At 39.0% G+C, this 144,179-nt stretch overlaps 1 protein-coding gene across 6 annotated transcripts; it reads right to left on the bottom strand.

Moving 5' to 3' along the window:
- Positions 1-8,914: 8,914 nt before the first annotated feature.
- Positions 8,915-96,558, bottom strand: LOC118229274 (netrin-G1). 6 transcript variants are annotated; one of them, XM_035421115.1, is made up of 7 exons: positions 96,182-96,558; positions 86,580-87,251; positions 56,255-56,898; positions 39,135-39,307; positions 29,340-29,366; positions 25,311-25,355; positions 8,915-10,316 (listed from the first exon to the last, which is right to left on the bottom strand). In XM_035421115.1, exons 2-7 carry the CDS (start codon positions 86,823-86,825, stop codon positions 10,075-10,077), a joined length of 1,377 nt encoding a protein of 458 aa, XP_035277006.1. In that variant the 5' UTR covers positions 86,826-87,251; positions 96,182-96,558; the 3' UTR covers positions 8,915-10,074. The 6 variants fall into 6 exon arrangements, with proteins under 6 accessions (XP_035277006.1, XP_035277007.1, XP_035277005.1 ...); XM_035421116.1 differs by lacking the exon at positions 96,182-96,558 and adding an exon at positions 93,524-93,852; XM_035421114.1 differs by lacking the exon at positions 96,182-96,558 and adding an exon at positions 93,295-93,852.
- Between the last annotated feature and the right edge of the window lie 47,621 nt (positions 96,559-144,179).

Consider the following 144,179-nt stretch of genomic DNA (forward strand, 5'->3'; position numbering starts at 1 on the left):
CGTTGAGCACCTTTACTTTCCAGTCAACGTTGGTTTAAAATAATTTGGGCATTTTAAGCAGTTTTACCAGAGACATATTCAATAGCAAAGAAAAAAACCCATCATACCTTTCCAACATGCTGCTTTTAAAAAAAGGAAAGTTATGAGCAGCTGCACCCTTATAATAAAAACAGTTTAATTCAAACATCATTACAGTGACAGGAAAACTAATATAATAGACGGCAAACTGCAAATGCAACCTCAGCGGTTGTTGAGCGCATTCATTATGCAGGTGCACCTAATGTCCTTTACCTGAGGGATTTTTTTTTTTTGGTGGCACCAGTGCTGACACTAGCAGGTAGAACTTTTATGTCCAAAAATGTCAAAGTAATGGCCTGCGCTCTTGTCCTTGAAATGAAACAAATGCCAGCGGACAACATATAAACCTGCTTGCCAGCTTACACGACACCCTGGCACCTCTCCTTGCTTACCTTACGACTGTCCCTGGTTTGCACTGCATAGCAATGCACCACTGTGCAAACCCAGATCATGGGCATGGCTCCCTAAACAGACTCCATCTCTTGCCCGAACGGGTGGCTTGTGTGCACAGATTGATCTCATGTGTGCTTTGTTCACAGAGACCGGATTGATCAGAAGGTTGCCGGGGGTGTGCAGAGGGGTGGGGGGGACTAAGGAAACAGCGATCATCCACACCAGCAAGGGGTCTTGTTTGAGCTTGCGAAGTATCACAAGGTTATCATCCGTGCTTGTTTGCTGAATGATTTCTGGATTCTGGTACAAGCAATGCCCATCACCCAATGCCAAGGTTGTGTCCTTTGAGGCAGAGCAAAATACATATTGGCCCTGCATAATGTGAAATGTTTTGATACCAGCGTTACAACACAGAACATGCAGGGTGGCAATATCACATTCTTTCTATGCACAAAGTAGAGGGCTTAGGTAGGTGGAAACAAGTTAGAAGACTGGTTTTCAGACAGAAAACAATAAAATATTTAATCCAACCTCTCGTAAGGTTAGTTAGCACATGAATGTCTGTTATGTAATGTCTGTTTAAAGGAGTAACATGGTGGTTGAACGTGACACTTCCCAGTCGTCTTTAGGCAACAACAAAACAAATGTGCATAATTTTTTTATTATTCAGTCATTTCAATGTACTTTAAAACGTATTTTTCTAAGCCTAAATTTCCCACTATAAAAGTTCACCCGAACCGTCTGGGCGTGGTAATGAGAACTGTCAGTTAGCTATGATTGACAGACCGTGCCCCGTTACCATAGCTACCCCCATGATAAGCGCTCTTTTTGGGAGACTTTTCACAAGCTAGCTAGCTTAGTAGTATATCAAGTATCGATAGATAGCTAAGGTAAGGACGTTGACTTATATCCAATTATAATTTTTGCTATCTAGCTAGCAAGTTAAGATAAAAGCACAACTATAACGTCCTCATAAAAGCAAACTAGCTAGCTAACGTTATCGATAACATTGCCTTATGAAAGCAAACTACCTAGCTAGCTAACATTAGCTAGCTAGCTAGCTAAATGAATATAACCAGAAATAATCTAATAGTCCTTAAAAGGCACTCTAATTTAAGTGAACCTAACGTTAGTCAAATATTTGCATTGTCTTGCCCGTAAGCCAGCGGTGCAAACTATGGGTCTCGAGTTATCCATGAGTTTACGGGGCGTGGAAAGGGAAGTGGTTACTGTGTTCGCGAAGCATCAAGTTGACAACTTTCTCAACCGGTTGAAAATAGGACGATAAATTTAAAACACATATTTCTCCAAAAATACAGAATGGACATATTTAATACTTCACTCATTGTGTTTCTTCAATGCCTCTTGTGCAAATAGCACATAAAACCGAGAAAGTGTGAAAATCACCATGGTACTCCTTTAAGAGAAACTTCACTCCCTGTAGCTTCAATGAGATCTTCAGCTGATCTTTAGTTTAGCAAGCTAATTTTATCCTGCGCTGTGTGGTATAACCGATGAGAGTCACAGTTTGAAATTTGCCTCCATTGAGTGCACAACATTGGCACAGTTTGAATGATTTCTTTGAGTGATTAGTGATTACATCTGAAAAGTAGTTGTTGAAAATTTACCCCTCAGACTGAACAGAGATGTAGAATTTTGTTTTGAGTGAACAAATGCTTTGTCCTTGCCTGCTGAACAGTTTTTCCTAACTATCTTGTGTCTGTTTAAGCCAAGTCTTTCTGCCTTGCCTAAGTTGTCCCTCATAATGTTCTAGTCCAGAAATTGGAGTATCAGTCAGAAGGTTGAAGGGTCTAATCCTTGTGCGTGCATGACTGTCATACCACCAGCTTACCTTGATAGAATGTAAAATGTAAAATGTGCATGTGGTTCCAAATAAAGGCATTTGGCAAGCAAACAAGTGCATGTGAAGGTCGCAGTCATTGCTGGGATGATATACAGGTAACATTAGAGCTATATCCCAGGGGCGTGGCTCAGCAGTATAAATAGAAACTCCAGACAGAACAGATTCAACTGATTGGCTACAGAGGTTTAGGGTCCTCTACTAGCATTCCGGTCTATTGAGCATCCTACTTGCTTTCCTCTTTTGTTGATGAGACCACAGTACCTGTCACATCAGCCCACCCTCAAAGATTTTCCGAGGGAGGTGGATCAACTCCATATGGTCTCCTAAGAGACTCGTCAGGGTCCAGCAGCCAAGCTGAGCATCCTGTCTTTAAAGGGAAGAGGAAGAAGAAACTCATTTAATGACCCGTGCTGCTATTTTAAAACACTTTTGCCATTTGCAAATGCAAGAATAGACATACTGTAGAAAGGGCTCAGTTTGTTGTTTTAAAATAATTTACCTTTAACAAGATACTAACTTACAGACTACTTGCAGCTACATATGAAGCTCATATCTTTGATAAACATTGATGAATATCAGTAGGAAATTATTAGAAAAATGTGTAGAAAAATGATATGCCAATACTTGGTATTTTTGTGTTAGAATTTTTTAGATCAGCGTACGCCTTGAATGATGCATTTTAGCTGTTGTGTATTAAATTATGAAGGACTGTGGTGCTTATTATAGATTAACTGCAATTAATAATGTATTATCAAATTTATTCACAGTAGAAAATATACTCACATAAATGACACAAGGTTCTGTTTTGGATTAGCAGTACCTTTCCTTCACCAAACAGTAATTCATATCAGGATATAAATATAAGAACATAAGGCATACATTTATATGTGTAGGAATGCATGTGCAAATATTTTTAATTTCATTGCCATTGTCATATAATTTCATACATTGCCTTATAATTTGAGACATGGAATATGCCATGGGACATATTCTGGAATTGCACAGATGATAAACAATACTTTATGCATATTGTAATGTGTAGTATATATTGATGAATATATGACTAATATTTTTTATTTTGTATATTTTCCAAATTCATAATTGGCTCATTGCTGTCCATTATTATTTCCAACATGTACATGTTGGTACTCATTAAAATATTTTGTGTTACATCCCTGTCACAACAGAGTAATTAATATCACAGTTTGTAATCCACACTCCACAGATCACAGACTTCATACGTTGTAGGCATGTAGTTCGAAGTTCACAAATGCTGACAAAGATCCAAACTGGAAAATATTGTTTATTCCATGCTCTCTTTCAATTGACCCTTTGTTGGCCTCTTGATTGGCCAGCTGAATCACCAATCAAAGCATTCCTGTGCATAGCAATTGCAGTTAACCCCCACAGAATCCATCAAGCTTTTGTGTTGAAATCATTACCGTCTATGAGGATTGTAACTAAGATGATAAGTTGTAGCCTATCTGTACATCAAAACTAAAATAAAAAATGGTTAAATGAAGCTCACAGGGAGTAATGATTAACAAATCAATTTTCCATGCCACTTTGATTAGTTAAAGAATAAATATAAATATTATGTTCAATGAAATTGTTAGCTTGTTACTTACCCTGCTCCAGCAGTGCACAGTTCTGCCCCCTTATGAGAGTGACAATGACACTTCCACTGACAATAGATAAGGCTTCTATCATTTACGCTGTGGGCGATAACATTTTGTAGTAATATTTTCCTTATATTATACTTTATATCATGAATGTAATCCTCGATTGCATACTGGAGCCACTGCTGTCAACTTCTGGATGAGATAAGCGATCCCTGGCTCCAAAAAAATGGTCATTAATAGCTGGTGTTGTCGATTTGTCGAAATGTCCTACCGGAAGCACAGATTTATAGTCACGTCTATTGATCTTTGAGACAAGTATACTGTGCTACTTTAATAGCCAAGAAGTTGGTAGGCATTTGTACCTTATCAGAAAATGATACTAAGCTAATTACATTGCTATTTTCATTAATTCATCCAATAACAATCTCAAACTCGTTCTGGCGAGGGTTTCCCAGAGACTTCATAGCCAAAGATAGGCTATTCCTTTCCTCTAATTGCAACTGTTTTGAATGCAAGATAATAACAATAGTGCCAATATTAAACTACCATTGATGTTTTATTCAAAATTATTTCTAGTTGTAGAATATTGTTGCATGCAACTAGGCTGGTTGTTCAAACACTGGCCTAATTATTTGGTTAGAAAGGACAGCAGCTAATACATAGTAAAGTTCAAAAGACAAGTTTATATGTGTGGTTTTCTTGTCAGCTACGCACAACGCAGAACATAAACAGTATTAACCACATTCTTTGCACCAAGAGCCTGGAATGTATGCCAGGCCATAGATATTAACCAGCAAACTTGAATAGAAGCGCATCTGTGCTACAATCTTATAGGGTGCTCGTAAAGCGGCACACGCGTTAAGCAGGGAATTTATGCACAGCCGGCCCACAAATTTGCATAGTAAATTTTTTAACAAACAAAATGTCCCTGTGGAACTACTTAGAGCTATATCTCATATCCTCGGGCATTTTCGGTGATTAAATCAGTTAGACTACTGGATGAATGTATGTATTACCCTTAATGTCCACCTCAGCATCTCTTATCTTACTGTCGTCAGTCGGCGAGACCTTGGTCACCCATCCTACAGACCACAGGGCTCTAGGCAAGTGAGAGTCCAATATCAAGGCGACCTGCTCGATAGCAAGGTCCTGAGTGGAGTTCCGTCACTTCTGTTGTAGCAGGAAGTTCTATATCTGGAGAAACTGACCCCAGAAGTGTTCGGCAATCACTTGGGTTTGTCCATAGCATCGATGTCCCAGAAGGTCACTGGATCCATACACAGCCTGTGTGTGGGAGTCATCCCACTACCCCATCAGCGGTGGGGCGTCTGGTGTTTCTTGATAGCCTTACGACCTCTGAGTATCCAATAGGTTCTTCTCAGTTTGGCAAAAACTTTCAGGGTCTGGATGTAGAAGACGGTTATCAAAGTTCTGAATTAAGAGGTAAGTGGAGCAACCAGCCCATGCAGGGACTGATATGTAGTCTTAATGAGGTCATTCCATGATTTACAATAACTCAAGTCAGGAAAGGGGGTATGACAGACTGATACATTACCACAGAATATGGATCTGCGGAGCAACTTGCAATTCTCCACAATCATTGCAGGGCAGGCTGGCCAGTGACTAGAAAAAAGTAGAAAAAAGTATCCAGAAATGCAGCCAGTTCATTGTTGTTGATCAGGTGGTGCTCTGTACAGAGTCATGGCAGTGGAGGGTGGTGCACGAAGAGCTCCCCTTTGATTGCTGGATGTTGAAAAGATTCATTACTACTATTAGTACCCATCTATGAGGAAAATTTGGATTAGTGGAACCTCTACCATTAACATCAATTTCATAAAGAGTCAATGTTATCCTTGTCTATGTCAAATCATGTATGAAATCCTTGTAATCATCGCAGGTGGCCAAAGCAACTCTTGAATAGATGTTACAGTAGACTTTGCCTTTCCTCTTGCGATATTATGAATAGTCCAATGTGGAGGTGCTTCTGCACTGATGAACACGGCTGCAGCGAGACCATCCAAATCAGGCATGAAACTGGTCCTTACCATTAGCATCCTGGTTGTTCTAATTTGCTTGAGCGACAGATAGCCCTGACTTTAATTAGCCAGACAGAGGTATGTTTCAGCAGTGATAGAAAATGGCATGCTTAGCTGAATGATTGGTTTTAATGCAAGGCCTAGCCAAGAATGACTTCGCAAATTTGTAGGAGAAACATTTTTTAGACATCGTATGACCTGCTCTGCATATGGATTGGATCTGGTCGAAGAAAACACCTTGCGGGAGGTAAACCATGTTTCGATTATTTGCAAAGAGCCCAAGGCACCCTTTAATCTGTCTCAGTTTGACTTTGGCGTGTGTGTGTGTGTGTGTGTGTGTGTGTGTGTGTGTGTGTGCATGTGTGTGCGTGTGTGTGGATTCACACTGCAAGCAGGTTTAGGCTGCATCGTGACAAACATTGCCCTGGACAGAGCATCTGCAGCCAGCATGGGGGACGCCTGCATGTTGGCCATCACAGCCACACTTGCTGTATTGTAGGTCCCTTGTGTCCAGCCCGCTACAAAGAGCTGCGCGGAGCCAATTTCATTTTGAGTCTAATTAAAAACTATTAGTGTTCCTTTGGGCTGACGAGATGTCTGGCTCTACAATGTGACAGCCATTTAAAAATGTTTTTTTCTGCAATTTGGGTTTTAAATCCTGAAATAAATGAGTCAAGAAATTACATTAGTCGAGGGAAAGGTTGAATCGCAGACACTGAATATCCTGTACAATTACTCACTGGATTAAGTGGACGGGAAATCTGGTTTTTCATTTTATTCAAATAAAAAAAATAGTTTAATCCTTCCCACATGATCACTCCAACTGTGGATTATTCCACCTGCAAGGGGTGACTATTATTGTGTCCATGGGCTTTCTGTGGGTTTTAATATAATTTTCCAGCTCACGGCTGCAGTAGAGCCTCCATGGTGAGAAAAATAATTTCTCCAGCATCCGCATTGGAAACCCCAACAGCGCAAGCCCTTTCTTTTTATTCCAGCCATTCACTTTTTTACTTCAGCTGGCTGGGTTTGGCATTTTAATGCAGCTGCACATAGACCCTGCACCGCATACCTTCTTACGTTTGCTGATCTCCAACACAGTATTTATCTCACAAAACAATATCATAATCCGTGCAGCCGTAACGCTAGGAGCCAAATAAGCATATCAGCCATGTCACTGCGTGTATAAAAGGTCGCTGCACGAATGAAAGGACATAAACAATGTTGCCATGTACTGTGTTTGTCCAGCCAGCTAATTACCCATTCTTATTAGCGGGGCTGATCACAAATAGGTTTGTTTGGACAAATAAACAAACCAAACCACGATTCACATTATCCTTTACACTCTGACATGTTTCGGGGACATTTTGGTCATTCTCTGCAAAATCAGATGAGTGGAAACATGAAAAAAGCTGAAAAATGTGTAAAACAAAAACTACAGCAAAAAAAAACAGGCTACTTAAGTGTACCCTGGAAAAAAATGTTTCATTGGATAAACAGAAGTAAAAAAATTTAGGTTTATCCAATTAAACATTTTTTTCAATGTAAGAGGACAGGTCATCAAAACACAACTTTTAGCACCAGCACATTTGCAGACTTCACCCAGCCAAAGTTTTCCCTCCAGTGGTTTGCAAGGTACCGTGCCTGTGCACCAACCCACTGAAGAAGCAGTGCGGACGTTAAGAGTAATGCGAGTAATACGGCCTCCAAAGGCACTGCGCTGTGCTAAACGGACAGGGGTTAGAGGATCCCAGCTCAATGCACGATGTAGATGACAGTTATATTGAAGAGGCCACATAATTTCAGATTCATGTAACAAAAATTATTGCAACACAGGAAATGAAAGGGAAAAAAACACAAATGATATCCCGTAGTATCGAACCAATCACAAATCACAGCCTTCAGCCCACACTGTGGCCATACTCAAGTTAGCTACAACAGACAGCAGTGGATCACTACAGACAGTACATGTTCATTTCTTAGTTGCGCAGACTGGAAGATTTAATTTGTCATGTTATTGATGAAATGTCCACCATGAGATCTGCTGTATAAACTTTGAAAATGGCAGCTCGGCACGACATCAATAGCCGTTAATATTTAATTTTCCCCGATGACAACGCTTTGCTATGTAACAAATCTTTACTGGACTGAACTGAAGATAAATAGCTTATAAAGTGCAATGGAATGCTTCACATTTTTCCAGAACCTTTTTTCCCCAATTCTTACTCCTTCACATATCCAACAATTTTACGTTTAGGGGCAAGAGCTATTTGTCTTTTTTTAACATTTTTTAAAAAAAAGTTCTGCATAAAAACATAAAACTTAAAAAAAGCATAAAAACTTAGCTCATCAGCTGTGATGTGGAAGAGTGCAGATAAGCACGCTCCCTCCTCTGAAGCACGTAATGTCACCAGGTGCTTCTTTTCACACCGCAGCCACAAGCCGAGCTCGCACATGCAGTCTAGGAAGACGCTTCACGTGCAGTTTTTGCAGGCAGACTGCACAGTGATGAGATGCAGAACCCAGCCTGCCAGACCCTCCTTAAAACCGGGCGATAACACCACCAAACATGCATTGCCCTGCGGGGCAACCGGCCATAGTCAGCACTGGCACGATTGAGACTCCATCCCGAACTGTGGTGGCTATCCATGCACTGCACCACTGAAGGCTTTCACAGGGTTAGTCACCCAGCAACCCCAGGACATTTTTTTCTCTGCATTTACTTGGCACAACCAAAAACTGAATGCTGTATCTTTCAACACAGAGCCACTCTATTTCTGGAGTGGTTTCAGGCTGTGCTGGAAAAAAAGTGAATTGTCATGCAATATGCATTACAAATGGAGTGCCACCCTGAAATACCCATTATTTCAAATAACGTAGTTTAACAATCTCATGATTCATCAAGAAAACAAATGCAAAACTTATTTTCCTCTTTTATTCACTTACATTTTCCAGTGTTAAAGCAACAAGAAAACAATTAGAATGTCCTTTGGTGGAATCCTATTACACTTTAGTTTATATGCAAACTGATATTCTTTGATGCCAGCATGTTGCCAATAAGGAATAAACTGCACAGCCAAATAAGAACAAAAATTAAACATTTCTTCAATATGATGTCCTCAATCTGGATTAAATATATCAGAAGGTTGCCTTGTTACACAAACTGGCAATAATACAAAACAAAAAACTCCCCAGAGTCCCCCCATTTACGCATTCATTTTTTGCTTTGTCATGAAAATAATATATTTTTTGTACAAAAATTAAATACATGTATCTTTAAATATCAATGTTTCCTTTTTTTAGGTTAGCAGGAGCATCGTCGTGGATGCGGTGCCTTTAAGATATGACAGGAATACCGGTGATTTGGCTGGCTTTCTGGGGCAAGGATTATAACACGTGCCACTGACAACAGACGAAAAAATCTTTCAACCAACAAGGTATACAGAGGAACGTTCACAGAAGCACAGGTAAGAGTTAGGCAGGGGGAAGGGTGGTGGTGGGCGGGGCAAGGGAGGAACAGGTGAGGGGAGTAGGGTATTAAGAGGTGCGTAATGAAGCAGTGACAGGTCAACGCAGGCAGCCCGGGATGGATATCCTTTCAACCACAATGCGCTGACTGCAAAGAAAAGTTTCCGCTTTTCCATTAAGCGTTCGCCCAGGTGATCCAGACAGGTCTGTGTTGTGCTGTGTCAGACTGACCAACAGCGATCTGGCTCCCAAGTCCCCCCATCCCCAAAATGGCCTGCAGCTGATACTGTTTATTTATTCATTTATTTATTTATTCATTTATATATTTATTTATTCATTTACCGCCATACGGCTGCCGTCCTCACGTTGAGCTGGATCCCACGTTTGAAGATTCTTGTGCTCAGCTTCCGCTATTTATGATGCAAGTGCTCAGTTATTTATTTTAACACATCTGTTTTTTAATTTCAGGAATATCAAGGTCATATTCCTTTTCTTAAATACATCTGTTTTTAATTTCAGGAATATTTGAGGTCATATTCCGTTTCTGACACGTTCGCCGTAGGTCATCAGCAACGGACTCTCGTTAGTTCCGCATCTTGGGCCTCGCGTTGCCTCAAAGCGCCCGCAGGAGCAGGGAGGCGGCGATGGTCATCAGCAGCGGCAATTGGGCGACGCGTCCCGGCGGGAGGAGGGCGGCCTGGCCCGATTTGGCGCCGGGGCAGCCCCCGGCCTCGCTCTCGCACCGGGGCTTCTCGCACAGCAGCCCGGTGAAGCCGGGGGTACAGTGGCACCGCTGGTTGTTGTGACACACGCCCCCGTTCTGACAGCGCATCATCAGGTTGTCGCACACACGGGCTGCAGATTCAAGCAGAGGAAAAAGTCCCATTGTACACATGATCACCCATTTGTTTTCATATTTTGTGCAACAATATTACGTGTAAATACGCTGCCTTTTGTTTGTATATAATGTACTCTCCTTGTGGGTCTCTTCAGCAAAAATGTGCTAACAAGTCAAATAAATAGTAAATAAATAAAAACAAACAAGGCACTTAAGGTAGTTCAGCTGGACTAAATTGCCAAATAAGGCCATTCAAGTTGAAAGGTGGTTGTAAAATTATGCACTTTCCCTTGGTGCTCAAGGAAAATAAAATTTCTAGCTACTGTTTGATATACATCCACATAATGGCTAAGGATTAATGACTTGTTTTCACAGCAGATGCAGGTGCCCTTTTAATCCAAAGTAAGGTAAATGCACTGCAGTTGCCAGAGAAAAAGTACATTACGTACATTATTATGGAAGCTAAATAAAAACCCACTTCAATTAAAATAAAACAAACAAGCGTAATGCAATACACGACTCATGAAAATAAAAACATTACATTCAGGTGCTCAACAGTGCATATTTTTTGTGCTGGATTTGAAGTACCTCCCTACGTACAGGGAAGATGCTGTCATGGCTAATTCCCAAAGCCTGCTGGGAATGTACATGTATGTATAATAAGATCAATCACAATAACATGTTCAGTGGTGCACTTGCAGTAGGATATATAACTAGGAAAGTTTTAATGAAGACTGGGAAGAGGCAAGAAAACTCAAAAAACACACATAAGTGTGCCATTTCCTTTGTACACTCTGTGGCCAAAAGTATGTGGACACCTGACATCCAACATTATGGACATTCATATAGAGTTGGTACACCCTTGGCTGCTATAACAACCTCTACTCATAGGAAAGGCCTTATACTAGATGTTGGAGCATTGCTGAGGGATTTGCTTCTATTCAGCCAGAAGAGCATTAGTGAAGTTGGGAACCGATTTAGCAATTAGGCCTGGCTCACAGCTGGCTTTCCAATTGATCCCAAAGGTGTTGGATGGGGCTGAGCTCAGGCCTCTGTGCAGGCCAGTCAAGTTTTTCCACTCTGTTTGCAATAAAACCATATCTGTATGGACCTCACTGTGTGCTTGGGGGCACTGTCATGCTAAAACTGGAAAGGGCCTTCCCCAAACTGTTGGGGAAGTACAGAATCGCCTAGAATGTGATTGTATGCTGTAGCATTAAGATTGACCTTCACTGGAACTACGGGGAGAAGCCCAAACCACGAACAACAGCCCCAGACTAAGGGGTGTCCAGATTTATCACCGGTTAGTTATGTAAATGTTGTGTCTTGTTAGTCTGTGACCACTGAGCTGATAATATTGTTCAAATGAGGGTGAAAAAATATAATAACCACTTAAAACTTGCCATTTGAAGCTATGTGCAAAAATGCAGTAGGGTTACATTCTACTACTGAGCCTGTTACACAAGACAACAAGTAGGCGCACCGTAGTGAGAGAGTCTCTTCAGCTCAATGAGAATGTCAGAGTTACCCAGTCAGACACAGCATCTTCCCAGCTGCCCAGCATGCATGCAAATCATTTGACTGAGGCTGCCTCGCTGTGCTTTAATTGAAGGGCTGATTAATAGATGGTTCAATCCTCTGCCAGCAGGAAAATAAAGAATGGGCTAACGACTGCAGCAAAACAAAACTTCATGCTGAAATGCAAAGTAATAAGCACATATTAATAATTGATTTAAAAAAAAAAAAAAAATTTACACTCGGTCATGAAGGCTGCGATTAATTCCCAAGCGATGGCTTACATTTGGGGAACCGAGATGATTCCATTTCCATTGCTCTCCTTCCTTTAACGACTACAACCTTTGATTTCCATTTGTTATCCACGTCTTTTTTCACAGGAATAAATCATTTGGACACAATGCAGCAAGTGATAAATCCAGCGTCTTGAAATTCTATGTACAATGGAATTGTGTTTCAGACTTTTTATTTGTTAAGAACTGGCCCGATAAGCAGTTTATTTAGTAGCAGGCTAGTTTTATTCCCCCAAGGAGCATGCTGTTGAGTTTGCCATAGGCAAACAGGACAAAATGCAAATGAGCAAACTAAAACCTCAAATGAACTCACAGAAACAACCGATTTGGCTAGCTGTACATGATGGTGACGGACCTGGCTGAGCTATTTTTGGTTTACCATGGGAAATTGGAAGGGGGGAGGCTGGGTCTTGGGTGAGAAAAGTACATGGTCAAGGGAAGGGATACATTCTCCAGGAGAATGCCAGAGGAATAATCAGGGACAGTCCTGGGCCTCCTTCTTGAGGACTTCAAATTGAACTTCAGGCCCTGTGACAGACAGTAATTGCTTGGTAGACCGAAGGCTAAAGATTTTATGCATGCATATTCGAGAGCCAACATTCTCAATTTGCTTCCCCCAGCAAGCACTCCCTATGGTCTTCCATTTTAAAATAAAGTCAGCAAGTGCAAATCAACCTTCCATTTCCCCATAATCCACTGCACTACCTCTGACCTTGGCAGGAGTGCTTTAAACTTGCAAACACAAAACTGGCATTTGAGGTGGTTAGTGGACTATCATTTATCAAGGGAAATATTCCAAATCAGTGAAGTATGAGAGAAGCAACATATTGGGTTCAGCAGCAGTAATTTTGTACATTTCTGAGCAAAATCATGGGTAGTGAAATCTAACACTAGGGTCACATAATGGAGTTTTCTGAAACGTGGAATGTGCATAAAACTGGGCTCTCATGGACAGAAATAAACACATCTAACAATGGTGTTATGTTATGTGCCAATTAGTGGTAAACCAATAAACTGGTGGTAATTCTGTGTTTCCAAATCATTGCAAGACTCACATTCTTCCTTGCCAAGAGGCCCAATGTTCTGGCGAAATGGCGATGCCGCTTTATTTTGGAATGGAAGAGCAGTGTATGGTAACTGTGCTTGAGCCTTTTTTTACCTGTGAATATTCAAGGTCAGATCAACAGTGAATCACTTGTCAAACCAGAGACGCCAGTATATATATATAGCTTTGTAAAATATTTCTTATGAAATACAGTACATAAGCTGAGAAAGTAGGTATAAGCTATTTTTTGTACACCCACTGAAACATATCTTTACCTAGCGGCTACTTTCTAAAACCACAAAGCGTAGAGTGTGAAGGTGTGTGAAAGTTGCCAAAGTTGAAAACAAAATGAGCTAAGTTGTAATATATGTGCAAAATGCATAATGCCAGGGATGTTCAGTCAGGGTATGCAAGAAAGATGCAGGACATTGCTGTCTTCACCATGTCACCTGACTACGCTCATTTCAGCGCACAGAAAATTTTCATGCATGTACACCAGTGAAAAAACGTCCCGTGGGAAAAGCTGATGGAAAAGCACAGAATTTCTCTGCCATTAGAGGCATGTCCTGCCCAGTGGCTTCCACACAGCATAAATCGCCACACATTACTGGTATCGACCAAAAGCAGTTTATACTGTGGCTGTGAAAATAAAGGGTATTGAACAATAATGCAAAAATTGGATTATTCTTTCTTTGGTGTATTTTTACACAGTCTGTGGCTACTGTGCCTTAGCTGATAGTAAATAAAATCGCAAGGTAACCCTGAATGAATAGTTACATACAAGTATAATGTTGAATATGACTCACCATTTTTTTTTTATTGAACTGGTTTGGTGTGTGTTATATGCACAAATGTATAAAACATGTTATAGACATCACTTTATCCTGTTCAAACAATTTTCTTGGACAAAAAGGCTGTGAAACTATGTCCAAAGAATAAACTATACAATGAATAAAAATATACTGACTCCTTTGTACTGAAATTGATGGTATTACATGATTTAATTGGCTATGCTGGAATAATACTGGAATCTAATGTGGTATTGGCATGAATACATCCAATCTACCATATTCACAGTTCTTTCATATGTCAACAACCCTGACCATGAAACAGATGATGAGATTTATTAGGTTTAGCCTTTTATGGGGTGCAATATTTGTCTGGAAACCAACAGAAAAATTGATATTTGATGAGAGATTTAATTTCTAATTGCACATTCCTGCCTGCATATATAATTTCCCTCCCCTGTCTTGTAGTAGGACTTACCATAGCACAGAACACCAGACCAGTCTTCTTTTTTGGCTCTATGGCAAAACTGCCTCAGGTACAAGATTGACAGTGTAACTAAATGTTCCTTAAAACAACATGTGTTAAACATGTAGATTTTTGCTTTCTGTGAAATTTGGTTGATACATTTTTGTTTCAGTGAAAAAACTAAATCTCAAACGTTTCATGAAGTACATGAAGTACAGCACACAGGTCTTTGTTTGTGATCCCATACCGGTCCTGGTGATTATGACTTTTACATCCTATTGTCTCTCTTCATGCATCGATATCTCTATACCTATAATCAATCACAAAAGCTGTTTTAAGTGAAATGTTTGCATTTGCTGAAAGCCTCAAAAAAACAGGAAATCAGCCCTAATGCTAACACCAGCCTGCTCTTAATCAAGATGCATCAGCACAGATCTTTGACAACTGCTACAGTTCTGTATTTGTCTATTGTACTTCAAACCACAAGTACTCACTACTGAGCAGATTGCTTAAGATTCAAACCTTCTCTCAAAGAGCCTAAACCATACTCTTAGAGTAGTATTCTGTACAGTATATTGGCAATTTTGGGTATTAAAGCCAGAGGCAATATACTTTTTTTTATATGGATTTTGTATTTTTATAAAGAAAGCTGCATTTCCAACATGGCTAATAAGTGTCCTATCTGGGTTCACATATCTTTTGTAACTTTTTCAGCAGAGCTTGTCCACGAACTGTGTTGGTACGTAGCATACAGTACAACTAATGTAATTGATTGAAATATCATACATTAGAGTGTATATTATAGAGTGTAGTGTATATTGATATGATCTCTTAAGGAAATAAATCTAATTTTCAACTGTAAACTCCATGCCATTCTATCATTACATATACTGAAAAATGTATGCATCTGCTAAGAAGTTTATGTATGTATGTAATGTAAATGTAAATATCTAATATATTGTACTGTTCCAATTTATCTTTAATCTGCCCCGTTTATCAAAATAATTAATAACATGGTGTCATCTAAATACCATGCAACTAATTTGGTATAAATGAGAATACTGTCTTGTTCTGCACAAACTAAATATGAACTATTATCATTTATCGATTCCCTGTACAGGGTAAGGCCATTTCAAATGTCACCATGAGCATCATGGAAATGTTACCATTAACATTATTAACATCATTCTTAATTTTTCAAAGTGCAAACATTTATATAGTTGTCACCACACTGAAGAGTATTTATTAGGTACTTTGAGAGAACTTTTTTATCTTAAGCAATCTGCCAATACGCCGCCAAATATAAAAAGCACGCATGTCTCAAAATGTCCAATAGCATGAAGGGTCTTGTGTCAGGATCTGTTTGGTTTAAACGGAGTTATGTTTGTGCAAAAAAGTATTTCATTTTTATTTTATTTTTTAGGGGGTATCCACAACATGCCATAACGTAGAAATAGCAAAAATCGGTATTTGGCGAGTCCTACCTACGAAATGGCATTGAGATTGGTTTTGATGCCGTGATCAGTGTAATACAAGCATTTCCCATCACCCACAGCTTTCAAAAGCAAATTTAACCTACTTGCATAAGTTCTGTGTGTGTGTGTGTGTGTGTGTGTGTGTGCACGTGTGTGCTTTGTTGGGGTGTTGAGGGAATAGAAGGGGTTTTCATATGTTGTGATATTTCACATCCACTACTCTGAGGTGGGACAGCTGGGAGTACATTACACATCTTCTATATTGAGCTGTTGAATGTAAATTCTCTCAAGAGAGTGTGAGAGAACATAGTGTCTGAGTGTGAGAGTGTGAGGCATGGCCTTGAAGTGTGAGACTCATGCTCAAAATGTGAAACTTCAGGTGTCTATTTAAAATATGTAATAAACTCTAAAAAACCACTACAAAGAAATAAAAGAAAGATCAAAAAAGTTATTTTTAAGTAATAACTCGGATCTTGTTTGTTGTAATGGAATAATAGTGGAACACTGGCATCTTTTCCAAAGTTAAGGACAAACGTTAATTCAGTCCAGGCATCTGAAATCCTCTAGATCAGATCAGAGCTGTTGTTTACTTTCCCGTCACTGGTATGTGGATTCTGTGTAAATGCAGACCTGCATGTTGTCACAGTTTTTGATATTATACGGCTGATGCATTATTTTCTTGCTCCGTAATAATCAAAGGGCTAAGAGTAAGTCGATGGTGGGACACATTTTGTCCCTAGGCAGTCCTGTCACACTGTATACAGCCTTGAGTATATATGACTATAGATATGAGTCTTGTGACACCCGTCAGTCACACTGGCAGAATTCAATACAAGGAAAAACGTCTCGGTGGAGTACAGCTATTCACAAGCGCTCATTTTCAGTACAAAAGCATGCCATTTGTGTGCTGACGCATAATACTAAGGCAATAAGAGTGACCTGACCATTAAAGCCTCCTAATCTACAATAAAGAGATTTCATTCAATTCAGCAGACTGAATGATGGGTAATGGAAAAAAGGAGATCTTTCAATTTTCAAACACAGGTATTATCTTGCATCCAAGCCAGTTTTATTATTGTCCAGCTCACAGCCTCTGGTCACATGTGTGCGGGGCACATTTTCTGCTTTGTACGTGACACATTTTATGTTGATCTGATGTTGAGCACACAGGAAAATATTCAGTGTTAAATCAACTCTTACAGAGTATATTTTACTCTAATAGAGTACATGTGATCCCTAACTGGACTCATATAAACTGTGGAATTAACACTGGAAATTTTACAATGCATACAAGATCAGACCAGAATTATGATTGTGGTTCCTTGAGTTTATCTTATTGTTTTTATGATTATTATTTTTTTTTTTTACAAAATTAATTTGCCATTACTGGTCCATGTGAAATAAGCAGTCTGTACTGAGGACAGGCAGATTTCCTCCTGAACATTGGATTCCAACTTTGTGGCAATGAAGCATTTTGATTTGGCGAAAGCGAGGGAAAATTGAGGTTAACGCCACAAATTAATATTTTGTCTGCACTGTTCATTGCGAACCCTCTCACAATGATGACTTGGAAAGGAGTGTTTTGAAAGCAATAAATCGTCTACATTGTTCCAATAAAAATGCACACATTTGACTTCTCAGGACTGTAAGATTGATTTCCTTTTGAATAAATTGTGAATGGGGCAGGGATACTGAAAAATGCATGAAATTTAAATGCTACAGCATTGAGGATTAAGTGGAAAATCCACATAGGTGATTCAGGGTACATAATTTCTGATATTTAGGTCAGATAATATTTTTCAGAATGCATCAGTTAGCTTCCTGCTTTTGTATTTTCATTGGAAAAACGTGTTTTCCTAGAGAACCCAAAGTTTGAAGCTAGCAGATTAGCGTATGGAACATGCCATGCCATGTCTGATATGCAGTCCATTCCTGTGTATTGGTAAGCATATCTCTGCATTAACATTTAATTCAATGATGAAAGCAGTACTGGAGTGTTGGTTGTTTTTTGATGTTCAGCATACTGCTGACTATGTAGAAATGTTTCTAATAAAAATTCTGCAAGGATAATTGTCTGGGATACAACACAAATACACCAACTAAAACAACAAAACCCTGTCAGTTTGTTGAACCCCTAAAATGTGAAATTTTGTTAAAGAGACATGCAATAAGGTTATATCACAAAATAAGCATTTACTGAGGACAAAGACATACACACACACACACACAAACGCACACACACACATTAGGGAATCTGATTCAGAGGTTAGCTATTACAGCACTCAGAATTAATAGCCTATGCTTTTGTTTTTTAATGGCTGTTTTCTGTTCAAACAGATTGATTATTGTATTCATACAGACGTGTGGGGAGAAAGAAAGATCTGGACCACTTGTTTTACTCTCAAAACTACTGCTGTTTCAGTGAAAAAAGCTGTACTTTGGGCTTTGGGATGTGATCTGAAATGTGAAAATATCCTTTATTGCATGACATATTTTGTAGTAAAACTGCATTTTCTAATTGGCTTGTTTCTCTATGATTTTCTTGAGAATCCATACAATAGATTTAAAGTGCAGTAAAAATAAAATAAAATATATATATATATATATATTATCAGATTCATCCTCATACATAATTTCTATGAATACAGGACTCAAGCCAAGCCCCATTTGTACCAACACTTTTAGTTTTGGTGACACAACTATAGAACCATCATGTCTGAGATTGTCTATATTGTCTATATATCAAATCAATATTTATCAAATTTACGCTTTTATCTGACTTCTCAATTCACAAACCTTTTCCCAATTATTTCCAAGTTAATTCCCAAGTTCACACATGTAATGTAAGACGCGCAGCAAATCATCACCCTCCTCATTATCGCCCCACCCATGGTTTTCCTTTAGATACAAAGGTGGAATAATCTGGAACAATTATTGTAACATTGTCTCTGAATCCTCCTCTCTCTTAACATTTACAAAAATAACTATTTGGATTAACCAAGTCACAAACTATCCATTAACCTACAGTTACAGACGCACTCATTCACCTACACACATACTCACGAACACACACCATTGTTTTTTTATCTCGTTATTTGGTTCACTTTATTGTCTTTTTTGTTTGTATATTTTTATTTATTTTCTTCTTTTTTGTACTTATTATTCTTCTGTTTATTATTGATGAGGGTGAGGCACCATATAAGCCCTTCTGGGTTACTATCCCCATCCTGCACTATGTACATGTTCATATTTTATTTTTTGTTATTATGTATTTTTATATTATATTATATTATTTTTTTCTGCATTTCATGTCCTCTTTTTTCTAACAAAATAAACATTGTAACTGTCATTTATCATAAGCCGGCCATGAAATACAGTTTAGTCGTTACCACCAGCTGTTATTTTAAAACAACAGCACATCGCTGAAATATGAAGTGGAATTCACCACAAACACTTTTCAACATGGGGGTTTGAACATATGCATGATCTATCATAAAAAGAAGTGTGGTACTGCCACAGATAAACTCTTCCCTGGATCAAATCAACATTTTAACATTTATCTCACAATGAAATGCAGGTGTCGATTCGATACACCACAAAATACCTTGGAAAATTCAGCGATCACCAGAATTGGCTTTCCAAACTGTTTTTGCAAAGAACAAAATCCTGACAAAACTTGACAGTTGCATTTGTTAATCAGAATTAAAGACAGATGTTGAATAACCTTTGTCTTTCATGAAACAAAGGACCTTAAAGAGCCTTTGGCACTTCATGTATATCATAGGTGTTTTTCTGTTGGCACATTTGCAAACCTGACTCTCGTGCTCTGGCATTTTCAATAATTCCCCCTCACTTCACCTTAGCTGTGGTGGCGTGCTGAGCATTCTGGTACAAAATGGCAGCTGTGAATCACCCAGGTGAGTGCTTCACACCTGTGTGAGTTTCCCCTTGCAAGGCGCAACATAAATGAATGTATTGCATCATTATTATTATTCTTATTATTATTACTGCATCCAGTCTTTTTATGCACAATGAACTGATTTATGCACAATAATAGAAATTTTTCTTAATAAAGTTGGAAACTTGGAAGCACTGGTGAAACCATCCCACCCATCCTCTTCCTCTTCTTGCACACAACCTTGTAGCTCGTAAGCTGCACAACTAAAAACTGATTGTGCAGAATTGTGTTGTTGGTATAATGATCTGCAAAGTCACACTAAACTTTCATGGCGGTGCCATTATCGCGCAGGGACGTCAAGACCCGCGATAAGACTTGATGAAAGTTGTGCCCCTGGCCTGGCACTTTCTTACAGATATATACATGAATCACCACCTTTGTCAAAGAGTGTGAGTTTTCCCCTGGTGCTCATGGGAAAGTTGTCATGGCAGAGAGTTCTTAGGGCTAAGAGAGGCATTTGACAGCTCTATCTTTGTGCTCACAGCATGGTAGCAGGGGATCTTGTTTCGCAAGAGAACATACTGTGTTGTGACTGTTTTTAACACAGCGTTTTAATATAGAAGGTATAAGAGGTAATGCAATCTGCATTAAAAGTGAAAACTTGCTAGTGTCTGTAAGGTGTGGCCTGACATATCTGTATCACATGTTTCTACAGAACATTTAGACATGAAATGAGTATAGTTTCCCAGGTGAGATGAGAAAGGCCATACAATAAAAAAAGGTTAAGTACATAGTCCAGCAAAGGTCAAGCAGAACTATCAATAAAAATTATGGGAACATGGAAATGAGGCCATGGAACATGGACCAGTCAACGGTCAGGTGACCAGAGGGCATGAGCCATTGACGGCGTTGCCAAACCTAGGAAAATGCGCTCATCATACAACTTGGCCACAGCCTACCAGTAGAAGCTGAGTTTGCAGAACTGGCAATTGGGCCACCTAATGCAGTGCTTAAAACTGATGCAAATGTCGATGCTTTGACATACAGTAGCTGCACTGCTTTGAGTGGCTGAAGCAATCTGCAATCTTGCAATGAAGAGCAGTGGTGCATACAGGGTTCTCAGCCAAGTGGGAAAGAGGGGAGGGGGGAGGGCGGCAGGGGTGGAGGTACAGCATTACATGGGTGGTCAGAATGGAGGGATGAGGTAGTTAGCAGAAGGAAGTGAACTGTAGAAAGGCCTGTATGTTAGGCCTAGCACAAAGATGAAGCTGGCAGTGCAGCAATTCACTGGGGTTATAACTAATGTTTGATCGGAAACCGTTACTGTGACAACAACATTACTGTGACAACAGACATTATCAATAGCTTAAAGTGTCAATACCTACTCGCCTAGGTATCCTGCTAATAAGCAAGGGAAAATGCGTTCAGCTACAAAGTGTGACATTTCTGCGATATGAAATGAGCCAAATTTAATGTGGCTTTATCATATATTTATGATAAAGCCGGAAACAGATCCTTGATAGCTACATTCATAGTTAAGAAGCTACATATGAAGTTACCAAATTAACTAACATACTAGTAACTTGTAAGTATGCATGCGCAAAACAATGTGCCCAAGTACACAATCATGTGATAGCCTTGTACCCAATAAGGGGTTGATATGTTCAAATGACACCTGAACCGGAAACAGAGTGATGCCATTTTTGCAGATCCACTGTTCTTACATCGGTTGGCAAAGAGTACAGCCTCAAGCAAAGATACGCCGGCAACTTCATCAGCTTGAACACTGAAATTTTATTTTCAGTTTATTTTTAAAACCAATTTTTCCATATTTGCAATGCTTGGTCAAATTCATTGGCTTGCCAGCAATGTCCTTCATACATTTAGGATAAAGCAGACAAGCATGCCTTCCCAGTTGCTGCTGCAGTTTAATTTCCAGTCTTCTATCTGCACTGCACAGTATTGTATCAGAGGAGTACACTTTACATGCACTAGGCAATGACACACTACAGATACCCCAGTTGACCATTATGAAAATATGAGTGTATTGCTTATTATAATTATTGATTATTGCTTATCAGTACATAAGTGTCAAAGATGACATCAAGCTGATTCATTTTATTGTAATTTCTTTTTTATTTGTTGAACTGCAGTCATTAAAAAACTGTTTGCCTGATGATACCAGGAAATTCAGCACGAAGAAAAAATCAAATTATTTCAAAATCAGGAAAAATAAATCAAAATTTAGGAAAAAAAAACATGTTTCAGAGCCCTAGGCTAATTATGCACCACCCTGGAGGTACACTGCCCTAGAAGAGCTGTTGGTTCCCAGGGCAACAAAAAAGCAATGTGAAACAAGATGGATTGGCTCTTCACCTTTGACAAGTATGACTACAAAGTGCATAGTCTGAAAATTGGTAGGGAACCCTCTGTGGTTTGGTTTCTGGTTTTACCTGTTGGTGGTCTGAGTTATCAGATTCAAATTTAAAATAAGAGAGAAGAACACTAAAATATTCCCAAATCATTTATCACAGAACAAAATGATACATATTCCAGATGCACCAGTTATGGGAATTGTTTATCATTTGTCAAATCATGTACTAGACCCTTGAAATATCCTAATCTGGTGTGTGAACGGTTTCTGCATGAGACAATAATACAAGGAACTGCACATACTGGCTAAGGGACCATTATATATTGATTCATTACATTTTAATCTGAAGACAACTTTCCACAAACCTTTTTTTCTCTTTTGGAGAAATGCTGACAGATTACCGCTCAAACATGTTTGGACAGGAGCATTCGAGCAGGTGTCATATTGAATCTCAGACAGGTATGACAGTGTTTCCACAAGCAAATATCACACCTGCAAGTCCCTATACCAAATTGAGAATTTTCCATAAACACAAGGCTGGATGCCACACGTGCATCTGAGGCATTTAATCAGGCCTGTGTCTTCCTGAGGTTCAGCGATATTATTAGCCCAGCCAGGAGATTTCCTTGGTGTTTAGTTTTGAATATGGATGTTGGCTGCTCATTCCAGTAATATTACTGTCTACTATCATCTGTCAGTCTTGTTGATAACTATAAACATCTAAACTCAGCAGTTTCACTTCCATCTCGAGAGAATCTAGCACTGTCAGGTCTGCTTAGGAACGTGCTAAGCATCTCTATTTGTACTCTCCTAAAGTAACTTGCAATCGGTCCTGGCCTTAGAGTGCAACTAACTAACTGGGTACAGTATGAGTATGAGTATACAGTATGCCCACACTTCTCTCTTTAACAAAACATCTTTATTTTTATGTAGCATGCTTTTGTTTATACTATGTACACTATAATTTGCTTCTTTTATTTTTAAATGCACTTATTTTGTTTGTTTTTACAAACCTTTAACTGCTTATCCATTATTAGAGCACTTAAGGAGTAATTCAAAAAGCGATCCCAACAATGGCTGTTTTTATAGTTGAGGGTATGACCGTAATGATTAGAATTCATTTGAAATGGAGCAATTTACATTATTGTATAGTCAAAGTCTATTTTAGATGTTATTATTCCTTCAAGCCTTCACTGAATGAATCAAAACTTGTCCAAGAAATGGACAGTGAGATCGCAAATGCATGGGGTTCAGATATGTTTCTTGAACAAATGGACATGTGGTTTTGAGACTGAGGCCCAGATTCACAAATCACCTGAGCAGTGGTGTTTATGTAGGTTTTGCCTTGTTCCTCTTCCTAGTTTTTATCTTATAATGGATAGAGCAAGGATATACATGGGGAAACCTGGTCTGCTCTCCTACTCCGAGAGGCTTTGCAAATACGGACGCTAGTGCAATCCAGATTGTTTTGCGCTCAATAAGCATATTTGGACCCAAGGGAGCAATGGAGCCAGTTCTAATTTTTTGAATTTTTACTTGAGATAAAATCATGGATTTGGCAGTCATACAAAACTTAAAATTCTTCTTTGTTACAACACAGACACAATTACACTATTAATCACACACTATTAATTTCACAGCACTGAGAAAACCCATGAGGTTAAGTTAAGACTGAGACCTGCGTTTGATATAGCTTTGAAGACGAAGCACACTGCTGATAAATCTGGGCACTTCTCAAATGGCAGTAATCATTTTATGTCTTTCACGATGTATAGACTGGGATGCTAAAATCTCCAGCTTGGCCATGGCAATGCAAGTGGACATTTTATAACCCAAAAAACACAAACTTCAGGCCTCCCAAGCCAGTTCCATTTGCCACCGTGCTAAATGCCATACTGGGAGATGTGCAGTTGCTCTTTAAGCCTTTCAACATAAGCATCCATCAAAGATACGTCCAGAGTTAAGATCTTTAGATCATTGTGTGGAAAAATTAAATTTCTTCATGTTTTTGCAAAATAAGTAAAACATCCATGTCATCATATTTATCAATAATTAAAATTTAAATAGAATTGGAAAGAAGAGAAATGTGGTTAACACAATGAGACAATAAATTCAATGCATGATCACATTCATAATATGATGCAACGGAAAATAAGGTTTCAAGTCTGTATGCCGTAAAGTACTTTTAAATAGACATATGATCACTGTCATTTGCATGTTTATTACTGCTTTGACAACAATGTGGACTAACATATGGGTGCCGCTGCTCTAGTTTAGTGCCCCCATATGCTGCCGCCACCTGCAATTTCATTGCTAAGCATCCTTCATTTGAGCACATCTCCAGCCAACCATGAGAGCTGTGACGAAAGCTAACCAGCAGCCCCGCTATCGTCCGGGCAGTTTGGCACATCTGCCACCTTCAGAGCTTTTCCCACTCGAACCCCCACGGGGGGCTCTTCTCCCCGGCCCACTCGCTGAACCGCGTGATTCCGAGCAGCACTCAACGCGCTGTTGGCCCTCCCCATCAGGCTTTCAGGGTGACGCCCGATTGGCCGGAACCACGGCGGAAAACACGGGGGCCTTGTCAGCGCGCGTCCGCGTCCGCGCCCGGGGGGATTAAACTCGCGTTTGCTCAAAATCAATCCACATAACCTCCCAAAAACTCACCACCGCCCCCCCCGCCCCTTCCCCGCTGGCTACTTTTCTTCTCCTCGCAGCAGAAAGGTAGCAGAAAATCCCCCACGAGCACCGTGCCTCGCCGTAGCGCCTAATTAAAATGGAAAGGGACAGCCGAAAGCACTGAGAAATCTCAGAAAAATGCTCATCAAAAAAACCTGCTCGGTCTCCCAGAGAGAGAGAGAGAGAGAGCCGGACGCCCGCAGGGCCACACCACACACTGCCTAAACTTTGTTGTGGCTAACCCTACGAGGGCTATCCATTCTCCTCTGTGGGCATCAAAAAGACCCTTTTTACCCTTTTAAAAGTTTGTCAATTCTTGAAGTGGTTTTAAACTTTATATTTGCTTGCACAAAAAAAAAAAATCCATAGCTTTTGGCTGGTCTTTTTTGCTTCTTGGCACTATGCCAAAATTGGGATTGTTATTATGATGGTCATTACTCTTAAAAACAGTTTTCTGTTCTTATTTCAAGCAGCCTACCTTGATTTCGGTTTGCGACCCCTAGAGATGAAACATTCGGCCGGACTGCATGGAATCAGGGAAGAGATTACGAGTTATTAAATCCACTCACTATGCCAGACAGATTTGTGTGAGGATTGGCTGGTGGATGCGCAAATCTACACAGATCTCTGGGTTTGCTGGTTCATAATGCTCTTTTGTGCACATGTATGACCACCAAGCCCAAGTAAAGCAAGCAGGTGATGCACCCCAAGACCCATGACAAACCAAGCAGATTCCAACTATTCATGCGTTGATATCCTACTCCATAGGTCCACCTTTAGATATTCTGATAAACACTTGAATAAGGAACCACAGTGTCTAAAATAAGTAACCGTAATGCTTTATGGCTGCCCTTAATATAATCTACATGGGTTGTACTTCAAGTAGACAATGAACTAGACATTAGTTAATGGGAGACTGGCCTGCTTATGTTATTCCTAAGTGCTTTTTATATAGGAATTAATTATATTTTGCTAAAGTACATTTTGCTCAATATGGGTAACAATGAACTAAAAAAACAGTTAAAACAATGAAGCTGCAGCCATTATGACCTAAATGAGTCCAAATGGGCAAGCTATTTTAGTTTCGGTTCTGAATTGCAAACTAACATTGGTGGAAGGGGTTAGTAAATTAATGAGATGGTTGGTTGGTTCCAATTAATTGTATGACCATGCATTTACTCCACCTTTCAGCATTTGCACATGCATCAGCACAGTCCATGTTAAACTGCAAATTACATCAATAGCAATATCAATATTAGATATGGACTATAGAGTGGTTCCTTAGAGTGCCTACCATTGTTTGTTTTGGAAGGACACAGGAAACACCTTCCATTACATGTGTAATTTATATCAAACCAAACAGAAATTGTATGCAATGAGGTCATTTCATCACTTACTTATGCAGGCACTAAATCTGCATTTGAGATTGCCCGACATGAGCTGGTTTACCATGCAATGCGTTAAAAAAAAAGAGGCCAGAATACTTACAACACTGGGTAATGCCAACAATGGGCGGCTAAAAATATTGCATTTTTACGATGCACATATTGCTTTCAAACTCAAAGCCTTCATCTGTTTGTGATTACAGTGTATTTCTCGATCAAGAATAGCAGTAATAACAGCAGAGTCCGGAATGCAGGCCATTGCCACATAATGACATACAATATTGCATTTCGTTTATGGAAATGGGAGATGGAGCCCTCTATATCAGGCTAAATTGACAGCTACCTCAATCCCCCCTTACTTCGCCCCTAACCAGGAGCACAATAGCTTTCATTAGTCGGCATGCTGCTTCATCACTGAAATCAAAATGTCACATGATTGGTGCAGAATTTCAGTATTGCTGCCATGGCAGGCCATTTTTATTCTGGGAAAACCAGAAATGCTGCATTGTTTTTCTATCAAACATTCATGCAAAAATACCGAGCTGCTGTAATATAGATGCTCAGAATGCGCAGGTATTACTTCAGCAGAATGCCATATCCAGGACATAATGCATTCATCCTTTTGAAATTGTTTGGGGGATTTTGTGTCCTCACAGAGAGGCAGTTGTACCTTTACATAAGTACATATAATGCATGCAGCTGACTGATATGATTTTTGAAAACTGAAATAAATGTAATGTGACTTGCATTGGTCTCTGTGCTTATTATATGTCAACTTAATATTGAGTGGTATAAAGAATTCTGGAACTAATAGAAAAATATACCCTGATTTTAATTTTTGTTTAATTAAACATTCAAATATGCTGCACAGATCCTCATATTACAGTATCAGCACTAGCTATCACCTCTTTTTTGTCTTTATTCCCTATTTTTATGCGCCGTGTTTACAGTGCATTGAATGGTTCTCAGTTTAACCTCCAGCAGTTTTGTATAAAAAGTATTCACATAAATATTAGAATGACTGCATTGGTCATATGTTACTGAGTTAGAGTACAGCCACCAACTCAGTGGGAACCTGTTTCTATTTCATATTTTATGGTAGACAGAAAGGACACGTCATAATCATGCACGTTACAAGGGGAGGGAATTCAAATAACCAACAATTCAGAAAATGAGCAATGCATTCGTGTTAAAGCTGACATCAGCTTTGCTACAGTTATGATCAACTCTCAAAATTCTGGTAAAGAATAAATTTACTGTTTGATAGTTTCCAAGCAGCCTTTCAATTTTTACATATCTGGTAAATGCACCATAAATTAATTCAACTCTAACAGAGTTTATATGAGTTTATTAACTCTATCTGAACATTTTGCACTGCATCTCAATGCACTCTAACAAATGTTTGTCCTAATGGCTATTTTAATTTTCAAACAGAAACATAACAACTGTGGTGCTTTATTTTTTTTTATTGTACACCAGTCAGAGGGGTATGTTTATGGCTTCAGTGATATTGTACAGTACCCTGTGTAATTAATTTAATGCATTTTTAAATGTCATCTCATATGCATATAGCTGTGTAGATTTTATTCAATTCATTTTCCCAAGTGTCATCATCCAAAGTATCATGACACTGGATATTAGTCATCTTAATGATTTTAGATTATGATTTTTGATTCAAGGTCCTTGAAACTCACCAGATCATTCATAGTATTGCTGTTCTGCATCAACAGCAGTTTAGACTGACTGACAGCGTGTCCTTTCTGCACAAACCAAGATGAAATAGAAAGTCTTTCAGATTCCCCATTTTGAACTTAACAGCAGACATCGCTTCATGCAAAAGAAGTGTTGAAAATGAACGTGTCAGATGGAGAAGCATGCAGAGGGTCAGAAAAGCAGCAATTCATGCACACAAAGCAGCATCCACAGCTCTAAAGACCCACTTTCACATGATACTCATTTCTGACTGAATTTCTAAAAAAAATAAAAAAATAAATCTATCATGCAACCCATGTCTGGCAATACCAAGAGGCAACTTCTATTTCCTTTATTGAATGAGAGTAATAATTTCCTGATGCTTTCTGAAGATGCTGGAGGTGGTGTCAATATTTAGGACTAATTAAAAAAAGACCCATTTGAATTATATAAATTCAATGAATATTTCCACTGCACTACAATCATGCCTTCAATAGGCAGGCCAACATTGCTTGTGAAATATGACAAAATACATGTATAATGTAAACAGCCATAAAACTTCCTCGCATTTCCAATAATGCCCATGAAATAACGCTTATATGCTTTCTGATATTACCACCAAATATCAATGTATTCCTGTTCATGATAGCAAAACATCAGCTTGAGAGCACTCTGTGCTGTTGCTGTGTACATATCAATCTATGTGCTATATTATGTGGTATTATGCAACCACATAATAATTTACCATGTATTTTTACAGTGAATTTAACTATATTTATCTATATTATGAAATGTAAGGTCATATATGAAATATAACAAATGCTTGATATAGCATAGCACGATAATGCTAATGCTGATAACGGTTGTTAAATGGCAACTTACTGACATGTAAAGCAAGCATAAGTTGATGTCGGGCGGGGGGGGGGGGGGGGGGGGGGGGGGGGGGGTAGTCTGCTGTCACTGACTGAGACAGGGCTGCTGAAAAGCTGCTTCAGCTAACATTTTTCCGATGAAGCTGGGAGTAGTATTTTGGGAAATGTAAGATCTGACTTCAAATTCTCTTTTCATTTAAGTGCCTCTCTTTTGATTAAACCTCATAGCTGCAGTAACTGTACATATCTCCCCACCCCTGGGGACACTGAAAGGACATCATTATACTGGACTTCGCTGTGATTTCTATAATTACATGACCTTCCCAGCACAATGGAATTACATTACATCATAATGAGCACCAACTATTAATGTAAATATTTCATGAGTCACAAAAATTACATATTAATTCATTTTATTTTATTTTACGGATTTACATTCTTAAAAAGAACAAGAAATAACACAAATCAGAAATGAGCTTTCAATGCAAGTGGATTTTAGATGTTTTATGGCAAAGCAAAACTGGCATTTGTATTTATTTGTTTAGTTGATTTACTTACTAACAGGTCCAAGATAATTAGGGATACCTGTAAAGGAAAAAAAACAGACATTTAATGAGTAGTAGCAACACAGAAATACATTTCACTTCGTAATAAAACCATTATTTCTCCAAATTAATAAATGTTTAAACGGAAATTCAGTAACATAAAAAATACTAACTGGTGCTTGCCTTTTTAATTTTTATGTAATTTCCCACACAGGTTCAAAAAGAGAAGATTATAATTGTGATTACATATATAGTTTTTATGAAGAAAAACATGTTTTGAAACAGCTTCAGGAAAATTATGAAAATATGTCCTCTGTGCTCCTGTTACTAATAAGCTTAATAATCGAAGACCATGCAAATTAACTGAACTTGATGACAGAATTAATTTTAACAGGGATTTATTATATTGGTGCTATATGTACTATATATACTATGTGTACTATAACAGCCTGAAAAACATATACAGTAAAACAGAACTGTTGAATGTGGTTAAAAAAATAAAATAAATAATAATAATACTTTTAGATAGGTGATGAGGAAACACAGGTTACTTGAACAAATGTAGGAACACATGGGTCGCATAGTTTTGGGATATGGCTTGTGCACTTTATGAAACATACTAGTGATTTCAGTTGCAACTTGGCATCATCTTAATATAAATATTTTGGTTCACAGAACGGATTTAGAAATTGGGTTTGGTTTATGGATGTAATGAAAGCACAGTAAGCTCCGTAATGCTTGGGACTAAGATATATCTGGCCTACTTATATGAAACTTCCTAATGAATCTTGAAGTGTACAGAAGTATCTTATCTGCTCAAGTTCAAGCAAATGCTTTCAAACTCATTGGATGGCACTTCATCCTACAGCAAGACAATGATCCCAAACAAAGCAGCTTTTCAAAGCTAAAGACCTGACAATTCTTCATTGGCCAAGTCAGTCACTTGGCCTAAATCCAACTGAACATGTGTTTCATGTTTTGAAGAGACAAATTAAGGTAACTAGCCCCTGAGACAAGTTGAATATGGCTGCAGTACAGGTCAGGCAGAGCATTACTAGAGAAGATGTTCTGCACCTGGTTATGTCTGGCTTTTAACAGTCATTGCATGCAAAGGATATGCGACAAAGTACGAAACATGACTACTTTAATTTACATAATATTAATATCTGTCATGTCCCAAACTTTATGCTGCCTTGAAATTGGGAGCTATGTGTAAAACGTGCTGTAATGTCTACATGGTGGAACCAAAGTATATAAAATACCCTTAAATAAAAGCTGAGAATGTGCTCTTTAACCATATGTGAATTGTTTGATTACACTAAAAATTGTGTCTACAGAGCCAAATGTCACAAACAATATGGAGCTCACTATATATGGTTTGCGCATTTGACTGCATTTTTTACATTGAAAACATTTTTGTTCAGGATTTAATGTTTCTGTGATTGTGGAATTGTGCACACATTTCAAAATCTAAACCGCCTGCTGAAATCCACTGGTATACAGTGAATATTAATACCGTAGATCTAGTGGAACTTCACAGGACTATGATACATAGCTTCTTTTTACAATCAGGAACATATTTCCAAGGTGATTGTTTTTGCTCTGTCTGAGAACATTCTTTTTCTACCACAGAGTGCAAGACAAAAAAAACAAGGTAAATCAACCTCTATCTCATAACAACATTCATTGGGTCTATGCCTCCCAATCCATGACAGAATAACAAGGGCATACTGGTTAAGGGGAGAGTTTAACAACTTTTGCTTCAAAATGACAACCATCCAACAGTTTTCTGAGCATGGCATATTCACTATTATTTTACCACCTCTCTGCTAAGAAGCGAGGAGAGCACTCAGCTGCCAACATAATCAAGAAAGAAAGGTTTTGCGGCCATGTACTACTGTACAGTCAGTACAGGCATCAGCTGTACTTCTTCACCTGAACCTGGGCTTACAGGGAGAAGCAACATTGAAAGACTTTAGAAAGGGAAACAAATCAAGCTAGGCCAAATTTTTCAATTGGCGTTTAAAAAAAATTCTTTTACTTTTCTCCAAATTTTTTGGAATGAAGCGCATGTTGTGACCATCTACTTTTTTAATATGGTCCATCATTGCATACTGTAGATTAATGGTCCATCATTCGTAAAATATCTTGCTGGCAGGGAAAAATTATTGATGAAATAACATGCACAAAATAGCAATTAAATCCAATTTCATTAGGCATTGCTTTCAGCGATGATGTCTTTTATCACATGGCAATAATTATTCCTAGCTTGCACTGAACTCTGTCCATGTATCCTAGCAAGTTTCTTGGTCAGTAGTTTTAATTTCACTAAAATTTACATACATATATTTTTTAATAACATCTCAAAATAGATTGTAATGTTTTCTGAGTAGGTTTCCTCCGGGCACTCTGGTTTCCTCCCACAGTCCAATGACATCCATACAGGCAAATTGGAGACTCTAAATTGCAAATAGGTATGAATGTGTGAGTGAATGGTGTGTGTGCCCTGTGATAGATTGGCGGCCTATCCACGCTGTGTTCATGCCTCTCACGCAATGCACACTGGGATAGGACCCAGCATCTCCGCGACCCTGACCAGGATAAGAGGGTATAGATAGGTACAGGATGGATGGATGGATTGTAATCTAAGTATTTATCTTTCAAGCAGTGCTTTGATCATAATCATATCATGTCCACTTCAATTTTGGAACATCACAGTAATTCAGGAGCCACATCCAAAGGCACAACTGATCAGGGGCTAAGTTACCCAGGGGAAGACCGAATATCAAAATTGCACAAGAAGTATATCTTTTCACATATAATGTCTTTGCACCATTGCTAAAGAACAGAATATCAATAGTCAACAGTGTTTGATAGGAAGATCAAAATCAAACTAAAAGGGGCAAAGGTAGTGGGCCACATAAAGTAAGATGAAGGTGAAAATCAGCATTAAAATGAGCTCCACTTATCACTTGTTTGATTATTATTTATTAAATTTAAGGATTATAGTTACAGAATGAGAGTAGTTTCTCATCCCTATCCAGTTCAAGTTAACTTGGTAGCAAATACTGTGCCATTTAACAGTGTCATATCACTGCATTTCTGAAATGAATGTTCAATGATATATTATCATTATTCAGTGATGATCATAATGTGGTATGCTTGCTTAGCTTTCAGGCCACATACAAAGAGAGCGAACAAATCATTAGTTAAAACAAAGATTTGTCTGTTTAATTTGTCTGTCTGTTTAATATTATGCAGCAGAAGGCATGGCATACATTGCACAAGTACTACTTCAAACAGATGTCCAATGGTCAAATATTGTAAACACCATAATCTTGTACAGTGTGAATGTACACGACATGCAAAATGGTCTTCTTCCAGTAGCAAAGGTGTGCAAATACTGACCATTTTAACAAGGCATAGGCTATGGTACATGTATGCATGACATTCCTAAAATTCATAACTCTTTAATTACCATTAAAATATAGATCAGTGGAATATAGATTTCCTCAATTACCTGAACTATTAGCATGGTCCATTACTCTCATACTCCATAGCACATTTAATGTTATGTTCTGCTGTTAGTAGTTGAAATAGCAATTACCAAAACAAGTTAATTGCTTTATCCCTCCAATATATTATACCCTAAAATAGAACAAAATAATTCAATATTACCCCTTTCCCTTGGACTATATTGTCTTTCATTAATTTAATGAAAAACAGTAGGATTTTAAAAACAGAAACTTGACTCACTTTTCTTTAAAAAGTTTATAGACAACAGATTGTATGCCCCGTTTCCCTGGATTTTTCAGTCCTCATGTGCGTAAACTTGATCCTAATGAGCACAAGGCATTGTGAATATAAATTTGCTGTGATTGAATCTGAAAAACTTGGAAAAGAACAAAGTCATGTTTGGTCAGAGTTCACTGCTATTAAAGTAACATGAGTTAGACAGTAGAACCATGAAAATCTGACAACACTGTAGCCCTCTCAGTTTGTAAGGATCTATCAGCTCTGCTTACCTCTGAATATGGCAAGTAAAATCTTTCCTTTCAGATGATTATACCACCAAATGAAATATTTATCCTGTGTCAAGATCACTCTGCGTAATTCTCAGAGGTGGCACATTCAAATGTTTTATATTTTCTTACTGCTGTTAAACATAATATTTTGCTTCATTAGATTTGTTCATTAGATTTGTTTGTTTGCCGTCATTTAGTTCTCTACACCAACCATTTGCTTAAAAACGGCCATAATGAAAACCAAATTGTGGAAAATAACAAATAAACAGTACCCTCATTAGAGGATATCAAGCAAATAATCAATTTGTCATTGCATTTTTATCTTTGTTTTGGGCATGCCCTTATCCAACCTGACTTTCATAGCTCATCTTATACATTTTCTATTCATACAGAAGGATATTTACTTAAACAGGGTTAAGCTCCTTGCTCAAGGATACATTGGCACTATTTTCATTATCTGTTTTTCCTTATCATACACCTCTCCTGATTTCTCCTCCCGATTACAAAATTGGAAATGCAAGATTTTGGAATTCTGTCAGAATACCATAACTACTTCTGATTAGCATTTCACAGTGGCATTCTAGTGGAATTCCATTGACAGAAGTGGCTAAAACTATGCACAAATTACTGTATGTCCAGTGTGAGGAGGAAAGATTTGGCTGCAGAGGACTGAGGTCTGATATAATTTTATTCTGTGATAATTGTGGAAGAACCATTCATTTTTCTCCCCATAAGGAAATTAAGATTAGCAATTCTTAGATGAGTATACTTGCTACGCTTACAGTGCTTAACTGATTTGCACATAGATTCTCTATCTTCAAATTATGGCAACTGATTAAAAATGTTTTTGTTTCTCTATAGTCTATTTGGGGGAAAAGACTGAATATGGATGGCTCATCATCAGTTTGGCTTACCCTGGCCTCTCCTGCCAAGCAATTATTTTCGAATGAAACAGACTTAAATGTTATTATTTTATTGTTATCATAAATGTATTAAAAATGGTATTATACATGTAATCATATATTTTTTTCCAAAACTGAATATATGAAGTATGCATTAAAATGTGTTTTATGCTCATTTGAATATTGTCTGTAATGTGACAAGTATCAATAAATATAATAGGAAGGATTTATATATGCTTCATGGAGCATACTATACTCAAGCACACAGTATGAAAATCTTTTACGTCCAGATGGACTTTTTCATGTAAAAGCAGAAACACGTCTGTATGGTTTTCTGCCGTCGGTGGCATCCTGGTTCTCTCACTGTATGTCCTTGACTTTTGTCACTCACCGCTTTGTGGCTCTTTTGTTTTTTCGCCTCAATTATCCTGAACAACTGGCAGCCTCATTACAGTCAAGATCAAAGCATGACGTGACCTTCACAAGATGCTTGGCTTTCGTCCAGCTCTGCTGTCCAGGAACGGCCGGCGCGCAACGCTTCAACCTCAAGCAAAGCCGATGATTACACCGCCAGCTTTTCCTGTCCTCAAACCCTCCATTATCCAATTTCAGACAAGAGGCAGTGACAACTGGTAGCAATGAGGATTCAGCAAAAATCAAGGGGTTTGTGATCTTCATAGTAGTGAGGTGCATTATATAATATTCCATGTGAAACGGGCGCCATGTTGTTCATCTCAACCTGAATGATAGTTTTTTTTTTTTTTTCTAATGGGATGAAGAGGGGACTTGTGAGAAGGAGCTGGGGATAGATTTGTATTGTAGCTCTTTAGGTGGGATGGTTGAGTCAGAGGCATGGAACAACTGGCCAAAATGGGACTGATACTGAATGAAAGCCAGACATCCAGAGAGGGGGAAAACAACAATTATCCGAAAGAGAGATTAAAGTGGAAAGGAGCTGTGAAAAGGGAACTAGAGGGTGTGTGTGTACCTGTGGTGTGTGTGTGGATGTGTGTGTGTGTGTATGTGTGAGAGCGTGTGTACATGTGTGTGTTTGTGTGTACGCATGCGTGTATGTGGCGTGCATGCGAATGTGTGTGCGTGCATGTGTGTGTATGCATGTGTGTATGTGGCGTGTGTGCATGTACATGTGAATTTGTGTGTGTGTGTGTGTGTGTGTGTATGCAAATGCCTATGTGGTGTGTCTTGAGACAGGGCATGGGGGGTTTGAGGAGAAAAGTTAAATAGTGGGAAAATGACAGCGCCATAGGTGTTAATAAACAGTGAAGACACAAAAGCTTTTAAAAAGTCTGAATGACAAAATAAGGATATTTATTTACACCAAGCTGCAACTGAGCACACACTTAATTACATCACAAGTTTCTCTTGCTCAAGAGGATGTCGACTCTTAGCCTTAAAAAAGTTCATTAACTCTCCATCACAGACTAAGGAATTTAGAAGGAGAGATGCATTGCAAGGACCCGACAGTGTGCCATCAGCACTTAGCACCACTTAGCAAGACATTTGGGTCGAATTTGTTGTTACACTCTCCATGAAGCTAGCTAAATCCTGACAGAGAGTGTTTATTTGGGGGGGGGGGGGGGGGGGGGGGCAGACATTGTTTAGTAAGGTAAAAGCCAGTAAATGGCATGTCTGTTCTTTGACAATTATAACAAACATTAATTGACACACACTACTTGATCTCAGAACAAAAGAGAAGTGATAGAAAGAAGTGTGACAGAAAAATACAATCAATGACTTTAAGAAAAGCCCTTTTAATTTTCAGGTTTATTCCTGACAGACAGAAGTCTGGGTCGCTGATAAGTGTTATACCCTACGGGCTGTTTAATGCTATGATTACATTGTTGCCTGTGATAAGATTACGGGGGATTGTTTCTTGACATGACCGATATCCAAAGCCAGTGGCGGCTGGAATGTGGACTGTCAGGGTAACACTACCGAATCCTCTCCTCCTCCTCCTCCCCCTCTGGCCCTCGGAGAACATTCTCTGAGCACAGAGGGAATCTCGGCTCCGGTGGAGAGCAATTTCCAATTCCCTGCTTACATGTCCACTCCTCTCTCCGTCACTATGCCCCACTCGGCGAGATAGAAATTACATTTCCTCCTGAATTATTAGATGAAGGGCTCTTTTTTTTTGGTAAGTGATGCAGTCTCTGTTCTGCTTCTGTCTATTTTTCTATATGTTTGCCTGCCTTTGTCAGGGTGTTTACAGTATCATTCTTTCAATCCATACAACAAGGTCAGCATTAAAGCAGTGGGGGAGGGTGAGGTACACGCCCCCCCCCCCCAAAAAAAAAAACAAAACAAATGAATAAAATAAAAATAATTGTTCAATAAAAAGGAAAATGAGGGATCTGGCACTTTGATGTGACTGTTTTTGGGTACTAGTTGCTAGTTTGTTTGTTTACCTTAACTGTATCTAAACTGCCATCCCATGTCATTTATTTATTAGCCACAGTTACCTATCTAGCAAGCTATCACCGTTGTAAAATAATAATCATGTATTGAATAGATTAACGATAAGCAGACTAGCTGGTGAGATAATTTACCTAGCAAGTATGTGAATGGCATTAGAATTCAATGCCATGTGAATCAGCAGAATTTACAAATTATTATTACACATGGGAAGCTGTGGAATTTTAATGTTACAAGTTACCAATGTTAATTTTTATGATGCTATTGTGAATTGTTATATAGACAAACTAGCTAGCTAGTTTGCATAGATTATTAATCTCTACCATTGGAACTGGACAGTTGGGTGGTGGATCGGACAGTACGATCACAGACCAGGGAAGATTCCATATGGCGTTTCAGCCAAGATAAATGGGTCAGCCAGGATACCAGTTCGGCCACCCATGCCACACCAGTGTCTCAAAGGTTTGGAACACGTCCCTTATGAGTACAGAACACATTTTTCAATTTCCAACTACAGACGATTTCATATTTTACAGGAAGGCAGGCAACCCAACTTTCTTTCCAACCAGCCAATATACTAAATAGCAATCCAAACTACTATTTACAACTTGACAACCGCTTAAAGCCAGTCTTTACCTCTTCTACTGGTGAGTTCAGTTTCATTTCATGTGCCAACCTTGGTGCAATTTCACAATTCACAATTCAGATGGTCTTTTTAAATTCTCTACTAGTAGAACTTTTTATGGTCCAGGCTAGTCTGATGTAAAAAATGGCCTGCTTGGGCTCTGATAATGGTAAAGTGCTTGGTTTTGTTTGGTTAAGGTGTACAATATGGAAATGAGGATGAAGTAGTAGCAAGATGAGTTGTGGTGGTTGTGCTCGTACAGCATCGGCGGCTTTGTGTTTTGTATTTTGAGGCAGTAAGAGTGGTTAGCACTATTGTTCTTATGTTGTTCTGTGAGTCTCTCTCACTCACACACACTCTCTCTCTCTCACTCTCTCTCACACACACCACACACACACACTTTATAAAAGTGGACTTGATGTTGAGTTGATAAATGACTCTAATAAGCGAAGTACTTTATTTGTGCTTTAAACTAATCTGTCTTTATTTGAAGCCATATGTCTCGTATGTCTCATATGTCTTCTTCTTGGGTAATGTATGTCACAAGAGGCAGTGATTTGTTTCAGAATGACAGATCCTGTCCAGAATATTTCCCAACAAAGGCTCACATTAGCTTTATTCCCCTGATGCCAGTCATGTCAATATCTTTTTTTTTTTTGCAATATTATTACATACTATGTCTCTTCAAAACAAGTCATAATATTGCACTTCATAAGGTTCCACTGAGCCCCATCCATTGAGCTCAGATGAGCCCTGTTGCCAGGTTTTTAATAACAGGCTGTCAATCAAAAGCATAACCTCTATTTGGGTGCCTTGCAGAGACATTCATAAATACCATTCTGCCGCTAGAAGGGAAATAAGTTATTTTCCGTCAAAACAAAGCTGAAGTGTGCAGGAAATGCATTTCCTTTGGAGAAGTGGATGTTGATCCAGCAATTTCAATCTGGTTTTGTGAGAAATGGTTTTTGGTGGTTGCATCCATCCATGACCAGGGCCTTGCTTCATGGTGACGGAATGACATTTTCTCAAGGTGTTAAAATGTATGCATTTTTCCCCTAGAGCAGAAATATACCCCTCTCCCCCCACACACACAAGTAATATCTGGAACGCACATGACCAGCCTGTATTCAACTAGCAATGGTCTTACTTCTGATTAAACTTCCAAGCCAGCACAAAAAACATTTGTTTAATTGTGGATACTCAGGGAATGGTTCTCAGGATTTGTTAAACTATATTATATTTCAGAAATGCCTATTTACAAAGCTGTAAGCTAGAACCTTTTCATTTGGAGTGCTAAAACACAAGCCTTTATTCATCACAACCTTACTTCATGCTCAGGAAACTTTGCTGAATGCTAGCTTGGCTATTAGGAGGTTAATGTGTCTCCCTCCTACCATCTGAATAAACTTGAGTTTCATGCAAAGAGGCCCCCAAGCTAGAATTACAGGGGGGGTTGGAACTCTGATGTTAAATCTCAAGCTCCGTGCCTGAATCAGCGGGATTAGATAAAATATTGCCCCCACTCCTCCGCAGATTAGGGTAGGGATACATTCCGAAGCCTCCTGTCTTACAGAGGTTGTGTGAAACGGAGCAGGGAAATGGTATTATTCACAATCCCTTTTGCACACCAGGGAGCTCATCTCGTAAACCGTTTATTTTTGTATTTCTCCTCAAGAGACCAAAGCAGAAGGGAAGAAAAGGCAGAGGGAGCCTATTACCAAAATGTAAAAGCACGGTGGATTACAAGTGCCCTACCATTATTGGTGCTGTGCCCACATAGGATTTTGAGGCGGTAAAAGGTGACATGTGGTCGGGGTACTCACAGATATTGGCGGTTCCCTTGGGGATGGGCAGGTAAGAGCCCACGCTCCACGCTCGGCCCTGGTAGTTTTTCTTACATCTGCTGCAGTCGGGGCCCGTGGTATTGTGCTCACACTCACACGCCAGCTTTTCTTTGTCGAAGACGCAGCTGTTGGCGTGGAGGTTGCACTTGCACCTGTCAATCAAGGGACAATGAAAAAGAGAGAATGACTTCAGTCAGGTAGAGGCCGGGGACAAAAATGTGTTGGACATATATTTACAACAAAATTTTTGGTTGTCACTCCTTACTGGAGTGCTTAACTCTGTTACAATATGTTCATACACAGTTCTGTTCTGAAGAGGAGCAACAACTGTATTTTACAACAAAACTCACCACCTGAAAAATTCTGGTATTGACAACCAAATTTGAGATGTGGTTAGTCTGTGCAGTGAATCCCAGAACTGCAATGGACAAATGGTTGTTAAGTGACGTAAGGTGTTATGCTACAAACAAACCTAGCAAGCAAATCAAAGGTCCACTAAGTAATCATTGGTGTTAATCAACAAATACACACTAAATACCATGTGGATCGTGGTACTTGTAGTTTTTAATGTCTTACATTGCTGTCTTGGTAAGCTGGGCAACAACTTTACTTAGTTTTCTAAGCCTTTGTTACTGTTGCAGTTTGCATGAGGCTACAGTGGCAAAGTGAAGTACATCTGATGGCCGTTGGCATGGGTTATTTGGCAAACCCTTAGCCAACTATTCCTTTTGATATCTTACCTGAGGAGTGAGTGATGAGTTTGTTTCCATGGAGATGAGCTGCACAAGGACTACTTAGATAGCAAAAACAAGGAGGAAGAAGAAGGAAATGCGGAAGATGGACAATGGAAAAAAAGAAGTAGTCTCATAGTAGGTATTTAAATTTAGTTTTTTAAGTGGTTTTTATGGGAATCTGAATCCTTATTTTTATTTGGTGAATATTTCTGTACCATAGCACTATACTATAGTACCATTATTAGCAACAGAAATTACTGAGTGGGCCTGTTCTGTTTTTGCAAACAGCAATTTCATTGTGTATTCATATCATCAAGTATCATCATCTAATTGCTATTTGTATCTGCTTTTGTACCTGCCTGAAAATGCCTGCTTTTGCATTTTGTGTTCTCCAATGTGGCTAGCTATCTAGTAAGTTATCCATAGTGATGAACAAACATAACCCCCTCCTCCAGGTGTCTGATATACCAGTCAGGCTCTACTCCTTATACATTCTTCTTATAGAAGGAAAGCTCATATGTGGTTTTCCCAGTTAAGGTCACTTTTATGTCAAAAAAATATGAAAAGAACTAATTTGATTTACATTGTCAAGAAGAGTGCCAGTTTGGGAAATTGTTGGCACAGTGCTAAGCTTGTTGAGTAATTTACTATGATAAATAAAAACAGAATGAGGCTTGTGAAGAAGAGCTTAGAGGCCTTTTGCTTGGTTGACGATTATAAAATCAATTTAAAAGTTTTTTTTTCTCTTCATTTTTTCAACTGCAAGTAAGCACGTAAAGCTTTCTTACCCTTATGCGCCTCAAGTGAATAATAAAGCGATGATATGTAGGCATTTTAATAGCTTACATTTAGTAATGATCTGACTTGTTGAGCAGGCCCTTTAGTGATAAACAATTAAGACCTAGCCCTTGACACAGTATGTTGTTTCATGGATAAATAGCCTATGTGTGTTGTTGAAGTGTATTTTTATATTGTATTATTTTTTGTGCGTTTGTGATATCCTAACTTCCCCTTGGAGGCAACAGGTTGATAGTGCTGAATGTGAAACTTGTTATATGGAGGGTATGTAAATATTTCCTCAAGCACATCACTTAACACTGAAACACTGTGCATATATTTATGTTCTGGAGGCACTTCTGGATGTTCCCAAAGTCTTCCATTGGAATTCCTTTGCACTATAGAGTCACTGGTGAAATGTCATTGGAAATGGAAAGAGGAAAATGGCACCGTTAAAACTAAATAGACTTTGAAGGTTATGCTGGGATAAGAGTTCATAGAGAAGAACAATAATTACAAGTGTAAGAATAGACAAAAATGTTTTCCTATGTAACTATCCAGATTTTAGGACTAAGCATTGTAGCTGAAAAACTTAAAAGCTGAAAAAGTCCTATAAATATCTATATTTAAATAATAACACTCCAAAAGAACAATTCTATTCCTGTGGGATACACTCAACCGCAACACACTGGTTTTGAGGTTAGCCTTGATTATGAACATAAGCAATAGCTTGATGTATTGCTATTGTCCGCTAAATTCATGCAGCATGAACGTGGGTCCATTATGAATCCAGCGTACTGCGTGTAAAGTACTGCCGAAAGGATTGATGTGCTTGAGGTTTTAAAAATTCTTCCTATGACAAATGACTCTGCAGTCTGCATGGCTTTATGTGAACAGCATTAATGAAAAGACTTCCTTCAGAAGGGGGCATTTGCACATAGATTGTAACTGCAATATGACTAAAATCCATAGATCTCTGATATTTCAGCACTTATTGCTCATTTCAGCGCATGGAAAAGGTATGCTCTAATGCACATTAACCTCAAGAAAGACTTCTTTTGATGTGGAAAGCAGTATACTGGTATATGGAAAAACACATATCTCTTCAATATTTCATAAATGTACCAGTTGTTTACAACATGTTACAGCCACTCACACAGATACACACAAATCAGAAGATATTATAATTTTATAATAAAAGGACTATTCAAGAAACAGGCAATGTATGGCATTATAAAGTAAATAGACTTATTCCTCTATGAATTCTGATTGGATAATGTTCGTTAGAACTAAGAATTCACAGCTTCAGCCAGCCATGCCAGCCCTCCTCTTCCTATTTAGAATTCTATGTTCCACTGTCAGTCGCAAACATCCTTTTAATTATACATGGAAAACTCATTTCAGTATTAGACAGAGGCATTAATAAGAAAATTCCATATTTAAAAATATGAACAATTACAAGGACTAGATTAACTAAGGAAATAGTTGCAGCAGGAAACCATTTGCTATATTGTTACGCTATTTTGTGATTGCTTATTGTGATTTACTTGGACTGGTTCTAAGTACATGTTCAAAGAAATTAAACACCCTCATTGACAATGTTGTGGCAGGAGACACGCATACAAAGTGTTCAAAACAATGTGGCATGCTCACACGTCCGGATAACAAGGTGCTAAAAAATGGATATTTTGTTCAAAACGATATGGTCGAATTCAGAACAGTATTTTTCCCTGCGATTATTGTTTTGCATCATTATTTGTTGTTAACTGAAAGGGGACGCATTCTTGGATGAAAAACTCTCTGTTTTGGCTTTGTCCTCTGTGTTTTCTCCTGGCTCCGATGACTGCTGCCATGTTTGGTAGAGAGAACTTATTAACATACCTTTTATAGAACATGAACTAGGTTATATTGATGCTCAGAAAATTACTGCCTGCTTTCAGGAGTTCTTAAAATCCACACACAAAGTGTAGAACTGCAATTCAAGCATGGCTGAACAAATTGCACAGAATACTGAATTGGCCTAAATTACAAAATCTCCACACTGTTTTACCACGTTCACTCCAGGTATACATATTCATGAACAGATTTAACTATGCATGAAAAATAAAGTCACAGAGGGACATAATCACTGCAAATCACATTCTAATAGTGATTTATACCCAATGCAACAATTTAGTAAATCGGACATAGATATTGCAGCCTTGTAGGGACAGCTTTTGCGTTCAAAAAGCAGTCACAATCATTTACCAAATCTGTCCCACAGTGTTTCATATAGAACAACTGTTGGCCCTCCCAAATGGCTCAGGCAGTTCAAGCAGTTGGCCAAGAGCAATTACTGACTACAATCTTTTGAAACATGCAATAAATGTTAATTTTCCAGAAAGTAAAAACCTCTCTGAAGCCCTGGACTTGTCTACAAGTATTTGGTCTACTCCTACAACTGAGCACTGAGATTTTTATGCAACGATCTTCTGTCTCCCAAAATGCAATTTCTGAGCTGCTCAGTCATTTTGCTGAATTAGTCCTCTTTCATGCTTAGCTGGCGCAGGCAGAATGCTAGTGCCTGATTGACCAGAGGAGATTACTGGTGCATGAGGACACTGAAGGCCTCTGGGTGTCTCTGTGTCCAATTATGTGCTGACCACAGTCGCCATTGACACAGTCACATTCAACCAGAGCTTCGGGCATGTCACTGTGCTGAAAATTAACCTTGTACCGGAATGAGTCTCTTTTGAACGCCCTCTCAGGTACAATTTCCAAAACATTTCCAGATAAAATTATTTGTAGGAACTACACAATAACAGGCAAACCAAGGCCGACACCTTAAGCCCTTATTTCAAGGTTATCAACTTCAACAGAAGAGTGGATTGACAAGTAAGTTAACATTTGCAAAACACTGGGCAGTCATTTATATTGCACTCGCTGCAGCAGGGAGGGCTGAACTTTCTGAAAGTAAAACTGTCTTTAGCCTTTTTAGTTACAGGTTTCCCAAAACTAGGAAAAAAAACAGCCATTATTTGGCAGCTGGTCCATGGCAGAAGAGGGGGAAACCTTAGGGATGCTGGGTTTTTGCCGCTGGCGTTGTTAAATTGAAATAAGAAACCCATGGCTCTAATTCCACCCCTATTACCAGGGGAGACACTGCAGGGACAGAGCTTGAACTGGTAATGCAGTAAGTCTATTCAATAAAGCTTTAATGGCATCGTCCTCCGGGGTTCCCCTACAATGAGCAGTTCTCCTTATCTACTGTGTCTATGTGTGTGCTGCATTCAAATTAACACCTCTCTGTTGGAAATTAATATTTATCACCCACCAAAACTCTTTGTTTTCTGTTTGATGCTTTCAAAAGATATTGCTCCAGGCCCTGAAGATGGTGTCAATAGAGGTCAGAGCACATGACAAATTGCCCCTGTTCACATTCAAATGTTGATATAGAGGAGGTAGGGTAAACGTCCCTATTAAGCCCACGTACCATATAAGCCCACTTGCAACTTCTGAGTCAAATAAAAAAAAACTACATCATCATTTTTTGCTGTGTGATGTTTTTTCAAATGAAGCTGCTTGTTACATAAATGACACTTTTTATTGTAAGTCAATCACATTTGTTGATATTGAGTTATCGAAGCACATGTGTGGCATGTGCCTGCTGATCCCAGAAGAAGTTGCAAAAAAACTTATATAGTATATAGTATATATAGTATATACTAATAGTATATTTCTACTCCTGTTTTCGGTAAGTACTCATTTGTTATCAAAATTTAAGTGATTAGTGTTTTGAATGAGACATATGTTAGAATATTACCTGAATTAGAAATATTGTTTCTTTTGAAATCAAAATATGAGTTTTAGCACGCTAGCAAACAGACCACATGCTGCATCAATACAGTAGCTACATAGTATGGTACATTGCAATGACAAAGCATGATAAGCATGTATAGTTTATATTTTTGTATGCAGTTTATATTATTATACTGTTAAATAGACAATAAATGTGTATGTTTATTTTTTAATTAACATTTTTGCCTGGTGGGCTTAAAATCACACTGTCTGGGGTGGATGTAAATGAGTATAGCTAATTACTTCTCTGCATGATCAATTTATACTTTTCATATTATGTTAGTGCACCATATGTAGATTTATTTCACATAGTTGTTTTTTTAATGTCATGTGAGTAGAATAAAATATTCTGTCTTTTAACCATAAATTCACTGATGTTCCCTTTAAGCCCACCTGTTCCCATTAAGCCCACTTTACTGTGTTTCAATGGGGATTTTCTCCCTTTTGACCTTTGAACCAACTTTGATCCCTAATTTTGACCTCACCTGATGAATCAGCTCCATAATTCAGATAATTACTACCCATATTTAAATATCAGTGATATTGCATAGGCCAATTCATTCTGGATAGGCCTGTGTTCTATCTTAACATTATCAATAATTTTTTAATCTTTACTTTTCAGATGAGTTTTAGTTTAAGATGACTAAAACACAAAAGAATTACAGTTCATGTCCACGCATGATAGAAGCGCAAGTTCATCCTCTGCAAAGCAGGGCTGTAGGGACCTGGACCATTCTATTTGCGCAATCATGAGGTCATTGAAAATCTGTACAAAAACATTTGAAAATAAATTAAAGTTATTGTTTAATTGTAAATCCTGAAATTGACTCATTTACTATCCTTAGAACATTAGTATTGAACCTGAAATTGTTTTTCGTTCAGTCAGTCGGTCTTCAGAAATCATCCTAAAAACACCTGCACTTTCAACCAGCTGGCTGGACCAGAAATTTTGGCCAATTTCAAATGCCAACAGCACACCATAGGATAGAGATACAGACAAAATGACAACACATATTGAAAGATGAAGTATTGAAGAGCAATTTCCACTATAGTTTTGATTTTGTTCGTAAATAGTTTTTTGGCTACATTCCAAAGAAGACATGTTGTAAGTTTAGCTTTTTCTGTGTTGACAACACAGCAAAAAGGCTGGTCATGCCTATTTCAAATGCCATTTACAGGCCATAGGATAGGAGTGGAGACAAAATGAAAATTTAGCTTAGCTATTGAGAGCTAAGAGATTACAGAATAGAACAAGTTTGCATTGTTAAGATTTTTTAAATATATATTTATTTATCAACAAATAATGAAGTGGGCTTATTTGGAACACCCATGGGCTTAAAGGGTACGTTAGGTACCCATTAAGCCCATGCCAGACTTTTGACATATTTTGACAAATTAAACAATAAAAACATTAGAAATTGGTATAAATTAATTATTGACACTTCAAATGAGAGATTAGACTTTCATTTTAACTAAAATGTTCTCACTTAAATTGGGGTAGTATACATTAAAAATGTCTGAAAAGCGGATTTGGTGGGCTTAATAGGGACGTTTACCTATTCGACAGTTCTGTACAAAAATATATGACCCTGTAGACCCTTTCTGGCACAACTGCCAAAAGTTCAAACCCATTTAGTTAAGTGTGTGTGTGTGTATGTGTGTGTGTGTAGGGGGAATTTTATTTATTTTTTAATAGACAATTTATTTTCATTTGAAAGAAATATTTAGTCACAACACCACGCTAGCCTGTGGAATGGGGTCGTGACCTTCACAGTAATGGGATTCTGATTGGCTGAGTGTGCGAATGTGAAAACATTTAGGCTACACAGGTTTCTTTTTTGAGTTTGTGGAAAATGAAATCCGTGACACAAAATGGAACAAAAAGGCACAAAAAAATGTTTGCCTTGCTATTAGAATACATTTTCCTGGAAGGTGAAGGACGGCAAGTCTACACTTAAGTCTTATGTTTGTTTTTTCCCTTTTCTTTTCCTGACAGCGTTAGCACGACAGCACTGCCCATCTGTGGGAAGTTTTTTCCTCTTACTTGGCACGCCAGGCATGTCCAGCGTCCCTTACAGCCTGTAACACTCAGTTTCGAATAGGGAATTACAATCCAGGTCCTGTTTAGTGCTTCAGCAGAACCCTCACTGAACCCACCAAAGTCTTCTCTATGGGAGAAAGACGTGTACAGCGCGTGTGCTCTTTTCCATTCTCACATGCAGATATCTGCTCAGCGAGATGTCTGAAATTATTTCACGTAGGTCGCGCACTGCCCACGTAGGGTCCGTTCTGAAAAGGAAAATTAATTTCCCTCTAAAGCCAGATGCTATTTTTTTTTAATGCACCCAGACACACAAGAGAACGCAGATAAATCTATTTTGGGTGGCATTTTAATGAGATTGCTGCTTCTCCAAATCCGTGCTGGTGTTTGGTTTATTTTAAGAGTTGAGGGTGTTAAGCATCCCTCTCGAGTTGCTCTCCCTCTGAGGAGTTGAAAATGTGCACCTGTCTGTTCTTCTTCAGTAGGTTTTTCTTGAAGATTTTGTGCACTAAAGTAATATGACAGTACAGCATAATATAACACTTACTTGCTTTTCTCAGCTTACCAGTAATTCTTAAACCTTTTAACACGGGACATTTCTGTTTATATAAATATGACTACTTACATCAACACAGTTGTTTGCTCATGAGTGTAACTTCTGGGGGATTGTTAATCTAAAATTTGAACCCACAACCTCCAGGTTATATTTGCTTCAAAATCTTAAAAAAAACTGGCTGAGGAACTAGTCACAATTATCATCAAAATTAATTACTTTATTAATTTTTTTGTTTGACCATCAAATATTATGATGAATAAAGATGAAATTGATGAAAGTGAAAATGAAACAACCTATAACTCAGCTGTAGACAGGTTTCTCACAAATAACTTTCTTCCATGGCAAAGTTGCAATGTTACTGTAATGTTACACCAACGTAGAGAATGCTTTGGTAAAGCAACCAAGTAAACTGAAGGTTGAACTGAACCAATGAATTATGGGCCTTAATTGAGAAAAGACAGTGGCAATGAATTCTAATCATGTATGAATTTTAATTACTTAAGCAGGTGTTACTGCAATCAAATCTGCTACGATGAATTACTGTTTGTCATCCAAATGGAAGGTGTCAGCACCAAACTCATAGCTAATAAAGAAGACTAGTGTTATCCGAGACAACATTTTAATGCAATTATAAATCCAAATTTTAATTAGTCTTAGGCAGAAGCTCACAGATGATTGGTTGCATGGCTATTAGGGTGGGCACAGGGCAGTGCCGAAAAGCAGTGATCTTGTATTTGTCGTTTCTTCACAGGCAAACAATATTTTCCTCAGTGGGCTAGCTTGTTGACACCTTGTTGCATAGGGGAGTTTACACAGTGAGACTCATATTGCATTTATCTCCCCATCAATAGTGACTCTTAATCACTGCCTGAAAAGCCCTTCTGTGGACACTGCAGTCTAGGACCAGAGAATGCACTATGCACTGGTTTTAATATAACAACATAACAATGGCTCTAAGTGCTACTGAAGCATCGCACAGTATATTGGGTAAATAAACTGGATTTTTTACACGTATGTATTTAATTTACTCCTGTTTGTGTGCCAATTTGATATTGATAGAAAAATTAAGAAGCCATCTAATGTTAAAATGCTGTTAAATAGCAAGCAGCAACCTAGATACTGTTGCAAATAGGGTAATTAGCAGACCTGGGTCAAATACGTATTTGTTTTGGATTCAAATACTTTTCTGTGCTCTATTGATCTTGCCTGGTGTAATAGAGCCTGCTAATATGACCAGAAGGCGGGGTTTGCACTTTTTGAGAGTATTTCATTGGCTCCAATACACCAGACAAGATCAGTAAAGCACAGACAAGTATTTGAATCCAAAACAAATACGTATTTGACCCAGGTCTGGTAGTTAGCGAGCTAGTTAGCTGGCCACTTAAGAGGCTAGTCTAACTTCAAAAGCAGGTCCAGTGTGTTATTTTATTCTATAATTCTGTTATTTTCTTTTTGCTATTAAAATTTTGTTGTGAATTTTATGTGTTGGTATTATGTTTAACAGAATGTAATGTGTGTGCGACTTGAATCATTGATAACCATAGCCTTCCCAAAACCCTAGTAACAAAAACTACAGTATTCTATCTAAGATTATCTAGTCCTAGAATGGTTATGGGAACTAGGTCTTGGTCAATTTTATTTCTCTTCCAATACATAGTGTTGTTTCATAACAGTTGGGAAATTTGTACTTTTAGCCCATTCCATGTACAAGTTTTACAAAACTTGGAATGGCATACGGTGGGTTAGTGATGTGCTGTTCAGAGCCAATCTAGCTAATCAAGTAGCTTCTATTTCCAGCATCAGATAATCTCTGTTTAATCTACTCATCTGCAGGCACACGATGCAATCCGCAGTGCAACTTTTCAACGTTAAAACTTGCAAATCAAACCCATTTCTTTACATCATGCTAATAAGTGCCATCATGAGTAGACTTTTTCATTAGTTAATGATTTTGTTCGCCTCATATTCTGGTTTGGAGCAAGGTTAAAAAGATCCAGTCCAGTCCAGTCATGCCTTCTTTCTCCTATGAAAAAATCGATTAACATTTTTTGGTTGTGCAAAAAGGTATTTTGTGTCCTCAAATGGAGCTTGGCTGGCATTACTGACTGAAGTTAAGGCCAGACTAATGAGGGCCATCCATCCATTCTGCTAAAACAGATTCCCTGGTTTTTGAATATGGATAGGTCCCTCCCTTCAGCTGAGCAGAGCACAGTGGTTGCCCCAGGTAAAAGGATGTGATATAACCATAAATCCCAGCACAATTCTTGCAGTGTCATGCATTAATGATTCAGGTGGCTCATCAGCAATCTCATGCACAAAGCAAAAGTGCACTGAGGCAGTCTCATTTGAACAGTTAGGAATTTTCCTGCAAGTGCAGATTCGGTTTCGCTGCAGAGTTTAAATCTACTGTCTCAAGGCACAGCACGGTTTCTAATTCCAAGTTAAAGGGAGCACAGGGGTGACTTGTCATTCACGTCACACCGACCCTCCAGCCCTGACCCAAGACGAGACATAAAAATTCAATTATCTTGGCTCGACCGTATGCGCTACTTATATCAAGGAGTGGCGGAATAAAAATCAATGTCGAAAATCACAGCCACCCGCCTGCTTTCATCTCCACAAATGAGATCATTAGTGATGTTTTTTGTGGAGGGTTATGCTCTGACCACATTTGGACACGGGGGAAAGTTGAGCTTGGCGGAGACGCCACGCACAAGATTGAACAGGGGAGTGCGAGAATTGGAGAGGTGAATGTAGACAGTGTTGTGGCTTTGCCTAGCCCACCCATTGTGAATGCGGGGTGCTGCTCCGTTGTGAGGGATATACCCCAGAGACATTGCAATTCTGTGACTTCTTCTTCTATCAGTATGTCAAGTGGAGCCTCATAAACCTCAGAATGGGTGGTGCTATAAAATATCATTAGTGACTCCAGTTAAGTCTATTTCATACAAATTGATGATTGACAGGATGCTGAAGCCACCCATTATGGGATTCATGAAGCCTCACATTCCACACAGTGAGGTAACAGTAACATCATTTAAAAATAAACAAATTTTCAGTAGGCCTATATGAATGTAAAATCCAAGATACATGAGCCCTCAGTTAATACACTGCATATAAAACAAAGCATTTCCCCTCCCTTATATGCAACTTTATGCGTACATTTTTGAAAAACTGCATTATATTTTGTTCAACATGATGCAGGGATGCTACAAGGCAGATCTACAGAGGACATGGCAGTTTTTTTACAGGCATCTGCTTGTTCTCATAGCGAACTGAAAATCTTCAAAGCTGTACAGACCCTGATTAAAAAAACTTGCCATGAGCATGACGCATAATGTTCAGGAGGCAAACTGCGGGCAGGTACTAGCAAACCTAAAGCAAATGGGAAATCTCAATTTATCTAGCCTAATTTTGTTCCTGGAGCAAATGGTTGGACATATCTCTTAAAAAACGATTTCGAGATGTATGCATTTAAAAATCTGTATAGCTGTGCAGAGGCAACCGACAGTTTTGAATTTTTCGATTTCTTTACTAGCCATTGCAGGTCAAGTGCGGATCCATTCTAATGAAACCCGATATGTCTTTGCATAAATATTTGTATCTCACTTAAAAGTCGACCCTGTAGGGCTTCCTGAATTACCCAGGAAAATATTGGGAAGACATCATAACTCAATTCCCCTGCTCTGGTTTCCCATGGAGAGGAAATTAAATTAGAATTTTGTCTGGCATGGTTGGGGATCACCAGGATCTGGGCCCGTGACAAGAAATTGATGTGGCTTATTACTGGAGGACTGGCATTGATCTTGGCACATGATATGGTAATGAACCCCCCACCCCCACCCCCAGCCCCATTTAAACAGGAGCAGGTCTAAAAAGGCTTCGGAATGGCAGGCAAGAAAGAAAAAGCTTCCACAGAAGGACTGTTAGAATGATGAATATGCTAACGCTGGGATGGGGTAGGAGTTGGTTTTTAGCGTCTGGTTCAGAGAGGATAATTGAAACATTTAAGTCAACTGTAAAGCACATTTCATTTCTCAGGGACCTATTTTCATTTGGCAAACATCAGGGTACATTTATGTTGAAACCTGCTGAGGCATTTTGTGTGCTGAAATAATTAATCATAATTTTAAGAAATACATAATTTTCTCATTGTAATGACTCCGAGGATTTCAATTTTAAGGGGTAATGGTGCAACTGAAATTTGTAGCACTGGCACCTCACATTTATAAGGGGAGTTTGGGTGTATTGTAATAACAAACAAATTCACAATTTCTATATAAAATGCACGTTTTGAAAAAAAAAAAAAAAAAAACCCAATATAAACATTACATTTATATCTGCCGCAGTGGGTCACATTGACATTCACATTGGCTGACTCACCTGCGGGAGAGTTTATGTTTATGTATCTCCAGTCAGCCATTAATTATTTACTGAAAGCAAAGCCTCAAATGTGAGCTAATTAAACATCTGAGATGAGAGATGATTGGCACAGAACATGTCGGCATATGACACGCATCTGGTCAAACAAGCCGAAATAGACCTGCCCCCCTCTGTTGCTGGATATGAAAGAATAATGATGGGACCGGGCTGCCAGAAGACCTTTGCACACCAGCTGGAAGCTTACATGCTCCGGAGGTGTCAATCAAATGGGCTGGGATTTTGCCGGGTTTGTTTTCCCACCCTCGCAGTTCACAGGTGTAGCGCCTGAGGTTGATTTTTGGTGAAGTGAATATCCAATTAGAGGACTGCAAAACAGAGGCCCGCTTTACCATCGGACCTACAATCTATTTGCCTATATGCAATGAACTGTGTCTGCATATTATGGCTTGCCGCAAATGCTGTACTAATTTAATATTGGGGGGAACAAACAAAAGTAACGTTTAATTAACATAATCTATCAATTCCCTTTAAAGTGACAACATTTCCCATGCTGGTTGAGTCTTCATAATGATGTTGTAAGGTACTCCTTGTCCGGCTAGAGCAAAACTCAAAGGGAACTTTGATTTCTGCAAGCAAGGCTCCCCATACATTTGCTCTATCAGAATTGATTGGGCCTATCTTCTCCAGCTTGTTGGAGAGCTGTGATAAACACTGGCAGATTTTGTTTGTGTGTCGGAAAACTTGAAGAATAACTCTTTCCCGGTGTGAAAACCTTATCAATCAAGCCAGGCAAACCTGCGATTTTTCTTCCCCATCTCCTTCAGTCAGCATTACGGAGGAGTCTGTGCGTTGTTTACCTCTCGCACTGTACGTGCCACAATTGCACTGCTTTAATCTGAGGGATGCTATAAAGCTTTGATTGGTCTTTGGCTGAGACAAGTGCTGAGGGTTCGTGCAGGGAGATCAAAGGGAGTTCAGCCCGAAGGGATGCGACTGCAATGGCCGCATAAAATGGGGTTGAGGCCTGCATTGCAAATCCATGTGCAGACGGTAGGGAAGTAAAGTCTCACTGAGATTTGTGGCATCCCAGCTGGAGCAGATTGACCGGTTCAAGCCATCAATCACAGAGGAAGAATATAGCTATAAATCCAGAAGTTGGGTCTCCCAGGGACTTATAGGTAAAGCCCCATCAGTGAGGCTCTGTTAACCATTAATATCTGTTAATGCGCCTTTTGAAGGCTGAAATGGACTGTTTTCAATGGGATAGAAATTAGGCTGGATTTTTTTTGGGCTCCGAGGGATTGGCTTTCATTGGACAAGTGAATGTTTTTACATATTTTAGTGGTTCTCGAAACCGACGAAAGGAAAATAATGCTTGGGTATGATAGGATGACAGGTTGATAAATTGGATGTCGGAATCAATTGTGTATGTAATTACCGGTACATATAATCTTGGCTACATTGGAATTGTAAGGTCCCATTTCCCAGAAACCACGTGGTAACCCGAGTCTCGGCTGAGGACGTGATGAACAGTAACCTTTAATTAGGCTACATTTACTGGAGGTCATTCCAGACATGATGAAAACACAACCGTGAGCCGCAAGTCCCCGGTGTCTTATTCGTGAGGCCTACTTTTCGCATTAAATGCTAGCCTCCCGCACAAACATAACAACGGAAAGCAATTTGTGAGAGGCGTATTAACAGGCTCGCCAGTTGTACCATTTTAATGAATATTACATTACAATAACAAATGGCACAAACACCATTAGACTCCTGCTACAAAATGTATTTGTTGATATTAAACTAGAGGGGAAATGCGCAAACAACAGTGCAAGAGTTTTTACAGTAAAATACCAGGGTGGAGGTGAAAAAGCTTGTAAAAACATTTAGAAAGAACTCTAATGGATTATCTGTCATATATTTCTAGGCTTCATTGCAACCCCAGCAAATAAAGCCATTTGAATGTGCAGCCAGGATGGGGGAACAGTAATTGAACAATTAATCATTCTATCGCCAATCAATAGGCAAAACAGACATCTTTAAAGCAAAATGTCGAGCGTGCGGAAATTTCCACCGTTACGCTGGGAAGCGACTGACATGTGTATCGCTGGATCTGAGGACTGTTGCACTTGAGAAGAAATAGGCTAGATGCTGATATATGTCAGCAACAAAAATAAATCCTTAATTTTTCTCCCATTCTGAACCTGGAAAGCATTCATCACTAGCTCCCTGCTACTATGCGTCAGCATACTCTGCACAGGAAACAAGCGGTTTTACAGACTGCAACCAACAGCTGTATTGGCTCCATGACGAACAATCGATATCATCATTGCTGCTAGCATTTGTGCCAGACAAATATGAATGGTAAAATTGCTACGGCTACAGTGACTTTATCATGTGTACAAGACTGGATATGACTGACATGTACAGTAACACTGGGACAAACACAAATTTCTATATGATTGGGAGATCTTTTACATTGAGCTGACACTGCACCTGTCTGTGCTAGTGCTGTACACAGCAAAACATTGAAGATACGGTAGGAACACTTTGGGAATGGCAAAGATTCAGAACTCAGAAATGCAAGTTTAGGAATGTGAATCCTTTATCCTTGTTGATTGGAATATTTTATGTGTGCAGGTGTGCGTATGGCTTTATTCGAGAGTGAAGTAAATGGGGAGGGATCTGCTTGCAAGACACAGCTCCCGCTGGGAGAGTTACTGTCACTCACACTGAGCCTGTGAAACTCACAGGCATGATAGTGTCTGCAATGAGGTTGAGACTGTGATTACTGATTTGCCTCCAGTCACACACAGTATCTCAAATTGTTGATTTTGTTCACTTTTTCTCCACAAAAAACTTTTTTGTGTAAAGTGTAAAATCTAATTTCGATTCCCAGGGGCAATATGGAGAATGTTGGTAAAAGAGCATATTTTCCCCCAATTTACCTTTTCTGCAGTCTTTGGTAAAATATCATCTGGGGAACAGTGGAGCGGTCAAAGCAAGGTTGGCTATTTTTAATCCATCAGTTTTCTTTGATGAATTGTACCAACTGGTTATATTTTCTTCTTGATACATTATGTCACAACAAGGGCTTTGTGGCACAACTATGGGTTTTCATAAGGAATACAAATAAATATTAATAAGACATTCTATTCTAATGTTCACACAGATTCTGACCATAGTATTGACATTCGTAGTCACGATTCACATCCACTGACCATAATCTTTCATGAAGGTTTCGCACAGAATATGTATTAAAGCAAACTTTCATATAATTTAATTCTCTAGGTATTATACTACTCACTATGTGTTGAGATTCGTTTTCAATTAGTTTTTAATCTGTAAATATTCTATATTTCACACCAGCTTAAGTGTGGGAAAAGATGTAATATACTGAGAAATTTCTTCTCTTAAAAAGGGGAAAAGAATGTTTTTTTTTTTCCTTACTTATCTTAGTTGTGGGAATTCCTCAGAGGAAAATAATGGGAATCTTCCAATGTATAATTCAGGGGAGAAATCAGGCGAGGCATCGGAGTGTCAGGGCAGCCTGTTCCTGCAATTGAGAGGTCCTTCAGGAGCCAGCATCATTCCTGCCTTAATTACTCACAATCGATTGGATCACAGGAGGGCAGAAGCATGCAGGTCCGTAACACGGTAATTAGAAAAAAAAGAGACACGCTGTCATTTAGTTCCGTCTCCCTTGGCCTGTTTCAAACGCTGATGCAGGGAGATAACAAAATGCGGGACGAGTTAATCGGAATCAAACGGCCGTATGTATTATTCATCGGCGGTGCGTAAACACCTCGCGTCTCAACTCCCAGTTCCTCTGCCTCCTAACGCAAGTGCAGATTGATCCCCGCCATTTCTGTGGAACCGGTGGTTTCTGTTCCACCGAGTGTGGAAAAACGGTAGAGAAAACCGCCATGAATAATGGATGCAGTTTCACGAGACAAGTTTTTGGCCCGTACTGTGGAGAGAGGCCTCGTTCTTACCTTTGTGTGCTGACCTACTTTTCTGTCTGAAATATTGCTATAGCATTTTACTTTGAGTTGTACTTCTGTAAGCCCAGTTTTAGAATTCACAGGACTCGCTCAGTGCCAGATAGGATATAGAAGTCCGATGGATTATGCTAGATTTCCTCCCCAAGGGAAATCGCTCTTTTGGTGTCTTGCAGAATTGCATTTTGGAGCCAAGCAGCTTATGTGCCTTGTGTGCAATGCACAAGGCATGGCAGTGGTACGGTGGATTGCCTCAGAAATTTAGCTGTAAACATCTCTATGCACACATAACAGCATTAACCTTGCTGGAACCACACTCCACTTTGTGCCCAACTGTACAGTGCCATTAAGAGCCATATTCCAATTGTTAGCTTGTGTTGGGCAGTGCTTAATTTCTAGTAAACTGCACAGTGCACTTAACAGATAAAATGTTCTCTAAATAGTGTTGTTTGCCTGAGATCTGCTTTAACTGTACACACACACATACACACAAAGTATGGGCATTGCACAGTGTGAATATCCGTTTTGCAAAGTGAATTGTTCTCCCACTGAATTCAAGTGCAGAAATGAGAATATTGAATTTCCTGTCACACAGCAAGGTATGCCAATAACTGAATGCACATTACATAGGCTTCCAGTCCCACCAAACCAGGAGCGATGACCTCGTAATTGTGTGAAATATTGTTACAGCTTCTGAGAGCGATAGACATTATTGCAGAGGAATGTCAACTATTACAGTGCCACCAAGAAAATGAGTCAGGATAGCTTACCTTCCTTGCACTTTGATGTCCGATATGGCATAGAAGTATCTAGAAAGGTTGTACTCGTCCACCATGGTGGCCCCCGTGGCTGGTCTAAGGAGCCGTATTCTGAGGTCGGTTATGGTGAAGAAATCCCTCAGGTTCTTGGTGGTGTCTAGCTGTCCGTACAGTGATGCCATGTTGTGGAGCCGGGGGCCGGCGAAAAGGGCGAAGCGGTCCTTGATCTCAAAGCGCACAGTCTTGTCGTATTTCCAGACGTAGCCGCGGGAGTAGTCCTCGGTGCAGATGATGTCTAGCAGCGTCTGCTGCGTGAGCTCGTGGACGGTCTTGGGCTCCATGATGAAGGCATCCAGGCAATCGGTGGCGTAGAACTGGTACGGCTGCCAGCTCCGCCCGTAGTCCAGTGACTTCTCCAGGACCATCTGCTCCGGGCGGCCGGACTCGAATGTGATCACAATGTCATCCGTCAGCTCTATGGTTTTGTTCCAGGACAGGGTGATGTTCACCTGCAGTGGCTTTGGGTACTTCTTCCAGGAAGATGACTGCCAGAATGTTGTTGGGTTCCGGCCTTCAAAGTCAAACATCAGTTCAGGCGGGTGTGCCAGCTCCTCAGTGCTGGCATCACACTCGTTATTGCACATGTAAGGGTTTTCCTAGAGAAAAAAAAAAAGGGGGGGGGGGGGTGAGTGGGTGGAACAATTAATTATCCATATTTCAGACATTCTTTTTTAAGTGCCACAATACATTATCTTACATTTGCACTTAGATAGATGATCTTTTATGGATTCATTTTATACGGTGCCTTTTGTCTAACAATCGCAAAGCACTCTACAACAAAGGAGAGAAACTCACGTCAACCACCAACAATGTACTGCACCCACCTGGATGATTTGATTTGAGATGGGGGAATTATTATGCCAATTAAATTGGTGGATTAGATGCCAGATTGAAATACATATTGGGAGTCGTTCTGGGAATATGGTGACAGTAACAGAGATCCCACTCCTCTCTGTGACAGCTGCCGTGGGATTTTGAGTTCCTGTACTGTGAATCCGACAGATGCATTATGGTAATGGAGGGCTGGTGCATGTAATAGATATAGTAGAACTCTTTATTTTATTAGTTTATCAGGGCAGCACAGCACAGGTATAGTACATCAGCTTTATGAGATCAGACAGTAAACAAGGTTTGGCCTCTTGATTGATTTTGTAGGAGAAAAATTAGGCTATATTTATTTCTGAAAACAATGGCATACCCCTGATTGGATTCATCCATTCATAATAATTTAAGGACAATAAGTGAATTCTGTTTAAAAACAAATGTATTAAAATTATATACTTTATTCCAACTTTCATTTTATATTTTTGTATTTTGATATGATATTTTGCCAAAATGAACAATATTTCAAAGTGTACAGTGGTTAACAATTTGTATACTACTTAGATATAGTTTGAAATATATGTTATTCATCTTTTAAATAGTCAAATATTTGGAAAATATCTGCTCCATTTTACAAAAAAAGTTATTTTTTTAAGTTATTGAAATTTTTGCTATCGCTGCTTTGCTTTACTGACAAAAACTCTGCATCAGGTGTCATCCGGAGGACGTTTTCAAAACTAGCAAAACTTCTTCCATTGTCTTTCAGCAGTCATTCTTCATTCACAAAGACCATCTGGCTTTGAATCCGCGAATGCGATGGCACACCTTTGTCATCGCCAGCGCAACAAGGATAACTGACACAGCCGCGGCTCAAAGCCACAGCGTGCATTCCGAAACATAATGCGTACACATGCGCGCTTGTGTCCGCCCACACGCATACACACACAAAACAGATTTTTCTTTCTTTCCCTCATAATAGGAAGACAGGCTCCTGTGCTGGCTGGGATGCTTCTGTCCTTGGTGTCCCTCAGACTGATGAGGCCCCTGCCTCGATCTGTCCTCTGAAAAAAATAACGTTTGTGCATTTTGGCACACGTCATTTTACAGCAGTGCTGCAGAATGTTCTCTCAGGGACCTCTGCTGTCCCGGTTAGCTCAGGGGCAGGGGCAGCTTTCTTCACGAGGAGGCTTTCCGTGACCTCCCTTTTCCGGCTTACATAGATCCAACCGCCCGGCCCTCGTTCAAGGAAGGTATTGTCACTGTCACCTCCGTCGGCGGCAGCCAGAGCGGCGAGGCGCGATCCATAAATGCAGGGAGGCGCGCCGGGAGGAGAGGGAAAAAAAGAGAAAGCGTTCTGGCGTGTCAGGGCCCTCAGAGGCAGCGTGAGAATCGAGAGTGGGGATGTCAGCCATTTAGCCTCCGAAGCGCTGAGTCACCCCCGCCAACCCCCCACCCTCTACGAGGTCGAGACAGACGACAGAGCTGAATGAGCCTCGGTGAGCACCATTTTTCACTTACGTTCGTGTTCGTGTCCCCCCCCCCCCCCCCCCCCCCCGCAGTACACCACCCTCTCTTCAAAATTATATCAGGGGAAATGAAATATAAAATTGCCCATTGCATTGGTTAATGGAAACACTCTTGTTTGGTGAGAAAGAAAGAGAGAGAGAGAGAGAGAGAGAGGGGAGATGTCAGGGGAGGAGTATCGCTGCGTGACGCTCAAAACAGCTGCCTGCTGTGATTGAAACTACGGTGGAGGTGCCGGTTTCATTTTGAGACAGTTTTGCCTTTGAGTTTGGAACTTAACCAAAATTGCCTTGCTAAAACCTCCGGCTGTATGACCATAAATGGATATTATGCAAATTGGCAACTATAGAAGTCTACCTGGACTGGGGTGTATGGTAAATCAATGAATATATACATGAGACTCTGGTGGTATAGAACAAGGTATGTTTCCACCTTAACAACCAAGAATAGAACCAGGCTGTGCGACATCTATATCTAAATCTATTCTCGTGAGGTGATAATAGGATGATCTTATTTGCAATCACACTTTAGGCTGCACAGTGGCTTGATGCATACAGGCTCTCACTACAAGCACAAGCATGGCCTTTCAGCCTCATTTCACTAGTTAGACTATTCACTATGTTATTCTCTATTACACATTATTATGTTTTGTGGGGAAATATCAATGTTCAAACATATGCAGGACTGCGGTTTATGAATGGGTGGGTCACAGAAAATGAATGATCAAGGGTATGACGCTAGTGCCCCTTAACGTGTAAAACCTGGTGGTGCTATACTTTTTTAAAATTCAGAAATTCACAAAAAATCACAGTTGTCTTTGGTTGAGATTTGAAACTTGTTTCAGTGATCGTCCTCCTCATTAGGAATATGTGCACGCCTTATGGGCCACAACATTTCAAGTAAAATTCACAACATTTTACATTTTTGGACATCTCTTCTATGGGTGTTTGACTTACACCAAGCAGAACATATTCATTGCATGCTTCAGAATAATATTTATTGAAATTGTGTTTTTCTCTGAAAGAGCATTACTCAATGAACTTCAGTAGGTGTGGCTAATCAATAAAAATTCACCTTCATTTTCAATTGGTTTTTCTGAAAAACCTCTTCACATATCTCACCACAATACATAATCTACACAATTTATTTCTGTCATGTTTCTAATCCAAACAATATGTCCAACATGTTGCAATAAGTCTGCAGCAGCACTCTGTATCATAAAAACTATAGTATTATCATTACATTTTGAAAGTATGCCTTATCTATTGACCAACTATGGCCCTGATTTGCCACATAGGTCACTATACTACTTATATGGCTTTGTGGTAGATATTTGTACTGGTCCCCCTTAATTGCTGCTTGCAGCTATATTTTTTTGTTAGATTCTTTTATTTTACAGCACCAATTACCTTGTTAGGGACCTAATGATCTGGTGCACATAAAATACATCATTACAGCTACAGAACATACCAGTAGTTGCAAAAATTGTTTCTATTCATCCTGATCTTTCCCACAAAGACAAAGGAAAGCTGTGTTATAGATCACAGGAGTCATTCAAAGGTAAAGGGTGATGTAAATGGTTCCCACTGATGGCATCCCCGATAAAAAAGAAAGGGAAACCACAGCATGAGGTTAATATAATAATGTGTCTCCAATGAAGTGGGAAGAAGCACAGCAGAATATCCCTCATAAAACTCACCATGGTGCTTGCCAGCCCAATTAAAAACTTTACGGGTAATTTCACCAGCTGACCATAATCATTGGTCCTCAACCCTGGTCCTGAAGAGCCACAGGTTCACTGGTTTTCCTGGTTACTCAGCACTTAATTGTTCAATTAAAGCAGTTGATTACGCAGTGGCCTACCTCCGGTAGTTAAGTTTGTTTTCTTAGGTCTGAAATGGTTGCTGATTTTTAGGGTGTCAAGTGATGCTTCCTTGAGTTCTGAATATCTTGCATTCCTTGCTTAAACCATGGATCTTCAGAAGTTTGATCAATGACAGTGGCACCACGTTGAACAAAAATAATGTGTGAATCTAATATGCCACAGCCAATCACATTTATTTTCCTTTTATTTTATAATAATACCTAAGAATCCCATTCCTGCAAGCACATTATATATGTGCAGGGGCATGCCATGGCAGTTTCATCAGTTTCAAATGCAAACACCCACAGGAATTTTTGAAAAATGTTTAGTAAGATTTTTTTTTAGGTTGCCCTAAAAACAGCCATATATTTTCCATTTGCGGCTACATTGCGGGACATCCTGAACTCTGGCATTTCCAAGACAACTGTAGATGCAGCTTTCAGTTAAGTTCTGTTTCGAACGACACACCACTGTTTTCCTCCATCTGTACGTTAGTAGCCTAGTCTAGAGAGTAAATGAAAATAACAAATGTTAATAAATAGAAATCCAAATATTCTGATAGTAATGCTATAGGGAGGCACTCCATTTCTAGGTTAGTTTCTGAACATAGCAGTGACAGGCCTCCAAATCTTCGCTTCATAGCTTTCTAGATAGGTTGCACTAATGTTAGCAGAAAGAGAAATCGAAATATTCTGATAGTACTACTATAGGGAGGCACTCCGTTTCTAGGTTAGTTTCTGAACATAGCAGTGACAAGCCTCCAAAGCTTCGCTTCATAGCTTTCTAGATAGGTTGCACTAATGTTAGCAGAAAGATAGCTAGCGCAAATTCATAACAAAACTTTAAAAATCCTACCAACTTGCATAACTCTGAATGCTGTGCGAATGCAAAGACAATCGAGAAGTCCCCCTTTGGAGTCTGTGGTATTGATCATTAGCAGGCTAGCTCGCAATGCTTGTTCTAGTTCTCTTAGTATTGGGACTGTTCACATAGCTGCATAAGAACTTGAAAAGAAACAAGCCTAATGCTAATTAGACAGCTTTTAATTTTTCCTGCTTTTGTTAATCTAGTGTGGTAGCACGCGGCCTGTCCACAGGTGTGTACAACATGGTACGAAACAATGATTTCTTATATCGTCAGAATGACACATGGCCTGTCTCCCTGCCATTGTTTTAATGGCATGTACAGGTTGTATAGTTTTGCTATTTACATAACAGCAACAAAGTTCCCAATGTGAAATACGTTTGTGTGGATTACCAGCAAAATTTCAACTGAGGTTGACTGTGGGATTTAAAAATAGACATTGATACATTTAATCAATCAAAGTGTCTACAAGATCATACAGTAGTTAATCTATCAATATCCTACCATTGACATTCCAGACATGCGATACAAAATAGGCTACCTTTTTCACTGTGGACATTTCCATCATGAGTTCTCATTTTTTTTAATCAAAGCTGGTCCACACAAGTCTGCAACAGCGGTCAGGACAGGACATACAGACAGTGGATTTTGAAAAAAATGATATATGATTAAATAAAAAATCTATCTTTAAAAAAAATTGTTGTGTTGATGCCAGTCTGTTTTAATTGGTTGCTCGATGCCCAGATTATTACACTACAGGCAAGATTTCCAAGATTGAAGAGCCACTAAATCACAGCATTTTTATATATGCGGTTTTTATTAATGCAAATAAATTAATTCTGTAGCAGTAGCTGAACAAGGGAAATGACAGAAACCAAGCCATAGAAACAACTCTGTATGCCATGAAAGGAGAGGAGGGGGCTTCATGATAAAATTTTGAAATGAGACCACACGGGCCACAGAACACACCTGATAATGCACGAATAACACACAATACTAAATAATGTGAAAGGGATTCCCATTGAAGGGAGAGGTTTATTCAGTAATTCTATCTTTTGTCTGCGTATTTATCCATTTGTTACCAGCCCATGACCCTACCGCAGCTCGTTAAAGTGTGCCTGGGGCTATCTGCACCTGTTTGAAAAACCTCTGTTAAAGAATATAAGCGAGCGATCCGAAGGAAAAGCATAGCTGATCCATCGCAGCAGTCACTAGGACAAGGACACCTTCCCCCTCCTGTGAGCAACTGAAAGGGATCTTAAAACAAATGACCACCCAGAACTGCGAGTCATGTAACCTCTGATAGATGAGGGACCTGGGGGATGGATATATACTGACCCTGGCAGGATTGACTCAAATCTGGTTGAGGCCAATCAAAGCCCATCATTTTGTGTGATGGACAATTCCAACCCATAACCCTGATCTTCAATTACTCCGTTGTCCTCTTAAAAATGATGGGCCTCTCCATCAAAAACCCTATTGTGATCCAGCGAGAGGCAGTCTTATGCTGGCTTTGAGTGGACTGGTTTTGTCTAGCATTTTCACAGAATTTTATGCTTCATTGTTGGATGTTGTGGAGTATACAACACCTACTTTTTAGCGACCTTGAGTGAAAATGGAAAGCTTATGAAGAGCTTTATCTATAATGAAAAAAAAAAAAAAAAAATCTAGTCAATGTCTATGTATATTCTACTGTGGAAGAACATGGATTATTGATAGAGGGGGCTGCTGGCAGCCTTTTTGTCTTTCGATTAATACGTTTCATTCATTTTACCCGTGATGGCAGAGAGAGATGACAAATGCCGATATGACATTTGTCTGTGCAGCTTCCCGCACCTGCAAACATTTGCGGATGTCAACGTGCAAAGAAAGCGCTCATAAATCTTTCTCTTCTCCTGCAGGTGTTTACTGTTCTCAGAAACTGCAGTCAGACAGTGTCCACCGCGGTTTAACACTGGTTGAGTGTTCTGGAGGGCGATTGGACAGCCGCAGAACAAGGAGGATTCGAGTCGTTGGTCAATCTCTGCCCCGCAGGCCTGACCTATGTGGTTCTTTGCCCACCAGTCAGGATCTAACCCCTGGAATTCTAATCGAGTCCATTGCTCGTTTCAATCTCATTCCTTGTGGAATTTGTCAGCGGAGGGAGAGAGAAGAGGATTAACCTCACGGGGCGCGAATAACGGAAAGGCTGGCCGCGGCCAGAAGCCCCGGCGAATCCCATTGAGGATTGTATTGAAATTCCCTACCTGACAAATGGGGGGGTGTGGGGATAAGGAGCACCAGATTCTGGCGTGGGGCTTAGGAGCTTAGTTATGCTGGCCCCAACCTTAGTTACATCACAGATATTGCACCACATTATGAGTTCCATCAGACCTAGGATAGAGAGGCCTTAGAGGTGAGGTAATGAAATACTGCTGGTGCTGGCGGTTCAGTGGAAACTCAATAGGGCTCTAATGACTTGCCGCGTGCACAGGTAAGTTTTACGGCAGAAGTGACTGCCCCAGCGGCCATTGGATTTATGGTGTTTGGCCATCCACACGCTTAAACTATTGTTGCCATAATGCAAGCGCCTGTGATTTGTAGGGGGGCCTGCAGCTGGGAGCCAAGGGATAGGGCGAGGGAGTGGCCCCGATATGCCAGTAAAAGAAAACTTTATAATATTGTATTGCCTCGAAAATGTTCTGGATGACCCTACTGAGTTCCCACTGTAAGACACAGCAGATTTACCTTTAAACATAATTCTACTCCGGTTGCTATTGGAGTATATGTTGCTGTAAAATATTGTTGAGTAGCATCGGTGAGGTTTATGATTTTAGCAAAAAATCAACAAGGTAGGACATTCAAAGATATATGTTTACAAAAATGGGATTACTTGGAATGCCCATAATTATTAGGCACTCAAATAATATTAAATTGTGTGAATGCGTTTTGGCTACAAAGCCTTTAGATGTAAGATACGTTTTGGGTTTTTGGACACCATAAAAGACCCACTACTTGCAGAAGAAGTACCAGCAGCAGTTCCATTTTTTTTAGCAAACAATATAGGCCATTACCTGTATTATTTTAATCAGCTTTCCTTGCTCATCTTTATGAATAATTTCGGAGAACACTGTATATATATATACTTTATAATGTATATATCCACTTCATGGGATGGAAGGTGCTGTAGACGTTTTATTATTATTATAACTGTGAGCAGCATTACCCTAAGACCAGGAGAGATTTTGCTATGAAATGCCAGACAGCTGGAAATTTTATTATAATGACATTTACTTGACCGCATGAGTACACGGCGCTCCTTAAAAACAGGCTGCATTTGCACAGTCAGGGATGCAGATTTAAGAAGTTATTTTATTTGTGTCAGCAAGCAGAACCGAGCTAGAAACACAGTGTGCTGGTGAATGCTGAGCAGAGGCTTTGTATTGTCTCACACTGTTGGAGAAACATTCATCAGTGGTGGACACCTGGAATGACCAATTCTGTGTCTCGGACTACCAACCTGTGGATGCCAGCCCAATAGATGACCAGTAAATTCAATGCATGTCAGTAAGTAAGCTGTTTGGAAAACATTTTCTATGATATTCCCATCGCCTGGACGGAAGCCCTGTGATCTCGGCAGCTGACTAGTGCTGTTTTACATTGTTTATAGCTACATTGAGCTAAGAGCAGAGCATCCAACAAACTAAATACTTGCGGTCAATGTTCCAAGTCCTGTGGTGAAATGACAGTATTTAGTACATTTTTAATTAGCTTGCTATCTACATATCATGTCAGTTTAGTTATCAGTAAGTGTGAGCTACCTACTGTAACAACCGCTGTACACAGAGGTCCAGTCCAGTTTACGAATAACATGCAAGTTTAGAAAAGGTCATCACATGTATGCTCCCCTCGCCTGCTCATGGCTTGGTCTGTACCATGGGAAGCAGACGTGCATTTCATGGCACCGCACTGCAAAGCCTTGCGCAAGAATATGAGGAGGAGATGGTCAGCCCGGGTGATACGGTAGCTCTTCACCAGTTTGATGTCAATTGAGGGACTACATTTCCCCCTCTCACCTGGGAAGAACATAATTACACACATTCCGTAAGTGTGCCAGACAGACTCGTGGTCACCTTGACAGGAGATGAAGCCTGCTGGCTCCAGGTAGCCAGAATCATCGTCACCTCCTAAGCCCTCTGCAGCAGTACCGTGCCACCACTGTGTCTTCAGACATGAGCACCAGGGAATAACTTGACAGTTTAATGATGTTGAATTTAATTAGTGTTACATCAACCCTTGACTGAACCAGTCCAGTTCAACTGCATGGTCTAAGAGCTTGGGTTAAAAGGTAGTGTAAAATTATTTAAAAAATTGAGCAGAAGAATATATTTAGTTTGGTGTACTGAGCATACAGCAACTTAAAGGATTTTCTAATGCCGATTTGTAAAAATCTACGCCCAAATAAGATCTTCCTTTGGTTTCGTGCCATATGAAGCCCTTCCATTTACAATGTACCATTTAAAGTGAGTTAAATGGAATTGTAGTTACTTAACAAAATGGTGAAACAGTGGATACGACTGTGGTTAAATGCTGGAGCTAATTTAAGCAGTAAAGATTAGCAAAGCATGTTTTTCTTAGTCCTGCTGTGTTGGAAAAGCAGGCTATCCACTAAGTCAGCATTTATAATTTAAAACCTTTTGCGTTAAAAAAAAAAAAATGTTTTTGAGTTTTATAATATTGACTGGTACTGTTTAGATATGTTATCAGTGTCATAAATATGTCAACGTCTGCCTGTCATCATCATGTCATTGAGAAATGGGAGAAAATGCAAGAGGAAAATAATTAAATATGCCCATGCACAATTTGCTGCTGACATACATTTTCATGCAGTGAAGACAAATCAGGCCCCTTGTGCAGTGTAGGATCATATAAGGCTTCTAGGTACATAACTTTTAAACTTAAAAAAAAAACAGAATTATTTCACTTAACAACGTACTTTCATTTTTTTCTGTCTGCGTGCCTGTCCGGTTTTGGTAGAATTTGAGGCATTTCATCATTTCTATAGTTGGATAGAGGTTGAGCCACAGACAGAGGCGTCAAAAGAATTCAATAAACAGCTTCTAGCAAAGTTTCAAAAAGATTTTTTTTCATTGTCATTTTTGCAAGGTGTTGTCTTCACCAGCAAAGGCAAGCTGTCTCCAGTCTTTCACAGCAAACCTGAGATTTTCAAGCTTCCCAAAATAATGCGGTTTTACAAAGTCAATTTGCAAGCTTTCCTGCTGTGGTCCTTTGTCTGCTCCATGTGTTTTACATGCCGCTCTGGACACCCCAGGCTACTGACAAGAGGTCCCCAGAGGACGATACACACGGGACTTCAACTGAATGTAAAATGTGATTGGCAGAAAATCTGGGACAAAAAAATCTGCCCCCCCCCCCCCCCCCCTACATTTTTCAAAAAAGTTAAACTCAAACTTACATTCTACTTTGCCATTATTCTACATACATTTTACATTGCCAGAGCACTCTCTTTCTTTCTCTCTCTGTCCCTCTATTTCTCATTGAACATTAATTCAAATTTGAGCTTGAAATTATTTTATCATAACCTATTTACATTCATTTACTGCCTTGTTCTGGAGCTTGTACATTATGTTAAGTAGAATGTATTATACCAAGTCATTGGGCCCTACAAGACTGCCAATATGCTGCCTGTGAAATATCTACACTCCTCCTGTACACTCACCAAAGGGCCAGCGATAATCCTTCACACTACAAGCCACTTAACATATTACATAAGAGCCAGTGCTGGGCTGAGGAGAGCATCTCTCATTAAAGACAACTGGTAACCTGCTGGCACCAAGCGAGTAGTGGTAACACAAAGAACCCCACCTAACTTGAGCTAACCCTTCCTCAGTATGAGGAAGTCCATTCCAACCCTGTGTGTGTGACTCCCGCTCTCACCAGTTGAACCACACACAGTAACAGCCCCAACCAGTCACCCTGCTCTGTAATTATTTTCTCCACTCGGGTTGTTGTAAAATATTGCACATGCAGAGAAAACGCCTCGCCAGACTGTCTCATCAGTTTAGTCTAAACCCGGCTCTCACGGTAGGTAAACACCGCGGTTGGCTGCGTTCATATCCAAACGTCTCTCTCTCGAACGGAAGCGCTTGTCGGGTCCCGCGAACGCATCGGCAGATTGCCTTCGACAGAGACGCTGATCTGCCCTCTTAGCAATCAGCGCCCCGGGAAAATGTCAAGGGCACTTCGCGTGGTAATTCCCGTCTCTCTCTCTTGACAAAATTACGTTAGAAATCTTTTAAAAGGCAATGGGTAACACACTCCTGTAATCAACTCCTCTTCGCTCCACTCCAAGGCATTATATCAATTAAGCGGTGTGGTACTGATTAAGTCCTGCGGTCGCGCGACTCGAATAACGAGGCCGCCGTTAAGGGTGCGAATCGTTCGCCCCGACTGCTCGAAACACTTGCAAGCCATTAGGTCGGTGACACCGTCCCTGAAAGAGCTGCGAGGAATGGAAGGCCTCTCAGAGTGTTTCGCTAAAGCCAGTCCATTTAGAAATAAACAGGATGCAGGCGTTACGGCGCTTAAACGTCACCACAAAAGATGTAGCGCTCGAAAGGGATTCTGAGATCTCTTCTGAAACCACATTCGTTCGTCTGTCGGGAGTCGCTTTTCATGCTCTATCTTTTAAGCTGACGCACAGAGAGAACCCGGTTCGGTTTCCCCCCACGTTTGTCGTTTTGGCTTGTTCAGAGCACGAATAGGAAACTTCTGAGCTGCAAAATATTTCCAGTGTTTAGTGTAATGACTGAGCCACATTCCTCATATCACATGAAACAGTAGGAATAGCAGAGAGAGGAGAACTGAGAATGCACTGTTCTCATTAACTGTTCTTCCTCCTGTACTTTTACTCTCTATTGAATGTAGTTTTAAAAAAGCATTCCTATAGGAGCTGCTCACTTAACCAGAGAGGTTGTGGCTGCATCCAAATCCAGCCTCTCCCCAATCTGTCAACCCCCTCCTCCTAGGTTTTGCACATGTGAATCTGCGGTAAGTATGCTGGAGTTGGCAAACTGCATCCTGGAAAGCCAGAGGGTTTGCTGTTTTTTTTTAATTTTTACCTTAAAAGCAACTGATTTGAACCAAAAATCCAAGTAAGAGGTCATTTAACTTTGTAATTAGCTACTTTAATTGATCAGTTGTGTGCTGATTAACCATTCGGTTGTTCATGCTTGATTCTTCAGGCTGCAACGCAGGATAGAAGATTTGGCAAAGCAACATATATTTTTTTAAGCAAATGGATGCATGGCTTTTACCTTCACTGCGGATGACCTGGTCAAACTGTGCTGCTGTGTGTACGTGTGGCAGACCTATCTTTGTGGTAATATGACTTGTTTTATTGAACACCATTTGGTGTGTCTGGGAAGCATTGGTGCCCCTGTGGTTAATAAACATTACAAGTTACAGTATGTGGAATGTACGGCAGGTGCCTGGTCCCTTATTATGACAACCAAACCCTACATTTCCCCTTGGTATTCTCAGAACGATCTATGTGCAAAGAGAAGCCTTTCCCATTACATTGTAACATCATGATCTACTTTTTATTCATCATTTTTAAACAGACCCACATACCCAGGGTACATTACAGAAACATTATGACAAACAGGCCTGTGTTGTATGACTCACCTATAAAAATGGTCATGATGGTATGCAATTTATATCCTTGCTGTAAGGTGTTGTGTGGTATGGACTGATAGATATGCAGTCAGACACAGAGGGAGACACTTTTTTTAAGTCAACGACACGTTTTGAGGAGGTGTAAAGGAAACAGTGGATGGCAATTCTCAGAAGGACCATGTTGATGTCTTTCTACTTGCGTAACCCAAAAAAAGCTGTCAGCATTCACTGCAAGTCAACTGAAAGATCAGGAAAAGGCAACAGATGGAAAAATTGAGGTGGTAAACATCAGTAACATTTATATAATTGTTATCACTAAGTATATATTTACTATATAAGAGCTATTTAGAGAGACCCATGGTAAAAAGACATGTTAAATAGCCATTGCACTGCAGTCTGCTTTGATTGTTAGGCAGTGGTTCACCTTTTTTTGTTAAGGTGGGGTTCCACAGCCAGAGAGGTAATTGTATTAGATGACAAATTCGGGAACGCCTGGGACAGATCACAGTATCATTCCAAAGTTGTTGCACTCCTGCCTTTTTATCGCAACCCTCTCCATCTTTCAACCCACCCAATTCCCGAGCCGTCAGCCTGCCAAGCCGGGCCTGCCTGTTTGGTTTCACATTGGTGCCCCCCCTACCTAATATGGGCGGACAATGACAGCGGTGATTGAAGTGTGAGAAAGCACGGTATCCGATCACTTTCCTCCCGGTGAATCCCACACTACCGTTACAGACCACTTGAACCTGGGGAAAACACCTTCACGGCAGCATCAGTTTTGAGTTATTATACAGTACGGTATGAAGCTCAATGCCCTAAACTGATAGTAGCGGCAGTGCAGAAGGATGCAGGGCGGCTGAATCCCACAGTTTGATTTAAATGCCCCTTCATGCTAATAAGGCAACACCAGCTTCGTACTGAGGACTTGATGATATATTATTTCCAGTGGCTATATTGCATCTCCCACTTGAAATACAATATTTACTGAGAAGCTGTTAGGTACAGATGATGAGCAATTACTAAAATTGCCAATACATTAATAATGCCATGGGGTGGTGCCTTTTTTATGAAATGCTAAAGATAGCTGTAGTCTGTTGTCTTCCATAAAAAAATAAAACAGTGAATATCTGCTTTTCTTCTTTGTAGCAAGCTATTTTGTCTTTGTTTTACTGTGCACAGAGAAGAAAAAGGGTTGGAATCCAAGGTACATTTTATTTTACAGGTACTGTAAACTGCCCTAAAAGGGGTATAATTGAGGGCAATGACCCACTAACTGTCTGGCATCCAATTCAAGCCAGTTGGCATAAGCTCCATCCCAGTGGGCCATGCTGGTGGGCTTCCACAGCGCCAGGCCCATCAAAATCAATGCGATGCACTCTGCCTTACAAGATGAATCCTGCTACATTCTTCCCTTGATAGAGGAAAGGTTACCCACAAGTGGCTCCCACGGTAAAAACCCAGTACCTACAACATCCCTCATCCCCTTACCTTACCTCCCTGTGGATCAGAACTAGTCCTCCCTCCTTCCTATGAGACGGGGGGGAGGAGCGCCCTCCACAGAACAGGGGAGAGGCCCAGCAGAGAGCAAGGAGGCAGGAAGTTATTCACAGCTCTTTCTGATTCACTCTGATCAGGATTCCAGATAGGATGCAGAACAGGAGCAGCCAATGATTACTCTCAAATTTTTATTAAATAAAGATGTACTGCAGATACACACAACTGCACTATAGCGTAATATCTCATAATTGGAGCTGGAGTTCACCAGCAGCAAAATATCTTTGTGTTAAAATTAATTTTGCCAGCAAAAATAGATTTGGCTCGGATGCCAATCTGTTTGTGTCCGTTGAATAGATGGAAAGTCTTTATTCATTGCACTATTGATGGCTGTTTTATTAGCTAAAATGCTGATGTTTTTTAAAACCATACATCAACAGTTGTTAGGAATTAATAGAGGGCATAAAAGCAACTGCTCCATGCTTTATGCATGCTTTTATGAGTACCATTACTGCCATTTTTAAATTATGCTCAGGGCTTGTAATAATTCACTGTTCTGGCGCCATTCGTGAAGGATATTTGTTTCCTATTGTACTGTCAGAGTCATGTTAAATCATGTACAGATTGCAGGCTAAGGAGAGATTAAATTCAAATTGTGTTTACTTTAACATACTGTTTGATTTTCTGGAAAAAGGAGTAAAATGCAATGTGTGGATGATGAACGTGACTGTACTGTCTTTCTCTCACTCTGTGATGTACTGACAAAGAATGCTGCATTGTTGAGCTGACTAACAAAGCAACACATTCCAGATGTTTCTTTAGGGTCAAGGGCAGTGTTGAGACAGCAGAGTGGTGTTGAGACAACAGGAGGAGACATCGCAATCCACATGAATGCTGTTCGAAAGGAATTCGGAGTGGTGCTCAGGCAAGAAAATGCCAGTATATCTTATAGTCAACATTAAACAGATGTCAACTGAAGCTCAAAGCAGAGGCTTTCTGGAGCAGTTCCTCAAGAGCTTGAAAATAACAATGATAGTTAAATCAGCTCTCAAATTGATTTAAATAGTTTGTGTGCAAAATGGTATGGTCCAGTATATGTCCAACCACAAAATGCTTTCTAAATGATGGACATGTGGTTGAGACCATGGAACATTTGCAATGTACAAGGAAAACCCATTCCTTTTCAGACTAAAGTTGGTAAAGAGATGCTTCCCTTCCCTTTCACTACCCCTCCCCCGAACTCTACTAGCAGGATAATGTGAAAACATCTCAGGGAGTGTTCACATGCACTTCTGTTTACTTCGTTATTCAGCCCCTCATCATATAGTAGAGAACAGAATGAAAATTTCAGGGGGAGGGGGAGGGGTGGGTTGGGGTGCAGTTTCTGAGATGAATGCCAATGACTGTATTTCAAAGCCCTGTTCACCTCAGTGTTCAGAGAAACTGCAGCTTCCCAAGGAGCTGTGTACCCAGCGGATTTCCTCCATGCGAAAGGTAAAAAGTGCTGTTTTTTACTTATGAAAGAGAAACCTTATGATATTCAACTCTCTGTGAAAATGAAGTTGATTTTTCAAATCCATCCATCCTGGCTGCAATATAAACACACTAATGCACAGTGGGGAAAATATTTTAATAAAATTATCTGCATGAGTGGCATGTGAGAGTGTGTGGGTGCATGCATGTGTATGTGTGTGTGAGAGCGTGAGTGCTCCAGGTTTGAGGTCAATTCATGGATGAGCTCATCAATTCCAATTCAGCTAAGGCATTGGATTGCAATTTGGAAAAAAAAAAACCTTCAGAAAAAGAATTGGAATTTCAGGGAGTTGAATTTATTTCAATGAAATTCTGTGAAATGCCATGCTTTTTTTTCTTTCCACATACACTGTATTACCAAAAGTAGCTGGACACCCCTTGATCTGGGGCTGTTTTTCATGGTTTGGGTTACACCCCTTACTTCTGGGGAAGGCAATTCTTAATGCAATGACATTTTAGATGATTCTGTGCTTTCAATTTTGTGGCAACAGTTTGAGGAAGGCCCTTTCCTGTTTTAACATGACAATGCCCTTGGGCACACAGCGAGGTCCATATAGAAATTGTTTTGTCTTGATTGGTGTGAAAGAAATTGACTGGCCTGCACAGGGCCCTGACCTCAACCCCATCCAACACCTTTGGGATCAATTGGAAAGCCAACTGCGAGCCAGGCCTAATCACCCAATCAGTGGCCGACCTCACTAATGCTCTGTCTGGCTGAATGGAAGCAAATGCTTCATCCAGTGTAAACACTTCCCAGAAGAATATAGGTTGTTACAGCAGCAAAGGGTGGGCCAACTCCATATTAATGGACATAATTTTGGATCAGATGTTGGATGTCAAATGTCCACAAAAATGTGTAGTGTATCAGATGTTACACAGTGTTATATTTTTATGTTAGTGTAATACATTTTAATAAAACTTGTCGTCGGTGTGATTATTATTCGGATAAATGTTTGAGCCTACCACCTCAAAGAACTTATACATGTTACATCATTAGTTATTATTTGTATATTAAAAATTGAAATTCAGAATCATGATTTGATACATTTTATGAAACTGATTAATGATGAGACTGACCATAATTTTGCACTATTTGATCACCGCATGAGGTAATATATTTTTATCTTCTGCATTCTCCAAAGTTATACACAAAAATCAACCCAAATGTAAATCAATTCTACAAAGTCAAACAAAATTAAATCACCAGTCTCACACATTCAAAACAGGTACAGTTGTCTTTCATTAAAAAAAAAACAAAAAAAAAACATCATAAGTTGTGAAGCCCGACTCAATTCAGAATGATTGTGTGGAATTCTGGGTAGTGTTGTTCTAATCAAATTCCAAACAATAGAATTGTTCTGGAAGACAAATGTGAAGAATGACAGATGACCATAAAACATTGACATTTTCTTTATGAATAAATGGAACTGAGTTGATAATTGATGCTGCATAACATCAATCATAATGTTTAAATATCGTTTAATTGATTTAAGTTTGATTTCTAATGTTTAGCAAGTCACGACAACGTCTCTGGGAAGTAGAATTTCATGTAATTTAATGGAATACGGTTGTCAATCAGTGAAGATTCTAAATTGGAACCAGGTCAACAGATTCTTTGCAATACGTACAGCCTTTGCAATGCCTTAGATTTTCAGTCTTTATAAGCACTCCAGTAGATTCTTATGGGAATAAAATTTGATTGAATACCAAACAGCTTTAGCCTTGATTGAGCTGCATATAACCTTAATGTGGCTTAAAGATATTGGGTCAATAGTGTGACAGGGTGTGTGCTGGAGGGATGGAAGCTGGGGAAATATCTGCATCCTGTAACTCCTTCATAAAGCATATAAAACACCTTTATTACTGTAATACAGCATTTAAAAATATTTTTTTTTATTGGAAAATGTAATACTTTAGAAGGACAAAGTCTCATACTATGAAAGGTCTCAAAAAAGACATAACTTGTCATTAGACCTGAAAATCAACCCAATTAACAAAATTCTTATACAAATACTGACAAAGGTGCTTGCTCAGATGTTTTTTTGCGGTATTAAAGACTGCCGGGTCCTGAGATTGCTCAACTTAGACATTTAGTGCTCCTGCAATCAAACTATGAATGGAAACAACAAAATCTGTGTTCTAGCTTTATTAGAGGACGATACATGACAGCTATGCCAAATACTGAGTTTCTAAGTGCCACCATCACCGTGTAGTTTGTCCATTTGTTTGTCCATTCCTCCCTGCAGTATCTTCTGCATCCATATGCCCAAGCATGACACACTGGACAATAGCACGAGTCCCAAAGACTACCGGGAGTTAAAAAAAAAAATTATTTCGACACTAAAAATTTGTATTGGATCATAGCAAAAAGATAAAGCAAACAATCGCTCAAATGTATGACAATACAGTGGTGAAAAACACCACTCACTGAATAGAGATATAGACAAGAGGAATTATTGTGTAATTATACCATGCCATTCTGCTATAAATATCTGTGATTAAATATGGAATAAATATACAATCCTACCATTGATTTTACACATTAAATTGTCCCTTTCAAGATTCTGTGGTCAAGTATAGTCTTGAACAATCCATTTGAGAAATACACCATCAGTATGGCCAGTCAGTCCAATTTAGGCACTTTATTTCTACCTAAATTATGAATATGTATTGTAAACAAGTGTACGAGGTACAAATGTCTTCAGGCATTTAATCAATTTTCCAAGTCTATGTGATGCTCACATCTGGACATATGAAGCCTTTAATAGTACACCCCCTACATAGATGATGATTGGCCAGTTCTGGCTTCTGTGCAAAAAAAAAAAAGTCTATTGCTCATCCACTCACATCAAACCATGTTTGGGTGAGACATATCAAAAACAAATCCACAACAATAAAAAGGAGACGGTGTGAAGTGCTGGTAGAAGAATTCTCCATTGGCTTACCTGTGAGTTTTATAATTGATATTCAGGTCCTTTTGTTGCATTTTAATGCATGGATAGGCTCTTAATCAATGTAAATTTTAAATATGCTTCATAGCTACCAGGCATAAAACAGCCTTAGATCATCTAGTTTCAGTTTACTTAGTGTTCTGTGTGTTAATCACAAAAAAGTGGGGCATCTTTTAGTTTTATGCCCCTAAACTACAGAATAACCATGTAATTCTGCTCATTTAAAGAGCAAGCTGAAAACTCTCTTTGTAAAGTTGTCTTTTGAAAAGTCATATTTTAGTCATACATTTCTTTAATCTATTAGAGTTTTATTTTTTCCTTTTCGTTTTTCTTCTCATTGGAATTTGTTTATTTTTTCAATTTTTTAAAGCTCTTTATGTCTTTGCTATGTCTCTGTGAAGCATGTTGAACTCATTTTGCTGTAAAGTGTTATACAAATAAATCAATAAATAATTAAATAGATTATAATAATAATAATAATAATAATAATAATAATAATAATAATAAATAAAAACTGTCATTGGAAATGCTGTGATCGAAGAGCTATGTTACCAGGTTAAACATGATTTCCATCAGGGGAGTGGGGTGTGGTCCAGGCTGAGATGACAATGTTCTCCATATTTACCAGAATTCTCTGTTCATTTTTATTTAAAAAATAAATAAAGAAAAGTGCTTTGGGTCATGGGAGGTTCATTTTAGCCTCCACACTTGGCTCTTGCTATCACTCTGATACAAGTGAATCTTGGTCTTATCTGTCCAAAAGACCTTTGTCCATAAGTCTTTAAGGTGCTTCTTAGAAAACTGTAACCTAGCCATCCTGTTTTTGTGGCAAACTAGTGGTTTGCATCTTGCAGTGTAGCCTCTGTATTTCTGTTCCTGGAGTCTTCTGTGGACAGACGTCACTGACACATCCATGGCTGACTCCTGAGGAGTGTTTCTGATCTGCCGAACAAGCGTTGGGCGTTTTTTTTTTCATTATGGTGAGAATTCTTTGACCATAAACTGTAAAAGCCAAAGTTCTTCATTAGCCTACCAGGCCCTATGCATTTACTGAGCTCAACTATGCTCTCTTTCTTCTTAAGGATGTTCCAAACAGGACAGTTCCCATGGTTTTATCTAGTACCTTCATCTGTAGATACTGGGTAATGCCATTAGAACAACCTCAGCATAATACAGTCCCAATGGACAGAATAAATACTAGGTATTTTATAGCGATGGGGTAAAAAGCCTAAAGAAATTAGTTGGCTGTACAGTCCACATGAAGTTATCTACTACCTTCACATGTAAGTACAGAGAAAGTGAGAGAAGGAAAACTAAACAAATACTCACAATGGGATAAACCTGTAACTATGTCATTATCCGGTAATATCTGCACACGTACCTGGTACAACTTGAAACCTCTAATCACTTCACCGATGATGAAGTCCACTTGTAATCAAGATTTCTAAAATAACCATAATTTTAATTCCAGGGATGACAATTTAAGTATACTTAATCTAGTAGTAATATCAAGTAATACTTGTACTTACCATGGTTATGTGAGACATTGGCAATTGGTTATTACAAATTATTACAAATAATCACCAGAAATTATTATCAGTTACTAGGAAATGCTTGGGTAAGTAATTACCCTGTAATTACCTTGTAATTAGTGTACCAAGTGCTGCCAAACTATTTGCATGTCTGTTAATTGCATACTCCACTTCATTGCATTGTTCTCTTATCTCGTGTTGAAAGCAGTGATTTTACTTTTCATTCTAGCTAAATGCACATTTCACAAAACTCCAAAAATATGATTATCAGCAAATGCAAATACAAAGATGCAAGCCTAAGGGTCAGATTTACGTACATAACACTGACAGCACAAATTATGGGCTCACGAGGGTATGCTGGTGCATTTGCAGTTTGCCTGAAACTAACATCTTATTTACTAAGGCTACAGCTATTTATATAATCAGCAAAAGGTACTGCTACTATTCACATTTCGCAAATAAAGCAGAGCTTAAAAGGCACAGCTAAAAAAATCTCCAGTTTAGTGCATTGAATACACAGTAAAATGTCCAGTCCAGTCCACTCAGGCCATAGCAGACTCATATAAACTGTAGCCTACTATTTGATTTAATGCTGAACATTGTACTGTGTATCTTCATTGGATGCAATTGCCTATTGAATTAATCCAGAAGTGAGAGTCTAATGTTGCAAGGAGACAAAAATTCTCTCAGTGCATCTGCAAGGAATATACTCGTGTCTCTGTCTTGCTTCCAACTTGATTTAAATGCCTGCTCTTTTGAGGCGGAGAAATTTCACGGAAAAATCGACCCTCTTTAATTACGTGAACTTTAGTAAATTCAACGAAATACACAATCAGTCACACATATAATATCTGTTATTTGCACAATTCACCCTTAAATGCATATGCATTAATGAGAGAAGCACATCTTGTGATGACTCATGTAGATGACACACATACTGCGCCTCTTTTGATACATAAAACACACATTTCTAGGGCAGAATGCATCATATCTGCATCTGAAAATAGTCACAAAAGGCTTAGTAAACCTGGCCCTAAGTCTTTGGGCTTTCACTTATGACCAAACATCGAGTAACCTTTCTAAAATGAAGAAAGAATAAGTAGAAAACCTTGTGCGCCATCCTTTCAGTTTGCGTTTATTCATTAAATACAGAGAGTAAGATATGCAGCAGCACACTGAAGCTGCAAGTTCAGCACTTATGGACAACGAACAGAAAAAATCTAATAAAAAAGGGGTGATGGGTAGTGTCACCAGTCACCAAAGGTTCACATTGTCTTATGAAACACCGTAAGTATTTTTTTTACAATTGAATAAAGATGTGAAAAAGCAACATCTGCCACATTGATCACCAGGAAAAAAAAGTTTTATTGCAACATCAAATTAATCAGCACCACTAAATATTCAGACCAACTGAATGTTGTTGCACACCATTAACTTGTAATTGCAGTGTCTTCACCAAACTTTCACGATAATAATGATGTCATTTTATCATTGTAGTAGATAGTTAATTTATTTTGGCTGCTAAATCATCTGACTAAAGCAGCACTGAAGAAGTATCCCTAGTGCATGTTGACAGTAATGTATTTGATAGAAGGATGCGTGTTCTGTACAGTTCAATGGAGGGTAACCCAAGACCTTTATGAAAATTAATTTGGTTCTTTATGAAAATGCTAATAATATACTTGCAGCAAGAATAAAATGTAAAAAAAAAAACACCCTCTAAAAATGACAGAGAAGAGAGGACAATAATAAAAAATAGATTTTTCATCCTTCCTGAAGAAGATACCTTGGAATGTCAGTCAACATTATTATAATTTCTATGTATCTTAATGAGAGTGCGCACACGCCTCTTTTGTGAGTTCCTCTGATACCACAAGGCGCACAAGTTTGCTTTCTCCTCCAAATTCTGTGCAAAGTTGAAAAGAATTACCATAATGGGGCATGTAACTACTGGCAAATCAGCAGCAGTAGAAGAGACTGGCTTGTCTGCTTCAGTGACCATTCCCCAGTGGTAGAGCATGACTTTGATAAGCAAAGTGTGTCTGAAAAAACACAGATGAACTTTGCTGAACTTCGAATAACAACCTTAAGTGACATATCTTCTTGTTTCTTACATTATTCCTTTAGTAGTTGCTATATACACTGGATAAATGCCCTACGGGAATAATTAATCTAGGACAGTGTTCTGGATAAGATTTAACCCACTTCAAAAAACAACTGTTGCAACAGAACAGCTGCCCGGAGAAAAATGTATTATGTCATGAAACAATGAATAAAATAAAATGTTTGCCACCCAGTTCTGAGCATTTGTGGTTTTGTCATACCGTTGGGGTTAATCCCATCACAGAAACAAAAGGGATGTCTAATTATAGTCAGTATCATTTATAACGTCAAGGGCATGTTGTGCACCCAATAATTAGTCTAAATATTTATCTTAGCTGACAGCTCTCATTAAATGTGCCTGGAGCTCTGACAGACAAATTATTTATAATTATTTGTTTGTTTGGGTAGATGCTGTCATCGACCATGACATGGACAGTTTACCTTGACACAGTTGGATATCTGCGATGGTGACTCAGTGTAACTGCTTCCTTCAGTACCACAACTTTGTCCTGTTAGGGACTCACAACCCACTGGTTACAACCCCAGAACCGCAACACCTCGCTGCCTCCCAGACTAGCATTCACAATCGTAACGTGGGTGTCCTTTCATCTCACTGATTACTAAAGTTTAAGAACCCAGATTTGGAGCAAACAAGCTTTTGTTGTCTTGTATCCCCCTTTAATTGGAGCGAGGGAATTCTCAAGCGGTGCAGACTGTGAAGGTTGGTGACGTATACACACCCATCACAAAGATGAAAGGAAGTATGCTTTTTACCTCCTTCACCCCATAACGGTAATGGAACAACCTCATTTCCATTTGAAGCATCCCATAAGCCTCATTGGTTTTTTTCCCTAATTTGACAAAAAAAAAAAAAACAACAGTTTGTGTGGAGAACCCTGAGCTGGGCCTTTGGAAATATGACCTGTTTGAAAAGACGTCCAAATATGTACATATACTGTAGTTACGTTGAAGTGTGGGAACATGTACAGGGTCTGATTGCTATCCCTGTGGAGAGAGTATGGTTTTGGTCAATCAACATTTAAATCACTCTTTGTATTGTATTCACAATAAAAATTCTTTGTAGTTGCATGAGCTCTCCAGTTGTGTTTTGGGAATGTCACCTTGGAGAGCATTAATTCAATATTAATTATATTTATTGTTTTTAACTGACATTTTCAATAATTTTAAATTGTTGTTATATTCAAAGAAACCATATTTGCAAAACAAAAACCAGGTTTACACTGGTTTAGTCACTGGTTATGCAATAGCTCTCTAAAGTGTCATTCTTATTTTACCAAAAGTTTAAAATGGGTCTGTTTGACCCAAACCAAACACAATGGTTAAAGCACATTAAAATAAACCATTGATTTTGGCTCATTCGGTGATATTCATGACTTATTTAATAAGTAATGGCCTCTCCAGTCAATTGTTGCACCAATGGCAATTTATGAAGGCCCCCCGAATTCCAGGACATAAGGAACAGTCAGTTTGAAACCCTCTTTATAGCTGCAATCCTTAATTTTTCCAGATTAAAAAAGCCACATTTGTTCACAGGAGATCACAACAAAAAAATGGGTGTTAGTGTTACATCTTTATGTAGCATTTCGATCTGTATATTATCTGTAAGTCATTGTAATTATGGTTTCAGCTTTTTTGGAATCTACTCTCTCAGTACAATTTTTAAAGATAACAAGTTGTTGGCTTCCTGCTGCAGGTATTTTCTTTCATATGCTCTGTCGTGTTTGTGTGACTCGACTCTGTAGAATTTATCGATGGGTTCTCAAAAACAGAGGACTTTAAAATCAATTGGTTGAGTTGAAGCAGGCTTCGCACTGCAACCTTGAGTTTCAGCTCCATACTATCCAGAATTCCTCATACTATAAACTGTGATTTTGTTGTACAACAGGATATACAGTAGCACAATACAGCTTTTAAACTTTTTTTTATTGATTGCTGTCTTTTCAATGCCACATCCTTTAACCATAAGACAGAGAGAAGTACAGCAATGCTGCATTGTGGGATTTGCTTTCTTAGATAGCTAAGCAGTGAAAGGAAAGGGGTGAGGACTGCTTCCCTTGAAATATTTATTTTTTTGTTGCCATGGTGTTCCAATACAGATTTCTATGCAAATTTATTTTCTGCAATATTTATCATATTGTTTTTCATGTCAGTTAAGCATTTCTTAAACCTGAATAGGATTTGAGAGAAGAAGAAAAGAATGAAGAGAGCAGAGAGAAAATAAAGAAAAAGAAATCATACTTTATGCAGAAGATGCAAGACCATAATGCATAAAACATGCTCTATGCTGAATGAGTGAGAACAGCTCCTGGGAAAAGTTTCACTACAAAACAGCCAAGAGCCTATAGAGGTTATATAGAACATATTTACAATTTGTATTTTAGTCATTAGGCCAAAGGGATGGTGAAAGTTATGAATGCAAGTTAGTAGTAAAAGAAATAACACTTTTGTGACTTAGTCTTCCTAATTGTATCACAAGTTCGCACAGACAACACAAGTCCATGCTCCAGCGGGGGAAGGCATGCAAGTCTTCATTCGTGTTGCTAACTGCAATGGATTCATTCCAAAGAAGTACTGGTTAAATAAGACAAACTTTTTAAACCTAACAGTTTTATCTACAGCCATAAAATGGCAAATGTCTATGGCATTGTGGGCAGATTGATAAAAAATCAAAGGGGGGGGGGGGGGGGGGGGGGGCGTTGTCACTCAAATTGTAATCCAAGTGTATGCAGTATGTCTGATATGGACACCAAGCAGGTCCCCTCATATGGTTGGCCCTGCTTACAAAAGGAAATTCAGCCTGTGAAAGTGCAGTCATCCTCAGAAAGCCCTCAGGGCCTGTTAGAAATATGGCTTTTGCACATAACCTTGCCTTTCTATAAAAGCAATTGATCCATCAATTCCACATGCTGAGATCTAGCCCATGTCACAACTGTGTCACATCTCCAATGAAGATACACCAGTTACATAATTAGATTAATCACAAAATCTTTTTTTTTTTTTTTTTACATTTTGGTTTTTCAGTAACTTTTCAGTAACCACAACAGTTAGGTATGGCTACGCTTTCCAGAAACAAATATTTCATCCATTCAACTTCATAAAAACAGAAATGCAGGATAGCTAGCTAGCAATACGGTACAGCAGAAGCAGTGGTATTCCCGCACATAACTTTTTCATGAGCATATAATTACCCAAGACATCAAAAATGTTCTTTTAGCCACAAAATATACTGTATGTAACGCTATATACATTTACATCTAGCTATCTAGCAATACAATCTGAAAAGTCAGTACTTGGACAGTCAATCAAATTAGGACAGTTAGCTAGCTGGTCTAGCTAGCCAGGCATCAGAGTTGCCAGATCCAGATCGATCCTACTAAAAACATACCGTTAGCCACTCCTGCTGTACTTAGCTATATAGCAAACAGAGCTATCCACAACACAGTAATAGCGTAACGTAGCTACACTGAAATCGGTAACTGGCGAGTCCATGGTGTTTGTAGACCACCTGAGAAATGGCATTGAGATTGGTTTTGAAACTGCAGAGATACTGAGATATCAAAATCGCTGTTTTACATGGGAGCTACCATGCTCAGTGTGATTAATGAAGTAATTAGTTAATTGGAGCCACGGACTGTGTTTGCAGGTATTGTGGACCAGCTGTTTGTCAGGCACACTCCTTCACTTGAATGGGGAGTACCTTCTTGTGTTGCTCTATAACCACGTAATTAAGTGTGGTTAACCTTAAAGTCACAACTATGATGCCAGAAACCCAGATTGTCTAAGAAAGAAAGTAATAGAGAGGACGTAAGGAATCCTGGATCTGACAATCCGATTACAATAAACAGTATGTGATTTTCATATTGGCAAAACAAAAAACAGATTTAGTAGGCTATATTTCATCTGAAAGGAATATAACAATCTGAATGCAATGTGCTGGGTCCCTCAAAACACAAAATACTTGTTTTCATCTACATGGAAGACACTATCATTCTGAAAGGAATTTACTGCAGTATTCTGACTGGAATGCACCATTCTGAACAGTATCCTCTATACTGCAGAATGGAACATACTGCTGTTATTATGAATGAAAAAAAAATAGAGACAGAATGAGAAAAGGATGAGAGGATCCATGGTCCGATTTTGGTCATCCTCTCAATCCACTTGTATTTTGGTGAGGGCAAAACACTGTCAAGAAACCTCCCTGTGGATGGCGCAGCACACTCAGTGGAGGAACTACTTTCTTATCTCGCAGTAGCAGCGAGCACAGCACCCGTCCATCTATATCTGAGTGGGGGATCTGACGGAGAAACAGAACTGCCTTCACTGAACCTTGAAGTTCTGAGCCTGTCATTTCAACCACACAGCAAAGGCGAGCTCCACTGAAGAAGAAACACAATTTACTGTGTTCCCATTTACCTGTTAAACAAGCTGGGTTCTGATTCCTTCTTTCTCTAGTCTGGCAATGCTGAATTGAAACACATTCCCCAGTGTCTGTGCCTCCCAGAGACAAATCCCTAACGACTCTGTGAAGATCCATTTAAATGATCAAGATGTGTCTTCTATTGTTCTGTGCCAGTTCAGATTTAGCCTATTCAGATATTGTATAGATCAGGGTCTGTGTCAACTCTGAGCCAATCCAGATAACACGAGGATTATTGAAACTATGCTAGGACTAGCCGGTGTTTTATGTTTTTGTGGGAACATTCATATCAAGGATGTGAATCGGTTCATCAGTGATAAAGCCAAGCACCCAGGGCCACCACAGGCGGAAACATGCTAAAAATGTCCCCATTACCTTGTTAACAGCTCTCAACAACACTGCCAATTAGAGATGTCCATAGAGATGTTTGTCTGTCCTTGAACAGCTCTGTTGAATAAATAAGCAATCACTGCATACAGTGTGCAGTAGTTGGCAGTTTCAAGATGGTTTCTGCCTTGCCTTTATGTATATTCCCACATGGAAAAAGTGGGCACTAAATCGCAAATTAAATGCCAAAGAAATATTTCCCCTCAAAATCAAGCATTCTTTTATAATTGATCGTGCTTATTGGTCTTTGTAGACAAATTCTCCACAAATGCCAGAACCTGCCTAGACATCAGTCTAACACAAACAAATGTACAAAACTATATGTTTGAATGCTATTTGTGCAACTGCTGTTGTGCTTCAGGGTCATAATTCCTGCATACAAATATGGTTTTGTACCAAAATCTAAATTTTTTAGACTTTGAAATATCTAAATCCACAGCTAATGGCAATGAGTTTTACTTGAAATTTGAATTAGAACTTGACCCACTAAAATATTTCACAGCTGTGATACAGTGGTTTTTTGTTAGAACTTGGACCATGAAAACCTATGATCTTAGATTCCCTCCCTGTATATGCACTGATTTTTTTTTCCAGAAAAGGAAGAGACATGACTCGATCTATCGCTCCTTAAATAATCAAATGGCACATTATACTTTCTCTCAGACATGGTGCTCTTCAGATTCTTCACCACATATTTTCCTTTTTCCTCCCTATGCTGAAAGGCATTGGGCACAGCGGAACTGCATAGCATGGCCCTCCATTTTGAGATGGACCTCGCCTGGGGCATGAACGTCGATCCCAAGAAGCAGGCTCCAACAGAAGCACCAAATTCAGCTGTACCCACCAGAAAGCTTCCGGCCCCCACGTTGAGATTTAATTGCCGGTTCTACACACCCCATGCTTCATAATTACTTTGATAAAGGCGGTTAACAAACCGAGGAGAATATAATATCCTGGAGGAGATCATCTGCACCAAGGGATTCAGGCAGTTCAAGGTCAGATGTCAAGGGTCAACCCACAGGCAGTGGAATAAAGGCATCCATGGACAGACTTTTCTGCAGATATGCACCACGGGTTATGTGACAGAGGAGCTAAAGTGAGATTTATGAAGTTGTGCACTTCACACTCCGCCTGGAGCCATGTAGCATATTTCTCCTTTCTGTCTGTGGATAGCCATGGCTGTGAGCTGCTAGGCACCTTGTGGTTCTGTGTCAGTGAAAAACCTTGGGATATTTTCAAATTGGATACTTCTAAATGGCCCTTGCAAGGCCACTAGCTTTGTGTTTGGAACATTACTCCAAGGTTTTCAAAGGCTAATTTCAGAGACGCACACCGATTTACAGGAACGTTCAGTAAATAAACACTTCACCTCGCAGTTGTCATTAGAATTTGCCTGGATTTGGTATTTTAAATCGGTGTTGGCATTCTCTCCAGGGTTTGTTTTGAAATTCAATCATCAATTTGAAATACCAGTAACGGCTAAGTAAATAGACACAATCATGTTTCAGGTCAGAGAGGATCCTCTGTATTTTTGTGATCAAAAAGTGGCCACTCAAGCCAGTTGTTTTTTTTTCTTTCTCAAAGGCAACGATTTTATCAAAGAAAACCAACATGCTCATATATATTTTTGAGGTACGTAAGTCTTAAGTCTGAATAATTACACTATGAATAAAACATTGTCGTTATATACAGTGCAGTCCACATGTGATTTTGGCTCTGTAATCCACCACATTGGGTTTGAAATGCAACAATCAATATGAGGTTCAGACTGTGAGCTTTAGTTTGAGGGTATTTCCTATGTATAAATAGGGCTGTAATTCCTATACATATCACCTAATATGGATGTAAATACCCTCAAATTAAATCTGACAGTCTGCACTAACCTCATGTTCAATATATTCAAATGAGTCACTGTCCAAATACTTACGAACTTCACTGTACAAGTAGAATAATTCACTGATCATAGCCCACAGAAAACAGTTTTCAGTTTGATATTTCCTCCTCATTTGACTCCCCTCCCTGCAACGACAAAACTCTCTGTGCATGTACTTTCTCAGTGTCTTCGGTTTTTGAATCTTCTATTATCTAAAGAGCTTGGACATCTGGATGAGCCTTTTATTTATATGATCACTCCAAGGATTGCGTGTTTTACTGAAGATGTGCCAATGTTTGTGTGCAGAAACTTGATCAAGATGAACCTTTTCTATTTAAAAAAGGAACCTGGAGTGGTTGTATAAAAAAGAACCAGTAAGAATGTTTAGTTAGACATAATGGCCTTTTGACTTTCTAATTGCTTGATACCGTGCTTCCCACAACTCACAGACTCTGGGAATGTACTTTCTCAGTGTCTTCGGTTTTTGAATCTTCTATTATCTAAAGAGCTTGGACATCTGGATGAGCCTTTTATTTATATGATCACTCCAAGGATTGCGTGTTTTACTGAAGATGTGCCAATGTTTGTGTGCAGAAACTTGATCAAGATGAACCTTTTCTATTTAAAAAAGGAACCTGGAGTGGTTGTATAAAAAAGAACCAGTAAGAATGTTTAGTTAGACATAATGGCCTTTTGACTTTCTAATTGCTTGATACCGTGCTTCCCACAACTCACAGACTCTGGGAATCATATTCTAATGTTTACTGGTTTCCCAGAAAATCTCATGTAATTTCTAGAAAATGCCAAAAGAACCATTGATGCTTGACTTATCACATACTTAACAAGCTGGCTATTTATATATTCCAGTATGTTTACAATATTTCAACTGAGCACAAGCCTTCTCTCTTGGGAACAGATTAAACACAAATCCTCCCCACTTACTTAAACTATTCATTGCTTAAATGCACTTTAAATCTGACCCATTACTTTAATTTTACGGTTCCTCAAGCATAAAGAGTAATCATTTACTGCATTTATTTTTGTTTGTGTGATTATGTACACACATACTGTAAAAGGATGTGTGCGTGATGTAATTACAAGACACCACTCTCATAGACTATTCCTGATATAAAAACCTAACCCTTTGTATAAAAAGAGATTTTTTTAAAATCATACAGTAACATGGAGGCAGGGCGAATGGCTTAAACTCACCAAAGCACAGTACGTCTCCGGTGGGTCACCACAGGTGATGTTGGGGGGGTCGAGTGTCACTCTCAAATATTTGGTCATATCGGTGGCCTCGGGCTGGCAGGCCATGTAATCCCAGGTCAGGCCCTCGTCGGTGTAGACCTGCGACTTGCAGACGTCGTAGTGGCCCCAGACGGAGGGGTAGTGCTGCATGGCCTGGCACAGGCCGGCCCACGCGGCCTGCAGCGTCAGCAGTGCCAGCCAGCGCATGGCTGCCCCCTTCCCCCTTCCTGTCCCTGCTCAAACGACGTCTCTGATCGACTTCTCTGAAAAACCGCAAGCGGAGCTGACGTTTATTGCACCATAATCCACTCTCTGCTGAACTGAGGACTCTGGGAGGAAGTCAGCATGCCCAGCGTGGCGTACCGCTGGTTCGGGGGGCGTCTGGCTTTTCCGGGTTTTATTTGGGCTGGCTCTCGTCTCCGCCGGCGTCTAGGTCGGCGTGTCGTCTCGGCGGGTGGCGGCTGACAGTCCTGGCACGGGTGGTAGATGTTGGGGGTGGGGGGGTGGGGGGGAGGGTGGTCTCGAGAAGCTGTCTCAGTCACACTGATAAATGGCCCCCCTTTGCCTGAGCAATGAGCTCCTGCTGTCTCAGGTTCGCTTCCCGTGGATCATCACTCACCCATCGGCCACGCACTGTAAGGAGGAGGAGGAGGAGGAGGAGGAAGAGGCAGCAAGTGAGGAAAGGGATGATTTCCAGAAGCAACCAAGTAGGCATAATTCCACAAAACAAGGAGCTACCCTGTACCCTGTATGTTACACTATACTGTATTACCATACGTAATACTACACGACACAAAATTATACTTATACTTCGCTCAGCTCATCCTTGAAATCTCATTGCATACCGTCCCGCTCCATTATATAGTATAATTATTAAACATCTATGACTGGCTGAGTTATGGCCAACTGAACGTAAATATTTTAAATTAATTAACTGAAACTGAAACCAATTGAATATTTAAACATTCCTTGCCCATGCAATATGAACTTTTGAAACAGGACTCCCTTGCTCCAGGTCTAGAGCCCACATGCAACAGCTGTAGCTCTGAGTTTTATGTAATAGCTAGACCCTTTGAAATGCATGAATACTGTTTAGCTTACAGTAGGGTAACCAACAGAGCAGTAGTCATGGACACTTTTCTTCCTTCCCTTGTGGCAGGTTGTTGTTAAAGAGCAATATGCATATATTTTTAATCGATACCTTGAGAAAATAATCAGCTTTGGCTTTCATCAGTGGTGTGCGGCCACATATCGCTTGAGGGAAAATTGAGGACATTGCATGAAAATAAGGAAATAAAGGAAAGGAAAACTTGCAGCCTGTTTTTCAGGCAAATAAACTTTGCATGGGAGGAATCCTGGCTTGCGGTGCTGTCAGTTACACCTATTAGCTGTATATATGGTCCTTTAGCCATAGTACAGTAGCTTTACAATGTCAGTAGCAGAATGCATTACAGCCTCTGTGCAGTTACTGTGATACTAGTATTCACAGCCAGCCTTTCTTTGTCAGCCTGGTCATGTGCCATGCATATCTCTTGTCAGAAATCAGCCATTTTCTAATTGGTAATATAAGGTTTGGGGTTTCACTCCACTTTGAGGGAAATGTGGGCTGTAAAGGTAGGCTTTGACTATTAATTACCACTTTTGAATTGTAACTGTCAGCTGTAGTCAGCCTGGACTCATGTAAATAGTTTGATGTAAAGGTACATAGCAGATGTCTGACTTCAAACATTAGGCAATAGATGTCTTGTTATCATGCTAACTTGCCAGATAACCCCTTAAATACGTACAGAGTTGGTAGCTTTCTTTGGGCTTAAGATTTTTGGCTGGAACGCAACAGTGGGGCTAGCTACAAACGCGGATGTCTGTGACTGAGTGACTGAGTGATGCAGTTACACCATTGGTCGGCCGAGTTATGAAGTTACACCATTGGTCAGCCGGATGAAGTGTGTTAGGTTCAGCCATATACTAGGTTTTGACCTGATCTTGTTCATCATAGCTCACTCTTTGTCAAAGTCTAACATGTCATTTAGAAAGCGTGTTTCTGAGTCAAAATAGTTTACATTGACATATTTCATGTTGTAGCAATCAAACATCAATTAATTTCATCAATTCTTTTAGATGAGAGTGAATTAATGGTAAATGGACTGCATTTATATAGCGCTTTTATCCAAATCGCTTTACAATTGATGCCTCTCATTCACCAGAGCAGTTTAGGGGTTAGGTGTCTTGCTCAAGGACACTTCGACACACCCAGGGCGGGGTTTGAACCGGCAACCCTCCGACTGCCGGACAATCGGTCTTACCTCCTGAGCTATGTCGCCCCCCAATTAACTGCTATATCAATCAGTGTAACAAAAACCATGACAATATATCATTATGCAATGGCAAAAAAAACCCCTGAATTTATGCTTGTGCTGTCATGAATTACATTTGAAAAAACATAAAAGTCCTTTCTCTGGACCTCAAACACACAGCCTTCCAAAATGCTAACAAGGATTTAGCCTTGGATGTCAACTACCCCACTGTGGCAATATGTTGCTTAGCATTAGCCTACAGCACTCCCCCCCGGAATATGAAAGGCAATCACAAGCTACTATCTATTGATGGTGTTTTAATCTGTTTGAAGGGAAACTGTTTTTGGATTAATTTCCTTAAGCCCACAAGAGGACATGATTTTACTAATAAAGACACAAAATGAAATATTGCCTGTATCTGGCTGTTAGTCATATTGCAAATAATAATAATCCAAACCTCTTGAAGGTGAAATCCCTGTAGAAATAAACTAGTATTTCTTGGTACTCTGATAGTAGTGAAGTCTAGGGAAGACTGGCACGTCGCTGCTATTTATAGGCAACATATATACGGTGTGTGCTGCATATTTTATAAGACTTAATGAAATTCCTTCTAACTCCAGACATCTTGGGTCTAAGGGGCTGGAGAATGCGTTTAGACTCCAAATATCTTTTGGGATGTGTCATTCATCTTCTCCTTCAGATTCCTTGTTACGGACATACTTAAACTGCGCGAGGCTTGCAAACATGCTAGAAAAGGAACAATTAAAATTATGTATCTAAAAATGTTGTTCTGTCCATTCTTCACCCACCATAATTATCTAGACCTATAGGCCAAAGCTGACAAAAAAAGCAATAAATAAAAGAAGACAGTGATGGGAGAACATTGACCTGCTTTTATAAATTCAGGAGTGTCCGCAGAGGAGACGCCAGAGGTAAGAACTGCAGCAGAATTACACACAGTGTTCTGGGGCGTGTAACTAGATCTGATTAACAGCTCACCATGACTTCACAGACATAATATTAATGTATTAAAATGTCAGGGTGCCAGGAACTGATCCGGGATGGCCCGTTTGGTGTGGGGGAGATAAGCAGAATGAGCTGACACAGATTACACGGGCAGACAACCGCTGGAGTGTATTAGAGATCACAGGCGCAGGGCCGTTATCACTGACTATGATTTAGATAAGCCGTTTCTCTCATTATTCAGCAGTTCCTTCGTGGGGTTCCTTTGTGACTGCACAAAAAAGGACCGGCCCGGTGATGCATTTTAAATGACACGCTTATGGACCAAGCACTTCATCCCCCAGTGTTCCTGCTAACTGTATGTAACGAGGGGAATGAGAAAGAACACAAACTATAGATCATAGATACCTAGAGACACCTGTAAAACTGATGCCAGATAATATTCACAATGCCTGCTTTCTATGCTTTTGAGTACAGCCATTTCTGATTTAAAGCGCATAACGATTGCTTCCCATTAAGCTGGAGCAAGGTCATTCATTGTTCAATGCAAAACAAACACCGGACTGATTCTCACTTCTGATACTTTATGCCAGAGGACTAGCCAGCTCTTGTCATGCACCGTGCTTGCTGCTCCATGGCACGACCTGGACATGTGGGGGGTGTGTTTTCAGGCTAGCTGTCCACCAATGAGAAATGAGAGGCCCCAGTTCGTGTCCAAAGACATTAATGATTCATGATGCTCTGTGGCCTGGGAGAAAGCAGCGCTGTGCCAGATTTCTTTCTGTTTTTAAAGACGGCGAAACGCTCCCTAGCGCCCACTTGCATTCCGACCCCTGGGCCGCTCAAGCGTGGCAGGCTGCTCCAAACACAGCATACTAACACGCCTGGCTGCAACTGCCACTCAAGTAGCTTCAGAAAAGAGTGCATAATCAATTTACGTTATTACCATCTCTCAAGATTTCATGGATTCTCTCCGCTCTCTTTTATGTGATGTCACAAAGTACTTTCTACCTCTGACTTCATTTTTTCCCCCGTGCTCCCTTCATTCTCTCACTCTTTCGCTTTGCAGAGCTGTGCAGGCACAGAACCACAATGCAGCCTCTGTCTCTGTCACTCACTTTCTCTCCCCCTCCCTCCGTCCATATAAGCACCGAAGCGGCTAAGCTAGAAAATGATACAAATAATGACAAAGCATATACGCGGGGGAAGGGAGCTATGTTCTCTCTGAACTGGCCCTGCTTTGTACAGATATGTTCTCACCATACAGGAGTGCCAGACATATTATTAAAATCACTTTTCCTGCAAGACTACCTCATTGCAGAGCTTCTGTTGCAACATTCCATGCTGCTCAGATTGCTTTTTAGTTGGGGTCAGCAAACAGGCATGCACAGCAAACCTCTAAGCGAATGAGAAGGAATACATTTTTAAAACTAACTTTAGCACCCACCATGTTGTTATGATGAAAACAATTTAAATGGGGAATTCGCACATGGAAGTAGCAGGTCAAACAGTATAACAACAAAAACTGCCAATATGCACTGGATCTTATAAACATCTAGATTCCTTGTGAAAACAGTCTTCAACATTCCGAGAAAAGAGAATTCCAAATTAATCTATTTATTTGTACTTTAAAATTAAATAAATATATTTACATATAATCAGTTATGGGCTGTAAACGAGCAAGATTAGAATTAGGTTTTGGACTATAGCTGCAGTGTGCCTAATTATACAGGTGCCCTGTTATGTGTATATATGGAATTCTTGCAATAGTAACCTGACAAAATGAATTTTCTGATAAAATACTCAGTTCAAATAACATTACACCTATTCGTAGCTGTCAAGCATACATCCCCGAAATTAAGAATCAGCCAATTTCATAAATTTTAGCCAACCATTAAACAGAGTAAAATTATTTAAAATAGGCCTTACATGCTATTGATGGACATGCAATTAAACCTCCATTAAAATAAAAATTTTGAAAAAATGATCAGTACTAAAACGTCTGTTATTCTGTCAAAAAAGTTGGCTTTCTGGTTGGCTTCATTGCAGTAAATGAAGAACATTTTACCATTAAACTCCTGCACTACTCTTAAGTTACCTAAGAGTCTACATTCCAAATTCATTTTAAGCATGCATTCATTGGGAGCAACAAGTCGATTTTTCTTTGTCATCTATTATTAATATAAATATATCTGAATATATTAAAGGGCTTAATATCGTTCTTTAATACGCGACATGGGATGGCTACATAAGCATATGACAGTGCGGGAAATGAACTGCAATATTATGTTACAGTTTTAGTTCTGCACGTCGGACAAGATCTTACCAACACTCTTGGATTGCCACACAGGAAAAAAAAAGTGTCAGTGCGTATGTAAGCATGCACGCGCCTAATAGCATCACTCATTCATAGCACATTTACCTTGTTGTCAATACGCGGCTTGTAATACATTCTCCCAGTCTTCAAAGATCGGCGGAAAAGCAGTTTTGATGAGCGTATTAAGGAGGTAGCATAGCATAAAGATTTTAATACCCCCACCAGAGGGCGATATAATTTCTGGAACTATTTGTACCCCTGACAAATATGTGCCTGCAAAACACCCTTCAACAAAGCGGATGATTAATTTCTAACAAATTATCATAACTGGTCTTTTGAAACAAGAAGATGTTATGATCATTCCAAATAATCTTCGGTCTCTCTGGTCTCCTTCCCGCCCTCACTCATAGCCAGAGGAAGAGAATGGGTAGGAGTTGTCTAACAAACTTATATTCAGGGATATAAAGGTAATTTCACCAAATGTGATCTGAGACCTGTAGAAAATCATGATGATGATGACAACGACGATGATGGTGGTGGTAGTAGTAATTATTATTATGATTAATTTATTAACAATCGGCTACTACTGGTTGTAATAATAATAATAATAATAATAATAATAATAATAAAAATAAATGTACTATTCATCATCTATTTATTAACAGATTTTCGTATTTTTCTCTATTTCCCTTTTGTCCAAATGAATTCAGGCGTATTCATATTTGTAAAACATTTAGCATTTCACGAAATACTTACACTTCCACAGTGCGAAGAGTCGGTCTTACTGAGTGTTCAACAAGTTCAGCAGCTCTGGATGCTCTAAGATATGCGTGCTAATCTAAATTTGATAAGCTCGGGGGATGGAGTCACGAAAAAAGTTGATGGTGCCAGAGTGTAAATGAGCTGACTAAAGAGAGATTTATGGAGCTTTTCGACCCGCGTCAATCTTCACTGAAGAACCGTGACACATTTCCTTAGCTTGCAAAAGCGGTTGAAGCAGAAATCGAGAAAGGACTTCGAAGTAATCAATGGTCAGAGACTCAGACTTACAGTAAAGGGATTCACACTGACAACCTCACACGTTGTTAGATGAAACACTCACCACTTTTTATCCGGAGTGCAGTTATCAGCATTGGTCATTTCTCTTTCCCAAAGGGTTCTCAATAAACTTTATCTCGAGCTTTATCGTGCTTGCGTTTTTCTTTTCGAGTTAACCTCCTTGTGTCACTCTCTGAAGGTGGATATTTAACCCCGGGAAGCGAATATATCACAGTCTCCGCGAATTGTCTTTACGAACGCATATCTGATATTGGAAAGAGGACATAACTCACTTCAGTTCGCTTCGGTGGCGAAAAAATCCTCTCCTGTTCTCAGGACTCACTCCACTGAGTGCTCGGCAAAGAAGATTTAGCATACAGAGCACTCGGAGAGTCCATTTGATGTGATAAACATCGCCCAAAGATTCGCCTAGTTCTCAGGTAACAAGTGCATCATCTCCGATCACATTGATCTGCTTATTTTTCTTTGGGACACTTGGAGGACAAATGTAACAATATGGAAAGGACGGAAGCTTCCGATTTCCACCACCTAACATTACTGGTAGATAAACAATCTTCTTCAAATGCGAGCTAATATAACGATTGCAAGCCCTCTTCGGGTGCAATACTTGTGCAATCCGCTGGGTCCTAAAGGTAGCCAACAACAGTGTAAATTATGATTACTTGTCAGCATTGTGAATGCAGATTTAAGTATACATTTTACATAGCTACATAGAAGTTATCAATAATATTACATAATCTATTTCAAAATTGGCTACTGCGACACTGCACTTGTAATGTTTGCTAACAACCGGGTGAATCACTGTGAATTGTCCTTAACATCTTTATGAAATCCTTATAGTAATAACAATACAAGTGCAGTAAAAGCTTTGTAAGTATTAAACTGTTAAATTGCCTCCAGACGCGTGAGCACAGCACAGGAGCTCATTTCATGCATGTCGTGGCACGGATTAATTTACCTATTCGGTATAGGCTACAACTGGTAGCCTACAACATTCATTGCATTTAATTATACATTACTGTTGTAATTTCAGTATGTAGATGTCATTTAATTTGGTTACATGCTCATTTACGAATACTTGATAAGTACTGACACTGGACAGAAGTTGTTCTTTCAACTAAGGCCCACTCTATATGCCACCGGTGCGCATAAAAGTCAAACCCAGGAGCGCTTGTCTTTGGGCGAGGTCCACCGCGTTCCAAGAAACGAATGTTCCGGACAAAGATCGGATATTCAACATTGGCCAAATACTGCTTGGCGTCCAATCCCTCACAATTGCCTCAGTTAAATGACTACTTGATTACGATGATATAAGTAAAGAGAACTAATTTTCCAATATGCATGATAACGTGATGTGTATTTTAGCTAAATGACAGGCTCTTTATTTGATGCGCAGCACTTGAATTTATTCCATTCTAGATGTGAACGGTCAGAAGAGAGTACTTAAATAGCTTCCCACGGGAACATTTTTGAAATGCTCAACATCAACATAAAACCCCACTGAATGACAATGTGCGTATAACTTTCTGGTATGTTAAAATTACTTCAGGACCAATCAAGTTGGCTCTCGTTGGTTTAGGTGCAGTGTTTGGTCGTTTGATATCGTTTAAAGTAGCCCAATTAACGCTAGGATAACTATTAAAACAAGATAATTGTGCATGCATTCATTACATTTTTAGCTCGGCTAAGGCCATACATAATTATTGTTCGAAATGTTATTGTAAGGAAACATAAGATTCTCGTAGTTTAGAAACAATTAAAGATAAAGATGAAAAATTAAAAAAAGAAGTTAGAATGCGATTTCATTCAAAGCAACCACCCTATGGGATACATTTCGTTCAGTTAAGTTATAGGAGGCATTCATCATGCATGACGTGTAATTTGCGATTGATTAATGGACAAAAAATGCTCTGTATACATTATTGTGCGGTAGAAACTACAGGATAAGTGGTTAAAATTGTTGAGTTCATTTTCTATACAAAGCGCTATAATTTAGCGACGATTATCTTTTAATATTACTTGTAGACTGCGTGCCTACGTCAGCCTATACTTTTGGGAAGCCAGCACTCATTTGTCGGTTACAATTCAACTTAACGATATTTCAAGGCAGCTGTTGGGTAGGATACCCTTACATTTATATTTACCAAAGTTTCCACAGAGATGGAACAGTTTTCACGGCAGTAGGCTATATAAAGCAAACATCACGCTACACGTCCGACGTATTAAAAGTTGAACAACCCTAACCCTAACAGCAGCAGCAGCAACAACAACAGTAACAACAACAAAAGTATTTATAAATTTACTGCTTTTTGAAAGACCAAACTTTGGAGTCTTCAGTGAAGGGAAATGCGTATATGCATTTAGACTACACAGGAACTTGATTAGGCTATAGAAAACCGTCGCCGTACTATCACACACTAACTGCCTACAAGCTAATCTGTCTATCCAAAGTAATGTGGAATCATTGCAGCAAAATGTTTAGGCCTATCTTAGCAAGTTATGCATAATGCAAACTAGCTTGATTTACTTGAACAAACCATTCAGATACAGAATGTAGCTATAGAGGTCAATAGTGTAGCAGCCATACAACGTACACTATTGCGGTTTACAGATTCAGAAAGAAAATATGAACATACAGCTGGCCAAATATTTAGCTACAACTGAGCCAACTGATATGAATTAAACATATATGCCGTGAAACTACAAAGCACGATGAGCAAAAATAGGCTACATTTGAACTACAACAGCGCACCACATTAAATTAGTAAAGCAGCCCCCCCACCTCTCATTTACCGTTCCTTTCGTATGCGCTTAAATTTTATCGTTTCAATATCCCTTTGCCACGAGTATAGGCTAGTAGTTTTCTACCTCTACTATCTAACAAAGACGTTGACATAATCGAACTACTTTATCAAAATTGTAGTGCTTACCTTTCACATAAGAGATCCGTTCCAGTAATGTAATATAAGAGAACCCGCTGACAATTTCGCCAGTGCTTACTGGTTTCTGACATTAACCTGCGAATCGTGCCAACCGCGGTCAGAGAAGCAAACTCCGGAATGACTTTTCTTTGCGATTCCGACGGAGTGGAGTCATAAAAACCCCTAACGCCACTTCTGTGAGCGGAAATACGCGGCAAATGAATGGAGTGACAGGTTGGTGCAGGCAAACTTTTTGGTTTCGATGTCAATTTTGAGCAGGAGGATGGCATGGTAGTCCTCGCCCCGATCCTGATAACCATACAAAAGGGCTTTCTCACCAGTAAGATGCAATCACTCCATGCTGGTGGATTATTGGTTTGGGTACACATATGGGACTGGCGTTGCAAATTTGAGTAACACGTGTTTATAAGGAGACTGCTCAGTATGCTGAAATCCCCAGGATGTAGAAATTATTGAGCTCATCACTTGAACTTGAAGTTGTGTGCGTGCGTGTGCGGGTGTGTTTGCGTATGTGTTTGTTTGGGTAGTGGGGGTTGTTGGGTGATGAACTCGCGTTCGAGTACTCTAATAATAAACAAATTCGAGGACTGATTCATACCTTCTGACGCGTGACTCTTTATGGAGCTGATTTGGTGTGAGATGCCTTTAATTTCAGAACTGGACAGCTCCAAGCGACCCCTCCTGTCTTTCCATATAAGCATATCGTGAGCACATCCTTTTCGCTGTGATGATGGACCCCATCGACCGAAGCATGAAGAATTCACTATTTCTTTTTTGTTCAGAAAGTCAAAGGAGTAATCACAAATGAAATGGCGTACTATAGATTGCCCGAAAGCAGTATATTTATGGACAAAACATCACATGAATTTTAATAGCTGGTAGTGATTTGTGTATGCAATAAAAAAATTGTCTAGGTGTGTCATCACAGCCCAAACGTGACCAGAGAAACATTATGACACCTTGCATTCATAGGTGGTTTAATTCTGAGACAGAACTTGCACACTTTTTTCTCTTTATCTTTGTTTCAGCCGTGGCTTATTCCCATATAGCATATAACGACTAAGAAGTATTAATCTACATAATATACGGTTTTCATTCTACTGTGCATCTGCATTTGTGTGCATTGTGACTGGATGTTATGCCCTTATTCAATACATAGTTGGATACAATTCCCTGTGAAATACATAAGTGACACAATTGTATTTATGCTTCAGGGACTCTTCAGATGTCTGTACATTTGTGGTGGCATTCAACATTGACTAAAGTTCTACTTTACACATTGAATCAGTGTCTTCTCAGCCATGGGCACTTTCTGTGCCTGAAAACCCTCCTTAACCTTACCTATCTAGTGTAAGTTCCTGCAAGAGCAACTTATAGATCTTCCCACTAAATGTCTGAATGTACATTTAATTAATATAAGGCAACTTTTCAAAAGAAGCAAAGCCAAGTCACATAAAACTATGACGAGCTACAAATAGCTGGCAGATCTGATGACATGGGCCACGGAATTCACACCTCCACTTGTCCATCGTGTTGCTGCTTATTTTATGTGCTACATATAGAATGCCATAGAACTACTGTACTTCTGCATAAGAGCACAAGAGTGTCAGTGGGTTGTAATATGAATGAAAAAGAAACATTAAAAATATATATTTTAAATGGCATTAAAATGTACTCTGTAATATATGCTAAATATATGAAAGTGGTAAGAATGTATAAATTTTGTGAAATATGATCTTTGGATTTTGCATTTTTGCAATTGATGGAGATTTATTGTTTGTTTAATAAGGGAGTGCTTAATTAAGGTGACTTGATCTTGCACATGAAACAGATTTAAATGTCAAGGCTTAGAATAGATGGTTGTCTGAAACTAAAGACACACCTCAGAAGTTATGTTCAGCAGTTAATAAGCTGAGTCTGTTACTCAAACGGTGTTGGTTGGGATCCTTGCTGTGGACCTGAAGTTGTACCTTTAAGCTGGTCACTGGACTGTGTCAGTAACTGCTCAGCAGTATGAATGGATGGTATGCAAATTGAGAGCAGTATGAGTCACCACATACAAGGGCCTTTGCTCAACAAGTATATTGCACAATAATGTTGTTTTTCTCCTCTGTTTTCAACTCATAATATACTGGCATAGGGCTGCTTTTTCTCTTATTGCTTATTGTTTTAAGGAGAGGTTTGAATAGGGGAAAAATACCTTTCCTCCAATCAAAATGATATTTTATATTTTGAATATGGACACAAATGCAGACTTTTTTGTACTATGACTTATTTTTTTAGGAACTTATGCAAATCAACTTAGGAATAATTAAAATGTGCAATTCTGCATATTAGTTAAAACATTTTTTTCCCCTCTGTGGATTAAGTCAGAATTCACTCTCTGTTTAAATGTGAGGAATAACTCAATAGCTGGCAATTTATAGATGGGGTTACAAAAATTAGTTTTATTGATTAATTATTTTTTTAAAACCCTATGCATGTGCTGAAAACCCTATGCATGTGGTTTTTTCTTCTATTTTTCTACATATAATACCCCATAAAATAGAAATGGCAAAATATAGCAAAAAAGCTTCTGTAAATTACCAGCTAATTTGGTTAAGAAGCATCATGTCATATATGGTAGCTATATCTATAAGTTAAGCTGGAAAAGGAAATGTTCGTACAGGAAATATGTAATTGTGAGAAAATGGCAGTTAAAGTAAATTGTGTGCATGGCTATACTTGATGCAGCTGGTATAAAAAACATTTAAATGAACTATTAAATTTAGTTTCTGAACATTGTTTTGGATATTTTATGAAACTACAGCAGTTGTTATATATTGTAATCTCAAAATTGTCCTATCCAGCCAAAATGACCATTTCATCTGTGGTGCCCTCCCCTTAAAAGTGGAGCAGGGGTTTTTGTAAATATCACACTTGAGTGGAATGGCACGGGAACAAAATTTTAAAAAATATAAGATTATATGGGATCATGACATCCCACACAGTTTGTGGAGTCTTTCCTGCTGCTCACCAATTGTGATGTGGGCCTGTGTTTTGTATACAACTTTCCTAAATGGATTAGCATTTATATTTAACTTTCCAGCAGGATTTACCCTTTGCCCAAGTTCCACCAAGTGCTGAGGGCATTCAACTTAGAAATGTTTTCGAAAGAATGTTGAGGGATTTCTTTTGTTTTCAGAACTGACAGCTTGTGGATAGTGTGTGCAAATCTGAACTCTACAATGCCGATATGAGCTTTCTTTAATGTCCCAGATCAGCTGTTCCACCAAACATGATTTTAATATCAAAACTACCAAGGGCTCAGATCAGATTCAGTACAACTACAATGCACTGTCTTTGCTTTTCAGTTCTGCATTTCCTTTCTTCTCATAGCTACAAAGCAGCATGGATTTGAGACAAAACGGTAGCAAAACTGCATAATGCGTGGTCTAAGCTGAGGGCAATATGAATTAAGGTTAGTAATAGTAATGCATAATAATGGCTTGCATTTATTTGGTGCTTTTCTCAAATTCGAAGTGCTTTACAGTGATGAGGGGGAAAATCCTACCTTTTAGTTAAACTGGGGGATGATTAGTGACAAGTTGAGACAGCCAGGTTGACAGTTTAACCAGGGCACAAGGTTAGAATGAATTCCTTCCATGTTCCTCAAGTTCCTGTTCACAGAGGGCATTCTGATTATCACATGTATCCATATGTTAAATCTACAATACTGTGCTTGCTCCAATCTCCCTAGCTTGAATTCAGTGTCTAACAATGGTATTATCTGCAATGGTACTTATAGTTGTAATTGATTGTAAGTATAAACATATCATATTATATAAATATATTTCAAGCTGGTTTTATTTTGAATTCTGTCTAACCTGGTTTAGAAGCATTACAGCACAATGAAGAAAGAACTCGGCCTGACACCACACTGCCTTCACAAACTCTGCCGCCTACAGAAAACTCACGTTGAGAGCAAACTATTATGACAGTATTAAAAGAGTTCAAAGAACCCCCCATTGACCCCTGCTGTGTGAAACGTCTGCTCAACAGAACCACCAGCTTTAACTCTAAATCCAATGAATGGAGGGAATATGGGAAAATGCAAAGAAAGTTAAAACTGACATATAAATGAAAAAGAACCAGAATAGCTGAAAATCAGTTCTGACAACTAAATGGAGTTTCAGTCTGGCACAGATTCATTCTAGTTGCTGCGTGCCTTTTAATTTTAATTAGAAAATTGTACCAAATGCGACAAAAAACTGGACTCATTATGTACACATATAAAATAAACAACAGTCATGTAGAACTTAGATTCATTGCTCAAGTTTACTTGCCCTGCCACCTTGCCTAAAAGTAAATTCATTAATTCAAAATTATATGTATGTTATATGTGTATCATTATATGTATTTTACATTTTTCAATTCAATTTGCTTTTTTTCCTCATAATTATTGTCCATTACTTTTCAGTAATGGACAATGAAGCTATTTATGAATTCCTTTGCAAAACATGTCACATTTAGTCAAATTCCATGATTTATTTATTTATTTATTTATTTTGTTCACAGAATTAAAAAGCATGTAGCTTGAATTGCTTCTCATTATTTCTTTTGTCCAGCTGTGACACAGCTCCAGATGCGGTTGCTGTGCTGAATGTTGATTGGATGAAAACACAACATAAAGGCAGATTCTGAAGAGTAACATAAAAGCAACCAAATTGGGAACAGAAAAACAAAGAAGTAGAAACAAAGTTAAATCCAAACATGGCAAGGCAGCCAGACATGCAGCCATCTCTCTCAGGCTGTGCTGCGTGTGACGGCAGGTGACACTGTCCATGGTGCTGAATGCCTATCTTGCCTGCAGAGACCTGAAAGAAGCCTTGACAGCATCCCAAGAGGAGGAGCTACCCTCTTTGCTCTTCCCTCACCAACCATGGTCACACCACTACATTTTCTGACCTGTGTTCCAGCCTGTGATGTCATGGGCTCTGATGTTTATGGCGTGACTGCCCCCCAGCCCCTTCCCTTCACCCCCTGCTCCCTTATCTAAATGGACCTGCAACTTCACAACTGGAAGTTTAACATTCATGTCTTCTCCACACGTCATCGCTCAGGAATAAACATTGTATATGCTACAACAGATACCAGCAGATATTGATTTTTTGAGTCATTACTATGCAATGCAGGATAAATAATCTCATTTAAAGGCTGTAATGCAATTTCTGTTTCTTTTAAGGGGATTTCACAGGGGCAAATGACAACTGACTGAATGACAACCTCTTTAACATTTGACTGGGGTGAATGGCTCTACATGAGGAATTCCAATATATAACATTCAACACTCACTTGTAGCCAATATCACACTTGACAATTCTATTAATTCTCTCACAATGGCCATTGGCTACACCTACACTGGCTGTTCTCCACCTTGCACCAGCATCCACACATTTACAAATTGCTCATTCACGAATAAGTCCAATCCCAGGGTTGAGATTCTCTATAACCCTAAGGATATGCTCTGCTTTGTGTTTTCTTTTCCCCCATGCAAGGCTAACTTCACCATGACTGCAAAACTGTATGTTAGTATTATTAAATTTAAATGATTTCTGAAAATCTTAGACTAAATTAGAACACAGGCTAATTTTAAATGCTCCATTTGTTTCCTAAACTACTTCAAGGCACTTACCCTCAGTTCAGGCACAGAATGCTTTTTTTTTTTACTTCTCGTCCATTCTGAGGACTGTTACTCGTTACCTTCACAAATAGCAATATTGTTCCTTATAAGTTAAAAGGTTGTATTGGTAACTTGCATGCATGGATGTGGTTTTAAATGTGGCACTGAGCTTTACATATAGTCTGACATTTATATAGTAGTTGGGTTGCAGCTCAATTTCAATTTACTAGTAATGGAAACAGAATTGGTGTTTGTCTATTTTGCCATACCATTCACAGCTCATGCATTTGACTGGGGGAGAGGATATTTCCCTGGATCAGAAATAGTTATGGTAGAAGGTAGGCTTTTGAATAAAACACTCTTATTCAGACGTAGGTTTTCTTTGGAGTATCATTTTAAATTTGCTGAGTTTGCAAGAGCCCCCTAATCACCCAGGATACGGTCAAATCACCAGCAATACAGGAGTAAAACACTAGTCTTCATTTTGTATTTCATTGAGACTACAATGGAGGTGCAATCTGTGATGCATGGCAGATTTGAAAAGTCTTTGCGTTGTGATTTCAAGCTGTATTGAGACAAAGTACCAATACACACTTTACCATACCTATACACAAATGTAATGCATGGCTGTCAACCAATCAGAATTAGTACGTATCCAAGCCATGGTATAATATTTTTTTATGTTATTGCCCAAAGTTTTGTCCCCTTTGTATTTTGGCCATTTATAAAAGTGTAGTTCTATGTTCCAACTTAATTCTTTTCTGAATTCTCCACAGGATCCTTCACCAGGCAGATTTATATTAGGACATACTCTCAGAATCGTTATTTCCCAACAACATGTTGTGTAATGCATTTCTGTTGCTGAGGAGTTGATGAGTTCAGAGATTGCGTTGCATTTTCTGCAATTTCCCATCTGTGTGCTGTTATGCAACAGCATATCATCAACAAGTTGCTGTGAAATTCAGGAACAAAAATGATCTGTTCCATCACTATAACAGGGGCAACCCTGGTAAGCAAAGCTGTCTGCTAGTGCCAGATGTTTGTTCTGCTTTTGGTTCTGTCAAAGCTTGTTTGTGCAGGTCGATCGATAATTAATTTTACAGTCTGAGCATGAAAATGTATGAGTGAATAAATGAATACTTATATAACATGCTCACATGCCTTTACCAAGCCTAATAATTAATCAAAGTACGTAGTTAAATGATTTGATTTAGGTTTAACCATGGGCATCACGTGGACTCCAGGATAAAACTTGCCAACCAGGTTCAATAGCATGTATAACTGAGTTAATCTAACTCAGGGGTGCAAACTCAACTCACGGAGGGCCACAGTGTCTGTAGATATGTGGTTTATTTCCACCAGTGGCCAAGTAAGGCCTTGAGAACAATAATTGTGGATTATTTAGCCAATGCACAACTTGAATGAATCACAGATGCTGAAACTGACCAAAACCCAGCAAATACTGCTGTCTTCCAGGACTTGATTCTGAAACCCATGCTCAAATGCTTTGAAAATATTACCTTAAGACTCTCCTTTTTTCCCTAATTTTCTTTTTTTCCCCTCCATGTTTCTGCATTTCTTTATTTGTTTTAATCAGATTACTTTTTTTCTTTTTGTGTGTGCTCATTAGCAGCTTGAAGATGATCATGCATTTGGGTATAGGGCTACCTTTACAATTTACAGAAATTAGAATGGATCACAGTATGACAACCATACAGTTGTAGGTTTCTATATCCTATGAGTCACAAGGAATGTACCAGCATTGACTAATCATTGTTTCAACTAGTTTAATTGTTAAAAACAAACCAGAGGTGTAACAGATATTTGGATATTATGTGCAATAAATGTGTATTTAATGGCAGATTATGGTAAGAAAGCAGGACAGCTGTATTGCTTTGGTTAAGCACACCTATTCAGAACCAACGTGAGATATTTATAAAAAGGTGCCTTTCTGCTGGTAATTTGTATCAGGATCAGGTTTAAGAATCTTCTCATTACAAGCATCAATGTTTGTCATGAGGCAGCTCTTGTTAAGAGGTCTCCTGCTTCTGCAGTGCAGTGCAACGTGCAAGTGTTTGACTAGGTTCTTGCACATTGTATGTTTGAGTCTTGTCTCAGGGATCTATTGATAGCTTCAAAGTACAGACCACCTGCATCTTCTTTCATCATCATTTCACTCACACAACCTACAGTTGAAACAGTTGCATTGATGTGAGGCGGAGTTATTCAGAGTGGTAAAGGGTCTTTTACATTATTATTTCTTCATTGGAAAATTTATATTTAATTTACCGGAGCCCATAGCTTTATTTACATAGTATACTATGTACAGTAATTGAAAACTGCAGGTGAAACATCAGTCCAGTCGTCATTTTGGGCTAACTTTATCATCTGTATGCTGTGCAACTATCTGGACATCAAATTAATTCAATATATTCCCCAAATCCTCTTTTTATGCCAAGACTGTAATTATGGCAGGTAATTATGCATACCATTAGTAGTAGATTACATTCATGAATCATGATTTGTTTTCAGTGAAAGTGAGAACATGAAAGCTAATTCCAAGCACCTACAAATAGTTTTGTGCAAATCTTTGGACTTTTAGTGTGTCACTGTATGAACTATATCAAGGGGTCTATGTTGTGCAATAGCCAATCCCTCTGCCAGGACATTGGTAGGCAAGGTGGTGAAATATAAAAATTGAAGTATTCAAAAATGCAGTGATGGTACGAATATTGCGACCCGTGCACATCTTAGGTTCAGAATGATGTTATGGGGTGGGCCAATTTTACATTCAGTGTCATAAGAAAATGGTCACACAGAATAGGATTATGTGAATGACATCACTAATATCAGTTAAATGGTTTTCCAAGGTTTTTTTTCAAGGCACTCCCTTTTAGAAAATGAATTAAAAAAGCATAGAGGTTTATCTTAAAATCTAATTTGTTGTCAACATTTAATCTACAAAATAATATAACGTTAAAAACATATTGGTTTGTTTTGTAATTTGGGATAATATCCAGTAAATTTTACATGTTACATAAAAAGTACATGTTACAGTATTGAAAGTATATACCTATGAGCAATAAAGCTAAACTTGCCATTTCTTTATGTTTTAAAAATGAGAAGAAAAAACAAATCCACAACAAAATGCAAAAATATCTCCAGCAATTCCATCAAAAAAGAAGAAACAAAAAAAGAGAGGAATGATCTCACCTGGCTTGAAGATTTCCCTGGTACTTTCGCTGCCAATTATTCATTTTGTGCTTGGGATCTTTTCATTCCAACTGCAGTAACTTAATCACCAAGATGTCCAATCCAAGACAGGCAATGAGGATGCAGTGTAGAACCCCCCAGTTTCTCCACAAACTTTCCACCATGCCAAACATATTTAAAAAAACAATAGGCCTCTCCGCCCTCCTTTTGTCCTACATTTGTTACTTCCTGCACGCCACTTCCTCTCAGGGAGCCATTTTGGGAGGGTAACCCCTCCTTAAAGGGGCCAACGCCTATTTTAAATTTGCCAAGTAAAATGGAACCCACCTACATCCCAGTAATGGAGGCAGACATACATTTCCTTGTTTTATAATGACTCATCTACCCATACAAAGATTCTTTAACGAATTCAAAGGCAAATCTACTATAATAGAACACAATAATAATAACATTCAGCTTCTATCTGAATCTGTGTCGCAAATTGATTGATTGTCTAACAATTACTTTTTCACGTTGGGGATATGGGTGTTTGATAACTTCTGTGGCACACTAAGCATGATTATGTCAGTGAAGTTTATGATACCATATTTTACAAAGGTATGTACCTTTTTTCTGTTTCTCCTGTCCATCAGAGATCAAAATGGACTCCCTAAGGCATACACCAGCTTTGATGAAAAAATATAACAGTAAGCTGATTTCACCACTCTAATCTAGGTTTTCTACAAGTAGAAACAGGCGGGCACCAATAAGAACAAATGAGGTAATGTGTGTTTGCAGGGGAAAAAAATGGCAGACCCACCAGGTAATCAGCTGTGTATTCCTAACTCTGAAGCTTATGTCTCCTAGCTACTGAAGTCAAACCATTCCAATGGGATACATTTGGTTGTACACCAAAGCACGACTGTGGCAATGGATGTTATGTAGTGTAACAGCACTGGAAATTTGTCTTATCAAGTCTAATCTTGAATCAAAAAAGCTGCCTATTAGGTTCGTCCGTAGAATCTGTGGTAACATTTGATGATAAAAGAGGCCATTTAGAAAAATTAGCTCATGGAAAATATTCACACATAAACTTTATCCGTAGAATTTTTTTTCCATCAACATTTGACATTTTATACACAGTTGGATCTGGCAGTTTGCAGTCACCCCAATCAACCAGTTGAGAAGCTTTTATGTGAAGAGGCAGTGGCAATCCTGCTGACAAAATCCCTCGCTGGTCATGAGCATTCACTGTCCCGCAAGGCTTCCAACTAGAGTCGGCACTGGGATAGTCAATATTTGCTACAGGGCCATCAGATGTGCTGCTATACTGAAATAGGACAGGCCACATGGCAACCCTTTCTGTTTTCAAGAAATGGCAGCAAAGCATTCGTGCTAACACGCAACGCTGAAAAGAATCACATTTTCCACAGTGCTTTGTGCCAAAATTAAATACTCACAAAGTAAAATGGCATACCTCTGAAATTGGCAGTAGGGAATGAATACTATATATATATATACTTTTTTTGGTGGGTGGGGGGGGGGGGGGGGGTGTAACTGAATTGCAGTTTCTTCACTATGGAAATGAAAACAACCAGTTTCAGCTGTCTTTCAGAGCCGAGCCACATTAAGCTGGGCACATGATTCATTGTTAACCTTAACAACAATGGCACTGCGTCAACAACACCTCTCTTTGAATGGAAGGGCGTGCTGACAAATGAAGTCCTTCTGAGTGTGTTTTCTGTCATTGCGGGGTTCTGTTGTAGAACAGTAAAGATAAATGTTGCAGCCGCGCATCTCAATAGGTTTTTCTTGTGCATGGAGACACAGTTTCACATTTTCTCACTGGCTTCAGTGGAATGTGGCCATCCTGGGCAGCATATACTTTGAGGACTCCGAGCATGATGATGGAAGTGAGGGCAAACTGGTTCAATGTGCCACGCCTGTATAAGTCAACCTTGTGAGGATAATTTCTTTTGTATGAGAATGTTTAACATTCTTTTTCTTTCTTCCTTCTATCTTCCACCTTCTTCTTTCGGTCAGGACCACTGTCATCAAAGTTAAGAATTAAAGTAAAGAATTTTTATTAAAAATCTTAAAAGGCAATACAGTTATTTTTTTCATGGTATGGCTCTGTTCTGGAAGCTAGTAAGGCGGTCTCCAGGTGATGTGATGACTATGTGTAACAACCTTTTGACTACCGGAAGAAGCCATTCATCCAGTTCTGCTTGACGGCATTTTAATATTATGTGGATCAGTGGCTATGTGTACCAACAAGCATGTTGGACTTTCACCTGGAAACTTTAAGGAAGATTGAATTACATCATGAAAATACTGCATGTAAATGATGAAACTAGGCTATGTGCATAACCTTCATCTTAGCTGCCTCCGTTAGCCCAAGGCTGTTTTAACTATCCATCCATCAATTATTTATATCCGCTTATCCTGGGCAGGTTTGCGAGGGGTGCTGGAGCCTATCCCAGTGTGCATTAGGTGAGAGGCAGGAATACGCCCTGGATAGGCTGCAAATCTCTCTCAAGGCACACACACCATTCACTCACCATTCACTCATACACTCATACCTATGGGCAATTTAGAGTCTCCAGTGAGGCCTACATGCATGTCTTTGGACTGTGGCAGAAAACCGGAGTACCCGAAGGAAACCCAGGTGAACACGGGTAGAACATGCAAACTCCACACAGAAAGGCTCAGGCTGTAATTGAACCCAGGAACTTTTTGCTGTGACAATGCCGCCCCACAGCTTTAACTAGTGAATTAATATTGAGTATATGTAGTGCAGAGCTATGCGATGGGATTGAGGCACAGACAAGGCAGACAGTGCTGGCAATATGCCTGGAGAAGGCTTTTATTGTGACACGGGTATCCAAAAAAGAAGAAAGACAGTGAGTCTACACAGGGTTTGAAACACCAGCAGTAGTGAACTGGAGTTAATGTGAGGGGAAGGTGACTATCATTGGCTCTGATTTTCCATCCAAAGACCATTGAAGAATAGATTGGAGAGATGGGCTCCCAAGCAGGCTACGACTGAAGGATCCATGAATCTTAAATGAAACTGGATACCTGTTATGAATCCCTTAATGGAGGAAGGTTGCATTTCTCTTGACTCAAAACAGTGAACCACAAAGGTGCAGTAAGTATATATTAATAGGCAGGAGAGCTACCTTTACTGGCACAAAAGGAGAAACAAGACCATGCAGCCACACATTTTAATGCAGGATTAGCCAGTTGCAGTAAGCTAAAACTTTTATTGACCGCTGGCCTCCCCTAAAGTGACAATGACAGTATAATTTGAGCCATGCTGTAGATTGAATATTGTGAGCCAGAGTTCGCATCTCTATTAGGCAAAACTTCTGCCTACTTCTGTGAACCAGTGATTATTCTAAAAATTCCCAAACAAATGGAAGATGCCACATTAATAAAAAACGTAAGGGTGGCTGACATTAACGTGATCATTATAAAAGTACGAGATTCTGTTCCAGTTGTCACATGGGCTTGATCAGAACCGCAGATTAATCTGGGTCCAAATCTGGTTGCAAACATTCAAGCTGTGGAGATGTGAATAAAGGAGCGTCTGGTGGGATTATTCGTACAGCGAATTAAAATGCAAATTGCAAAAGTAAAATGTATTTCCAGGACTACATGAATATGTGTCATGGGAATGTACAATAATGGTGTCAGAATGATCATTTAAATGACATTTACCGTACACGTATTGCACTCTAATAAAAACTCTATAAGCTATAAAGGGAGAAAAATTTGAATGGTTATCCAAATTTAAAAGAGGAAGAGCGCTTCCCATCTTTGCTATTATACACTACTACTATGCCGATTCCCTAGCAAAATGGATTTTCAAATGCATTCTGAGATGACTAGAATATTTTTAAGGCTTCCGTTTGTCAGTTGGCCCCTCAAGGTGGGTCTTGCCTTGCGCAATCAGAAGTAACACTCCTGCCATTTCTGCAAACCAGAGAAAATTTGATAAAATTAGGAGATACATAAACAGGGGCCGATGCAATGGATAATGCTGAATTGGCATTCACTTACAGTATGAAATTTGTGGAGACAGCTAGGCCGAAAGTAGGCTAACCTATGGGGAGCACATCCAAACCAGGAAGTGTAATTGTTTCACTCAACAGACATGCTCAGGAGTGTCTTTGGTCACATGCTGGATCACATGTACTATGAGGAAGGCGCAGAGAAGTGACATGGAGAAGGCTACATCGATGCCAATCTCCCTTCTCCCGGGTTTAAACAAATGGATGTCAATGTTACACTAACACTGGCAGCAAAATATTGAGGGTCAGGTTTTCCATGATGCCATACATCTGTCTTAAACAAAATTCTATTTCATGTATATTATGTACTCCAACTCCAGCTAGTTCAAATAAAGCCTATTTCATTTTATCTAGATAGGCTGTAATACTGTAGTGATTCCAGGGAAGCAAACATGCAGACTGCAGCAAGCATGCATGCAGTAGGAAGCAAGTTTAGACTGGCAGCATGCAGCAACCATGCATGCAGGAAGAAACAGGTTTGGCTGGCAGCGGGCAGCAAGCATACATGGAGGAGGAAGTGCCAATGAGTTGGGGGAGGCTGTTTAAATAGAACGCCCTGTTATGTGAATAGGCTGTGGTAGGTGAACATCACTAATCGGCTGACCCATCAGCCAGAGCCAGGCTTGACTCCCGTGGCCTATCTGAACTAACGCGTTGCTCGATTTCTTTCTTCTATATAATAAACCCGAACATTTCATATATTATGAACAATGATGATTGATAGGTTTTTATGGCTCTTAGTCCCCTTTGACGATGTCATGTAAATTAGAAAACCTCGCAGTTTCCCTCTCGAAAAGGGACGCTGCGCATTCAACAGCCAACGATTTGCATGGCAAAAGAGGGTGACCTTGAACACGGAGGCCATGAATAAAAGAAGGCCAGCCTTCGAGACGACGCGGGCATTATAATAGAGAATTAAATGAATGCCGCCAAAGTAAATAATGAATGAAAGAGCAGCAGGCCGAGCGATTAGAAAGCACATAGAAGGGAGGTGGCGTGCCGCCACTCCACCGCTGCACCATCAAAGCATGAATGATGTCTCAATACATCTGCATGAAAGTGCCTGCCACCAACCCAACAGACTCCGGGATTTCATTCGTAGCAGTTTTAATAACGGGCGCACCGGAAGGAGACCACAGGTATTGCCTAACAGGCATTGCCTTACAGTTGGGATGCCAAATGTTGGATGTTGTGGGATGAGACACCAAGGGGGTTGAACCCAAAGACACAGATTGCGTTTTTATTTATCGCACTTGCGTAATAACTGCTCAGTCATTACGCTTCAGTCTAATAGCTTGTGGATTTATTGCATTCGTCAGAGATTTCTAACATGATTCGAATATTACTCACTGGGGTTTTATGGAAAATTCCCCCAAAACCTGCTTTTGAATCTAGCCTTCATCCAATATAATTGCAATTTGTTTTGTTTTGACAAATTTTTAAAAGTGGCTCATTTCATGCAAGCCATTTTTTTTTTTTAGTTTTTCATTAACCTTGGCAACATTTATACACATAATCCCATGCAAATAAATATATTAACAGCAAAAAGCCATTACTCACTGTTAGCAATTCACAAAGTGATTTGACAGAAATAAAAGCCTAGGTCTGGAACTGGAAAAAAAAACCCCAAAAACAAACCATGGACACTGGGTTTGTTGCACAAAGTTGCATTCTTCTTGATTTTGTTCAAGACACTCCAATATTAACTTTCTTTTGCCAATTTTAAGGACAACGTTTTGTTTTTGCATACAGCAGTGGTTTCATCCCATACTTTTTGATACGTGACATCAGAGTGGCCGCAGAGAACCTTTGCAGTGGTAGCTCGGTGTAGACAGAATGAAGTCATTTTAAAGTAGGTGCCATGGCATTTGTCACATAGACAGAGGAGATGGACCCCAGCAGAGACCCTAGGTCACTGCAGTTAGCAAGAAAATGAAGCAACTATGAACTCACAAATGCTCCAGCAGCACTTCAGAGGTCTGAGAACCCACTGTGCCTCCCACCCTCCCTATGAGTATAAAAGCTTTTATATTCCCATATTTCATAAATACCTCAAGTAGTAATATATATACGTATATGTAGACGGCTGAGAAATTAAAGGAAAAACCTGAATAAAAGTCATCTAGATCTTTTTCACTTGCCGTCTTGATCCCAGATTCAGGTCGAATGGGCCTGCTCAGCATTTTTATATGTGCTACAGAGCATGATAGGATGATAATTACTTAACTGTATCATGCACAGTACACTTGTATGGAAGCATCTGCTTTCAGTATATTTCTCCACTCTCACTCATTTATTCAGGTCTTTCCTTTAATTTTTCACCTGTCTATATATATATGTATATATATGCACACGGGTGTGTGATGGTGCCTAGAAATCACTGACTGTGGAACAGCAACTATCTGAATTATGGAAGTTTGAGTCCTCTTTTGCATCTTGTCCTTGCCCATTGCTTTTTAAGCTCAATGTATTCATGCACTAGTTTCCTTTTGCATACTTGTTCTCCTACACAACTCTAACTCCTTACTCAAACTATCAACTATGGTTTTATCTCACAGTGTAACTATAGATAGATAGATAGATAGATAGATATGTTGCAGTGCAAACTAAAATGTGTTAATCAATGGTCTTACAGAAATCCCTGATTTTTAACCTGCAGTCTGTGGTGGAGAAGAGCTTCTTCCTAAACTTGGACATTTCTTGTCTGTCACCTGTGGCCCCTGGGAGAGGTCAGCCGAAATGCCATTTCCTACAGCTGAGGGCCCGAACACTGCTTCCATTAGGAGAGGAAGGCAGGGCTCGGGCAGTGTCTATCTAATGGAATACTATGGTCCAACCTTAAAAAAAGAATGGAAAGTAAACTTAAAACACTGGTGGAAAGAGGTGGAAAAAGGACATTTGTGATACATATCGATTTCTTTAACTCTTTCATCAAAGCATACGCTGGGGTAGGCTAACCATTGGTTATCCATTCAAGGCCTTTTTTCCTGAATGTATTTGTCTGGTCCTTTCCATCTGGCTGTCTGCCTTTGTCTGTCTATAAGCCAGGTTTACTTTTGTCTTTTTTGACTAGTTTCAGGTCCAGATATGATGCATTCTGCCTCAGAAACATGTGTCTTATGTATCAAACAGGTGCACTGTTGATACATTAACAATATGAGTCATTTTAAGGTGCTCTTTTTTCCTTAGTGCATATGCATTAAAGGAAGAATAGCGCAAATAATGGGCAGAGATGTTTGGATTATGTATTCTGTTGAATTTACTAAAGTTCACACAATTAATTAGGGTAGATTGTTTCAGTATTTTTCTGCCTCTAAAGAGCAGGCTTAATTCAAGACACAAGAAAGACAAACACACAGGAATAGCCATGAAAGATGCAATGAGGGAATCTTTACATGCTATTTCAACTCTGCGAGCAAGAAGATCATCAAGCAGTACAGATTAAGCTGCCACAAAATAATTAAAGCTGGGTATTTGTCAAAGTAAACAGTGGTTAAAGTCAGGGAGCAATCATGGGAGAGCTGGCAAAAATCACGGCAAACTGAAAAAAGAGGCGGAAATCACTGTGTGATCATTTATCAAATTAAGTAACAGATCTCATGCGCGATAATGGGAAATGATTGAAATAATGTGTAACTGTAGTGACAGTAACCAGTGCTTGAAGTTTTAAAAAATCAGTAGGCAGTTGGTGCTAGTAAAATAAATAAATAAATAAATAAATAAATAAATAAAGGTGTTGATAAGCTGGTGTATTTAATTTTGTCCATCACAGAAAGAGCATGATTTTTGCCTCTAACAGAATATTTTTAGAAACAGAGCATGTTCAAATTGTATTACTAAAATAAAAAAGGGGTTATTCTGTGTTTGTTTTTCTTTCTTTAAAGTTGGATTTGATACGCTGTAGCCTACATTGTGAGGTTTGAGTCCGCATTATAGTTTAATTGCTGGGTTTGGTGCTGTTTCCCTTTACCATCTAAACTGCTTAAAAATCACAGAAATCACTAAAAATGGGGAAAGACCTGGAATAAAAAATGAGACAAAAATCAGGAATCAGTGATGCCTGCAACTTCTGTGAAAAACACCCAGACATAGAAATAATTACTCTTCAGAGAGAAATGAAAGACCTAGAACCTCCCACACAACATTCCCATTCAATCCTATCAATAGTCAAGCATCATTACACTATCTTCTTTCTGTTTGTGTGAGATTAGGAGTGCGTCAAAATCCTCTCCCAAGTATGAGCTGCCTCACCCCGTGTGTGTGTGGATGCAAAATGCGATTAGTAGGCAGTCCCATTCGCTGATTGTGTAATTAGCTGCAGCCTTAGTAAATTAATTTCACACGGTCTGCATATGTACCAACAAACCCTCATCATGCCACATTTTGTGCTGCATGTTTTATGTACATTAATCTGACCCTATGTTTCTCTGTCGGTAAACCTATCCACATAAAATAGACACAGTATTAACATATTACTAGCAGATGTCAATGTCAAATCAAAGGGGCATTGTCCTCACTAAGTAGTCTGAGTCAGTATCGATCAGCATAATCCAGACAAATACCAATGAGGATTGGGATTCGTCAACATCAGATAAGCCAAAACATGCTTGAAGCTATAAGATGCTATCATGCTGATTTGTAAAATCAAGTCTGAATCAAAGTTTCACAAATGCTGAATTTTGTCTTTGATAATAGGCATGCTTAGGGCTGCTTTATGTTGAAGCTATTAAAATGCCAGTAATCTGAATCTTATTTAAATTCAAACCATGTGTCGGGCCTTGCTTTTATACCTAACTTCTCCTGCATATCCAGGCATATAAATGATGTATAAAATGTAAACAATGTAATGATGCTGGATAAATGGATCTGTCAAGCTAATAAAAAATATATATAAAAAATATGCACTTCTACTAAAGAAAATGAAAATAGAACAAATACTATCATTGTAGTCTGACTGTGAATGAGACAGCAGATGCCCATCAGAAGTGTTCTATACATTTAAAGGCTTCTTACTGTAGCCATTGGCTAGGAACTATGTCTTGTGTCTCGTTAATCTCTATACCCATAAACCCATTCCCTAATTATGACTCCTTTCCCAGAAGGGCCATTTTGTGATTCCAACCATCACAGGATCAATTGCATTACACTCACCTTCATATTCACTTTCGAGGCCTGCTTTTTGCAGATTTGACAACCAAAGAGTTGGTTCGCGCAGCAGAATCCCACTAATACACATAATGCATTTCATTTGAAACAACTATGCTGCCTCATTATGGGAGAGCAAAGGTAATGGAATATGTTTTTTTTTTTTTCTCCGAGCGTGATTTGCAGACACTGTGACCTGATATCCAGGAAGCAAGGTGTCAGTGGTCCGATGCCATATCTAAAACAGGCTCATGCTTCCTGGTTCCAGTCTATTCAGGCCTGCTCTCACCTCATTAAGTTACCAGTGAGCAAAGGGAACACTTAGGATGGTGACCACGAATCGTTGGGCCCTCTGAAATGGAGACTTGCATTCAGATAGGCTTTCGCATTGATCTTGGCATGACAATGCATTGTTACTTATTTCCAACCAAATAATTAGTTTAAAAAATGGACAAAATGTTCAATTTTTTTCAAATCTGTTATCTCCCATGTTCTTTACATGCTGTTCACACACAGCATACACAGACTGCATACGTGCCATCATATCGTCGTCAGTCTGCATTTTGCACTGCATGTTTTATGTACGTGAATCTGGCCCTATGTTTCTCTGTCTGTGAACCTGTGAATGCTTTACATATTGTACATACACAACAAGCTGAATCTGATTATCACCATACAGCGTCCTTTTAATTATCATTCTCCATTTCGTTTCCTTCATTTACCTTTTCTTTGCACGGTAAATTTCAGTTGCCTTTCATCTAATGGTATATACAGAATATAACTGAGCCTTCAGTTCTTTTATAAATAATCACATGGTCAAAAATGCCTGGTCCAGAAAAAAAGCAGCATTTTTCTAGCACAACTCGTATGGCTGTTATGATGGCAAAGGCCTGGAGTGAAAAATGCAGTATTTTTATGACATTTTAAAAATTTTCCCATAAGCAATATGATTGTAGTAATCTTTAAAGTATTTCCCTTGAGTATTTTGTATGAGTATTATTTATCTACAGTGGAACATCTTCTGAGAGTTTGCAACCATGCTTTCTATTCTCCTGTATTAGGTTCATTTGTAATGCTATTCATTTGTATTGTAGGTGATTAGATTTGACCGAGGTCTGTGTGGTCACTTTAATCTTTGAGAATATTTTCATTAATAAGGATGAATAACAGATACAGAGAAAGAAGTCAGGTGCATAAAAATGAATTGGCATAAATTAAACTGCAATACAGGCACATTACTCTGATACATACATATATTCCCCACATAGTTTAATAGAATAGGGAACATATACAGTAGCTCCATAATGTTTGGGACATAGACATACATATTTTTTCATTTTTGGCTCTGTACTCACACTTTTAGATTTATAATCAAACAATTCATGTAATTGCAGATGCTCAGCTTTTATTAAATTGTATATATTATTGTTTCATCATTTAGAAATCACAGCACTTTTATAGCATCCCCATTTCAGAGGACCATACTGTCTGGGGCATATTAATGTTACCTAAATGAAAGTAGTCATGCTTACTTTGTCGCGTATCCTTTGCATACAATTACTGCTTGAAGCCTGTGATCCATAAACCCGTTGCCAAGTATCTCCTCTACCAGGTCTGTACTACAGCCATCTGTAGCCTCTGCTTGTTTTGGGGGGCTAGTTCATGTTCATGGATTGGATTCAGATAGGGTGAATGAATTGGCCAGTCAAAAATGATAGTTTTTTCCTTTGCAAAACATCTTTGTTTTTTTTAGCAGTATGTTTGGGATCATTGTAATCCCGTAGGATGAAGCAGAGGTATTTGCTTGAACTTGAGTGTTCTGTACACTTAAGAATTCATTCTGCTGCTGCTATCTGTAGTGACGTCAACAATGAAGACAAGTGAGCCAGTACCTGTGGCAGCCATTCATGCCCAAACCATAACACCTCCACCATCACATTTCACAGATGCCGAGGGGTGCTTTGGATCTTGGGAAGTACAATTTAGCCTCCTCACTTTGCTCTTGCCATCACTCTGATACAAGTAAATCTTGGTCTCATCTGTCCACAAGACCTTTATCAAGAACTCTGCAGGCTCCTTTAGTTCTGTTTGTGAAGTCTACTGCAGCAATGATCTGTTTGTGAAGTCTACTGCAGCGATGATCTGTTTGTGAAGTCTTCTGCAGCGATTATCTGTTTGTGAAGTCTTCTGCAGACAGTAGATGCTGACACATCCGCACTTGCTTCCTGAAGTTGTTTCTGATCCATCAGACAAGGTTTTTTTTCATTAGGGTGAGACTTTTTCAGTCATCAACAGTACAGCTCTCTTTCTCCTTAATGATGTTCCAAACAGCTGATTTTGGTAAGCCTAAAATGAGTTTGGCCTATGTCTCTAGCTGTTTTTTCTTATTTCTCAGCCGTATAATGGCGTCCTTTACTTTCATTGTCACAACTCATGTTTGCAAACACTAACAACAGACTCCAAGACTAGATACTAATAGCTCTCATACATACAGTAAGAAACCAATTAAACACACCTGACTAAGATGCCCTGAAATGGGGGACTATGTATAAACATTTGCATTTTATACATGGTGAAACCAAAATGTTTAAAAATATGCTTTAATTGAAGTTGAGAATCGGCACTATAACCAAATGTGAATTGTTTGATTACAAATCAAAAATGTTGGAGTACAGAGCCAAATCAAGGAAAAATAAATGTATTTGTCCCAAACATTATGGAGCACACTGTAAATTGCCCGTTAATGGCTGGTTTACAGTTGAATGTGTGATGGGTGGTTCATCACAGTAAATGAGGAAAACGTGGAAGGCCTATGATTTACATTTAAAAAGCAGCTTAAACAATGATATTTCACTGCTTCATTGCCTTGGAAAGTAGTAGGCTTTCCTTCCTGTGTATAGGGAATTCATATTATGTAAATCAGCAAGTGAGGTGGCATTGGAAAGTAGCTGTTCCAATGTTTGATATGCAACCACTGTAGAAGGCGACATGTTTGACAATCAGCGGTGCAGGACATTTACTCAGCATATAAGGAGTATTTAATGAAAATTGCAATGACAAGTAATATCATCGGCATTGCAAATGGATTTGATGTTTTTAGATATACTTAATTTAGCACTTACCAATATTTGATTTGAGCTGTACTCTGATAAGTTGGGGCCATTAAAGTTTTAGCATTTTTGCTTTTGAGTTGTTAGGTTTTTGCTTGATAGACATTAAAGCAACTGTAAGCAGCTCTTAAGGTATGATGAATGGGTTTGAGTTATTTTATTTATTTAAAGTAATGGCGAATCTTTGTGTTAATCAAGCTCTGATGAGCTAGATACAGATAGTCAATTCCCTGGCTGTGTGTACACATAGAAAATGACTCATCATTGGTCCAAATTACATGGCAGTAGTAAAGTCAGTTAACATATTGATCCATGGTTTTGCCACAGTAAGAGGAATCCAGCTTTACTGCTGATGATAGATGCACAGATATTCATATAGGGGCATAATCTATTGATTAGCCTGCACTGTAATATATCAAAAATAAATTCAGTATATAAGCTTAGCTTTTATAAATGACAAAATTATGTTTACAAATGTTTAAAATACAAAATATTTCCGCCATATGAAAAGACGAATTATTGAAGACCTGAATATTATTACTTCACTGCAAAAATGCCATTTTCTGGTGAACATTGTGCCTTTTTTGGACTTTATTTCCAGCCATTCTACATTCAAATCCATTATGATTCAAAGTTATCCTTCATATTACCAAACCGTTCTTTTATATTGTTTTTGCAATGAAATCTTCACCTCTAGGGCAGGCAAGGGAGGCTCTAATGTGCAGTACTCAATCTGTCAATCATTGACAAGTTTTGGTTTGTTTCCCAGAGCACAATCCCACACAGGCAAACTTGCAATGGGCATTTGCAATTCTGCCCAAAAGCAGAGTAATGAAGAAGAAGGAAAAACCAGTCACAGAGCAACAAGGTGATTAAAATTCTGTATTTAAACAGTCATACATAAAAAAAAAAATAACCTTCATCTTTCAAAATTTGGCACAATTTTGTGAGGTTTCAAGACACCTGAGCTGGTAGTCTTTCAGTTTTCACTCCTTTGAATTTTCCTATGGCCCGTAACAGGCTAACTGGTGAATTGGAAGTCCTACATGCGTCAATGAAGGCCAGTCTGCCTTGGATGGTTTTATTAGTTAAATAGTTTTTGAGAACATCAGAATTTAACTGACCTGCCAGTCAAATAAGAAATGACAAGGCTGTAGGAACCGCACTCATGTGGAGCTACAGCATGTCCTCTCAGCTGTTTGCTTGTTTTGCAGTGCATGTCAGTTCAGACTCTAGTTTTTAAAAGCTACATGTACCACATTCTCATCCAAAAAAAAATCATTGGAAAACTGTAGCTCATATCTAAAGAAGAACGTCCAGCAACAAATACAATTAAATAAGGTGCATTTTTCTCCTCTGTTTCCACATCAAGGGCTGTCTGAAAATCTGTGGTCATTACGGTACGTGACTGTTTCATTGACCGTTTCCAGAAAATGGAGACGTCTGTTGGTTTTTGCTGACAGGCTTTCCAGTTGACCTCCAAGACCAGATCAGGGCCATTTTGGCCACTTAAGATTTGGCCATGTCTGAGTTTCAGGAGACTGTTTGTTTATTTGTGCATGCTTGCAGTCTCCTCCTGGAGAATGATTAAAAATCAGTGAGCCACTTTTGCTTGAGAGGTGCATTAAAAATGGCCTTCCTGTAAGACGGCTCCATATGTGCAATAACACTAAGGGTGCTGTGGACCCCACCTACTGTCAGCTCCAATCCTCTCAGAATTTAAGTCTAGACATCTGCCGTCTCACACTCTCCCTCCCCCCTTTTTCAATGCAGGATCACATTACATCAGCCCAGTGTTTAATTGGTAGGCACACATAGCTGTGCATCTTATTGCATCAAATAATCTGCCCATCATTTCCCAGCCGTGAAATCTAATGAAGAAATCAGGTGTAATTTTACAAGAAGTATTAACCGTCAAAGCAGCTGGTGCTATGGCTTAGTCGACAACAGATATGAATTCAGGCTCACAAAAGACCACATACATGCAATCCCCTACCACATGTGTGCATGCACAGACACAAAGACATACAGACACACATGCGCGCACACCATGCACTGTGAGGGAAAAGGAAATTCAGATCTATGTTTCTCCATATTTAGGATTCGTAAAAGGAGATAAATTATTTATGACAAGCACCCAATAACAGGTGTCAGTATAGGCGGGCCAATCGACAGTGTGAGGCTCAACCAATCATAGAAATAATTTATTTATGTTTCACCCCTTAACATTGTTGCTTATTGTGAACTGAGGATGTCTGTTCAGTGCCTGGGTAGAAGACCAGGACTGCTGACTGTGATTCACTGTTAGATGAGTGTTGTTTCAGCATGTAAAATGGCTGCCAAGGTGAGTTCCATTCGTTATGTGAGGGCAAAGGAATAATCAAAGGAGGAGTGTGTAATATTATCATTAAATACCAATGGTAATATTACCACTAAATACCAATGCAGATTTTAAAACCAAATCTATGCCGGAATTCTAACTGTAAACTAGAAATCTGTAAAAATGAAATACGCCTTGCCAACAATTTTGTTTTTTAGCTTGTTGAGGCCAACACAATTAATTCTTGGCTTCTTTGGCTGTTAAAGGAAACCTAGGGCTGTTCTCAGCAAAGCAATTGGCACTCATTCAACGCAGGATCTAATTGAAGTTTGAAATGGACCTGAAGTTTTGATGGATAGCTCAGGGAGTATTTGAACATTAGCCACAGGGAAAATGTTTGGTTGGATGTAGCAGCCAAGTTGTTCACCCTTCAAAGCTAATTTATAAAGATTTGATCTGTCCACCCACTCACTAATACACTTTTGATTATGGGATAATTTTCCAATGAAACTACTCACAATGAGGCTTTGTTTTTTTTTCTGCATCATTGTCTATGATACCAAACCACACAGTTGCTATTTTTTCTAGTTTCCATTTTGGCACACAAATTAAAGGAGAAATGTTCTTTTCACAGAATTCTATTTGGGATTACATAACGTGAAGCTATGCACAACCATGCCTCAGTGTTTTTTTTGCAGCTTTCTTACATCCTTTGCAATGAGAGATGGGTACAAATGAGCCATAATTTTGCCAGTAAGTGTATTTAGAGGCACACACTGCTTACTGGAACAAAAACGATTATCGGTAGAAGCAGGAGTTATCAATATGAGATTGGTTTCATAATCCATTCCGCATCAAGGGCCTTGTCTGTACTCAGACAGAGAACACACCCATCATTTTGCCTATCAAATTAAAATGCAGTGCCATCTTTACGCATAACCATATTAATATGTGTCAAAGTAATTTCCCCCATTTTGTAGTGTGAATTGGGTCTTTAAATACATTTCTGACATTTCCCGAAAAGATGATGGCTAGGATTGGAGAATATAAGGTGTGTTCCAACTGAATTCAAGGAAGACTGAGACATTTCCACCAGATGCCTTGCCAAAAAATGACGCATACCAATTTTTTATTTTTATTTTTTAATGATTTGGGTGGTAAAGATGAGGTCAGGTCTGAGGGTCTACACAAATGGTCAGTTGACATTCACAGCTTATTTATGTATGCAAGGCATGTTCTAGGTTCCTGCAAACCTCTTAAATATTAAAGAATTCCACCTGCAGTACTTTCTCTCTTTTAAATAATACAAGACAGTCACAAATTCCTATCTGCTCTCTGTCTTTCTGTGTACAATACAGTTCTCTACAGGACTGTATATGGCTTAGTTTTGTATATATGATCATGTTTACACAGTGCTTACCCATTGTTTTAAGATGCGATTCAGTATCTGGATTTTTCCATTGCTTTAGTTCTCACCCTTATTTAGTCTCATTTCATTATTAATAAAATCATCTATAATGTTACATATCAGTTTGCACAGAAAAAGCTAAATCTATGCTTCAGCTTTGATTAGTTCAATGCATATAAATAATACACATAATTAGCACAAAGTACTCATAACTATATTGGTTATTGTTGTAATAGGTATGCATTTATTGTTCATGAAAAATAATTTCTATTACACAGGAGGAGTCAAAGTCCATAATAATATATTAACAGATTGCATGGCCTCGACAGCAGGACATTAAAATTTACACTTGCCTAACATGTAATTTACTAAGTATTAATAGGGGTCTTGAGGGAACTAATTGAATGCTGTAATAGAAGCCTTTAGAGATTGCTTATCAGTAATTTACCCTCCCTTCATAAGATGCATTTTGGATCATCATGTTTAATTAAGAGCACTCAAAGTAAAATGCTACCTGTATAAATGCCATTGGAGGGGAATGAAGAATTGCTGTAGATAACTGTGGTTTGCAATTACCAAAGCAGACTTTATACCTTTCTAAAATGAAACACAAATTTCACTTCTGAGGATGGGGGGCTAATTGTTCAGTTCTTTTTTGAGGGAGTGTCACAGCGTGGCATTGCACAATATGCCTACGCACCTGGGTTATGAAGCTGTCAATAATACTATATGATAAATTGTTATCTTATCACTACTCCTATTCTGGAATTTTCTTTGTGTTCTGGGGTAATAAATGCCTCATTGATTCAGCTGTAATGTCTTAAGCTTTGCTAATAATTGTATGTGAAATTTCTGTTACTCATGTCTACATGCATTTAGGTATAGGACGATTATGAACAGTGAAATTGTGATGTGACAGTTATGTACATGAGTGGCCAGTGATGGCACACAGTACAAACATAAACTAAAACTTTTTAAAAATTGTGTGGCTCTCCCGGTTATGAGGAATACCATTCCTATTCTGGCCACACAGATTAGTAACATTGTAGAACAGCATTGGTCTGAAATTGGTGTAGGTCTCTTTATTTCCTGCAACAGGAATGGTTCTTGTGATCCTTTCTGCCTCAAAAGGAGGTTATTATCTGCATTTGCCTTGGTACAGGTTTGTGCTTGTCTGTCTCAGAGTTTAGAAATCCACCTCACAAAATATTCGAAATCATCTGGGATTACAGACACAACTCTGCCTGCGTGGATGGGCCCCATGGTCTAGTGTCGCATTTGGAACGTGCCACTGCCAACTATAGATGGCAGCTCTACTGGGTGACGTAAAATTGGCTGTCACGTCATGTCTCATTGCTCCCCAGGACTGTGGTGTGAAAAGAGGCAGCAGCCTGACCTCACGAGGTATGAGGGAGAGAATATGCTTGTCTGAGCCCTCCCAAATTGAAGGTGGAGATTGTAGCAATGAGTGCTGCTGGCATTTATGTATTTTTTTTCTATTCCTTTTTAGCAACTGTTAAATAAAGAGCTTTTAATAGATAGACTGTTCCTCTCTGTCTGGTTTGGATCCAACGGGCATCCAACTTCAATTCACAAGTACAGTTGTGAGTCAATGACAAAATTACATTACACTGAGGCAGTTAGCCAAGGCTCTTATCCATAACTTGTACTGCTTACATTCTTTACATACCATCCATTTAAACAGCTGAATGTTTACTGAAGCAATTCAGGATAAGTACCTTACCCAAGGGTAGAACTTGTTAGGCCAGTGAGGCAAGAACACGATATTAAGAAATATTTCTTTCCTAATTATCACAATTTATTTAGCGTTCAGTGTTTGGTTGTGTATGGTTTATTAACATTCCACTGAACATTTACTGGCTAGGTCATGCTTTAGTTGGTTTAATCCTCATTGGCTGTGTATCACTGAGTGTGCTGGGGAGAATAGGAAAAAGAGGGAAAAATCACATTTTTTCATCATACAAATAAATCCTTTGACAACTGTCACCGTCAGAAAAATGAGTAATGGTCTTAAACAAATCTGGAATTCCATTAGAAACTTCAATGAACTTCCTTAATCCAATTACATGCACACCATAGCCTCTGTTTCCTTGCTGTCTTCTTGTCTTCTTGGTGGGGTCCTGTTAATTTTCTGCACAATACCACCCACTAGCATTTGGAAGTCTGATTTCTTTGGGTCAGAGCAAGTCTTATTTTTTTCTGCTCACTGTTTCACTACTCTACAGGGTTTTGCTGTCATGTACCGAAATGAGATTTTTATTGTAGGCACAGTATATAAGGTCATCAGTATCAACCATTTTACTATTTGAGGCAGTATGCCAAGATGTTTGAAGCTTTAGCCTTGTTTAAAACTGAACAAATAAATGCATTTAGAGGTCATGACAAAAATGCAATTCCCTGGGTTAATATATTTGTTGTATTTTCAGTATTAGTATTTTTCAATCAAAATATGTCTTAAATCCTACTGTCCTCTTGCATTCTCACTCCTCTGTGACTAGAAAGGCTTCTTATTGTCCACCTAAACCACGTAGAAGAACCACAATAAAGAAGAAGACATTCTAAAAATTCCTTATTTCCATGCTGAGGATGAACGTGGAAATTGTTTTACCTTCCGTGGAGCGCGGCCCTATTTCCTTTTCAAGGTGACTGATTTAATTTTCCGTTAAGGTGACCTTTACCGGAAATATTTTGACTGTAATGATTTCCTGTCCCTTTGACTCAGCACCGTGGGCAAAACATCTGGCAGAGGCCTGTTTAATGCGCCTGGTGCTAAAACGTAATGTGAAGTGAGCTGTAAAGAGCCTCTCATGTGAGGGATGTTGGGCTATGCAGACGGGCGCTCTGGTCTCTCTTCCCTATGCACAAGGACTCCCATCAGAGAGTGCTGCAACGCTTTGAATTCATTGACTTTTACTATGTCAGGCAACCCCAAGTGCATCCCCATCAGCCTTCTCCTGCTTTACTAGTCCCATAGAATCTTAATACCTTAAAAGTCCACCTGTAACATGTATTTATTTGTATTTTTTTTGTAGTTGTCATCTTTTTATCACTTTAGTCTCCCAGTTTTTCTCTCAGATTTCCCAATAGGATGCGTAAGTATGTCCCATACTGGCAATTTGCTCATCCATTCAGGACAGTGAAGACTATGCCGTACAGCAATGCAGTTATTGAATGTTTGGTGTGCACCTGGCTTAGGCAGACTGTGAGTCCATGACTGACCAGAGGAGTCACTCTTGAGCAACGAGGAGGAAGGGTGAGTGCAGATGGAAACCTTCTATCCCTTGCTGATGCAAGAACCAATACTCCCAGCTGTAGTTAAAACCGAGTTCCAGTTTTGACTCTTGGCTACAGGGTGCATCACTGCAGTTAGTGTTTTAAGTGAACACAATGCCTCGGAGCTTCCCATATGGATAGCTGTGGAAATCTCCCTCCCTCTGTCCCTAGGCAATGTTGGCTTCAATTATAAGCTCCCATAAGGGGCTGCCAACCGCAGGTGCCACTGAGACGGTCCGACCTTGATACCAGACCAAAACTTCACAATATTATGTGCAGAGAATGAGATCCATAGTATTTTGAATTGAACTGATTGTTTATTTATTTATTTATTTATTTATTTATTTATTTATTTTTTGCTTTATACATTTTGGTATTTCATTGGAAAGGTCAGTGGTGGATTTCCTGCCACACACTTTGCAGAATTACAAGCGCAGAGAAAGAAAAAGTCAACACACTGAAATGTACAGAAATAAGAATTCTTGCAAGTTTTCTTTGAAATTGTATGTGTCTGGCAACAGTTAGAGACATCATCCTTAACAAAGGATATGCTTTACCATGCTCTGAGCCACAAAAGACAGTTCTAAGCCTTTTAAAATGACTCCATTGAATTGTATAAATAACAGCATAACTGTGGGTGTCATTCCACATTCCATACTTCTAACCTCTCTCTGCAACTAACAGGTATATGTCACACTGTATATTCAAGAGTGATGTATCATATTCTCAGTATATATTATGAACTCAAGCACCTTGATCATAAATTTTATGCAAATGAAGGTCATGGCATGAGAAGACAGTGTTTGTGTGTAGGCATTAAGTTTTAAAGTTATTTGAAAATCATTCCTTTAAGGCTTGGGAGTAGCTCAGGTTTTCTGATTAAATTTTTTTTAAAAAGCTTTAAAAGTCGATTTAAACTGTAACGGTTCACTCCAAGGTTTATCTGATCCCCAAGGGTCAGACTGTTGATGGTTTGAATGATGTCAAAAGGCGATACCAGGTAAAGGCTGGACCCTATTTTAGTATGGTGGTTTCTGCCTCCTGTACATTGGTTTGCTGATGATTTGGTCAAGTTCAGGTAGCTGAATGCAAGGAGTGGATCAAATTGGTCAGCTTTCTTTCTCTGTTAACAGCTTTTTTCCCCCAAAACAAACAGATTACTTTCATACAGAATACATTCTCCCATATGAGAATATGTGCGACTAGGAGCAGAACACTCAATTTCCTGCTTTGCATTACAAATTTAAGAAGGTGTTACTGTTTATGCTTCATTTTTGTTGTGAAATGGCAAACGTAAATAAAGTAACAGGTTTGTATGCTTTCCAGATTTCCAGTTCAATTCTTAGGAGATATGATTGCTGTACATGACTTGGTCAGTTGTAAAACATCATTACCAAAGTGATGGCAGCAGTTGATTTGCTGCTGCAGGTGTCAAGGCAAATAAATCTCTATTATTCCACAGGGAACATTGTTGTACAGACAGAGTTAAACAAACAGTTATGACACAAATCAGAGATGAGACTGGAAATAAAATTCAGCTCTCACATGCTACACAATTTCAAACAATGATGAAAAGGAGAAACGAGTCCAACTTGACTTGTTTCGATAAGGGTGCGTGGATCAATGTGATGAGATGTAATGGTAAATGAAATATAATGCTAAATGCTAAAATGACTGTACAATAACTGGCATAACAGGATGTGACACATTCTGAGAGCTGAGATTTGATTTGCTGAAATGAGTGTTTCCAGAGAAAAGAGTAAAGTGAAGTTTCAGTCCACTGTTGATTTCTTCTGCCAAGTCTTTTTACACATTTTCTGACTGACTGCTAGCAATTGAAATGCAGGTATCAAGATGAATAATAGTCACAAACTGAGCATGCAAGTGATAAAATCATGTTATTACCAAAACAACCCACACAATCTTTGGGACTTAGCATTAGATAATGTTTTTGCAGTTCTCATAAAATGTGTCTCATGTTTTCTTTTGCAATGACAGTTTGTTGTTCTTTTTCTTTGTATGTAAATTGGCTTACAGTAGGTTGTTTGTACAGGTTATTTTTGCAATAGCCTATAACAGCACAAGTATTTTCAGTCATTTCCCTGGCGGTGAAATTGCATTATGTCTGTTGCACATTTATTCACAAGGTGTCTTGAGAACTGCCTGCTGTAAATATAAACAATGTCAACTGCATAAGTTCTATGTTAAAAACCCCCTCACAAGAAAGTAGGTGGTTTAAACTGTATGAGGGGAGCTTCCATAGATTTTCCAGTGTTCACAGCAGCAGACAATGGCAAACACATATAAAACACTTAGTGATGAATGCATATTAAAAGTAATTTCATCATGAGTTTTATGCGCCACATAAGCGTGTTTTTTATATTTATATTGGCCTGCTAATAATCTAGAGCGTGCTAGCTTGCTAGCTAAAAACAACGAAGGGGAGACTGTGTGGTGCAGTTTGTGGCATGGCACACTGTCAACGCATATATGAATCCCACTGTATGTCCGGGGTGCGCCTCTTCGCCATTGGCACTTTCTAGACTGTGATTCCATCTAAATCCGTAACCTTTGTTGCCAAATCTGACTACAGGGAAAATAATTCATAAAGATGGCAGACTGCCCACTCCCCCTAAAAAAGCCTGATCTGCGGTTTCAAATTCTCAGGAGTGAATTGTGCACCTGCTTTTTGGATAAATACCTTGAGCAAATTATTAACTCAAAAACAAATTAATATCCAACTGTGGAAATTAATAATGATATTTAAATACATGAAAGTAAAAAGTGTAAATAATGTTGGATAAGGGCAACAAACTAACTAACTAACTAACAACAACAACAACAACAACAACAACAATAATAATAATAATAATAATAATAATAATAATAATAATGCAGAAAGTTCAGAAGTATAAATGAGGGTGACGGGTGTATCTATGGTACGCTGCCCATCTCCCCAACGGTCTTTGAAGACAAGATCTCCACAGGGACTCAAAACCAGGCTGGAACATATTTGAGCAGAGCTGAATAAAAGCAAGGAGAAACAGTGTGGGTTAATCCACTTAAGGGTATTGCAGCTGGTAGCCCCCAGAGACTAACTTCAGAGGAAAGATCACACACTCTGCCTCCTCCGAAGAAAGCACTCTGCTTATGCCAGCCATCAGCACTGAGTCAGAAGGCGATGAAAGAAATCAGTCTACAGGAATCACATTGTGACTTGCAAACTCTTGACCTCAGATTTGAAAAGGGCAATTTAATGAACAGCCATCATAATTCATACGATCATGCGACAAAGTACTCAATATCAGTGATTATTAAAGAGCGCTCAGTTATCCAGCGACACCACTGAAAAACATGGCCCGGGTATAAAATACGTGAAGTGGCTGCCCAGATTAATTACTTTAAAGCACAGTGTTTTACTGTCATAAAGGTGTTCACGAGTCCGGGCTGTGGCAGTGCCTGTGGACTGATGCATAATTGGGGTGACACATACTTGGCTGCAGCATCGCCCGGGGAGGAAGTTTTGTCAGTCATTCTGCACACCGGCGCTCAAGCGTGACTCCTCTGGTCGTTCGGGCCCCTGCCTGCTCCGGTGCCAGTTGAGCAGAACTCCGGTGCAGATTGAAAGGATGGCGACCAGCATATGTTTATAACTAGGCTTTCCAATTCAGGGAAAATAAGTCAGAGTAATTCCAAACATAATTCAGTGTCTCCAGTGAAGCGCTGCTGTCTCAGAAGTCCTGGCACTATTTAAATGTTGTCATGTGATCTATGATGGAAGAACTGAAGGGCCAATGGTTGGACAGATGAGAGGGTACGTGCATTAGGGGTTGGTAACATCGTAATTGGTGATATGTGGTGGTCCAGCTTAAAGGGTAAGCACCACATAACAGCAACCCCCAAAGACATTGGACCAATTCTTTTTAGTCAAGAGGTTTTTCATAGGGATGCACTGATATATCGGCCACAGATACGTATCTGCCGATAAGTTAACGATTTGCACAATCGGCTATCGGCCGATCGTTTTAAAAACAACCACTTATGTCCTGTCAATAAAAAGGAAAAAAAGTTTATTGTTTATGTGGAATCCAAGAGCTGGTTTTCATTTGCCTATCAGATACAAAATTGTACTTTGTTTTCCATATTCATTGTTTCCTCTATAATTGCTGCCAGACCGAATACTTTTTTAAATGGCAAAAATTACACCAAATATCTATTCATTTGGAAATCAATAATCATTTGCACTTGGGAGTCTCTGTGGGGTGCTGTTCTGAAACATAAGTCAACCTCTATGTTGTTTCCGGGGAAATTGGACATGATGAAACCAGAGACATGCTGGTTGTCTTTATCTTTCTTCTCCAAGGCATCTCAAAGTGAAAGTAAGTTTCGGATATTTAATATTTTCTTGTGGAACCCCAATGCCACTATATGTCTCTTGTTTGCACTGTCAATACCTAACATAGCCTAACCTTACCACATTCTATCGATGTGGTTGGATGTTTCTTCCATAATCCAACATAATATTAATGCATCAACTCTATTTAAATCATCAACTAGCAAGCGTTACACAGATACTGCCTCTCATACTCTATATGACCAAAAGTATCAGGACACCCCTTGGTCTGGAGCTGTTTTTGGTTTGGGCTTGGCCTCTTAGTTCCAGGGAAGGCACATCTTAATCTAATTATATATTCTAGATGATTCTGTGCTACCAACTTTGTGGCAACAATTTGGGGTAGGCCCTTTCCTGTTTCAGCATGACAATGCCCCCTGGCATACAACAAAGTTCATATAGAAATGGTTTTGTTGAGATTGGCTTGGAAGAACTTGACTGGCCTGCCCTGACCTCAGGCCCACTCAACACCTATGGGTTCAACTAGAAAGCCAACTGCGAGCCTGGCCTAATAGCCCAATCAGTGCCCGACCTCACTAATGCTCTTCAGGCTGAATGGAAGCAAATTCCTGCAGCAGTGCTACCAACATCTAGTATAAAGCTTTCCTAGAAGAGTGGAGGTTGTTAAGGGTGGACCAACACCATATTACTGCCCATAATTTTGGAGGAGACGTTGGATGTCAGGTGTCCACATACTTATGGCCATGTAGTTCAGTTTAAATGAGTTTTTAAATGAGTTTGCACAAGTCCTAGAATTGAATGTCAGCATGGAACCACCTAAAATGAGGAGAAACTATAACGCACGGGAGGGATAACCAAATATTTTTTCTTGTTTTTAAATTCTTACTCCTGTGTTCATGATGTGCTAATATTTTGCAAAGGTTACAGGATTGTTAGTATAGATGCACAACGTCCATAAAACCAATGTAAACATGCAAATAATGCCAGGTGTGTCCCTATTTTTTCAAACTAACTGTTTTGGAAACAAATTGCCATTGTAAAACAGACTGAGAAACAACCACTACGAGCTACTCTTATATAGGTACAGCGTTTTCCATTACATTAAATCGAATTAAGATCCTCATATCTTCCTCTAGCGAGCAAATTAGTCTAGCGTTGTCGCAATAACATTTTTATGTGCTTCAAGCAGTAGTGATATAGGCTAATTCTTGAAAAAATGGCTAGCCTCTATAACGTCACAAAATATGATGTAGGTAATTGTTAAAAAAGGGAGTCGGGGCAAAAAGAGTATGCAATTTAATTTCTTAGGGCTTATTTCTTGCCTTTATTTCAATAAAATTATGTTTTCTAACTGTGTGAATCATAAAATAGGATAACTTCTAACCATTTGGCTGGTGTATTTCAGGTTTTATATCTGGTGCTTACCCTTTAAGAGGTGACAAAACTGATGTAGATGCACTGTGCTATGATGTTAAAACATTAGGGACCTGAAGAAATATTTTATAGCATTTTGTTCAAAAGGAATGTTCACTTAGGCACTTTAAATAATATATTCTTACTACAATCCAAAAACAAGGTATATATGAGCTGCAAACAAGCTAAAATGTGCCAATTTACTGTTCTTAAATAACCTGTATACATGTAAATGAAAATCGAATTAATCCTGTGTCATTATATTGCACAGTGACTGATAAATATGATTAGAAACACTGAATTGTGGGCTATATGACATCCCATAATTCAAATGCAGGGTTTTAAAAGCAGCTCCACAGTTTATGGTTTTTATTGGCTTGCTTCGGAGAGCAGCGGGTGTTTTTGTGATGTCACTTTAGCAGGTTAGGAACATTTGAAGCAGTCGGGCCATTGAAACGCTGCAGAATGCAATCAGAAGTAGTAGTGCAACCAGCTTTGATGGCTCCCTACTAGCAAACAATTGGATAAGATTAAAAGCTGTGTTAATCTGACAGTCCCTGCCAAATATTGACACATTTCTTTCTCATGATCATTGCTCCCTAGGTTTTGACATTGAACCTGTCCTTCCTCAAACAGAACCACTAATTAATCACCATTGATCTTATTATATTGTGCCTTTCTTTTAATTTCTGCAATTAAGGCAGAGTCAAACTCCAAACTCCTGTCTGTAAAGTTTAATCATGCAAAGAGGCTGGGGTTCCTTTTTATATATCTTGCCAACTGCACAGACACCACAATCTTGAATCAAGCTTTTGGAAAACTTGGTGTGAGGTGTACAATCTGATTATTCAGTGCCCTCCATAAGTGCACTAAATGACCAAAAGTATGTGGATGCCCAACATCCAACGTCTCATCCAGAATTTGTACTCTGCTCTAACACAAATTGTAGTGAGACCACCCCTGCAATTAAAGGTTACTCCATATTGCAGGTGTTCTTTTATTTGCAGTTATAATTTATAAAGCACATTATAAGAAAATAATCTGATAAATGCTTAAGTAAGCAAGCCTTTTTCCATGCTCTCAAGGCAAATGAAACATTTCTGTTTATTTTAATGACTGCCAGAGTAATCGGAGCTTACATTACTTTCTTCACTAATTACACAAAATAATATGGTCAATGAAATTAACTCATATTGTATTTTGTAATAAAATATAGAATGTATATTTATGTATATAATGATATATTTTTAAAACAACACTTCATTAAATTCACTTCTGAATTTAAAGTTATCGGTATGTAATAATGATCATTTCTAAATCTTTGAGAGACAGACTCAGAACTCAGTTTGCATCAGCTTTTCATCTTGTCATGAGTTGGCACAACAAATAACAGACGAGAAAAAACGAAGACAGAAAAACCTGCCACATTTCATTTCATGCCAATGAAAATGCAGGATGATATTCTTATCAGCGGCAACAATGGAATTCTCTGTGCAGCAACAAATTTCAACTTGCAGGAGGAAGATAATGACAATCTTTAAATAAAAAGCATTTATTTCCAAGGTCCAGAGCCTCCAACAGAATTGTCTGTGTTAGGAGTCCTTGCTTCAGTTATTAAATTATTTTTAAATTTTAAATTAAATTAGGTCCTGTAGCATCAAGGTCTTAGGCTCAGAAAGTTTGTAAAATAGGGTTTTAAATGGCAAGGAATTCCACAAAAGATGAAATGAAAACATACAGAACAGGTTGTGCCTAATTATTTTGCTTTGAAATGTATTTTAAATGGCTATTCAATTATAAGGATAGAAACAAGGTTGAATAAATATGCCATATTGTTAAACATGGATACATTTATCTTTCTTATAATAAATAGATGTCCTAATGTAAAGATTATCCTTGACTGATATAAAATTGTTTACCTATAAAACAGTGAAAATAAAGGTATTCAACATAAGTTTTTAACCTATAATACAATGTGGCAGCTCCACTAAGAAATAATTCAGAGCCCAGTTCCTGCTGGTTCTTGTGCTACTGCTGCAGATGCAATGTGTGCCATATTAATGACTGATTCACTAAAAGTATTTATGCAAATCAAGTAAGCACATGACTGCACATAAATAGTTTGCGGGTGCATTTCACGATAAAATGATATGCCACGTTTTGTTGTGAAACATGCCATTTTGGCAATCAGAACAGCCTTAAGACATTCTTTAACAAGGGTCACATCGAGTCTCATCTTCTCTTTTGCATCAGTTTGCTCCTCATCTCAGTTGTCTCAACACAATAATTTATTTATTTATCTATTTATTTAACTAAAAATAGGTCTTGGTGTCAAGTCTTCGCAAAAAAAGAAAGAAAAAAAGGCTCACACCTATTTTTTAAGCTGAGCAAGCCCTCATTCTGAAACATTAATTGGAAGCTAAACTGTCACTTTTAACAGGGGATTCATTTTAAATTGGTGCATGAATAATGGCCTGGTAATAATAATGTCTAAAAAAAGAACAGCTCAGCCACAGATGAGATTAGTTGAATGACAAGCAAATTGACTCCTTTAGCATTACTTGTAACAACAAATAATAGAATTGGATCAATCAAAAATAAATAATTAAATGAATAAATAATGGTTGTTCTGTCTACTGTAAGTGTCTGTATACTGTACATACAATGAAATAGCATCATTAAATGATTGCAGAAAACAGGATAGAAGGTGTAGGTTCAATGTCAGTTCTAATATTGCATTGCTCTAATATCCACATTACATTTATTACATTTTGTATGATACTTGCAGTTGCTTAATGGGCACAAAAGCATGGTAGTAGTTTTTTTGACTTCCCCGCTGAGGACAAAGTTAAATTTTGTAGTTATAGGAATGAATATTTGCAGCAGAAAACTATTTTTCAGTTAAAGTAATCCAATACTTTGGTCTTCCAGGAGTGCTAATCAAATATGTGGTGTGAACTTTCCTTGGAAGTTTATGTCCTGTATTTAAGGTCTTCTCACACCTTTGGGAAGGATATTGAATTGTCCCTCAAATATAGTTTTTTTATTGTTGTTGCTGTTGTTGTTGTAAACTCTACTGGGAAATTACTAGGATCCTCTTTTTTGACAGATAGATATTTCTGAAGGGATCAGGACAGCCTTTGTTTTTCATTTGTTTTAAAGCCAGGTGTGTGCAATCGGGCACCTGAGTTCTGGTGGCCTTGGTTGACAAAAGTGCAAGTATCTCGACACCTTTTCTGAGTCGAGAGGAGTTTCTCCCAGACTCTGTCCCCTGCAGCTGCCAAACAAAAACGGTAATAACCATCTAAACACCCGCACAGCCTCCTTCTTTTGACCAGTTCTCAAACTTGGGTTGAGTTTTCGGATGAACTCGGCAGCCATAAGGCAGTCTAATCCTCCAGGAGCCAGCCTGTGGCTTCACAAAATGTTGGATATCATTTATTACTTATCCGCAGAAAGAGTGGAGGGAAAAGAAAAATTGGCCTCATATGAGTGTAAAGACCTTGACGCAGGAAAAATATTTGTATTTCATTTTTTAAAATATTTTCACATTGTGAATAGTTTTGATAACTTACTGTGCGGTCTGGTATCTTACAGCTCATAAACAGTGATTATAGTTTAGAATCTTACGCATAGCAACACTGTCCCTGAGCTATGTCTGAGTTGAATGTATAATACTTTGACAGTTTTATAAGTTGTCTTTTATTGCTGTACAGAACATTAAAAAAGTAATGTGAATAATCTCTGGCTTTTGTCTCAAATTTATTGCCATTTGAATGACAAATAAAATAAAAATAAAAAACAACAACTAGGTAATGTAAGCCAATTAGGAGAGGTAAACTTGTTGTCCAATGTTTTTCACCAGCATCTCCATTAAAATTTGGCTTCTGTTGATCGAAGAACAAAAACACCTGTTCAGCTTCACTCATCTGTAAAGAAAATGAATATTCATTGTCTCATTTGCATGGATGATTGTTCTTTCCACTCGATGGTCAATTAAGTTTGCTTCTTGAAAATGCTCATTAAATAGTTTATTACTGTTTACTATGGACAGTTAGATGACATTTAATCAAAACCCAACATGCTTCTGGCATAGCAACAAATGAGACGTTGGAGGCTGAGAGCATCTTTGATTGGAAGGTCTAAATATCTGACATAAAGTGTGACAGAAATGTTTTTCTTATGACCTTAAACTAACTAACCTTACGGGGCATTCCATGTCACTTCACACACCATGTCCTCTGACATCTCAGATGTTTCCTGAAATGTCCAATTTGGGTGCCTCAATTAGCTTGATTTCTCATGGATCAAATTATATTTTTACAAAATAATGTTACATGAATGCTCATTTAATCTGTTTTTATCTACAGGAAACATTTCAGGACTATCTGAGATAGTGAGTGTCAAAAACCACTGTTTTTTAAATGACGTGGAATGACCCCTTGAGTAATTAATGAGAGCAATATTGTGAGAAACAACTGCAAATTAATGATCATTAGATAAGTTGCCAAAAAAACTGGATTATAAAAAAGGTGTTTAATGATAAAACGTTTATACCTTTCTGAATTTGAGCACATTTCTTTGTCTTCTAAATCTCAGTGAAAGTATACCAATACCAATCATGACAATGTTACCATGGCCATGTCTACATTGGTTCCAGGAGATTTCAGCAAGTGTCCTATCTAATATTTTCACCACAATAGATGATTTAAATTGAGTTTTGACCTAATTTGTCAAGTGAATACTGCATTTATTTGCATATATTTGTACATTTCATATCACCTTAATGCATTGTAATGTTTTTCAAATATGATCCCAGGGATTACTGTACAAATTATGTTTTTTTTTACATCTCGATACAATTAAAAAAACAAAGATTATTTTAAATTTCACCATGCTAACATAATTTTAAACCCTATTCTTCGTTCTTCAAAATTCAAAATTACAGTGACCAGATTTCCATACTTCTAGCAAATAAAACCCTGCTGATTTCACCAGTTACTTCATAAGTGAGCAAAACGTTTCTAAAGAGAAATAAAAGTCTAATTATGAAAAATAATCGTTACGTCAACGACACACCTCTTAATTAATTAAGCCACCAAGGCCAACCCTTTTGAACCCGGCACGTTATTTTGCGCTTGACCAATACACCGTGAAACAAGCAAAAGTTGGTTACTCTTTATTAAGTGCGCTATCATGGAAAATGAGCCCCTCAAATCTTCAGCAGGCCCTGCTTCTGAAAGGCTAATAAGTAGAAACTTGAGCAGGTTTAACTCCTCCCAGTGGGAGAAGACTGCTATTGCAGTGTCCACTTTGTCAAACCTGTCAGTAGGTCAGTCAGATCATTTGTCAGTGACTGGGGGCCACTGCTGTTTTCCAGGATTACTTTTCCAATTCTTCAGAAATGGTCTACTTCACTCCGCAAATCATTGATCACAATTGTCATTATTCTTATTCTAGATGCCCTGACTGATATTTCTCAATCGGTTGTGCTGTGCACTGCATTCTTTAAGGTGAATGGAATTATCAGGACAAAATACGCTCTAAATGACCAGGTACCAGTTATATACTGTTACCTCTCATTTATTTCCCCCAATCTCAAAAGCACTTTAGATTGAGGAAAATGAGACATTGCAAGTAATGACAGCTATTTTGTGCAAGAATGGCCGTACACCAGTTGCCGTGGAAGGGCAAGGATTTCTTCAGCCATTTAAAATGAATCATACATTCATGTAGATTGAGCCAGATCAAGTGCTGGGGAAGAGCAATTGGGAACATTTTATTGTCTTTGTGATACAAGAAGTTACAGTGACTGCATTGATTGACAATCACAAATTAATGTCAGTGTGGTATAATGACCTAGGAACAGGGCTGGTAACCAGATGGTCGCATGCTGTATTCACAGTCCACTGTTTCAGTAGTGTCTGTGAAAACTGCTTCAGTATATATCTTTCTGAACACATAGATAATATACATAGTCCTGGATGTAAATTATGTGAGAAAACAGAGTAATCAATATTACTGCAACCTCAAAATTGATTTTTATTTCTTAAAGTAGAACAAAAGGCCAAATAGAAATGCTTTCCACAAATGACAAAGTGAATTACAATTACACTGAGTTCACATAGCAAGCAATTCACCAGAAATCCATTCACTCTCTATGAAGCTGAGCAACAGCCAACAACCTGAGCAACTGAGCAACGAATGACAAAAGTTGCCTGAAAAATGTAGATTTAAAAAAAAAAAAATTGACACCACTAGAGAGCAGGCTAGCAATCTATCTCTCACCATCTCTCACTAGGTAGATAACATTAGCTATTGAATGAGAGAGAGATCGCGAGCGAGCTAGCTAGTGAGCGATATATAGAGCGATCACTTGCCAGCTTGCTAGTGAGAGAGGCAGAGAGATCAATAAGTCGCTAGCAGGCTACTGAGATATACTGTATATACTGAGCTAGCAGTAAGAAATAATTATCAGTGTCATGACATATCGTTAGATTACCCATAGACGAATGCTTTTTCGATTTTTGTATAATGATATGTAGCTGTGTTGTTCCTTGTCCGTTTACCCGATAAACAAACAGCTTGACTCAAGGCACAACTTGTCACATACTACCCACACGGCTAGCCTACCCATACACGGACACCGCCATTCAAAGCCTGCGAGAGTGAAGAGTAAACTGTAGCGATATCCTCAAATTGGCCTATTTTATACACTCGGACAGGGTAATGTTTATTAACTCATCATAATATGCCCATATTAGTTTGGATGGACATTAAATTTCATACAAGGGTAGTTTAATTGTCCGGTATTGAGGGTAACTACTTTTTTTGCCTAAATCCTTTTAAGTTTACAACAAAAAGGATGGGACATACGCCACAAGGGAGCGTGTCAGGATTTAGGAAAATGTCCGACTATGGGTAAGATGACGATGACTATAAAAACGAAAGGATAGGCTACATGGCAAATATACGTCTTCAATAATTGTGTACTGCCCTTATTTCTCTTCAAAAAGAGGTGCTGCCTTTTTAAACTACAAACACCTCTTTGGGGGGAAATTCTGGCTTGGGCAGCGTCCGTCGGTCAGTCGTCCTTGTAGAAGCCAGTTTCCTGTTGTGGTGTTCTTTTACGTCTGCAGGCCTTCACTTTCTTTCTCCAGTGAGGTTTAGGCCTAGTTGTCCTTTCAATCAGACAAGTGGAGAGCAGCAAAGAAAATTAATATGTGCAAGAACACAATTTTGATAGGCATATCCAGGAAGTACAGGAAGCACCCAGTAATTGTGACCAGTTTCTCCAACCGTGATCATGAGATTGTGATGTCAGTCTGACCTGTTGGTCCAAAATACCACCCAGTGCTTACAGTACCGTGCTCAAATGTAGATGACATTGTCACTGCCCAATTTGTACCCACTGCCTGATGTGTACCACGCATGCGTACACATCCCGATCCGTACCACGCATACATTTTACGACAAGATGGCGTACTGAGAGGGATAGAGATTGCTAGCGAGAAAGTTAATGAGAGAAATGGTGAGGTTTCCAGCTAGCTATAGCTAGCTGTCTAGCGGTGTATAATACTCAACACGTTATGGTCACTGATGTGTCTATCCGGAGACAGAGATCACTAGCAGTTAGACAAATATGCATGGTGCCATGTGGATAATGCATTCAGCCATAATTTGGCTTCCCTTAAAGGTATCAGGCTATTCAGTTAGCAACATACGATCCAATATTATAACTACAGCTAAACGTGAGCTAACTGAACTTACTAGCTTACATGTTATCTCCTACTGCCTTGGGTAGAACCGGCAAGCAAGCTAATGTTATCCAACAGACTACTGACATTATTTACTAGATGTTATTTAAAAGGCGGTAGGAGATAGCACATTATCTAGTTAAGTTAGTTCACTTTCAGCTGTAGTCGGTGTCTTCACTGTCCATTTCCTCTCCCTGGGAATACATGGACACTTCAGTTTAATAAGCATGCAATTAAACATAAACACAATTTGTTGTGTAACTGAAACTTGGAAAATCACGCTGGCATTCTAGCACATGGAACAAGCAGGGTCCTTTCCCTGAGGTCCTTTGACTGCAGGTGCTTTTTCCTGTGGGTCTGGATGCCTACAGCCAACTACTATTGACTATTTTTGGTGTTCGTCCGCAGGGAAGGCATGACAGGACAAGTATGGTTGCTTCCTCTTGGAGCTGGAGCAATGAGAAACACCGGTTCCTTCTGCTCTCAGCCATATTCCGTTAAGAAATAAGCAGAACTAAGCTAGCAGAAGAAAGATTTCCCTTCTGATTTGACTACCCAGAAATGTCAGATAGGCCATCTGGACTTTAGAGAGGGTGGGAAAAAGCTTTACATAGAAAATGATGGCATGTAAGGCCTATCAGTCAACCTCCCCACAATTTGAGTGAGGCAGTTTTAAAAAATTATTTTGAAGATTTCTTTATAGAATAATATGCATAACAGTAGAGATTCGTTGACATCTATGAAACACATTGCTCTCGAGAAGCCATTCCTGAGTACACCATACAGTAGACTGACAATGGTGACAACAATAATCCACATTTGCACAAATAAATTAGTGTACTTGGCACCTGCCAAATGTTTTTTACTGAATTTCAAATTCAAGTTCACAGTTCAGTTTTTCAGTTCCATTTTTATAACTGTCACAGGAGAACGGCATTTAATTGTAGTTGACTTGTGGTCAGGGCAGTACAAATCAATTCCTGCTCTTTATTTTGAGTCGTGACATTTTGAACTTGTGTACAAGGTTTCAACCACAGCCATTCAAATGGAACATTATATTTTACAGCTGACATTAGACATTAGACAGATATAGTAAACCCTTCACATGTAATGTTACATTGATTCTCACAATAGCAACAAAGACATTCCAAGCAGTCTGCACTAGCCCAAAATAGCATATTCATCCTTGCAACACTGTAGGTAAATTATGGCCCTAGATAGGCTAAATGGCCGGTTCACTCTGTTCTTGAGTTCATAATGAACAGTGGGTGTCACACATTTAACTTTAACTTATTTTAATTTGCGGGACTTAATTAGTAGTTTAATAAAATATACACAATGTGAGAAGAAAATATTAATATCAGCCAAGAAGATGGTTTGTCCTGGTTTACCAGAAACCATAATGTGCTCATGTGCTCACATTAGCAGTATTAATGGAAAATCCACACAAAATACTGTGGGTCTGATTTACAAAAGAAATGGTTGTAACACATTCACTGTATTGTGGCACGCACATACTGGCCTATAGCAATCAATTAGGCTGGTTCTAATTGCACAAAGAAAAGACGTAAAGTGGAATGCAACTTCGCCATAGCCAGCAGGGAATTTTATCTTTGGATGGGTACCTGAGCTACTCTTTTATATCCTCCAGTTGTCCAGTGTGATTATGTGCCTGTTTAACCTGGCTGTGTCACTCCTCCATTTGCTGTTCAGTTAACAGAAAGTGACTAATTCTTGGATGAAAGCCCCTCCTCTGTCTCATTCCATTTTTTCTTTGTCCTCCTTTGATAGAATGTGAACTGGGATATATCAGTTTGCTCAGCAAATTTCCACCTGCTTTCATGAGTCATTAAGATCTACATTCAGAGAGGAGACTCGCAATTAGCGCACGCTTCAGTAAATTAGACAGAAGACTTAATTGACCTAATTTACAAAATCTCCACTGCATTCACCTCATGTATGCATATGCACAAGCAGATTTATCTATTCACCAAAAGGAGAGTCAGAGTCACATAAGCCCTGAAAATCAAATCCTAATAATGGTTTTGGTTTTGAAATGAATCTGATGTAACACCTGACACTGACAGGACAATGGAAGTTTCTTCATATATACCTTCATATCTTCATAAATGCAAAGAGATGCTTAGACACAACATTACAGCCAGCTACACAACTTACTTAAACTACACGGCTGTTACCAAAACAACCCAAGGTCTCATGTCTATCCATCCGTTCCAACCTGCTACTCTAACTAGACAACTTGTACCTGGAAGCAAATTAAGAGGAGGAAAAAGCAAGAATAGAGGAGTATAGAAGGCAGGGGTAAAGACAAGCCACAAACAATCAAAGACAAAGAGTTTGGGACAACACGTAAGCAATGATATTACTTACCCTTTAATGTGGCAAATGACCACTGCACCAGCACTAGTCTGGGCACTGCAAAAAACTCAAAGCACTGTGAGGGCAATATGGTCAGGAAAGTCCCCATTACACACATATATATCCTTTTTTTAGTAAACATTGGAAGTATTCAGCATTATACCCTATTGTAGCACTCTCAAAGGTATAGTCCCTCATTTGATGTTTTCTCAGGATGGCAAGCAGAGTAGAGGGGAGAGGTGATCCCTTTCTATGAAGTGTATAAATCATGCATATGCACGCTGGCACACACGCCACTCACACAATACCACAGAATGTAACAGGCACCCAGATGCCCTGCTCCACTGTCATGCACAAACACCCCCATGACCGGACTGCAGGGGTGAAGCCTCTCTGACCCTTGACTGCACCTAACCAGAATAATAAGGCACTGATGAATGTGTAAAGTGGGAATGAAATGCAGCTGCGGCTGGATTAAACCATTTTTATTGCTTTCATTTCCATTAATGGTTACTTGAAATGGCTTGAAAAAACACACATGTGAATTGATCATTTTGGGGAAAATTGGCAGTAGTCAGTGAACGGTAATTTCTATTTGTGATGACAGTCTGCACAGAGATACACCACTGATCATATCCAGTGAACATGCTACAATACAAGGGCAATGCGTTTTCCCTTATGGACCAGATAGAGAGAGAGTCCCAGCTACTCTGGCTGAAAATGACAGGCCCCCTGATGATAAGCTGTGGTCCCAAAAGCATCCCACAGAGAAACATGCAAGGTGACAAGATACATGGGGTCGCCATGGTGACACGCGTGTCTGCACTTATGGCATGGGGTCATTCCTGGCCCAATCCTTTAGAGACTTTTTACGGTGTTATTTTACTGCTGGATGTCAAAAGCAGAGTAATTAAATGTGAGAGCTGAATTCCTTCAGCTCGCACACAGATTTCCTTTCCTCAAAAATATATGTGCACCCTCAAATTTATCCTGCTCTTGCACAAATTTGCTGTTTGCTCATTTCTGCGAGGATGTGCTCACATTCAAATTCATCCCATCTCTGTGTTCTCGTTCAAACTTCCATCTCCTTGCTCTACGATTTTCTGTGCAAAAACACTGCCAAAATGACAGTAGGTTGTGGGTTTGACCAATGAAATTGGCCTACTGCACCTCTACCTTCTCATTGGTTGGAGATGGATGGAACTGCTGGCTTAGGAAGTACTTTTTACCATTTGACAATTCCATAAGAAATTTTACTTTAAATTTTACAACACAGGATCACAGGAGTCTCCTGAATAATCAAAAAATACTATCGGCTTATTTTATGGCCTTCGGTTATATATGTTTCCAATTCAGGTTTTCCCTGTCACTTTAGTATGTGAAATGATACTAAATACTACAACACCCATGAGCCTCATTGGCCATTGCTATGGAAAAGACACCTGCCGTGAACCACAAATTTCTAACTAGCGTTGACAAACATGGATGCACAGAGTCAATGACCACAAGTAACTAAAATACTTCTGAATATGAAATTCAGGTTATGTTGTAGCTATGTTAGTTAAACAACAAACTGCCAGACTATTTTGTCTACCTTGACAGAATTAGCCATTGATCATAAAGTGGGCTTGTAATAACATAATGCTACTAGGTTAACACTAACTAAGAAATGTTACCTAGCTAACTTACTTAATGGTAGCCTACCCATTAGCAGTCAGCTCGCTATACTTAAATTTAGCTATCAAATATATGTAGCCTGTGTAGGTGCAGTCTTCCCAGATGTTTCCATATTTGCTGAGTTCCCTGCAGCACAGTCGACTGAAACAGCCAGTAGTACATCAAGCATTGAGGTAAGTCCAAAGTTATGTTGTTAGTTAGACTAAACCTACCCACCACTGATAAATGAATTCTTTGAATGTTAAGTAGTGTATTTCTTGGCTTCTGCTGCCAATAATATTGATGTCTTCCATTCAGGCTGCAGGTGCAGTGTGTGGAATACATTTTCTGAAGGCTTATTTAGAAATTCATGCCAGCTCTTGAGGACAAAGGTGACAATATCTCAATGTTCTGTACAAGGCAAAACTTAAAATCTCGACTTTTAATTAAGGACTTTTAATCCCCTTCTCTTTTTCACTAATTGTTTAGTGAATTGCATTATCCCCTAAAAATATTTTGATAATAGAATATACAGTACTTTTTTTTGGAAAATTTGTGCATAATGTAATAATCTTATAAATGTATATAATAACAGTGTGGGCGAGACATCTTTCAGCATGGACGATGTCGCCAAACCTATCAATACAATTGTATATTTTTCCTAGCCAGAACTACATGGTCAATGATACATTTTTATACATTGCAGTTATCTTTTTTTGTGTATCCAAGCCTCGAGGATATTGTCCAGGCCATCATAGCCGCAGTACGCACTGGCAGAACATTTGACATCAGTGTCCCAGTGCAATATGGTAGAGAGGGGCCTTGTGCAATGGCAGAGACAAAAACAGTCATCTCCAGACAACCAACTAAAAGTTGTCTTCTTGGGTGAGGCTGGGATAGACACTGGTGCACTCCGCAAAGAGTTTTTGATGGGTATGCATATATTACGTGGATTTTTAAATTGTGCAGTGGTGCATATTGTGATTTTAAGGCAGTTGTTTCTAAAGCATAATAACAAATGATACTCTGGTTGCAGGAATGGTGGAAGGCATTGAGAACGTTTCTTTGAGGGAAAACAGACATGGCAGGAGCCCTAAGTATTCACTGTCTGATTTGGATGAAGGTCACTTCAAGTACCTTGTTAAGGCAAGGCAAACACCTTTTCTGATATTGCATAAAGATATTTCTTTACATGGCTGATCAGGGTGTTGACTCTTTCTGTCAATTTCAGGTGGAGTCAGCCACATAATTAAAGAACTCATAGAGGATGACCAGAGCTGCAGTTATACAGGGCCAGTCAGCTTGGAAAATAAGGAAATAGCTTGGTACGAAGAAGTACACAGTATTTATTATTTAACATCTTTAACTTAAAAATGTCTAATTTTGTTTATCTCATTCATTGTTTTTCAAGTGAAAGTACACAGGAGATGAATTGAACTGCTCTGCCCTCCATAAACCCAAAAACATTCCTTCAGTGGGTGACTGGGCAGGACACATCCATATTCTGGCACAGGTGGAAGACTAAGTTCCAGATAACAGAAAAATTCAATCATCAGTGTGAAACAGAATATAGTGAACACAATATATGTTATCCAACATTGGCAGCATGTGCCAACACAATTACAGTCCAAATGCTAATTTATGAAGATTTCAAACTGGTCCAGATGGAAGCTTTCCATTTTGGCTGGGAATTTCTGAATGTTTTGCTACACAAGCCTATTTAGCCCTCACTGCATCTGAGTTACTAACAATGTTTCAAGTGCGCAGTTTAAAGGAAATTTTGATGGAAGCTTATTTAGCCCTCATTACATGAGTTAAAATGTTTTAAGTGCTATGTTTAAAGGAAAGAAAACACATGCCTAAGGTAATGGATATGTGAGGACAGAAGAGCAAGTCTACGTTGAATAAAAAATAAAGTAAGTTTGGAAAACACTAAAATGATTGTGTTGACAACAAGGAGTTACATTTACAGGGCTATTCAGCTAGTGCAATTACACCGACAATTTCTCATTGACAAAGCTGAAGAGCATGTAATATCTACCATGGGAGTATGATGATGCTGTAGGGTCCACAGCAGCTTGAAGGTCTGCCATCTCTTGTTTATTTAGGGTAATGGGATGCTCTGGAACCACAACTCCAGATCCTGTTGAGGATTCCTCCTCGGAAATTGCACTGCCCCAGTCTAGGTCATCATCTTGTACAACCAACACTAACATGTTA

Source organism: Anguilla anguilla, chromosome 6 (assembly GCF_013347855.1).
Source record: "Anguilla anguilla isolate fAngAng1 chromosome 6, fAngAng1.pri, whole genome shotgun sequence".
Taxonomy (NCBI): domain Eukaryota; kingdom Metazoa; phylum Chordata; class Actinopteri; order Anguilliformes; family Anguillidae; genus Anguilla; species Anguilla anguilla.

Coding starts and splice junctions, on each gene's coding strand:
- LOC118229274 (XM_035421115.1), bottom strand. CDS start 86,825: ATGCGCTGGCTGGCACTGCTGACGCTGCAGGCCGCGTGGGCCGGCCTG. Junction 39,308..56,254: donor GACATCAAAGTGCAAGGAAG/GTAAGCTATCCT, acceptor CTTGATTGACAG/GTGCAAGTGCAACCTCCACG. Junction 10,317..25,310: donor GGTCGCAAACCGAAATCAAG/GTAGGCTGCTTG, acceptor TTGAATCTGCAG/CCCGTGTGTGCGACAACCTG.